A 122,458-nucleotide genomic window follows, 5' to 3' on the forward strand; every position below is an offset into this window, starting at 1 on the left:
TGATAACAATAATTATTTGGAAGGTGTGATTTTACATGTCTGATTTTTGGTTCTTATGGCACTTGAGGCCTTTTTCGCTGTATATTTTGGCATTATTATCTATTTACTTTACCTTCTAATTTCTTGTCAGTCGGCCAATAGGCTAGAATATTATTCTCTTATGTTTCTTATAAAATTCGGCATGGTTTCTGTGACTGTTTTTTATTATATAATGTTTTGCCTGTGCTTTTAATTTATATTTACAGAAAAAATAAAACGAGAAGTCTCAAGTAGAACCTGAAAAGAACAAGATCTAGATTATTTGTTTAACAATCGGGACCATATTTAGACAGTGTACCTAAGTTAAGAAAATAAAGATTACCTAAGCATATTTTTTTAAAGACATCGTTTCAGTATTTCTTATTATTTACAGACCGTCACAGACAACACAGCGGGTTTGATGTTGAAACAAACCAAATTAATCGCAGATTTTTTTCAAAGCTACAACACATAAATAGAAGACAAATTGATGAAGACCGAATTTTAAATAAAACGAAAAAAATATTGGTGATATAATTTTGAAAACTTTCCAGGAGCAACACCGAAGTTTTCTTCAACTTGAAAAAGTTTAACTTTCTGCTACTGCTGAATTGTTTTCGCCTGATGACATCACCGAAGAAAAAACTGGCGAAAATGTAGAATGTGCAATGATTAAAAGACAATTTTGGAGTTTAGCTCAATTCCGTGTCAGAATGAAAATTTTATCCTTGTAGAAAACAAAAAGAACGATGAAGTTCTAGATGATATAGTTATGCAGAGAGAAGAAATTAATTCGTAATTTTTTCTTCGACGATGACATTATGCAAAAATAATTCAGTAGGTATAGGTTAGTAGCGAGAAGTTGAAGGTTTTCAAGTTGACAAAAACTTCGGTGTGACTCCGGGAAAGTTTCCAAAATTATATCACCAACATTTTATTTTTTCGTTTAATTTGTACAATGATGGCTACTGCTTTTTAATGCATCTGAGTTTTATTTAAAATTCAGTCTTCATCATTTTGTCTTCTATTTATGTGTTGTAGCTCTGACAAAAATCTGCGCTGCGATTAACTTGGTTTGCTTAAACATCAAGCCCGCTATTGTTGTCGGTAACAGTCTGTAAATATTCAGTCAAAGTCAAAATATCTTTATTCAATTTAGGCTATAACAAGCACTTATGAATGTCAAAAAAAACTTTCACCACATTAAGAAATAATGAAACGTTGTCTTTAAAGAATGTAGTTAATCTTTATTTTCTTACTTACACTGTCCAATATTTGGTCCCTAGTACCAATTAATATACTTAGTTACGATTTTCGCGACGACTAGAAAACAATAACGACTTATATAATAAAAGGCGAATAGAGGGACAAGGAGTGTAGTTACAAATATTGCAAGAGTAAGCACGGACCCTATAAAAGTGAATAAAGACAAGTATCTTTGTATCAATCAAAAAATAAAATAAAAAAAACCCTGAAGGATTTCATGACTTTTTACAACGTTACCTCATGAGAAAGGAGGTGTTGCTACTGCGGGTGATACAGACGATGAGAAAGAATAAAAAAGATCCCCAATGAGTACTGAAGACTGAGTAAATAATAATGTGCAATTTTATTTTTATATTAAGAGCGTAGAGAATATTTTGAGTTTCAGAAGTTAAATATTTATTTTAAGTATGATTTTTTTTTTTAGTTTCACTTATGCTTCCTTAAATGGGACTTGTTTTATTTTAGAGAATCACTGTGGCTACGTACCTACGCTTTATGATTTAAAAATCTTAGAAAATAAAAATAAAATATTTTTCTTATTTGCCACTTCTTTCTGTATTACAAGAAAATACTAAAATTAAAAAAATGTTGAAACGCAAATATTTTAACAACTACAATTTGGTCCTAATGGTAGTTGTGGCCTCGAATTTTTCGACGATAAAAGGCACAATGTAGCTTATGGCCCCTTAAAACTCATTTAGTCCGGCGAAAAAGGATTTAAAGGACAAAATCTATCTATAATGTATCATTAAGAACATAAATTTTGTTTTAACGGAACCCTAGAACCCTAATACACATTATTTAATTGCAAAATTATCAATTCACTACTTATATTTTGAAAGAAACACAAAAATGCTTCTCCTGAAAAGTGAGCATTTTGTAATTGTGGCTCTTATCGTAGGATACGACGATATGGCCATTTGCTTTTTGAACATAATTCTACGAACAGGTGATGTACAGTCAATGTCAATGATATCTTTAAACTTTAGCACCTTGTCGCTGTCAATTCATGTTTGAACTTTTGTATAAAATTGTCAGAAGGCATACAATGACAAGGTACTAAAGTGTAAAGATATGCAAAGTTTTCAGAGGTGACTAAATACTTATACATAAGATACCAGTTAAAATATTATTAGAGCCCGCGGCACTCAAGTGTAGCGGTGATTTTTAATGCGATGTACAAAATAAGGTATCGCGGGGGACTGAACGATGCGCGGAGCGGGTGGTGGCAAGTGTAAGCGCTGATTGATGCACAGAAATTAACGGTCCGCGCTACTCTTACTGTACACCCACAGATAATTTATTTCACATCGGATATTCGGATATAATATAGGTCGAAAATGGCCTGAAGTGCTTCGAGTAAAGGATGGTAGGTACGGCCGTGCCGCTTTTTGCTCGACTTGGCGCGGCCACTGCCGTGCCCCCAGATAATGCGTTTCCTTACAAATTGCCGTAAACCGAAAAACAGGGTACATATATATACTTCCAGTTGACCCAGAAACTTGAAATTTGGTATAAAGGAAGCTCAAACAGCACAACCAATAAGAAATAAAAAACATTTTTATTATTTTGTCTGTCTAAGTCAGTAACCACCTAGAATGATGACAAATCGGATATTTTGGTCAAAATTAATTGGCATTATTGCCGTTTGTATGAAAAGGATTGATTATTAAACGATACACTGTCAATTATTAAAACTGCTTTTTTATAATTAAATATAACTGAATCTTAAAACCATAAACCAATTATTCTGTGTAGGATAGTGTATTACATCTAAGTAGGTACTATTTGAATATAAAATTGTGTATGATTCTTATAATTTCGTGCAACAACATCTAAATGATGATTTATAATCGATATGTACAAAAAACAATTAAAACATTAATTATGGCACTTAACCGGTTTACATAGTATTACAATAAGTTGCAATTAATATCTTTGGTTAAGATAGAAAACTAAAATTAGTTAAAATATCATAAATTAAATGCAACACTTAAAAAGAAGGAAATATAAAAATCGGATGTATTTCTATAACATTTGTACTTATTTCTAGACTTCCTCCAGCTTATTGTACTTTAACCGCATGCTCTCCACCAAAAGTCGCGACGTTTACGGCACGTCACTGCGATTCCGCACCGTCTGCGTATTTTGAGCAGCAGTGTGGAGGGCATGCGATAAAAACGGTGCGCATACGATGCGTCACTGCGATTCCGTACCGTCACCGTTTTTTAAGCAGCGGTGTGGCCGCTCCTTTAAGTAAACAAACAAATCGCAAAAAAATCGATGAAACTCATATGACCCTTGTTTTCTTTTGAGTAGTAGGTAATTAAATTTTATATACTCCACACTCACAATTTATTTACAAAGACAGCCTATCTAAAACCTTAAATCTTATTTACAGGAGCTTAACATTTACTTAATGTGAGATATGTTTATGTACAGCCAAGCCAAGAGGTGTTAGGAGACTATTATGTTATAACATAACATTTTAAACTTTCGTGGTTTTCACTCATAGTGAGTGTCTAATCGTGACCACGGCCACTGTAATGTGAAGATTGGTTTTTGGAATCTTTTTGTATTTTTTATTTCAATTCCAAATTTTTACTTTTACTTTGAAAATTATTATTATTTATTATTTATTTGATTGCTTAGTAACGACATCTTTTGTCCGGGTGAGCGGTTGGTTTCAATCGTTCCAATAGAGTGCCGAAAGTTTCTCGATGAGGGCTACGGTATATAGATGTCGCTAGCGTCACTGCTTAAGTGGCTAAATAAGAAACAAACAAGCTGAGGTATGAGGTGCATAGGGGAAATTCGTGTCTGTACCGTTGACCAGCAGTTGTGTAGCGGTATAGCACGCGGTACGGAATACCGAGGACCTGGGTTCGATTCCCAGTCTGCTGGTCTTATTTTTCTGGTTTTTCTGTGCATCTATATTTCAGTTTGTATTTTTAGCGTGATAAGTCCCGTTGGTGGTATTCTGACTATGACTATTATGTTACTAATTTGTTGCTATAGCGTAGCTGTTATACACCGTTTTTTTATTAACTGATATTGTAACAGATCACTCACGTCTTAAATCGAGTTTAGCTCGATATGTTTCGGGCTTTGCTGGCCGAGTATGAGTATTAAACGGACGAGCTTGCGAGTCCGTTTAACTAATACGAAGCCAGCAATTGCTATTCCAGCAGAGACTAATATAAAGCTTTTCTCAAAAATGATGATTAATTCTGAAACAGACTAAACTTTTTCTCAAAATATATCATAACATTTAATTTTATTCCAATTATTTTTCTTATGCTTTCCCGCCTTTTTTCATTAAAAATAAACTGCAGCTGTATTTTCCACCGAAAACACCACAAGCTGTTTCAGACCCAATAAAAAAAGTCCGTAGTTCCAACAAAATATCTGATACCGCCCATTAGATTTGGCTGTATACGACTTGTGCCAACATTTCCATGGCCTTTTTAACTTTAAAAAAAAGTTGTGACTGATTGCAGGCGCGCTAATTTATTATTGTCGAGCTAGCGCGCCTGCAAGCTTTTTAACTTTTTAATTTTTCGCTGACCATAAACTATGCACTTCACTTTCTGATATGTAAAGAATAATGTCAACTTTTACGGACATTTTTGAGAAAAGTCCTTTACCGTACGAACCAATTAGCCGATCGCTTAGTCAGGGCTACAAACTTACAAGTATCTGGACAGGAGGAGACGTGAATATTAGAACGACATGGTTAGTCCCAATTTTTTTCAACCGAATACATAAGTTGGTACATTGAACGAGATGCAAGGTGGCTAATATAATAATTAATATAGTTTTAGATGGCGTATTAAGCGGGACGCGAGTCGTATTAACTGTGAAAAAATGTATGAAAACAGGCCTAAAATTGCAGGGCCAACGTGATCGTATTAAGCGGGTAGAACTGTAATAGGCATTGCAAAACTTACATTAGCGGATCTGTCGGTATAACGAACTTAAAGTAACTAATGATCCTCGCCCCACCAACATTTAGTCTCAATCAACCCCTGTTAGTCTACCTCCTAACCTTCCTAGGCAGCTTTGCCACGAGATCCTTGTTAAGGCGTCATTTCTTCGCGACTCCGCTGATGATGCCCTGGGCGGTAGATAGAGTGGCCAGGGCGATCCTGTCATTGCTCGAAGATGTCAGGTTTCTATCCTGAAAAAGGAAATTTTATGAGACACTCTAACTTGTGATAGACTGAATTTCCTCAAGAGGTGTGCTTCCTAGTCAGCTTTGAGGGCAAATCATTGCACGGGTTCGAGCTGTTTTGGCATAATAAAATTAACGCAAGTTTTTTTCGTGATTCCTGGGGATAGATCTTAAAGCGCTTTAGTCTAGTTTTGGCCTAAGGAGCACTGTGCACTGTGTTAGTCTGAGCGGGTGACACAATTTACCGGCCCGGATAATACCGACCCGTTTTTTCGTGCACACGCCCATAGAAACTCAGATCAGTTTGAAATGAGTTTGTATGGGCGTGTAAATACACGAAAAATCGTATCGGTACTGTCCGGGCCGGTAAATAGGGTCACCCGTCTGAGCAACACTTGGTCCAACTCCCATACTGCCGTGGTCAATCCTTGTACTTATAAAAATGCATGAAACTTTATCAAACCTGGTTAGAATGAAGACGTTCTGCAGAATTCAGGTTGCTTAACGACAGTCTGTTGTCCGGGGCAGCCGGCGCTATAGGAGTGGTGGCCCTGGTGAGGGGCTTGGGCAGGCTGGGCAGGTTTGGCAAGTTGGGCAGGTTGGCAAGATTGGGCAGCGCAGGTTGTGTGGCCGGAGGCGAGGTACGCAACGCTGTTGGCTTTTGATCTCGGCCGCTGCACACCTAGAAAGAGTAAATATGTATAGTTAGCTGGTTAAATTGATGAAGTATCATCTCCAGCTGTAGCCACAAACCATACAAGCTATCATCAGCGGACGTGATGATAGCTTCTTCTACTACAAACGATAGAACGTGCGTTTAGAAGTCATTTATCTATTCGGAAGGTGTGCGAAATTACAGCTTAATCAGAATTTAAACCGACCTAAGTACAAAGTAGTCGTTTTCACCAACTAACTCCGGACAAAGGCGTCCTCTCCGAATGAAAGGCTAAGTGCGGATTGTACTATGCAGGCTACAAATATCACATCCACACAAGCGCACTCTCTAGCACATGCATTTGTTACACTTTCATCATCGTTGTCATCATATTAAGTATCTGCCGCAGGGCGTCCGTTGTTGGACACGGGCGCCCCATGGGGGCAAGGGGGTCTATGGAGTGGAGAAGTGCAGTTGTTTCGGTTGGAAGCGGCATCCAGTGAGCCCGCGGCGTCAACTGGTCATCCGTCCATATCGTTGACGGACATTTTACGCTGCACTTGCCTTGTTTGAAATCTTTGTAAATCGGACAGTTAAAGATTGATGGTTACCTGATGATGGCTCTCCCAGTCCTTGTGTTGGCAGAAGGCGCCGCAGTAGCGCGCCGCGTTGCATCCAGAACACGTCTCCTGCGCCTTGCGGCCGCAGTTCCAGCAGCACTGCTGACAGAGACACCATTATTGGAGCACGACATAACTAGCAGTGGCGTAGCGTATCAGCCGCCTGGGGCGGAAGAAAATTTTGCGTCCCTCTTATTTAGGGTACTCATTCTAATCGGTCCGGTGTAATCGGACGGAATTATCATCGTCATCCCAGCCTATACACGTCCCACAGCTGGGCACAGTCCTTTTCTCAGAATGAGAACACTTGGGCTGTAGTTCCCACTCGCGCCCAGTGCGGATTGGGAACTTCACACATACCATAATTTTTTTATGGTATTTTTCCGCCCCCTAATGGTGCCCCCGGGTAAACTCACAGTTTGCGGGACGGCTCACCAGTGCTTGCACATAGGTATTGTATCACTCCTCTGTGCCTCACTGATACCTACTGCTGCTCGGCCGCTCACTACTCACAGTCTGCTACGGCGGCCCACTAGCGCTGGCTCATATTAGTCATATTGCGTCACTCCTCTATACCTCACTGATACCTACTGTTACTACTGGTACACTCACAGTTTGCTGCTGCGACGGCTTGCAGCGCTAGCACATATTGCATCACTCTTCTTTGTCTCTCCGATATCTATTCTTACTCACATACTCACATATTTGATTTGAATGGTTTCTTAGTTACAGTTGTTGATGACTTGGACTGTCATTCTATTATATGTTTATCCTAATAAAGACATGTACATTTTAATTAATTTAATTACTTAACAAATTGGCGACGATGTCGTTTGATTTAAAGAAAGGCAAACGTGCGCGTGCCACCCTACGCGGTGTACTAACTAAAACGTACAACGCATTTCAAGATGAACAAAACTTACATACTTACGAAGAACTAGAAACCCGACTTCTTACACTACAAAATACTTACGATGGCTTACAAAATATACAATGTCGAATAGAAGAGGAGACGGAAGAGGAGGATCTTGAGGTAGAAATGGCATACAGGTATGAGATTGACGAGATTTATACGAAGTTACGTACAAAAATTTTACGATTGATAAATGTATACAAAAATGAAAGTAACATACCTCCTATAACTCAAGTAACCTCCGTCACGAATGCCCATCATGAGGCACAACCGAGAATTAATTTTCAACCATTTCAAGCCAAAGAGACTTTCAAAAATTTCATAAAGCGGCTTTCCGTTTATATCCTACTAAATAACATCACTCATCCTAAAACGAAAGTTTATACCTTACTGTCTACTTTACCTCCAGATATCCACGAAAGATTATATGACCTGTGTTCTCCCGAAGAACCGATCGATAAGACTTTTGAAGAACTTACAGATATTTTGGATAAATTTATAGACCCAAAACCAAGCATATGGGCGTCGCAACATAATTTTATATCACGTTTACAACAAGCCGATGAAACAATTGCAATCTACGCGTCAGAATTGAAAAAGTTATCTCTAAATTGCGAATTCAAATGTATACACTGCAAAAAACCTACAGTTGAATCATTCTTATCACTACAGTTCATACGGGGATTAAAAGATGGAGATATTCGTACAAAAATATTACAACAGAAGGAAACCACACTGTTTTCTAATTTAGTGGATACCGCCACGTTGATGGAAAAGGGAAAAACTGAAAATTCAACCATGTCTGTATCAATCCGTCATACATCCTTTGACAATATGAATAAAGTATCGAAAGCACCAAGATACGCTTCAAATCCACAAACCATCAAAGACCTGAAGGGCAAATGTTATCGATGTGGTAAAAACGATCACAAAGCGAATGAATGTGGCGCCATAAAAAGCACGTGTCGCAAGTGTCAAAAAGAAGGCCACTTAGCTCGAGTCTGCTTACAAGGACGTAGAAGTAATAACACAAACTTACTGGATTACTCTACAAGCAGCCTCAGCGCCAACAGCACAGCGGAGATCAACTTAGTAAAAAGTGAAATATCTGACAAATACATTATACCAATTGAAATTGAAGGTACAAGAGTCAATATGGAATTTGATACTGGTGCTACACTTTCTACTATATCATTAAAAGAATATAAAAAACTCAACATTAAAAAGAAAGTTTTCACGACTAACATGAAGCTAAGAACTTATACAGGTGAAGTATTTAAACCCACTGGTGTGGTATATGTCAAATGCACCTATGGAAATCAGACTTTTTACGGAAAATTATACATAATAGACAAGAATGTTGACCCTATCCTCGGCCGAAGCTGGATGAAAGAGTTCAACATCACGCTTGCCGATATGAGAACCGTCCAAGAATGTGAAAACACACCGAAACTAGAAAAATTACTAGAAGAGTACGATTCCACTGTATTTAATTCAAATTTGGGCGAAATTCCAAACATTCGAGGCCATCTCACTCTTACAGAAAACTCACAACCGATCTTTATCAAACCTCGTAGAATTCCTTACGCATTACGAACCAAAGTAGATGACGAAATAAACCGCCTTGAAAAATTAGGAATTATTACAAAGATAGACCACTCAGACTGGGGCACACCTGTCGTTCCGATAGTCAAACCTAACGGCAGCATCAGACTTTGTGCTGACTACAAGATTACTTTAAACAAAGTTATAAAAGACGAACAATACCCAATTCCAATAATTGAAGATATTTTAGCTGAAATGAATGGCGGGCAACTGTTCTGTACCTTAGACATCACACAAGCATACTTGAACATGGTAATGGATGAAGAAAGTGCCTTATTACAAACCTTAAGCACACATAAAGGTACTTTTAAGGTAAACCGGCTCATGTTTGGAGTTAAAGTTGCCCCTAGCCTTTGGCAAAAGTTTATGGACCAATTATTACTTGGTATAGATGGAGTAAAATGCTTTTTCGATGATATTATTATACAGGGCTCTACAGAAGAAGAACTACTTTGTAGGCTTAGACAAGTCTTGGAGAAACTAAAAGAAAGTAACCTTCGAGTTAATAAGGAAAAATGTCACTTTTTCAAAAGAAGTATTAATTACTTGGGACATACAATTGACAAAAACGGATTGCATAAGAATAAAGATAAAGTCAAAGCAATTTTCAACGCGCAACGTCCGACGAATGTAAACGAATTACGAACCTTTTTGGGTATGGCAAATTACTATAATAAATTTATACCTAACCTTGCATCTATTACAAGCCCTTTAAATGCACTCCTGAAGAAAGGAACAAAATTTATTTGGTCTCCGAAATGCGAAGAAAGCTTCAAGAATGTCAAAACAGAAATACTCAGTGAAAGAGTCTTATTACACTTCGATCAGAAAAAACCATTAATTTTAGCAACAGATGCGTCACCTACAGGACTGGGTGCAGTACTTAGCCATAGACTACCGGATGGCTCAGATCGCCCAATAGCATTTGCCTCTAGATCTCTAACTAATAGTGAAAAGAAATACAGTCAAATCGACAAAGAAGCAACTGCTATATTCTGGGGATTAAAGAAATTCTTTCACTACTGTTATGGTCGCAAGTTTACCCTTATCACAGACCACAAGCCACTGACTTCAATTTTCCATCCACATCAAACCTTACCAACATTGAGTACAATGAGGCTATTCCATTATGCACATTTTCTATCTGGATTTGACTACAATATAGAATATAGAAGTTCTTCAAAGCATTCCAATGCAGACTACCTCTCACGATTTCCTGTTGAAAAAGTTAACGACAGTAATATTGACCAACATGGCATATTTCAACTAAGGCAGATAAACACATTAAACATTTCACCCGAAATTATTTCCAAAGAAACAAAAGAAGACCCCGAACTACGGAACTTGTTTCAAACACTACAATCGGGAAATTCACTTAGAGAATCAGGATACAATGATAACGAATTGACACTGCAAAATGACTGTATTCTAAAAGGTACAAGAGTAATAATTCCTCGAAAATTACAGCAACAAATTTTAGACGAACTTCACATTGGCCATATTGGGATTTTAAAAATGAAACTTCTTGCTCGTAGCTTCGTATATTGGAAAAATATTGATAAAGATATCGAAACTAAAGTGAAATCATGTCGAACTTGCAGATTACACCAAAATGAACCTCCTAAAGCCCCACTACATCATTGGGAAGATCCAACGGGTCCTTGGCAAAGAATTCATATTGATTTTGCAGGGCCTATATCTGGCTATCAACTTTTTATTGTAGTGGACGCCTTTTCAAAATGGGTGGAAATTATTCCTACTAAAACGATGACAAGCTCATTCTGTATTCAGAAATTAGATGGACTATTTGATACTTTTGGATTACCCTATACAGTAGTATCAGATAACGCGAGACAATTTGTCTCCCAAGAATTTGAAAACTTCCTACATACCTCTGGTATTGCACATAAAACAATTGCGCCGTATCACCCGGCTACAAACGGGCAAGCGGAACGTTTCGTACAGATTGCCAAACGAGCACTGCATAAATTAGAGGGGGAGAGTGGCGATATCTCACAGAAAATCCGTTTAGTGAAACATGTTCTTCGAGCTACACCAACTTCCTCAGGAGACTCTCCATATGTTATTATGTTCGGAAGGGAAATACGAACAAGATTGGCTGCTAAGATCAGAGCAGTTCCTAAACCACCCCCCAGACAGCCTCGACACGGTACAGACGGGAGAGAGTTCAGTCCCGGAGCCAGAGTCCAAGCAAGGGACTACTCGGTATCGAAAACCAAATGGGAGTTTGGCACTGTAGTCCGCCGTCTCGGACAGCTACATTACCAGATTAGGACAGACAGCGGACTCCTGTGGATCCGACACCTAGACCAGCTACTCCCTGCTCCTCTGATTCACGGCGGAGGCGTGTCACATATTTGATTTGAATGGTTTCTTAGTTACAGTTGTTGATGACTTGGACTGTCATTCTATTATATGTTTATCCTAATAAAGACATGTACATTTTAATTAATTTAATTACTTAACACTACTGATATATCCAGTCTGCTGCTGCTGCAACAGCTCACCAGCACATATCGCATCACTCCTCTGTGCTTCACTGATACCTACTGCTACTACTGGTACCACACTACTCACAGTCTGCTGGTGCGGCGGCGAGGCGGGCGGCGGCGGGCTGCGCCGCTCCTTGCGCTCGGCCGCTACTAACTCCAGCGCGCGCGCCTCCGCTGCTCCCACCGCTCGCTGCAACTCCACCAGCGCTTGTCGCTTCACCTGAACATCATCTTTCGGGGTTAAGAATAGTACATTACTGTAGAGGCCGGGAAGTAGGGGGTTGCCGGCCAAGCAGATATAAACGGCCGAGCGCAGCGAGGCCGGATAGGGATGCGAGGCCGGCAACCCCACGTTCCGGCCGGGGCTTGTAGTTATAGTGCTTTGCCTGTTGTGTGCGTGCGTGTCGAGCTGGCGGCTGCTGGCGCGGCGGCTGCAGGCGGTGGAGCTGGGTGGGGGGGTGCGCCGTGTCGCAGAATGCTCGTTGAATGAAACAAAAGACGGTCGCATTGCCGGCCAGCGGGCTGCAAAGTTGTATGAAATCTCTTTGCAGGCCGCTAGAGTGACCGCCGGCATGCAGCTGAGCCGATTCGACCGTCTTTTGTTTCAACGCGCGCTCTGCGACACGACTCATTTGGCGACAATCAAATGCAAGTACAGTCAAAAAAGTACAATCGGCAAAAAAGCTTGTTTTAAAAATGTTAAAAAAAAACCTTATTAAAATTAATAGTGTATGGGAAGGAGATTCTTTTCCTGGCCACTCACTTGGTTGACAGCATCTTCCGCGCGCCTGCGCACCTCAGCTACCCGCTCTTCGGTCTGTCGCACAGCGGCCGCCATGATCTCGCTGGCTGCCCGCTTGATGTCGCTGCTCTCTGCTGGCTCCACGCCTGGAGAACAGTGGACCTTGCACTAATGGAACTAATGGACAATGATAAAACAACGTGAAGAGCAGGATTGAGATGTCTACAGGTCGATTCACTAGAGCTGGCACGAATAGATTGAATGAGTGAATGAAAGTATCTGTTTGTTTCCTATTTGAATACTGCAGCCACCTTGTGCCGTACTGAAAACAAGCCCGGAGTGGGTAACAGCCAAGGGACAATAAGATCTTCATAAGATATTTGCCTTCATGGTAACTTTCAAATGTAATTTCGAACGTAAATTCTAAAAACTCAGAGTTGGCGAGTCAGGGCTCAAAACCACGACCCTCCTTTTGAGGTTACCCAGCTAAATATTTCACAAAAAACTCCAATTAGCTCCTCATGTGTCGAAAGAGTTCAGCTATTCCATACTAGGTGGCGCTGTTACAAACTCAAGAAGTTCGACACTAACCTGGCTGACCCCTCTGCTGCAGTATCGCGAGTGCCCGCTTCGTCTTCTCCACCATACTGAGTATGCAATTGAGCATGGTATTAATGTTCTTCCATTCATCATCAGTCTTCAGGAGGGAGGCGTTGGGGAGACGCTCGGAGAACGACGCGTTCATGGAGGACACGTCGCGGACTGATATGCCACCTGGCAACATCGAGCCATTTACTAAAACACGGCTGAATGAACTATAGTGCCGCCGCTAAGAAGTCAATCATGATACATTGCACAACTATGAAAGTTCCTGATTATTGTTAATGTCCACCATTGAAAAAAAAATGCTACCTATCGCACGCAACAAGTACCTACCTAAGCATTGCATTTTTGTCCATGATTCATATTGTTAATACTCAGAAACTTCATAGTTTTGCATGTATCAAGATTTACTTTATAATGTCCGTTGACATACCAATGAAGTTGATTCTCCGCTAAAATCGAGCAACACAACTACGTCTGTGTTCCTTTATATAGTATCCTCCCTCGTGATGTTATTCGTCCTATTAATATTAATTTTCTCCTAACTTTAGTGTTCTCTCCATTTTGTGAAATTTTAGACAATTTTTTGACTAAAAATAAAATAAATGTAGTCTTTTTTTTTTTTTATGTTCATTCTTGTTTCAATGTTTTACTACCTGTAGTGAACTGTCATATCTTAGCTTACTGTATCTCATCATCTAATTATTTCATGTATTTATTGTTTAGTTCAACCTAGTGTATCGTATCCTCATTTCAGATAGTAACTGGTAGTTATCCCACCGAAAACTGGCTGATTATCAAACAAGTCGTCCACCTACCCACCGTGTCTCTGTCAACCTCGACACTGGCAGAATCATCAAAAAATTGATGGAGCCACTTTTCCTTGAATTGAATTGAACTACGTCTGAATGACATATACCTACCTAATAGAGGTCATCTGTAACTATGGGGTCTTAAATGCAAGCTTGCAAGCTTAGATTTTACTCGCGTAACCACAGAATAGTTAATAGTAAGTTGTGTATACATTGTGATCGAACTGTGCTACTTATTTTTGTTTTGTACCTAACATTGTTAAAAAACTTGAATTTAAAACTTCTCAAAACTCTTCAGTGTATCGGACATCGCGGTGTTATCGCTGTCTTATGGTATCATCTCTACCTATAACGTTTATCTACATGCATATCATAACTTCCCTATTATATGTTCAGAAACGACTATCAAAGAGTAAGTATAGCGACTTGGAAGAACAAGACAATAAAACCGGCCAAGAGTGTGTCGGACACGCCCGAAATAGGGTTTCGTAGCCATTACGAAAAAATTAAGTCATATTCTTCTAAGGATTTCGTATTTTGTATGGAATATTCCAAGTTTAGGTTGCTATTTACTCTTAAACTACTAATAATTCTAAAGAAAACTTAACCGTTATAGTTTTCCTTGAAAGTTTGATACACATACTACCATACTGAATTTTTTCAATTTTTTCCACCCACCGGTTTAGATTTTAGAAGAAGGGGGGGGGGCTCGATTTTAATGAAAATTTGCGCTTTAAAGTTGAATATTTTGCAAACGAATCACTGAATCGAAAAATCGTTTTAGCAACCCCCTAATCATTTTAAAAGACCTATCCAACGATATCCCACACTACAAGGTAGGATGAGAAAAAAAAAACACCCCACATTATGTCTATGGGAGGTACCCTAAAAAAATGTTTTTTAAGTTTTTTATTGTACCATTTTGTCGGCATAGTTTACATATATATTCGTGCAAAATTACAGCTTTCTAGCATTGATAGCCCCTGAGCAAAGCCGCGGACGGACGGACAGACAGACAGACATGGCGAAACTATAAGGGTTCCGTTTTTGCCATTTTGGCTCCGGAACCCTAAAAAGACCCTATCGCTTATATGTATCTCTTGCCCACGAGTACGGTTAAGGACTTTAATTCATTGCCCACCATGTAACTTGAAAAGATTCCATGATGGCTCATGAATTAAAGTCCTTGACCGTACACTGAACGTCTACTCACCGTCTCTTCTCTCGAAGCCCCCCTCCCCCTGGGTCCCATGGTACTGGTAGGGGTGGCCGTAGTCGAACAGGCTCGCGTTGCTGGGCAGGGGGTACAGGAAGGGTGGGTTTAGGAACAGGCTGGAGGGGGGCGGTCGCTTCGCGTGGGGGGGAAAGTCGTCGTGCGAGCCGTTTGTCTGCTCGTAGAATCTGTAAGAGGGGGTGAGTTTTAAGATCTAGTAGATGGGGTGAATATTGGAAATTAATCTTACTACTTATTTGAGTAATATTATAAATGCGAAAGTTTGTATCTGCAAGTGTTTATTATATGGGCCAGTGTACTGACGGTATCGCAAGAGTTGCGGGTAAACGATGGATGCCAGCGGTGGCTGGCGTTCTAAGGGGGAGGCCTTTGTTGAGCGCAGTGAACGTCTTCCGGCAAATGATGATGATAATATAATAGCTCATATTACTTAGTAGGTATGGACTTTTGTGTTACTTAAAGTACTCTGTGATGGAGCATCCTATTCTAAGAACGTACAATTTATAAACATTTCTTTTTGTGAACCGCAATTCACACTTCAATTAACTTTCCAAACACCTTTGCGTTCCCAGAAACCTACAATTTCACAACAACTATCGTAAATTAAAATCAGAAATCATATTCCGCTTATTTTCGCGAAAACCTTTTGTCTTTCCCCCTTTGTTTATTCCCAAAGTTTTCTCAAAGACAAACAAAGCTTTGTAAAGAACCGAATAAATCGAACCACAGACAATGCAAAACTAAGAGCAAATTACGGACCAACATCAGATTTATGGGCGCGGTACAAGGCATGGGAGTGAGCGAGGCTATGGTATAACTTTTATTGAAAGACAATAAAGGATAAGTATAACTTAATTTTAAAAATGCATTATTATTGTCTACTGGCATTTTATTATTGCGTAATAAACTGTAAGTTTTTTTTTTTATTAGCCTATTTTTGTGTCCTACTGCTGGGCAAAGGCCTCTCCTCTCTTGCTCCACTCCTGCCTATCAAAGGCGAGCTCCCGCCATCCCACATTATAGGCATCTAAGTCGTCCCTCCATCTCCTCTTCGGTCTGCCTCTATTACGGTATCCGTCACTAGGGACCCATTCCGTAACAATTTTGGCCCAACGTTCTGGGTAAGTTTATTATGCCATAAATAAAATAATAAAATTTAAAATGCCCCCGTGCTCAACCGTCTAACTAGCTGGCAGCCACCTCGTTGAATACCGATGGCAACTCATTGAGAGACAGCTGTCAGTAGTTTTTCAAATATATATACTATATGCAGTTTTTGTGTGCTAAGATCTCATGGATCTCAAAATCAACAGAAAATAGATTGCATTAGTTATGACTTATATTCAGAAAATATTGTTGTGCCAAAACTTTTAAAGTAAATAAATAAATTAATAAGTAAGTAAATATAATTCCTCACCAGAATTGGCACCAATCAATTCACGCAGTATTCTGTTTTTAAGTCTCGAAAATAAAATAGCTTATTGTCTTAATCTGCTTACTTCGTAGCTCATTCTTCAGAATAACATGGCTCACAGGCGAGTAGAGACTTGCTGAATCGACCAATCAAATTAGTGAAAATCCATTTCACTCAATTTGTCAAAAAATAAGGGGTTTTGAACGGACTTGCACCCTGAGTTGTTGAAATTGTTTGCGATAAATCTATTATCTTATGCACCTACGCGTGACTAAACGGCCACTCTCCTTTAAAAATGTTCTTGTTCTATACCTACCACATCCATAACTCATTGAATGAATGATTCAGCTGGGCTACTCCGAAACTCGAAACTCGAAGTTCGTGTCGTGCGGTCCCTCTCGCTCTCGTATTAAATAGTATAAGTATCAGAGGGACCGCACGACACGAACTTCGAGTTTCGAGTTTCGGAGTAGCCCTGCAGAGCGCAACCGGCATGCGATAAATAATGACCGGACCGAATTGCCCCAACTATGACATCGTGGTTTGATAGCGTCAATAGACGAAAGAGAAGAGCGATTCCACATCCTAAGTTGGCAGCACAATCGTTAAAAGTCCGTTGTATGAACATATTTTCTCTCTTTTTTTAGCCATAGGTACAAAGCGCTAGTACCTACTACTACTAGTCGTCTATTTTTAACCCCCGACGTAAAAAGAGGGGTGTTATAAGTTTGACCGCTATGTGTCTGTGGCACCGAAGCTGTTAAACGGGTGGACCGATTTGAATGCGGTTGTTTTATTTGAAATTAGGTTTTCTGCAAAATCTTAGATATTTTTCATCAAAATCGGTTCAGCCGTTTTTGAGATATTGAACTTTGAAGTGACAATGTCGGGGATTTTCCAACTTTTTGTTGGTTAGCTTAAAATACTACTAGTCGTTTATTGTTTTTAAAGTGTAGAAAGTGACCCTTTTTTATTAATAAATAAAGGACTTCGGAGTCTTATACAAGGTGTTAGAAAACCAGAAAGTAGTTTGCTCAGAGTCGATGTTATGTTATGTTTTAAATTAGGTTGTGTTTGTGTTTTTATATCCCTTTTTTATTATGCCCAATCTAAAAGTTACGACTGCAACAGGCGCCAATTAAATATTCTAGCGAGGTTGCATATGATTTTGATAATTTAATACTGGCCGGTTTACTGTCACTGTATGATTTTCTTCTAAAAACGTCAAAGCGCAACTGACAAATACAAATCATGAATGTAGAGTTAGAAATGAAGTAGAATTACTGACTTAGCAAAACACCAATATCTTTTAAAATAATGAAGAATATTGTTTGTTGCGAACTTTTCTTAGGTAATCATTTTCGTAACAAAACGGACACATCTATACAATATTTTGGGGACATATCTGGAGACCCTGTTTTTCCAGCTCGGAATCATGGACTGAGCCTATCTACCAAATTTAGTTGAAATCGGAGAGATAAACTCAGGGTACAATGGTAGATAGAAATGCCCAGTAAGCAAATAAATGATTGTTTAATTATGTGTGGGAGTATTTTAAATTAAATTTTTATTTTAATGTTTACTAATCTTTTAACAAAAATAATAATATAACTATCTACTTATCCAATTTTTAATTTTAATATTAACCAAAATCTTATATAGTACTTAATACATATTTCGATGACATCAATTAGTCTGCGTCGGAGGTTAAAAAACATTACTGTTAGTGTCAACATTATCAGATAAGTAACAATATAATGCGTCGTGACATCAAAAAAAAATTTGATCGAAATCACTGCAATTACTACTATGTGTATTTCATAAAACCACTTGTTACCTACCATGTGTAAAGGAAAATAAATTATTTTAATAAATTTAATTTCTATAGGCGTAGCTTCTGCTTTGCACCACACTGGAGCCCGGCCAAGCATGGGAGCGGCGAGCGGCCGACACGCATTGTTGTCGCGCGTTCGATCCCTGGCGTGATGTATGCTGGCCATGCTGGATGCACTTTATGTTGATTCATTTCATTGATAAGAGAAGGAGGTGTTGCGGGTTACCGAGTGCTTTTTGATTATGTAATGGTGACTGCTGAACCTTATCCCCTTAATTGTAAATGCAAATGTTAGTTTATTTTAATTGTGAGTCATTCCATTATATAAGAATCCATATTCAAAGCTTTGATTTTTGTTCTTATTTTTTCCGATAAATCGTGGCCTGCATGCTGTAATTTACCTAATTACCTACCTATGAAAATTTTAATTGTTATACATATGTATGTACGTATTAAATTAAATTAAGTATATAACATTTGAAATATGCCTTACAAATTCGAGTGCAACAGAAGTAAAACTTGCTCGTTTCATCAGTCAATGATATATTTTCGTTCTTTCTTAGTTAGGTACCTACCATTATATTTATTATGACACAAAAATAAAACAAATTCATTGCACACTTGTTAAAAGTGCTTTGATTTTTTATTTAGCATTTAAAATGCTTTTGGTTGTCATTTAAAACCGCTCTCGTTTATTACTTGGCACATAGTCTAGCGGTCCGATCGCAGCCGGCGACACGCATTGCCGTGTCCGCGTCCGATTCGGACCGTGATCTATGGCCGTTTTTGTCCGTGGCACTGATTTCCAGTGTTTTCATGACATTTTGAAATATTGATGCTGATGGAACCCTTTGAACATGGATCATTCGAATTTATATATACCAGCGGTTGGACGATATTACTTTGCATGGAGAAATCAGAAGTAAAACACGATCAAGATATATTTTAATGAATCTATTTAGGCGTCTTATTAAAAGTTTGATTATTATTTAAATACTGAAACAAGTGTTTGAAATATTTCTACAGCAGCGTCATCTACAATTTATTTCATTGTTACAAAATAAATCCTATTTAGTCTGTGCTGATTACCTAAGAAGTTTTACATTTAGGTTATGGGCCCAGTACGCTTCACTGTTTACTTTTATCAAATTATCTCCAAATTAAGCTGACTCTCTAGTTTATAAAGATCATTTAATTTTATATTTTCTTAATTGGTTTTATTCCAACTTGTTAAGTCGGCATCATCATCATCAGCCGGAAGGCGTCCACTTCTGAAAAAAGCCTCCCCCTTAGAACGCCACAGTGAACGACAACTCGCCACTTGCATCCTTTGGTTGCCCCCCACTCTCACGATGTCGTCAGTCCACCTACTGGGAGGCCTGCCAACGCTTCGTCTTCCAGTTCGTGGTCGCCACTCGAGAACTTTTCTTCCGCAACGGTTATCTGTTCTTCGAGCGATGTTGCCCATTGTCACTTCAACAAACATTGTGAAAAAAAGACAGTAATAAAAATTTAAAACTTACAGCATACCATCAAGTAATATGTTGAATTCCGCGGGTTTATCCTCTAAATTTATGATGTAAGGACTCGTGTTATTACCCGGTATGTACTAACCTAAATAAATAAAGCAGGAGCAGCTGCAGCCGACGTAACTTATACATTTACATCCAGTTTCCTTAATAAATCACTGGTTTTACAAATCGCGCGCACATGGGGCAGCGCCTGAACTATTAGTCGGAGCAAACTTGTGATTGTTTGCTAATTGCCCCTAGATTTGTAGCAGGCGCTTCAAAGTTTTTGAGCCTACGTTTTCTTGTAGAATGTACAGCTTTGGCTTGACTCTGTTCTGTTTCTCAATTAGGTTACTTATTTCTACATTAGAATTTATGTTGACTTAGAAATTCGAGGTTGCGTGAAATATTTTATTTTAAAAATATAAAAAAATCCTTTAAAAAATAACATCATTAGACTGCAAAGAAATAAGTTTTACATAAATACATAATCTAAAGACTTTATAGGTATGTAAAATTTACTGAAGTATCTAAGTTGAATTAGTAACTAAATGAGCTCAATATTCTTCAACTAAATGAAAACATTTAATAAACGTTTCATTAACGAATCACATTAAAAATAGTTCTAACTTATCCGATCGGCACCATCTGTCAGACCATAGCCGAGCGCCTGCTGCGAACATCATAGCAAAGTTTCGATCTCGCTAATTGCTTACACTAAACTAGCAGGCGTCGCGAATCGTTATGCTAAACGCCTTTAAAATTGTTATAATGGGCGTAAATTATCATCAGATGGGGTTTTTAGATTTATATATTAATTTATATAAATATATAATGCAATATTAAAGACATAGACACTTAGAAAAAAGACATGAATAGGATTGGATCTAATGGGAATCATGATAAAAGTGCTTGAAGCCGATTTTTAAGAGTACAACTTCTAGCACGGTGAACGACTGTGTTGCTCTGATGGTGAATTTTAATTGAGTTCAAAACGTGTCAGCGTAATGTGGTGGTGGTGATAAAAAAAAAGATAGTTGAACATGTGTGATGTGTGTGTTCCTTCAGCGTGGAGGCGGAGATCCTGCATGAACATATTTGTTGCATTGCATAGACGTAGCTAATGTAAGGTCGCGGGTGAACAAAGTCAAAGCGATAGAAGGCGGGCGGATCCGCAGGCAACAGCTAGTCGTTTATACATGATATGGACCTCCGCAAAGTAATGTCTGATTCAATAAATTATTTTGAAAAACGCTAACCAACTTTGAAATATATGGATCCAAACCTTATTGGCCACTCTTGGCACGCGGTCCAAAAGCGTTGTTTCCTGATTTAGGGCCGTTATGTACGAGAATATCACGCGCACATGTTTAAGCGGGTAGTATTTAAAGGTTGGGCGGGTGATGCGGTCGCCAAACGGCGCTATAAGGCCATTTAGCCATATGCAGCTGTATGCCGATAATTCAGCTAACGGTTCGGTTGTGCATGTACCGTAAACTGCTTCAACTTTGCCCTCTGGCCCCAACATTACCTGATTCGATTTAGAGTCGAACTTAGCACCCTTTAGGTTTTAAAACTTTTATCCCCCCCGTAATAATAATTCCCGTGTAGATAAAAGTTTAAAACCTATAAGAGTGCTGAGTTATCGACTCTAAATCAACTCAGGCAATGTTGGGGCCACAGGGCAAACTTGAAACAGTTTACGGTACTTGTAATGCAGCTTTCAGATTTCATATTCAGAGAGCAAAGGTCTCCGTATCATGATATGACAAAGGTAAAGGTCAAAACTTTCACCAGCCATTGGTTAGTGTTAACTAACGGTTAAATGTGATGCCGTCTCTATTTGTTTTGTTCGAATAGACGAAGACGGCATCACATTTAACCGTCAGTTAACACTAATCAATGGATGATGAAACGGCCCCTTAAAATAGTAACATTATAATTATTATACTCTATCAGGGTGTCATGCACGTACAACCTAATTATGTAACATCTATTTTAGTTTGCTTAATAATTTAAGCAAATGAACATGACATAAATGTACTTATAACTAAATATATAAAATATGTGGTATCTTGTCGCTCTCCCTTCGTCAACTTCTGTATACATTGTCAGAAGATTCATAAGTACAGTGACAACTTCTAGTAGTGAATTAAACGAATAAGTAACTCACGTGTTTAATCGAGTTTAGTTTAACTGTGTAAGGCCGCTTATAGACGTCCGTTGTTACACCGGACAACGGACCGTTTTTTTGCCGGATTAGCGGTGTTGTATGACTAAGTTGCCGGACAAGGGTCCGGTGCATGTACACACATTCATTGTAAGCCATACAACACCGCAAATCCGGCAAAAGAAACGGTCCGTTCTCCGGTGAAAACAACGGACGGCTACAAAGCGGCCTAATGCCGTTGTGGCAAATAATACTCTAGTGCCGTAGAAAAATCGCGTTTATCAATGAATATAACGTGAATATAACACATATTTTGGATATTTTGCAGGTGGTAGGACTTTGTGCAAGGTGCGCCCGGATTGCTACCACCATCTTGCTCGCTAATCCTGCCGTGAAGCAGCAGTGCTTGCACTGTTGTGTTTCGGCGTGGAGAGTAAGACAGCCGGTGAAATTACTGGCACTTGAGGTATCCCATCTTAGGCCTCTAGGTTGGCAACGCGTCTGCAGTACCCCTAGTGTTGCAGATGTTTATGGGCGGTGGTGATCTCTTACCATCAGGAGACCCATTTGCTCGTTTTCCATCCAGTCAAATAAAAAAAAAAAAAAGCTATAACCATCATTTAAATGTGGAATTATGGGCGAGTTTGGATGCGATGTTCGGTCGGAACACATTTTTAGATAGAGATAGATAGATAGATAAAACGCAAACACACACAATCAAAATTACATTAATTAGAAAAAAAGAACAGTCCCAACTTAAAAGTAAACAATTTTCAATTAGTTATAATATTAAGTATTAGTTATAATTAGTTTTTAGTGACACTATCTGCGCGTTTTGCTGCAGCCGCTACGAAGGACCACGGAAGTTTCATATTCAGTGAGAATTTGAGTACTAAAGTGTAAACAATCTGTAATGGTTTCTGGACATCTTCAGATTTTACCATCAACTGCTAACTGAATGACAGACTTTCTATCGTTACAATAGGCATGATATCGATTTATTATCACATCGTACAAACACAGCGCAGTCATAACCACAGAATAAATAAATCCAGCGGAGTCGGTCAGTGCCATCAATAACGGCAGGTGAGTGGCGGCGACAGGCAATTTGTCGCGCTGTTGCCGACAGTTGTGGCGACTTTCGCTTCTAATTGACGATTTTAAGTTGGATGAAGACTTGGTGGACTCCGGATTAGTATCGAGCATACTCAATGCTCGATACGATTGAATGGACTTGGTGTCCCCAGCTTTGGGGTGTTACCCTAAATTTAGGGTATTTTTACAAGTTTAGGGTATTTTAGGGTAAAAGTTTTCGAATGAAATGTACGATTTCAAGAAAAAAATACTGCAGATGACTAGAAGGCAACGCTATGCATTCCAAGAATGTTTTGAAACGGTGTAGTAGTTTACAATACGATACAATACAAATACTCTTTATTGTACATTATTATTGTACATTTGAAACACAACTTGAAAAAATTTTGAACTTACAACGTAGAATGTTAAAACTGTTAGTAGATAAAAAAACGAAGAAAATGTGCTATAAAAACTATAATAAGTTATTTAAAATTTGTAATGTAATACCAGTGACCGAAAAAGTTAATTATTTGTTAGCGTTGGATCAATATGAGAACCTGGAGTTTAAACAACTTAAAATATACAATCGATCGTAAAAAATATGTAGAGCCGCGAGCCTGTAACTATTATGGTAAAAGGACGAGGAGATACTTAATACCGCGCATATTCAACAACCTCTTCTTGGAGGAGGAATGTAAAACCATGAATTGTTTCAAAAATAAGTAAAAACATGATTGATAAACTCTTTACATACAAAAAATTAAATTAATTAATTAATTTTGTATAATGTAATGTACTGTAACTATTGTGCACAATATTGTTAAAATGAGCTAGTGTTTAGTTCGCCAACAAATTGTTGTGTTCTTATGATAAAATGTGTATATTAATATATTACAATAAAAAAAATAGTAAATGATACAGGAAAACAGGTACACAGAGAAAATTACAAGGTAAGCAATAGGCGGCCTTATCGCTTAAGAGCGATCTCTTCCAGGCAACCTTTTTACAGAAAGAAGGAAGAACTAGTTTACAGCAGGTGGTGCATCAACAGTAGATCAGAAAATTAAAGCGCATCAAAAACACATCTACATTATCGTACATAATAATACACGTCTAAAATAAATATAGGCAATGGGATGAACAGCCACAAATAAATAAATAAACTAGGATAAAGCTAATTATTTCACGATAACAGCTAGTTTAGCTATTAGTTTATTAATAAATTGCATTTGCTTACTATTTATTAAAAAAATATTTTAGGGAAAAAAATTAAAGTGCCTAATTTAGGGTAATTTCGCGTAGCGTTAGGGTAAAAAAAATATCTGAGGTGGCAACACTGCTTAGCGCGAAGCGCGAGCGCGGCGTCATCGTTTCAGGTTGAGCTTTCGTATGTCTGTCCAGCGGATGTGTAGAACTCTACAAAACGCATTTTCTGTAGTGAAACTTAATTGTTAGTAGTTTTGGAATTTTTACTTTTTGGATATTTTTTCAAAATGGCTGCTTCGAGTTAGGAATTCTATGTTTCTCCTGTCTGTTATCTCTGCCACCTACATTAGTCTGTTCATATTTATTAATTTCTCAGAAATTGGTTGTCTGGAAGAGATCGCTTTTTAGCGATAAGACCGCCTATTGTCTACCTGAATTTTGCTATTTTTGTAATGTCTCTGTACTGATTTTGGTGATCAATAAAGAATATTTGTATTGTATTGTATTGTATGAGAGATGGAAACTTAAAAAGAAGAAGAAACTTAAAAAGATGGGTTATTGCACAAATTAAGGAAAAATTACATAGTGTGTACCTATATTATGTAAAACTCCCACGCCCCATGTCTCTTATACTAGCGGTTGAATTTTTAAGATTTTATCCCGATTGGTATAAAAAGTAGCCTATGTGTCATTCCAGACGTTCAGCTATCTACATACCAAAGTTCATCCAAATCCGTCCAGCGTTAAAGAGTCCATTAAAATATAGTAGGAGGATAATACAAACAACGAAAATGAGATCGATACGGTCAATGCTACAAATATATAATTATATTATGAGAGTCATCTGATAGAAATGATCACCACCCGATCATGAGTATGCCAAGTAGGTACAGTCAAGGGCAAAGATATCGACACGGCCAAAGTTGCAAAAATATGTATACACGGCCTTAATGTTAAGTGCATAGTCGTGTATACATATTTTTGTAACTTTGGCCATGTCGATATCTTTGCCCTTGACTGTACTCGAGGAGAGTCATTAGTCTGTTGCCGACGTTTTAATATGACTGTATTGTATATGTCGGCGGCCGATCGTAAAATCCGCCAGATCACGAAATTCCTAGGCATATCGTGAAATGCCGCCATTTCATGAATTGGCTAAGGGACATCCGCCATATCGTTCAAAACTCACCGTTTAGCGATTTGCCTAGTGACGTTTAGGCAGATCATGAAATTCCTAGGCATATCATGAAGCGCCGCCATTTCATGATTTGGCCAGTTTAGGCAGATCATGAAATTCCTAGGCATATCGGTTCTGGCACTTCGCCGGCCGCTGCCGCGGCACGCTCGCTTCGCTCGCTCGGCTCGTGCGTCGTGATCACAATTAATACTAACCACTCCTCGCTTCGCTCGTCGTACCTAATTTTTTCTATATAAATAAATAACAACTAGTGAATACTTTATCGATTTTCTTATAGTACGTATTTTCGGAACTTCGGCCGTATCGATATCTTTGTCGTTGACTGTACACTGGGCCTTACGAGGCATATACAATAGAGCACTCACGGGTCGCTGGCGCGCCGCTTGACGGGTCCGTCGGGCTGCGAGAACAGGTCGCTGTCACCACCCGCCTCCAGGATGAGGTGTTCATGGGCTCGGATGTACTGGAGCGGCGTCTGCGGGGCGTCGAGATGGACAAGTATGATTAGGTTAGAACTGCCGGGATTTTCGGAAGTGTTGGAAGCATTTTACACTTCCATCTTATTTGGGTTCCATACTCAAAGGGTGCCAACGGGACCCTATTACTGAGATTCCGCTGTCCGTCTGTGTGTCTGTCTGTCCGTCCGTCTGTCACAGGGCTCTATCTCTTGAAACGTAATAGCTAGACACTTGAAATTTTCACCAATAATGTAATACTATGGCTGCTATAACATAACCTAACCTAACCTACAAAAAGTTGGAAAACCCCCGACTTAATCACTTTCAAAGTTCAATATCTCAAAAACGGCTGAACTGATTTTAATGAAACATTTGTAAAAACCAAATAAAAAAAAACGCATTCAAATGGGTCCACCCGTTTAAGAGCTACGAAGCCACAGACAGACAGACAGACAAACAGATACACAGACAAACATAGCGGTCAAACTTATAACGTACCCGTCTTTTGCGTCGGCAGTTAAAAATCGTACTTCCAACAAGATATTTCACGGTTGAACTTACGTAGGATGGCATGTATTAAATTACAGAAAAAACATGTTTACTTACAAAAATCTGAAATTAATTGAAAAATGTCGCGGACAGATTAACTAGTGTGGGTAAAAAAGTTAATTGGCCAATTCCAATAATATAATATACTGAGCGGCAAAAAAATTGGCCCTCAAATGTTGCAGTAATAGGTAATTAGGGTTCCGTAGCCAAAATGGCAAAAACGGAACCCTTGTAATCTCGCCATGTCTGCCAGTCCGTCCGCGGCTTTGCTCAGGGACTATCAATGCTAGAAAGCTGTAATTTTGTACGGATATATAAGTAAACTATTCCGACAAAATGGTATAATAAAAATTGAAAAAAAATTTTTTAGGGTACCTCCCATAGACGTAAAGTGGGGGTGTTTTTTTTTCTCATCCAACCTTTTAGTGTGGGGTATCGTTGGATAGGCCTTTTAAAACCATTAAAACCATTAGGGGGTTGCTAAAACGATTTTTCGATTCAGTGATTTGTTTGCGAAATATTCAACTTAAAAAAATCAGGATGGTAGTAAGCATATCAAACTTTCAAGGAAAACTATAACCTAAACTTGGAAGATTCCATATAAAATACGAAATCCTTAGAAAAATATTACTTAATTTTTTCGTAATGGCTACGGAACCCTAGTTTGGGCGTGTCCGACCCGCTCTTGGCCGTTTTTTTTTTTATGTAGTGTGGGCCAAATTTTGTGCCGCTGAGTATATAATAATACTTAATACAATGCTGTCAGCATCGCTTGCATGGCAGCTTGGCGTACGTCGTTGTCGCTCTACCTTCTATGTACCATCAGCCAAATAAGTGGTCTATCAATTTTTAAACAAGTTCCTATCAAACGAATATGTCGCTAAAGTCGAACTTTCAAGTTGACAGACACGTCTATTGGCATTATTGTTTTATGACGTGCAAACGATTATCAACTTTAGGGTGGTAGACCACATATTTGGCTGATGGTACATATGTCTATATTTTGAACATGAAACTACCGTGAGACTCACTCATATTAAATATAATGACCCGGATAACTCACGTCTTAAATCGAGTTTAGCTCGACATGTTTCGGGCTAATCCGTAGCCCTTCGTCTTCGGAGCAACGCGACTCAGCGGCTGCTGCAACACGCGCACCAAGCAAGCAAGCAAGGGCTACACGGATTAGCCCGAAACATGTCGAGCTAAACTCGATTTAAGACGTGAGTTATCCGGGTCATTATATTTAATATGTCTATATTTCTTTCTATCTGTATGTCTATATTTATTTTCTATGTATATATGTCTTTGACCTTAGGGTCTTTAAATTCAAGGTTCGATTCTACTCGCAAAACTAAGCTACTTTTGTTTTGTAACATTTTCTAATAACTTCATAATCATCATCATCATCCCAGCCTATATACGTCCCACTGCTGGGCACAGGCCTCCTCTCAGAAAAAGAGGGCTTGGGCCATAGTTCCCACGCGGGCCCAGTGCGGATTGGGAACTTCACACGCACCATTGAATTGGTTCGCAGGTTTGTGCAGGTTTCCTCACGATGTTTAACTCACGGTGTCTAATAACTTGAATTAAGATAATTTATTGATCCTAAAAGTTTAATCGTTAAATCAGTGTATCGGCCATGGTGGTGTTATCGCTGTCTCTTGGTAAGGGGACCTTTAAATTATATGTGAAATTATTTGACATCTCATAGATTAAAAATTACTTACATTTAACCAGTATGAAAAAAAATGAAATTACCAGTGACCATATTTTTAAGCCCCGACGCAAAAAGAAGGGTGTTATAAGTTTGACCGCTATGTGTGTATGTCTGTGACATTGTAGCTCTTAAACGGGTGAACCGATTTGAATCTATATCTAGCGATGGTTCTTAGACATATTTTATCAAAGTCAGTTCAGCTGTTGCTCAGTTATGCGAGCAGAATCGAACCTTGGATTTAAAGACCCATGGCCAGAGACTCTCCGTATAACGTCAAATAATAAGATGTACAGACAACTTTGGCGCCCGCAGTTGGTGCACGTGTGCTCCCCAGCAGGGCTACTATCATCATCATCATCCCAGCCTATATATCCCACTGCAGGGCACAGGCCTCCCCTCAGAATGAGAGGGCTTGGGCAGTAGTTCCCACGCGGGCCCAGTGCGGATTGGGAACTTCACACACACCATTGAATTGCTTCGCATGTTTGTGCAGGTTTCCTCACGATGTTTTCCTTCACCGTAAAGCTCGTGGTAAATTTCAAATGTAATTCCGCACATGAATTTCGAAAAACTCAGAGGTGCGAGCCGGGGTTTGAACCCACGATCCTCTGCTTGAGAGGCCATAGGTCAAACCACTCGGCCATCACGGCTGGCTACTATACGAAACTCGAAACTCGAAGTTCGTATCGTACTCTATAAGTGTCAGAAGGACCACACGACACGAACTTCGACTTTCGAGTTTCGTAAGCCCTGCAGCTTTCCTCTCTAACCTGTTTGGCTCTCCTGGCTCGGGCGTGGAGATCCCTCTGCGCAACAGGCAGCAGCGCGCGTAGAAACCCCGGCACCGACGCACGCAGGGGGTAGTTGGTGCACTCTTGCACGCCGGCTTGGAACTCCTCGATGGTCACCGTCCCTGACTGGAACATGTGGAAGTTTATCAGGATTTTTTTTACCCAGGTGTCCCACTTCTGGGCAAAGACCTCCCCCTTTTCAGCTATTCGTCCCTGTCGAGATATTAAAGATTTTACATATGTACTGACTTGAAAATACAAAGTGAAATATAGATGCACAGAAAAACCATAAAAATAAGACCAGCACTGGGAATCGAACCCAGGTCCTCGGCATTCCGTACCGCGTACTATGCCGCTACACCACTGCTGGACACAGACATGAATTTCCCCTATGCACCACATATCTCAGCTTGTTTGTTTCTTATTTAGCCACTTAAACAGTGACGCTAGCGACATCTATACCATAGCCCTCATCGAGAAACTTTCGGCACTCTATTGGAACTAACCGCTCACCCGGACAAGAGATATCGTTGTTAAGCAATCAAATTAAGATTGTTTTTTACTTTTACGGTCATCCCGTAAAACCTAAATTGAAAATACAAACTGAAATATAGATGCACAGAAAAAGAGAGAAAAAGGTTATTTTGTGCATCTATATTTCAGTTTGTATTTTCAATTTAGCTTTTACGGGATGACCGTAATAGTAAAAAATTGGACATAAAATAAAAAATACAAAAAGATTCCAAAAAAAACAATCTTAATACCTATGTACTGACTGCGTATGTTAGGTATCCTTCTCATCCCGGGTCATTCGACAATTCCTGCCAAGAGGCCTATCGTTAATGGGCTGAGCTCAGTGCCACAGTGCCTTCAAGAACGAACGTTAGGTTTGTCCCTGTTCGGTCTTTAAAGTGAGCAATCCGATATTTAATTCAATCAACCAGAGGCGTCTTTACCTATAGTGCAAGGTATGCGTTGCACACGGGCGCAGCGGTGTTAGGGGCGCCGGCCACGGCCACTTTAGTACCTATTCCATTTTGACCGCGCGCTTCCTAGATGGCGCTAAACTAATAATTGCACACGGGCGCTACATGGGCTAAAGACGCCGCTGCAATGAACTAAACTAATCAATCCTTAAGTTAATTTAGTTCGTTAGTCTCGGAATGAATAGGAATAATTTCGGTATAAGCAAGAAAAGAAACGAATTAAACTGTAAAGGCAAATATTCATTGGTACTAAAGGCCCGCATGCGGGGTAGGTACGGGAAATTTTTGTTAGTAGAATGCGGCCGTATGCGGGAATCGTTTGCAGTCGATAGAAACGCAAGCGGCATGTTGAATTCTTTTATTTACGCATGCCGTCGCAAACAATGGATGAATTCCATAGAGAGGCAGCAATGAGGGCTATCGTTTTTTGTCTCACTAGATGGCGCACTGTTGCGTGAGGTTTTTAAGTATGGCTTTCAAAGTCTGTTATTACGGGCGTGAAAACAAAGTTTAGATTAAAATCATATTTAATACACCTTAAAATCGTACCATAAAAATATCGAGCACGCCACAGTGTTCCATAGTCTCCGTTTTGTTCGGAAAAAAGGGAGGACAAAGGTTTCCGAAAGACAAAACTGTCTCAAAACACAGACATTCATTGCCCCGGAACGCATATTTGCCATACTTAATTTCAGATATTGCAAAATATTCACAAAATTGTTCTAATTATAAATAAACCCGCGTAGCTCACCCAAAAACTATGAGATTTGACATTTCGGAGACCTCACGCTACACTAGCGCCTCTAGTGGCGAATTCATACGCGATAGCCCTCATTACCGGTGACCTCTAGAGCCTATCTGTTTTTAATATTATCCCCGGTTCTGGGCCACACATTGTATAATGCCCGTATGCTGTATATCGACCGACTTAGCGACTAATGAGAATGAGCCCTAGTAGATAGAGCCGGTAACTTGTCTTGTTTAACCGTAAAACCGAAAAGGCCGCTCAGACGAGGGGGCTTGGGCCTTAGTCCACACCACTAACTACTTTCAAATCAATAATTTCAAAAGGGTTTTCACTTGCCATGCTCGTAAAGTTCGTGTTTATGCTGGATCTAGGCGACATAAAATGACTTTTTATGCTCTAGTGCATAAAGTAAAATCTTCGTCTACGACCAAGCCCATCAGTTGTCAAGAACCACAATCTAAAAATGTTCTATATAGTCTTTTAAATAATTTTTATTTTATGTAAAACTAAGAATCAATCAAATAGATCAATAATACTAAAAAAATGAAATTATATAGCAATGCATGAAAAATAAAAGGTATGCCAAGTAAGTGAACAATTGTTTCCACTGTTGCTATTAAATGTCCTCTCAATCGAAGTGAAAAGCAGAGTGTAAAACTCGAGCATTAAACCCATTTTCTCCTCGACATGTCCACCCTCGCCGTAGCGGCTCGGGTGGCTATATGAACGCCTCGGGTAAAATGGCTCGTTTAATGCTCTTGTTGTACAATCTACTATTGTTGCAGTGCATGTCACCGTCTGTTCTGGGCCTTATCCGTATTGTATAGCGGCAACTCACCGCGAGATTGTACATATGCTAGCGGGTGCGCGCTCCCGCGGCGGGTACTCGTAGGAGGCTGCGGCACTCACCACGAGGTTGTGCACGAGCGTGCGCACGCGCTCGCCCGCGTCGGCGCTGGCGTCGCCCGCGAACTGCAGCAGCGCGGACAGGAAGCGGCGCAGGCGCAGCAGCGCGGGCGCGCGCTCCGGCGGCGGCGACAGCGACTCCGTCGACGACAGCGCCGCTGAACCAATACAAAATACAATACAATACAATACAATACAATACAATAAATCTTTATTGCACGCCAACACAGTAAGCAGTACAGAAAACACAGGTATATACATAGAGATTTCTAAGGTAAGCAATAATAATAATAATAAATAATAAATTCATTTATTTCGGGCAACTTGGCCCATACAATAAATACCTTACAGACTAACATACATAATTATAATCAATATTTAAAACTAATTTGGTGACAAACGGCGTGACCCCGTTGAGTCACCATCCCCGACGTCGCATTCATCTGCGGCATGGTGCCCCGGTACCGCCGGAACACAATAGGCAATAGGCGGCCTTATCGCTTCAGAGCGATCTCTTCCAGGCAACCTTTACAATGGACAAAAGTAAGTAAGCATATGTTTTTGGTATAAATTTAATTTTAATACAAGCTTTTTTTTGCTGACTGTACTTTTTGTTTACTGTGCTTGTATTGTCACTCAAACTACATTTGCATACCGAATTTCAAGTCAATGCCATTAACCATTTAAGAGTTCCGTCCTGTGAAGACGATCCTGGCCGAACTACCATGATGTCACTACCAGATTATTGTATTGTCACGCAATTTACATAAGTATACCAAATTTCATGTCAATCCAACTACTACAACAAGCAAGCGCAACAAGCTTAACTTGCAAGATTTGATTACAGACAGACAGACAGACAACGGCACAGGTGAAACTAAATACGTAAAAGCTTGTAAAAATGCTTTATTTTGCAAGTACTCGTAGGCCGCAAAGGGCCCTTTTACATGTACTATTTTTTTAACCCCAGCGCTTTCGTAAGCCATCATTGCCAAGAAGAATGTTTCGCAGGAAACTTGGCAGAAAGTCAATTTTTTATGGTGTATGTATACCTGTAGTGCCGTTATTCTGTGGGCTCGGAGGGCCGGGCGTGGGGGAGGAGCGGCTCTCTTCTTGTTCTGGTGATCGGTGCTCCTTGCCAGTTGTGGAGGCTGCAACAATAACGTAACTTAACACACACACACACACACACACACAAACATCACGGCTGTATTCCCAAATGGGGTAGGCAGAGCATATGAAACGTCACCGCTTCGGAGCCACTTTTAGCAATTTTAAGGTGCGACCAAATCGCTGCTTTAAAGACGTCACGGTACGGAATCGCAGTGACGCACAGTATGCGCACCGTTCTTTTGCATGCTTTCCACACCGCTGCTTAAAATACGCGGATAAAATATGCTTAAGATACGGGACAAGACTTTTGTTCTGCAGGGCCAGGGGGTTCTTAAACCCTGCATGGCTACTACGAAACTCGAAACTCGAAGTTCGTATCGTACCGCCCCTCTCGCTCTCGTACTAAATAGTTTACACTCCAGTGTCAGAGGGGCCGCACGACACGAACTTCGAGTTTGGAGTTTCGTAGTAGCCCTGCTGACGTTTACGGCACGTCACTGCGATTGTAAATCTGTTTAAAAAAATATATACCTCGCTGAGTTTCTTGCCGGATTCTTCTCAACAGAGATTTTTCCGAACCGGTGGTAGATTTTTTTTGACATTCATAAGTACTTGTTATAGCCTAAATTGAATAAAGATATTTTGACTTTAATTCCGTATTTTGAGCAGCGGTGTGGAGAGCATGCGATAAAAACGGTGCGCATACTATTACGATGCGTCACTGCGATTCCGTGCCGTAGGTTTAAAGTTTGACAAAAACGGTACAATAGTGACAGGTTGCTAGCCTGTCGCCTACGGTATACCTATCCTCAGTCGCCTCTTACGACATCCACGGAAGAAATGGAGAGGTGTAATTCTAACCCGACAAAACACGTAACTTAACATAATCTGGATTTTACTAAGGGATTCCATTATTAACTCTTTCAAGCCAAACAAATCCCTTAATCGAAAAATGGTCTAAAGTGACTTATAATGTTTTTAAAAGATTTATCCAACGATAGGTACCGCACGTATATAGACGATAAAAAAACATCTCACTTTACATACGGTGAAGAAACCTTAATAAAAAAATATTTCACAGTATTCATGACCTAGGTACCTAATATTAATCAAAGAGTCTTAATTCGGCGCTATCTCAGAAGCAAACTCTCACCAAATCTAAAAAGCGGTCGCAAATTAAAATAGGTATTTTGTGGAACTAGAGAGCTAGTCTGCGAGAGACAGAATAAATAAAAGTTCCCAAAGCTAGTGCGAGAGGCGTTCGGCCGACACGCGCCCTCCAGCGCTAGTGCTGTGCCACGACGATAGCGATAAAAAACCGATAAGTTAATAAATCATAATAAACTAAAAACAATTACTTTGCTCACCCGCGACCTAAGTCCGTCCAGTCAAACGACGGCTCGCTAAGTCCGGCAAAGTGACTCATGTTGTAGGCCCGACGGTGTACAACAAGTTGCCCGAGTCAATTACTTCGGCTCCGTCGTTAGACATTTTTAAAAAAAGACTGAAAAACTGGCTTGTCGAGCACACATTCTACACTTTTGATGAGTTCCTTAAATTTCAGCCAACGGCTATTATTTACTGAAATTATTTAATTAATTAGTTCTTAGAATATATTAGATTAATTTAACAAAATGACATGTAATAATGATATTACCAATAAAAGAGTATGAGTATGAGTATGAGTAAGGATAGCTACGTCTATGTAACAAATGTGTGCTCATGCAGTTCCTCCGCGTCCACACTGCAAAAACACACAGATCACACAAACTCAAGTATCCCCACCCCCACATTACACGGACGCATTTCGAACTCAACCAGAGTCCATCAACATGCTAACATTGGTAACAGTAACACCCCAGCGCTGATTTTCAGCCAGCACCATCCCTGACACTCAGAAGACCGCTATACACATAAAATATTCATTCACACTAAGGGTACATTTACGCTGCGTGCGTATTTTGAGCCTTCATGTCGTACTCTACAGTACCACTACCATGAGCTTACAGTGACCGTACTCGATAGCGACGGCGTAAGTTATTTATAGAGGCGCTGTACAATTTTCCATACAAATAATTTACGCCGTCGCTATCGAGTACGGTCACTGTAAACTCATGTTAGTAGTACAGATTATAGGTGCTTACTGCGCATAATGGTTTTCCATCGTACTTCATCGGAAAGTTCATATTTATCGTCCTCTCAATTAGCTTCAGTACACATCGTACACCTGTTTTGACATTTGACACTAAATAATAGAGTCCCATGTACCGTATTAATATGAAAATGTCACTCATTTATACAATAATGAGGGCTATCGCGAATGAATTCGCCGCTAGAGGCGCTAGTGTAGCGTGAGGTCTCCGAAATGTCAAATCTCATAGTTTTTGGGTGAGCTACGCGGGTTTATTTATAATTAGAATAATTTTATGAATATTTTGCAATATCTGAAATTAATTATGGCAAATATGCGTTCCGGGGCAATGAATGTCTGTGTTTTGAGACAGTTTTGTCTTTCGGAAACCTTTGTCCTCCCTTTTTTCCGAACAAAACAGGGACTATGCAACACTGTGGCATGCTCGATATTTATATGGTACGGTTTTAAGGTGTATTAAATATGATTTTAATCTAAACTTTGTTTTCACGCCCGTAATATCAGACTTTCAAAACCATACTTAAAAACCTCACGCAACAGTGCGCCATCTAGTGAGACAAGAAACGATAGCCCTCATTGATTGACACTTCAGGGCAGTCGTATCGACTTTTCACTATATCTGTACGTTTCGTCTATCGATAGCCAAAGTATCGATAGTTGTCTATCGACAAAAGCCCGAGCCCTCGTTATCGAGGGCTGCCGCCGGCAGCCGCCTCGCAATTACCGCGGCACATTGTGCCCGCGCGGAGGTGACACGCACTGCCTGGAGACCCTAACGGCAACCTTGCTGCTTTTAGACACTAGCCATAGCGTAATTTATTATCGTGTTTCTAGATCAAGATTAGGTACATAAACTCAAAATAATCCGCCATTTAAATTCAGACCTTTTAGGAACAGAATGAAGTCTAAATTAAAATGGGATATCATTTTTAGTTTTTTTAAGAGTGCGCTATGTTCTTGAGCCAAAAATGATCATACTATTTTTTTTTTTAATCTTATATTTTAACGAGGCTTCAGTACACCAAAAGTGACTATGCCAGCCTCATGGGGGGCCCTCAGATACATGTTACACAATCTCTTGTGCCGAAACCTAGTCTCTGGATGCGAAGGATGAACTTGTAAATCCGCATCGCTTCTTCTGAAAGTGGATGACTCAGAATCACATTTACACTTCCATTCAACAGATCCATACCATCCAGATACCTGTTTCTGGTATGCTTATTCTAATCACATTCCAGAAGAAAATGAAGGAGGTCTTCAGTCTTATTACAACCTAAACACAAGATCATACTTAATAATCTAATTGTCAAAATTTTATTCACCGTCTTGAATCCAAATAAGTTTTTGTTAACAAAGTATTTTTAATGAAAGCTTATTTTTTGCTGATTGTAGGTAGTTAGGTACTTTAATTGTCATTTAACTTGCACATTATTCAATGCATCGAACAGAAAACGACAAGTAAGACGAGCTTGTCAAAATTAAGACAAATAGCTGCTTGTAAAAATAATAATTTATTGAATCAGGCCAAATCAGGCGTTACTTTGCGGAGGTCCATATCAATGAAATATTATATTATATACTTATACATATTCTTTAGTTCATTGTAAAAATAATGTCAAATTTGAGTTAACCTTGATGAAATAACAGGAAATCGTAACCTTTTCGAACTTTTTTCGTTATTAAACAAAACGTCAAAAATGTATCCCAAAAAAACATCAAATTTGAGCACACCATGATGAAATTACTCAAAAATTACACCCCTATCAAGTTGTTCCGCCAAAAATATCCAATTTTCATAATTTCTTCCACAAAATAATGTTAAGTAATTTTCCTTTGGTGTAACTAGACACGTATAATGAAATTAAAAACATCTCGATATTTTGTTTATTTTATTATGTTTTATTGTAATAACCAGATTTTTTATTTATTGACCCAGCAGACCTACAGCAAAAAGCTACACTTAAAAGTATTTTAACCCAGTTTTAGGAAAAAATACTAGTTATTCAAAGCATCAAAGAAAATTCAAAAGATGGACTCCCGCTTATTCCATGGCCGCCCAAACCATAGACTATTGGGCCGGCCTGTGCAAACTGCGAGATGAGTTACGTGCTAATGCATAGACAAGCGCTGTTTATTTTACGTTATTGGCGCGAAAATCGGGCTAAAGTTGCCAGCTCGATTTAGGGGTTGCTATGTGGAAATAAAATATGTGGCTACGATGTGAGTTTAGGATTTTGCAGTGAGTTTAATGGATTTTTAATATTTTGTAGTTTAGTCAAGTGATAATTGGTCGTTTATTTACGCTCTGATAGTTTCCTTTCAAATTCGTTTTGAATTATCTTTACCACCAATTACAATATGAAATTTTTCTAATTTTTCACGCCAAGGGTTGTGCTAAACTGTTACAGAAATAAGCACAAAGATGGCACAAACTCATTTTTTTTTAAAGAACTAAACCAACAATTCTTTTTCCACATTAAAAAGCGACTTGTGACACTGCATTTTACGTAGATGGCGCTTGGCGAAAAACAATTCGCAAATTTTTTAAATTAGTAATTAACTGTCCATGGGTCACAGTGAATTTAAAGCTTGGGGGTGGTGTAGAGGTACAGCACACACCCCGGACTGGCGAAGACCTATGTTCGATTCCCGGCTCCAGCATTTCTGTCCAGGTCTTTTCAACGCGTTGTATTAATGTATGTTTAATAATATGCCTTTAATCTTTAAGGGCCTACGAACGCCTACGCGCACAGAGCGGGCGCGGGTATAGACTAAATCCGTCGCACGCGCCGCGCGCAATTAACGCTGCAGGGCTACTACGAAACTCGAAACTTGAAGTTCGTATCGTACCGTCCCTCTCGCTCTCGTATTAAATAGTGTAAGTGTCAGAGGGATCGCACGACACGAACTTACGCGTCGGTGCAACGCGACGGAGATACGATACGACAAAATGATACAAATCTGGACCCAGCTTAGCGTAGGCCCTTAGCCTTTAATAATAGCCTTCTACAACTGACATTGAAGCTTAGGGTACCTAAAGGAATTTTACGGTCGACTGTACGTTCAGCCCCGCTGAGTAAACGAACGTGCCCTCGCATGCGGCCGATCACATTTGCACACAATCCGATGTTTTACCGCTAATCGATAGTTCGAGGCTGCGGCGATAGCACAGCACTATTGCCTAACTAAACTCATTTAATATTTGTAGATAAAACGGTAAACATCATCACCCTGTTCTTCATCTATAACCGTCTTACATTCTAACAGCGGCGGCCTTACCCATTGCGAGGCTCCGGGCGGCAGGTCTTTGCGAGGCCCTTTGTCCTTCGTGAAAAGTATGTGATGTGATGCGAAAATATAGTTAAAAAATCTATTTTTTTTTTAATTTGTGTGGGTTGTTGCGCGAGGCCCCTGCAAGAGCGAGACCCCGGGCGATTGCCCTGTTCGCCACCTCCTAAGGCCCCCACTGCATTCTAAGCTTAAAATTGTAATGAAATACCTAAGTTCTTTGTAAATAAAAATTGCAATATAACAAGCTTTTTTGCAGAATGTTCTTTTTGTAGATTGTACCTACTTGCATTGTTGTCCAAACTATACGTACCAACAAGTCGATGCCATTGACCGTTGAGGAGTTCCGTCCTGCAGAGACAATCCCGATTGGACCACCAGGATGTAATACCAGATTATTGCATGGACACCCGATTTACAAATTAGAACCCAACCACTGTGGGGCAAATTCAACTTGTAAGATTTGACCCGCATATACATACACATGATACACACATATTATACCTACATTAGGTATAAGTTAAATATAACCTAACCATCAAAAAGTTAGAAAACTCCCAACTTGGTCACATCAAAGTTCAATATCTCAAAAACGGCTAAAGAAAATAAAAAAACCGCATTCAAATCGGTCCACCTGTTTAAGAGCTACGGTGCCACAAACAGACACAGAGACACACAGACATACATAGCGGTCAAACTTATAACACCCCTCTTTTCGGGTCGGGGGTTAAAAAGCTTGTAAAAGGCTAGGATCGGTCCAGGAGGACAGGCATAAAAATAAGAATTTTCAGTTTCTTATTACTTATTTTTGCTATACGAGTTACCTACCTAAGTTTCTAGGACAACCCGAAGTACCCTATAGATTTTTTAATGACTATATATTTTGACCGCGTCGACTAAGAAGTATAATTTTTTTCACTGCTTCAAGGAAAGATAGATCCCTCCTTGTAATGTTCTTTCTGTGTACCTGTTTTCTGTATCGCTTACTATTTGTGGTGTATAATAAAGAGTCATTGTATTGTATTGTATAGACAAAAAAAAATTGACAACGCAGTACAAAAAAAAAAAAAAAAAAAAGAAAACAGCCTCTAGTTTTTAGAAATGCAACTGCCAGGCCCCTCTTTGCGACGTTACAATAAATGCGAAAGTGTGTGTGTCTGTATGTTTGTCCGTCTTTCACGTCGAAACGGAGCAACGGATCGACTTGATTTTTGGCGTAGAGATAGTGAGAGGGAACTGTTCGCGATAACCGCATTCCACGCGGGCGAAGCCGCGGGCAAAAGCTAGTTTCATCATAATTGTCACGCTTTTTTGTATGAGAAAGTTAACAATTATATCGATTTGTAGCATTTGTAATTTTTGTGGTACAGAGGCCAGGTCAAACCGCGGGTAAAGGCTTGTATCTGAATAAGATTAATAGCGCTCTCAAGCCCTCTCCAGCCGAGAGCCGTCCTCTCGAGATGAGAGGCCGATGTAGGCCGTTATACCTACGCCTGTTGGTACCAGTACCACTGTTTATTATAAAGATACAGGTATTTTCACTTTAAAAGGTTGATGAGTAGTTCCCACGCGGATCCAGAGTGGATAGGGAACTTCACACACACTATTAAATTGCTTCGTATGTTGTACAGGTTTCCCCGCGATGTTTTCCTTCGCCGTAAAGCTTGGTAAATTGTAATTTCGCACATGAATTACGAAAAAGTTAGAGATGAAAGCCCGGGTTTGAACCCACGATCCTTTGCTTGAGTGAGACATAGGACAAACCACAGGTCACCACGCGCATGCTTACGTAAGTGGCAAATGTTATAAGTCCCCCATCACTTGCACCCAAACTGAGCGTTAGATAACGGGGTTTAGTTATAACAAAGACCATATATACTTAATACTACTACCATACATACTTGTTGGGGGAGGCCTATGTCCAGCAGTGGACGTCTTTCGGCTGACATGATGATATACTTAATAAGGACGTACGATATCCATACTGAGAATCGTACGCCGCTAATTAGTATCTTTATCGCTAAGAGTACCAATTCGATCTAAAGTTGTAATTTTCCGCATTCCAATATAGGTAAGTACTGTTTGTTGCCCTGCAGCCCAGGATCTTATCGACCAGATAAAATCATTATTAAATAAATATTTATTACAACAAACAAATATCATTAGACAATAATTCTGCCCAATGAGGGCTATCGTTTTTTGTCTCACTAGATGGCGCACTGAGGTTTTTAAGTATGGCTTTCAAAGTCTGTTATTACGGGCGTGAAAACAAAGTTTAGATTAAAATCATATTTAATGCACCTTAAAAACGTACCATAAAAATATCGAGCATGCCACAGTGTTGCATAGTCCCCGTTTTGTTCGGAAAAAAGGGAGGACAAAGGTTTCCGAAAGACAAAACTGTCTCAAAACACAGACATTCATTGCCCCGGAACGCATATTTGCCATAATTAATTTCAGATATTGCAAAATATTTACAAAATTATTCTAATTATAAATAAACCCGCGTAGCTCACCCAAAAACTATGAGATTTGACATTTCGAAGACCTCACGCTACACTAGCGCCTCTAGTGGCGTAGTCATACGCGATAGCCCTCATTGACTTAGTCCCAAACTAAGCAAAACTGTTATAGGTACTAGACAACAGATAACCATACTTATCTATATAGATAAATATATACTTATTATATACATATTAAACGTCCAAAACCCGAGAACAAACATTGGTATTATTCATACAAATATCTGACCCGACCGGGGATCGAATCTCGGACCTCAAGCTTCCCAGTCAGGCTCTCTAACCACTTGGCTATCCGGCCGTTAACTACAAATATTTTACCCACTATATTCAGAGTGGAAGAATCGATCGTTTTCTTTTGAAGTCGACTGTACCCTGCGCCTCGCTTCGGCGGTGGAATGAAACGTCACCAGCAGCCGCGGTAAGTGCTGGCTAGTGGTGTCCTAATGTACTCGTAAACACTGTTATCGATATCGAAATACATGTTGTTAAAAAAAAATCCTGTACTATAATTAACCCGCTGTAAGGCTACTGACTAATGCGATACAAGTGAAAAAAACATTGAGATTCGAAAATAAAAACAATATAGTACAGGTTTTTTTAACACCATGTAAGTACCTAGAGAAAGAAAGTTTTTATATCTGCACTAGCTGTTGCGAGCGATTTTGTGAAGAATTCTTTTACCGCATGCGCGCGGGCACTACTAATAAAATTATCTTATGTTGTTTCGGTGTCTCAAGCTATCTCCAAAGTACAAACCAAATTGCATCATGATCGGTTTAATACCTATTAGGTATAGAGTTCCAGCTTAATTTCAATATACCTTGTATATCCACGCAGAAGCGAAAAAATCTCATCTATAATCATTGTCTATAGAATAACGTTTTCTCCTTTTAGACTTAGGAGGATGGTAACGTGTAAAGCATCCGCCACGCGTTGCTGTCAAAAAACAAACACTGGGTCAGCTATTGCTAGATATTGTTCTACTTTTGCAGGTGGTAGGACCTTGTGCAAGGTCCGCCCGGATTGCTACCACCATCTTGCTCGCTAATCCTGCCATGAAGCAGCAGTGCTTGCATTGTTGTGTTTCGGCGTGGAGAGTAAGACAGCCGGTGAAATTACTGGCACATGAGGTATCCCATCTTAGGCCTCTAGGTTGGCAACGCGTCTGTAATACCCCTGGTGTTGCAGATGTTTATGGGCGGTGGTGATTTCTTACCATCAGGAGACCCACTTGCTTGTTTGCCATCCAGTCGAATTAAAAAAAAAAAAAAAAAAAACTTGTGCTACTGGTGGCCTTCGAAATTCTATCGATATCAATTTGTCCCCGCACTGTGGCGTGGTGTCGCGGACACTCGCCGACAAAAACACGACGGCCGCACTCGCAGTCAAACGCAGTTAATGGGGTGTCATCGCACGTGGCCGACTGTACTCGCTACGTATATGGTATAGGGAATTAGATGTCTATTGTCTTAGATTTCGAGGTTGAAAATCATTGAATTAGGGAGGATTCGATTGAAAGGATCACTTCGTTGTTCGTCTGTTTCTATGATTCACGTAGAGATATCAAATGGTCAAACTTTCTATCCCTTGGGACAGTGAAAAAATTGAAAAAGTAAGAAAAATGAAAATTGAACTTCGTAGTCAAAAGAAACGGTGAAAAAGATGTTTCCATACAAATTGCCGCAATCAAAGCCGGGGGAAAAAAGTCTGAAAGGTTAGCAGACAGCACATAATGTGAAAAATTTATATATTTTTTAAGGTATCAAATAGGTGTGGTTTTTTTATATACAGGCTGGCTCATTTAGATCGGTCATTTTTGGAAAGTCTGCAACTATAAGACGTACGAAGATCTGTTCTTAGGAACCAGTCATCGATTTTATTAACAAGAAACACTGCATTCATACATTTAAAAAAAACTTGTATTCGCTTTCAAAAATAAAACTTACATTATCCATACTAATAACCATGCCGCATCCGCTCGCCCGGCCGGCTACACGTTTGACAAAATCAGAATGCCTCGTACCACGCGACTCAGTTTCGACAGCCGTATATCCGAGACGTTATCCTGATACTTATCAACTTTCGGCGAAAATATTTTAGCACACATGCAAGTTCTGTGCCTTTAGCTGAGGATACAACGAGGGTCAATCAACTTTATGTTGCCTTGGTAACGTCTTCTGCGTCTCCCTAAAAGTTGGAAGTTGTGACAGTTTTAAGGCAATTCCTTTATGGCTCATCTCCTATCTGTGCTAATAGTATAAATTTAACAATAAAATTTAATTTTGTATTTTTATAACAAAAAAAAATTTGGTAAAAGTGGCTCCGAAGCGGTAACGTTTTGTGTGCTCTGACTACTCTATTTGGGAATACGACGTGATGTTTGTGTGTGTATTCATAACTCTGATGTCTCCTCAGTTACAGAATAGAATAACAACAAATAAAAAAAATATTGACCCGTATATCTGGTAGGTTTCATGCTCGAAGGGATAAAGAACGGACGGACAAAATTACTATTATTGGTAGGCGATAATGATACGCCCGACTGACAGCGGTTGAATAATAGAAGTGACAACTTGGACGTTAAGTTACTAGATACTTTATTACAGTGTTTTTCAACGGGCGGGTCGCGACCGCCGGAGGGTCGTGAAGCCTCTTTAGGTCGCGAAACCCCTATTAGTTGCTGGGAAACCTACTTCAGTAAAAACAAACAATAAATTAAAAGAATATTTTGAAGGAAAATGTTTACTAAAGGACAATCATTTGTATCAAATTTACAAAAAAAAAACTTATAAGATCTCTTTGTTGTGTTTGTATGTTTGTGTGTGTGTTCGTCTTTCACGCCGTAACGACGTCGACGTGATTTTTGGCATAGAGATAATTTATGGGCCCCAGAGTGACATTGGCTACTTTTTATCCCGGAAAAATGCACAGTTCCCGTGGGAACAGCGCGCGATAACCGAATACCAGGCGGGCGGAGCCGCGCGCAAAAGCTAGTGTTAATTTATAATTATTAATGGAAAGTCTAATTCAGTGTCCCAGTTTACATCGTAACGTAATCGATGTCCATCGACAACCATTGGGTCAGCAAACAACATTAATTATATAGAGCCCCGTGGGACCGCGCAGCTGGTGACGGCGCGATTGTATTTTACAGTTAAACTTATTTGGTTAAATAAATAGAACATAATATTCCAGTATCCATCATCGCATTATATTTATATATATTTTTATTTCGATTTTAATCCCGAAACGTCACGCGTCCTTCATAATTGTGTTAAAAAAGATAAGCAATGTCAAATATTAGGATTCCAATAATTGTAATCGATCAATCAATCAACTACATAATTTATTCTATGATTATTAGTTATTACCTAAGGATTGGATGAAGTATAAAAATATTTAAAGTAAATAATTTATTTTGGCTCCATAAGTACCACCACCTTACAATAATAAAATAGATAAGACTAAAACTAGCACTAAAACTAAGTTACTTGGTGACACGACAGGATACCAAAAAGGGAATTACAAAATTTATGTTGTTTCACAGTTGTGTTAGTGTGTATGTATGTAAATACTTTATTGTACATCATCCCAGCCTATATACGTCCCACTGCTGGGCACAGGCCTCCTCTCAGAACAAGAGGGCTTGGGCCATAGTTCCCACGCGGGCCCAGTGCGGATTGGGAACTTCACACACACCATTGAATTGCTTCGCAGATTTGTGCAGGTTTCCTCACGATGTTTTCCTTCACCGCAAAGCTCGTGGTAAATTTCAAATGTAATTCCTACATGAATTTCGAAAAACTCAGAGGTGCGAGCCGGGGTTTGAACCCACGACCCTCTGCTTGAGAGGCGATAGGTCAAACCACTAAGCCACCACGGCTTTTTCTTATTGTATATAAAACACAAAAATAATACAAAAAGAAAACAACAAAACAAAAGAGTACAAAGGCGAACTTATCCCTAAAAGGGATCTTTTCAAGCTAACCTAAACAGGAGAGGAAAACTTAAAGATAGGCGAACAGTAATTTATGCACAGTGAGAAGAAAGGAATAGGTATATAACATATAAATAAAAACACTTAATAAACAACAATTAGTATATATACGAGTATATAGTTAGTGTCATTTAATAATACATTATATCCCATGGGCAAAGCCATGTAGCACGGAGAACAGATGGCCATTGCGGCCGAAAAGTTCTCGAATGGAGACAAGGGAACGACAAGCGCAGCGTAGCGTAGGACGTCCACCAACGGGATGAACGGAAGACCTGGTTAAAGCCGCAGGTCACGTTGGATGCAGGCCACTTCCAACCGAAGCAACTAGAGGTCTATGGGGGGTTTATACCCAACAATGGACATCATAGGCTGATAATGATGATGGTGATGATGATTGACGCCATCTTATTTGAAGTATACCAAACACTACCCCTGTATATCCTTCGCCTTTGCATATTATTTTACAATGTTATTTCTGAATATCTAGTTCCCCCTGGCAAAACTAAACAATTGTAGCCTGAAGCACGTCATACATCTATATGTACGAGTATAGTCGTTGCGATGTCACGGTGCGTGACATGCTAGATGAGGCACCAAGTGCACTTGAATACTGTCCTATCCTACTATGATTATAATGTGAAAGGTTTTATGTGCGTGCAATGTATGCATAGCCTGTGGGCAAACTACACGCAGAAGCAGTATAACGCTCTGCGTATTCAATATAATAACGCGTTCAGGATGCTGATGGGGCTACCGCGATTCTGCAGCGCTTCGGGGATGTTCGCGGAGGCGCGCGTGGACTGTTTTTACGCCATAATGCGTAAACGATGCGCATCTCTGGCCAGCAGAGTCAGGGCTAGCGCCAACAGTGTCCTGCGCATGATAGCAGACAGACTGGATTGCCTGTACGTTAACCACTGCTGTCAACTACACTTGCGGCGCAATACCTGAATGTTGTGTTAGTGATGTTTTGTTATGTATTGTTTGTAGTTGTCCTTCTGTATGTTTTAACTAACACTAGCATAAGTTCTATTCAATTGTATTACTAACTCAATGATCCAAGTTGGTCGAAAAATAAATTATTATTATTATTATATGTAATTCCTTCACATTCAGACGGCCGGTCATTTCCAAGATTTATGGTATGTGTTAAGAAATCAGTATACTATAGGTAGGTATATACGTCTCTATTTTCTGGAAAATTCAAAATTCCTTGTAAAGTTCATTCTCAGGAATGTTCAAGTATTGTAAATAATTTGATTACTTAGATGAATTAAAAATATATAATGTCGTTTTAAACTTTCGTGATGTTCACTCATAATCAAAATACCACCACGTCGAGGTAAATATTACTCGTGTGTGTTAGCGTGATAAGTCCCGTTGGTGGTATTTTGACTAAAAATATGTATGCATTCAAAATAATTTTCATATGTGTTCCGAAATATGAAATCGTAAATCAGTCATTACTCCGCTTTCGGTATGAAGCTGGTATCATACATGTTAGAAATAGCTGCCCTAATCAACACGTTCTGTTCATCTTTGTCCAGAGGGTAGAGTCGCGTTGAACTAGAGATTAGTATGTATTATTTAATAGTAACTAAATCTGCCTTACTAATTATAAATTAAGTGCTCAGTCTGAAATAATAACGGATACTTAGTGACTTCGCGTCAGAGTAGGAGCTTCTCTTCTTTAACTTAAGAGTTACACTCTTGCCGGTGGAGCATCTTCCACTCCACTCATCCCTCCTTTGAGCCATCCTGCTTGAACTCTTGATACGATGCGACGCAAACCTTCTGCCTTATTTGATCAAAGAAGCTGTAGCTATCATTTTTCCGCCTAGCGTCTTAAAGCTGCAGCTCCACTTAGGCGGAGACGAGCGGAGTGGAGAGAAGACGTGCAGGGGTCGACCAACCCTACACGTCTGATGATAGTGAGGCGGAGACGAGATGTAGATTCAACAAATGTTTGGTCGATCCCTACCCGTCTCCTCTCCGCTCCGCTCGTCTCCGCCTCAGTGGAGCCGCAGCTTTAGTACTGTTCGCATATCTTTAAGTTTTCCTTTCCTGTTTAGGTTAGCTTGAAAAGATCCCTTTTAGGGATAAGCTCGCCTTTGTACTCTTTTTGTTTTGTTGTTTTCTTTTGTATTATTTTTGTGTTTTATGTACTGTAGGAACTAGGCTGTATACCGCTGGCAGGTGGTAAAACTGACCACCTGGCAGGTTAGATTAACCTAGTTTTGTATAAAAGGATAGGATTTTTTTATATTGAATGTTTCTAGAATTTAACTTTAAAACCGATTGACAGCGGTATACATGCCGGGAGCGCAGATTGCTCCCGATAGCCTAAGCGGCTGGTGCCATTCTATGTAAATGTATTTATAAGTTCTAAAATAAAATATAATTAATTAAAGTTTAAAGATACTATTTATTTCATAACAGTTTAGAGTCACGCGCGTTGATCCCCAGTACCTAAGCTTTTACCAAGTTACAGTCCCCACAGTACAATAAAGTATTTACATACATACATAACATAGATACATACAAGTACCGAGTAGGAGAGTGGTGTCTTTTTGTTTAAGAAATCTATAAGTATCTATAAGAAAACGGTCATTCATTCGAAGATGGGTATTCTTAGAGAAGACTACTAGAAGTAACCAATATTTTCTTGTTATAATGTAGTCTAGCTTGTTCTTCGGCTGCAGTTAAGGAGGGCTAAGGGAGGGAGGCTAACAATGCACGTGTATCGTGTCACTGGCACTGGTCTGCGTGGGCGCAAAAGGTAGTGCTCGATGGTTCGTAGCAATGCTACGAAGTCTTAGTTTCTACGCTACGAAACTTCGTAGCATCCATCGCTGTCGTAGAGGCTTTGATTTGGCTTGATTGGTTGAATTTAAAATTGCCCAACCAGCAAAAAAGTCTTGGATTGCGCACTTTATGAGAGTGGTGGGCTTATAGCGCTCTTATAATTTTTGGAAGATGTTACTGCTCTTATATTAGCCTTAGATAAGCTAGTACAGACTCAAGTACTCTCTATCTTATAACCTAGTCTCATATATGTATATAAGCTCATTTTATAATACTACTAGCTGGCCCGCAAACTTCGTTCTGCCTTAAAATCAATTTATATTGTGTTACCTTATTAGCCATGTACTTTTTTTTATAGTGAGGAATCAATGCGAGCACGCAAGCGAGGGAGCAAGCATGCATGCAAGCCAGTATGCAAGTAACCATGCACGCATGCGAGCATGCAAGCAAGCATGCAACCAAGTATGCAAGCAAGTATGTATGCAAGTAACAATGCATGCAAGCGAGCACGCAATGAAGCATGTATTCAAGCAAGCATGCAAGCAAGCATGCAAGCAAGCATGCAAGCAAGCATGCAAGCAAGCATGCAAGCAAGCATGCACGCTAGCGAACATGGAGGCATGTTACCAAGCATGCATGCAAGCAAGCTTGGAAGCAGGCATGCAAGCTTGGAAGCAGGCATGCAAGCATGCAAGAAAGCATGCACGCTAGCGAACATGGAAGCATGTAACCAAGCAAGCATGCACGCTAGCGAACATGGAAGCATGTAACCAAGCATGCATGCAAGCAAGCATGCAAGCAAGCATGCACGCTAGCGAACATGGAAGCATGTAACCAATCATGCAAGCAGGCATGCAAGAATGCAAGCAAGCATGCAAGCATGCACGCTAGCGAACATGGAGGCATGTTACCAAGCATGCATGCAAGCAAGCATGCAAGAAAGCATGCACGCTAGCAAACATGGAAGCATGTAACCAAGCATGCAAGCAGGCATGCAAGAATGCAAGCAAGCATGCAAGCAAGCTTGGAAGCAGGCATGCAAGCATGCAAGCAAGCATGCAAGAAAGCATGCACGCTAGCGAATATGGAAGTATGTAACCAAGCATGCATGCAAGCAAGCATGCACGCTAGCGAACATGGAAGCATGTAACCAATCATGCAAGCAGGCATGCAAGAATGCAAGCAAGCATGCAAGCAAGCATGCACGCTAGCGAACATGGAGGCATGTTACCAAGCATGCAAGCAGGCAAGCAAGCATGCAAGCAAGCATGCACGCTAGCGAACATGGAGGCATGTTACCAAGCATGCATGCAAGCAAGCATGCAAGAAAGCATGCACGCTAGCGAACATGGAAGCATGGAACCAAGCATGCAAGCAAGCATGCAAGAATGCAAGCAAGCATGCACGCTAGCGAACATGGAAGCGTGTAACCAAGCTTGCATGCTAGCAAGCATGCAAGCCAGCATGCAAGAAAGCAAGCAAGCGAGTATGCAAGCAAGCAAGCAAGCATGCTAGCTGGCATGCAAGCAAGCATGCAAGAAAGCAAGCAAGCGAGTATGCAAGCAAGCAAGCAAGCATGCAAGCGAGCATGGAAGCAAGCAAGTCTACAGAAATCTAGGCTATCTACACTAAATATAATGATGTAGAAAACTTATCTGTTATAATTAAATTCTGGTGATGATGCCGCATATGATGAAATTATTAATTTTCACTACCTAATATATCAGAACAGATTTTTTTGGGTACTTTAAATATATATAATATATATATTAATTTCACCAATGGTATTAATTTCACTTTGCCATTTGCGCAACACAATCCAGCAGCTTCATTTTTGTACTTCAATGCCTTACAATGTGGGCAAACTGAGTTCATAGATCCAATAGCAACGCATTGGTAGGCACTGTAGTCAATTGTAACATTGTAATTTAAAGCAGCTCGATTAAAACTTACAACATTATTAGCTGCATTCAGCTCATTACGCTCTGCACGGGTTTGTGCTATCCGAATCCTTTCAATTTCATTTCGCTCTTGACGTTGCTGGGCTGTTCGATTACTCTGATAATTAGCTTGGTTTGTAGCATTTCGAGTTCTTCGACCCAAATTGCTTCGCCCTCGTCTTATAGGTGGCATGAGTCATCATGTCAGCCGAAAGACGTCCACTGCTGGACATAGGCCTCCCCCAAGGCTCTCCACTCAGACCGGTCTTGTGCTTTCCGCATCCACCGCGATCCCGCGATCTTAACCAAGTCGTCGCTCCATCTTGTTGGAGGCCTACCGACAGCTCGTCTCCCGGTCCGCGGATGCGGTGGTGGCATGAGTATAAATAGATTAAATCAAAACACAAAATAAATCAACCAGTCAATGTAAATTGAGGAACGTAAACAAATTTGTTTTTAAATAATTTATTGAATCAGGCGTTACTTTGCGGAGGTCCATATCAATGAACTAAAATAATTTCCTTGCTCACCCGCGACCTAACGATAGCTAAGCTTATGCAAAATATGCGTGTTCATGCAGTTCCTCCACCTCCACACTGTAAGAACACACACAAATCACACAAACCCATCCATCACCACCACCACACTACACTCGTAAGGTCGCGGGTGAGCAAGGAAATTATTTTAGTTCATTTAAATTTGTTTTTGTTATTATTTAGTAGGTAGTATTAAGGTACTCGTCATAAAACTCATTTACTCGGCAATCTTCGTTCCACTTTAAACCAAAAAGTAGTGTACGAAAAAAAATGGAAGAAAACGTCCCTATTTCAGACACTATAGGTCCAAACATCTTCCAGCCAAGCAAGCAAGCATGCAAATGCAAAATAAGGGGGATTAATAAAACAAAACGCCTAAATAAAATTGAGTAGCAAACATTCGCATCACTCCGCATTTTACTAAAACCCACAGGTGATGCATTAATTACCGCACTTCCATACTCGCATTTTCTTTTTCCCAGCAATTTTTCCAGTTTTTCTCTTCATAAAAACCTTCCCTAGACTTTAACGATGAAATGAAAAAAAAAATAGCTGAATTGGTCCAGCCGTTCTCGAGTTTTGCGCTTAGCAACACATTTTACGATTCATTTTTATTTATATAGATTATAAGCCTCTTACTCCTACAATAACATTTACGAAGACTTATTGTACTTGAGAATATCTGTTCTTATAGCACCATTCTCTAAGTTTATTTGATTTTATAATGGTCCTGATAAATGCTCTTGTAAGAATGTCAGACTAATATCAGCATAACATAAGAACATTATAAGCGTATACTTTTTTGATCTTGTTTAAAGCTATTATAAGATCAATAGCAATAGTTTAGTAAGATATTAGAATGATATTAGTTCATTTGATTTTATAATGGTCCTGATAAATGCCTTGTAAGAATGTCAGACTAATATCAGCATAACATAAGAACATTATAAGCGTATACTTGTTTGATCTTGTTTAAAGCTATTATAAGATCAATAGCAATAGTTTAGTAAGATATTAGAATGATATTAGTTAATTTGATTTTATAATGGTCCTGATAAATGCTCTTGTAAGAATGTCAGACTAATATCAGCATAACTTAAGAACATTATAAGCGTATACTTTTTGATCTTGTTTAAAGCTATTATAAGATCAATAGCAATAGTTTAGTAAGATATTAGAATGATATTAGTTCATTTGATTTTATAATGGTTTTGATAAATGCTTTTGTAAGAATGTCAGCCTAATATAAGCATAACATAAAAACACCAGACAAGTTAAGTGTTGAGAAAGATATTGGTGAGGGTTCTGCAGGATTTTATTTCATGCAAGAAGTCGATATAGAGGACAGAGATTCAGTCTGTGACATAGATCATGTCAGTGAAAATGAATCTTCGACCGAGGACGAAACCGATTATGAAAAAGATTTTGCCTTAAAAAGTGATTTACACTGCAGTTGGGCATTGACTTAAAGTATAAATAATTCAAAAAAACACATTTTTCTAAAGTTTTTTCTTTGGAAAAGTTGTTTGTTACTAATCAGTATATGAATACGCTTTCGTATCAACGCCTAATTAGAATTCAACCTGTATAAAGTCGCAAAACCCAATTCCAGAGATTGCTGTGGCCATCAAGAAATTATTATATCACGGAAAAATGCATGCTATATCTCTTCTAGAAATGGCGTATACTTTTCCACACTAGTGCGCAAAGTAGCACTTTTTGTGCCTGAGTAGGTAACTCGCACAAATATCCTTTCGGGTTGTAATTATATTTACATGGCAATTGCCTTTTTCACCCAGGGGAAGATGTAAAATCATATGCTCACCACGGGAAATTATAAAGAAAGCCTCAGATAGCTTGTTTATAGCCCTCGCCTTCGGCTCGGGCCAAATACCCGCAATCTGAGACTTTCTTTATATTATTTCCCTATGTGAACAATTTACTAATATTTGTTTGATTTTATGGTTTTCATCTTCTTTTACAGATATTTACTCAGGAGATGTAAAGCCATCAAATTTAGATGCTTATCCGGGGCCTTTTGTTAGTAAAATGAATCAGCTTGAAAAAAGGATTTACTGTCACTACTAAGATAGGAACTGAAAAAAACGTTATTGTAATGGCCGCATCCGTGACACGTTTCACTCAACAAGAAATGAGTTTCTTTCCAAGGCCATGTTAAATTCTTTAACATACGGAAGTCTTTCTTGGTCAAGTAACGGTCTAAATCCATATAGGTATTCAGCCATTTACATCACCAACGTTGTCACTTAAATAAAAAGTAAAAACTTTAGTATATTTGTTTTTATAAAGTCAAGTGATCAGGTTAGGATAAAATCAGGTAAAGGTTAAACAGTTAATGTTTTATGTAGGTAAAGCAAGGAACCCTAAATTAATTCAACATGGCCGTACCATTGGTATTCAGAATGCTAATATTAGAGTAAATGATCTTACAATAGTCTAATAGTGCGCTGAAAAAGTGCAACTATAACAATGGCATCATTTTCACTACAATTATAGAAAATAAAAAAATATACGAGGATAGAAAATACTATTTTAATTGATTATTTGAGTGGGCGCATGAAATTTGAAGCATAAAACAGGGTCTACTTTACAGTAAATAATATGTTCCAACGTAAATACTTACTGCGCAACATAAAGAACCACCAATGATAACAAACACGTTATTAATATTACTACTATTATTATACTTGCATTCAGTTTGTCACTACGATATTTTATTCTGCACGCTGCAGTTCACTCACCGAGCATAATGCACGCGGAATGTTTCAAAATTTCATGTGGTCGTACATAAAATCAAAATAAGCTTGTTTAGGCTCACAAGATTCTAACGTTGGACCAATATAAGCCTATGCAGGCTTACAAAATACTTACGTAAAAGCGATATTAGCCTAAGGCAGCTTAAATTAGTTTTGTAAAGATTATTGTAAATGCGAACAGTATTCAATAAGACTGATATTAGGACGATGTTAAAATAAATACGCTTATAATTTGTGCCCAAATCCAGGCTTATACGATGATATACCAATATTAGAGTGAAATTTATAGTCTTGAGATGGTTGTAAGAGGGATTTTGCTGGTTGGGTGGTTATTCAAATCAATGTATAAAAAGACTATTATTATATTTGCGACTGTAAATAAAATCTATTGGTAAAATATGCGAATAAAATAAATATAACATTATATATCATAATATAACATATCACGGGACAATTCACACCAATTGACCTAGTCCCAAAGTAAGCTTAGCAAAGCTTGTGTTATGGGTACTAAGCAACGGATAAATATAATTATATAGATAGATACATACTTAAATACATATTAAACACCCAAGACCCGAGAACAAACATTCGTATTTTTCATACAAATATTTGCCCCGACACGGGAATCGAACCCGGGACCTCAAGCTTTGTAGTCAGGTTCTCTAACCACTAGGCCATTTGGTCGTCTATAATAAACTCGAACTAAACGCGAACATTATAAAACGCTATGAAAAATTGCTACATGAAAAAAGATGAATATAGAGTGCGGCCTGTAAGAGGAGCAAATAATTAAAACATAGATCGTACTCGACAAACTGAAAGAAATTTAGTTCAGCGACTTTTAAAAATAAATAGTTTTTATATTTTAACTACCTTTTACTGGCAATGTCTATAGTTCGGGTTGCGCACTGGGATGGAAGAGATGAACAATGTAGGTAGTTAATATTATTTAATGTCACACATGTATGTTATAGAAACGTTCAGAAGGTGGGCTAACCAGGCGGGAGTCGGGGCGCGTTGGTAGGCGCGTGGCAAGTAAGGTGGTTGTGTACCGACTGGCGTCCGTTGGCCGCGGGCCCCGCGTGGTTAGCTAAAATGCTGATCACACAATATGTGGCAGGGGTGTCGCCACAATATCTATTATAATGGAAAGTTTATTCGAAGAAGCAATGTAAAGCAAAATTTTCGATAATTGTAGCGTGAGCGACGACGTCAATTATTACAATTAGGCTCTAGCATGGCGTACATTGATAACTACCTATTTAATTTGTGATGAAAAAGGGAAAATATAGACATGTCGACAATATAGACTCAATTATTTTTAAAAGTCGCTAAACTAATTTCGCTAAACTATTTTCACCTTCGATTCGCCGACGACATTGTAGTCATGGCTGAGACCATGGAGGACCTCGGTGCTATGCTCGCTGAGCTCAGTAGAGTTTCCGACCGAGTTGGCCTGAAAATGAACATGGACAAGACGAAAGTCATGTCTAATGTCCAAGTTGTACCAACCCCCGTAATAGTTGGAGACTGCGCTCGAATTTGTTGACGACAACGGTCCAGTTAGGTAGGTCCAACTTTGAGAAAGAGATCACTCGTCGAATCCGACTCGGCTGGACAGCGTTCGGGAAGCTTCGCCACTGCACTGAAAAGACACTTCTTTTCGTCTAAATTACCGCAGTGTTTGAAGTCAAAAGTCTTTGACCAGTGATGACATACGGATCTGAGACGTGGGCGCTAACGATGGGCCTCATGAGAAAACTCAAAGTCACTCAGAGGGCTATGGAGAGGGCTATGCTCGGGGTTTCTCTGCGGGATAGAATTAGAAATAATGATATCCGCAGTAGAACTAAGGTTACCGACATAGCCCGAAGAATTGCGAAACTGAAGTGGCAGTGGGCGGGGCACATTGCTCGCAGGACTGATGGCCGATGGGGTCAGAAGGTTCTCGAATGGCGTCCGCGGACCGGGAGACGAGCTGTCGGTAGGCCTCCAACAAGATGGAGCGACGACCTGGTTAAGATCGCGGGATCGCGGTGGATGCGGAAAGCACAAGACCGGTCTGAGTGGAGATCCTTGGGGGAGGCCTATGTCCAGCAGTGGACGTCTTTCGACTAACACGATGATGATGAAACTAATTTCGAGAATCTTTTTGGAAAACGCTCTAACAAATCGCTCCGTCCGTCACAGACCCTAGGGGGCTACCTACTATGAAATTCGAAAATCGAAGTTCGTATTGTGCCATCTCGCTCACTCTAGTATTAAATAATTTTAGCGTGAGCGGGACAGTATGATACGAAGTTTGAATTTTGCATTTAGTAGTAATTCGTCAGGCCTACGTAGTGCAAAACTCGAACGTCGTATCTTGCCGTCCCGCTGACGCTTATATTATTTAATACGAGAGTGAGAGGAACAGTACGATACGAACTTCGCTTCCCTAATTTCGTAGTAGCCCCCCGTGTCTTGCCACATCTAGTGCGCAGGGGCACGGCAGTGCGTGCCGCGCCTCGCCGCTGCCAGATTATGATCGGGGCCACGTGCGCGCTCCCACGGCAGCGATGGGATCGCAGCCATCCAATACCCATTGTATTTGCCGCAGAACTAATAACATACGAAACAGATCACTAGCGAATTCCAATTTTATTTTATTTTTAACCCCCGACGCAACAAGAGGGGTGTTATATAGTTTGACCGCCGTGTGTATGTCTGTGGCACCGTAGCTCTTAAACGGGCGGAGCCATTTGAACGTGGTTCTTTTTATTTGAAACCAGGTTTTCTAGCGATGATTCTAAGACATTTTCATCAAGATATTAAACTTTGACGTGACAAAGTCGGGGCTTTCCAACTTTTTGTTGGTTAGTTTAAAGGGCAATGAGGCTATCGCGTATGAATTCGCCACTAGAGGCGCTAGTGTAGCGTGAGGTCTCCGAAATGTCAAATCTCATAGTTTTTGGGTGAGCTACGCGGGTTTATTTATAATGAGAATAATTTTGTGAATATTTTGCAATATCTGAAATTAATTTTGGTAAATATGCGTTCCGGGGCAATGAATGTCTGTGTTTTGAGACAGTTTTGTCTTTCGGAAACCTTTGTCCTCCCTTTTTTCCGAACAAAACGGGGACCATGCAACACTGTGGCATGCTCGATATTTTTATGGTACGGTCTTAAGGTGTATTAAATATGATTTTAATCTAAACTTTGTTTTCACACCCGTAAAAACAGACTTTGAAAGCCATACTTAAAAACCTCACGCAACAGTGCGACATCTAGTGAGACAAAAAACGATAGCCCTCATTGGTATCTATTGTTCTATGATATTCCCAGCTGTTGCCCGCGACTCCATTCGCGTAGAATTCGTTTATATCGCTATCCCGCTTCAACGATTCAATTTTCCGGGATAAAAACTACCCGTCCTTCTCTGGAACTCAAACTTATCTGTATACCGAATTTCATCTAAATTCGTCCAGCGGTTTAGACGTGACGAGGTAAAAAACAAACAGACTTACAACCTTTCGCATTTGTAATGTTCTTGGGATGGATTCTATTCAGCTATTAATGCGCATACGTTTTATGTGTTTCTTTAGGTTCTAGTAAAATTCAATATTCACTAATAATAATGGTAGTGATATACTTTTTAAACCATTACAGTCTGAACTGAGTAAATAAATATGTGGTCTTAACAGTAAAATACAAAGGCACGGATCACTTACGTGCCAGTAGTCGAGGTATGCCCGACATGTTTCGAATTTGTGATTCTTTATCAATGTCAGTTCAGACGCGAAGACATTCGCGAACACAGTCACACAGATAAGTGAATAGTCCGTGTAAACAAGTTATTTTAAACATTTAGATTGTTTCAAAATGAGTAGTTTTAATCTTTAAAAAAATTGCTTGGCCGCAAGGTGTCATCTCTGTTTCTATTATTAGTTCTATGGTATTTGCTTTAGTGATGTTATAAATGGAGTGCTTATATTTCTACGTGTGTGTTTTATTATAATGATGTACCTACCACAATAATAATACAGTGAAGTATAAAAATATGAACTTATCCAACGTTACAGACATACGCTGGCGTATAAAATGGCACTTGATAACAAAAGATTCGCTAAGTATTTAGGTATAAATTTAAAATAACCCTCCTTCTTCGCAGTCGGGTAAAAAAATACTATACTGTGAACGATTCTTTTGGAGGTACAATGAGGGTACAATGAGGGCTACCGCGTATGAATTTTTTTTCATTAACTGAAATTAATTATGGCAATTATGCGTTACGGGGCAATGAAAGTCTGTGTTTTGAGACAGTTTTGTCTTTCGGAAACTTTTGTCCTCCCTTTTTTACCCAACTGCGAAGAGGGAGGGTTATGTGTTTGACCCGTATGTATGTATGTATGTATGTCTATTCCTATGTCCTCTCATAACTACTCAACGGCTGAACCGATTTTGTTAAAAGATACGTCATTGGATTCGTCTTAATGACGCGAGTGACACTGGGTACATGAAATTCTAAAAAAATTAAAATAGCGGGTTTTTGAGCCAAATTGTGAAACTTCAAAATTATTTTTTCATTCAAAGAGTAGGGTATCAAAATGAAGAGATTTAAAAACAGATTACAAAAAAATATACAAGTCATGTGTTTTTATTTAGCGTTTTCACAGAAATATCAAAAAAGTATGAAATAAAACATTAAATTTAAAAAATCAAATCCGGACTGCGTTAAAAAATACTAAAAAGAGGAAAACAAGGACGTAGAACCCTGTTAAGTAGCTAACATAAAACTTCAACAGTCGAGACCCATTCAAATCGCGACCAGCTCAAAAGTTCTTAATATCTATAATGAGTTCTTAGTAATTATAGCGGCTAAGATTGCCTGAGAATTATTAGTAGTTTAAGAGTAATTAGCAGCCTAAGGTATAAAATATACCTACCTACTTAAACTAGGAAGATTCAGTACGCAATACGAAATCCTTAAAAAATGATTATTTGATTTTTTCGTAATGGCTACGGAACCCTATCCTGGACGTGTACGACACGCTCTTGGCCGGTTTTTTTATGACGAATAGGCGGAAAACGAGCAAGCGGGTCACCTGACAGTAAGTGATGACCGCCGCCCAAGGACACCTACAGCATTATTAGGACTGCGGGTGCGATGCCTAAAGGGGGGAGACAGTAGTGGGGAAGGGAGGGTGGGGTGACTTGGATCTATTGGGTATTGGCATGGCAACACTCACTCTTCCGTCGCTCGGTCGTGGTCGGCTGGTAGTCTTTGTCAGGTAGCTCCTCCTTCACCTTCGCCTCCATCTGAAACCAATAGTATTCCTCCATCAGAAAGTCCAGAAAGACCACCGAGCCACCAGCAAAAATGTATTATTGTCGAGTCTCAAACTTTTTAAAAAGTGAAACTGCCATGGAAATGTTGGCAAGTCGTGAAATGGCTGCTATGATAGATAGATGAAAAAAAATATATATTTATTTCACCATAAATTAGTGCACTGCACATAATCAATAGGTGGGGACTTCCTGTTAAGTATAAAATACTTGTATTAGGACGCCCCGGTCCTCCATAGCAACAAATTGCTATATTTTTACAGAAAAAATTGTGTGTGTGTAGATAGATTGATACTTATAATCTTCATTATGCTATCAGTTATTTTGTTGGAACTCCAGACTTTTTTTATTGGATCTGAAACAGCTTGTGGTGCTTTCGGTGGAAAATACATCGTTGTTTTTTTTTAAAGAAAAAAACTGGGAAAGCATGGAAAATGTTATTGGAATAAAATTAAATGTCATAATATATTTTGTTGAGAAAAGGTTTATTCTAATTTAGTTTTTTTCCTTCACCATTTTTGAGAAAAGCTTTATATTTATATTAGTCTCGGCTGGAATAGCAATTACTGGCTACGTAGCTCGTCCGTTTAGTTCTCATACTCAGCCAGCAATTTCCTACTTCCAGGCCACGACAATAATCTACTATTAAAAGTCGCTGAACGAATGTCGTTCAGTTTAACGAGTACGATCTAGGTTTTAACTAATTGCTCCTGCTAATTGGCGCAGTCGGTAAATCCCCCAATACTAGTAGGATGAAGCTTCTTTGTTTGGACATCAGCGCTTGTGTTACGAGCACAAGTGTAGCATATTCCTCGTAGCGCGTGTTTCGTCTCACGCCGTGATGTAACACAGGCGACACACCTGGCGGCAAAGTAGCGCGTACATATACTAATAGATACTACAGATAGATACTTAGCCATAGAACAGTCACGATGAGAGACGTCTTTAGCTATTTTTGCACTCATCATCATCATCAGCTGGAAGACGTCCGCTGCTGTGCAAAGGCCTCCCCTTAGAACGCCACAATGAACGACAACTCGCCACTTGCATCCACCAGCAACTCTCACGATATCATCAGTCCACCTAGTAATAAGGAGGCCTGCCAACGCTTCGTCTTCCGGCTTGTGGTCGCCACTGGAGGACTTTTCTCCCCCAACGGTTATCTGTCCTTCGAGCGATGCGGCCCGCCACTTGCCACTTCAACTTGCATATTTTTACAGCTATTTGGTGACTTTAGTTCTTCGACGAATTTCCGTATTCCGGATTCTATCGCACAGAAAAACCAAGCATAGCTCTCTCCATAGCTCGTTGCGAGACTCTGAGCCTCTCCAAGAGGATGCTACATTTTTGCTCTACATTTTTTCCTCTATAGTCTCCGAACAATCTATAGATAAAGCTAAGTTTTTTCCTGTCTCGTTTTTTCCTCATCTTCACACAATATATAAGACCTACGTTTATTAAATAAAAAGGGAAACAAACGCAATAATCCAAGCGGCCCTTACGCAGATTTAATTTATGTTTGTACAAAACTCTGTTTCAGTCTATTCCAGCCAGATATAATCGAAAAAATAAAAATGACCAAAAGTAAGCAATTTACATAATTTATAAAGGGTTAAACTTATAATGCTCCCACTTATGCATCCGTCTGTCTGTCTCACCGTCAAGGATCTAGTCTCTAAACCGTTGAAGCTATAGTCTTCAAATTATCACAAAGAGCCATTTGCTTGTATGGCTTGGTCTATATTCATTCACATGAATTTAGTAAAAATATTTAAAAAGTGAGCTTTTTATGTCACGTTAATGTCTCTACGACTTATAACAACGATTGTTAACTTGTGTAATGTATAAAATATTAAATGAAATTTATTGCAGACATAGTCCATAGCAGCAGAAATTGATGAGCGGTTACTGTGCTCAAGATGATCTACACGTGATACTACCAAGATAATAAGAGAGTACTAGAGGGTGTAGGTATCCTACTTATATATTATAAATGCAAAAAATTGTGTGTATGTGTGTGTATGTTTGTTACTTCTCACGCTAAAACGGCTGGACGCATTGGGATGAACTTTGGTATGTGTAGCTGGAATAACATATACGTAGGCTACTTTTTATTTCGATATTCCCACGGGATAGAGATAAAACAGCTGGGTTTAGAGTTGAAATTTTGGACAGTTGTTCTTAACACAACCTCAATGAAGACCGCAATATACACCGCGATTTTGGGAATTCCCAGGGGAATTTTGTAAAATCCCGGAATTTCAATTGTAACTACCAGATCGAATAGTTTACGCGTGCGAAGCCGCGGGTAAACTCTAGTTTGTAAATGATAATCAAATAATAAACAAACAAAACAAATTAAATCACGGATGAAATGAAATTGAAATAACAAAATGCCATCTGTCGAAAGTTAATGGAAACCAACAAAAACACTGCGTATTTGTTTATTTTCCCTCTTTGCGTACAGAGCCCTAAAAACGAATTAAATAATAGATACGTCAGCATCAAAAGTAGCTGGTTACTTTTGTACTTTGTCGTTTTATAGCCACGTACTTAGCGCCATACAAGATTGACAAATGTGTTGATGTGACAGAGTAAAAAAGTAACCAGCTACTTTTGATGCTGACCGTACATATGTCCGCTTTAAATTACGTTATACGTGGATGATGTGTTGCCAGAATTGTTTGCAGTTTGGAGTCAAAGCAGATGGCGGACTTACACGAAGCAGGCGCAGCGCGGACAGAATCCAGTTGTTGAATCAAATGTCAGCGTCAGTATTCCTGAAAAGCTAGGTACCATAACCGTGTGCTTTTGTTATTTTAAAAGGCATGTTTTTTCAACAGAAAGAAGTAATCTCAAAGTCAAAATCAAATTCAAAATAAGTATCTTTTTAAAACCTTTTATTTAGTTTCACCTGTTTATTTGTTTGCTTGGGTCAAATCTTGGAAGCTAAATTTGACCCACTTCCAGTAGTCCGATCGACTTGAAATTTGGCATGCTTATATAAATTTGGTGACAATACAATAATCTGGTAGTGACGGCTTGGTGGTCCTGCCAGGATCGTCTCCGCAGGAGGGAACTCCTCAATAGTTAATAGTACCGACTTGAAATTTTGTACGGATATGTAGTTTAGATGACAATGTAAGTACAGTCAACAAAAATTACAGTCGGCAAAAAAAAGCTTGTAATGAAAATGAAATTTTGAACAAAAAATATTTCAATTCAGGCTTTAACAAACACTTTAACAAAGTATATAAAAAAAATCTACGACCTGTTCGAAAAAACCTCTGTTGAGAAGAATCCGGCGAGACACTCAACGAGGTATTTTTTTGTTCATGAGTATAATGTACTTAATGCTTAACTAAAACATACTTCGTCTTGTGTAAGAAATAATGCATAAAAAGTTCAGACCCCTTTTATTAAACTCCCAAAGATTCCATATTAGCGTGTAAATCTGAAAGTTTCCTCAATTACGTGTGAAAGTAAAAATTTGTGCGCGCACCTGCGCGGCACCTGCGCTAACGAACCCCTTCTCACCCCTACTAGGGTCTGAAGTGAGATAGGGGTGAATTAGGGATGAGTTAGGAGTGAGATTTGCGGTCAGATGTTTGTAACGTGTTATGTAGATGACATGCTTGTACGGTATAAAGGTGAAAAATAGTAAGTTTTCGTTAAAAAATCATTTTAATGCAAGCTTTCTTAGCTGACTGTACTTCATTCTCATCAAACTACATACCCGTACCAAATTTCACATCAAATCCATACAAAATTTCGTAACGGTATTTTTATTGAATTAAAGCCTCTATGTATTTAAATTTACATGTATGCTTGTACGCCCTGGACTCCTGCAAGTGAATTTTTATCTACCTACCAGTGGTCGTATTGTCGTAAAATTTGGCACACGTTTTTGTACTAAGTCCGGTGACAACACAATAACTTTGTAGTAAAATTCTAATGGTATGGCCAGGACTTCCTCAGGACGGGATTCCACGACGATTACTGTTAAGTATCATTAACCGACTTCAAAAAAAGGAGAGGTTATCAATTCGGTTGTATTTTTTTTTTTTTTAAATGTTTGTTACCTCAGAACTCCGTCATTTATGAACGATTTCAAAATTTTTTTGAGTTCGTCTAGGAATGCTTTCAATTAGGTCCCATAAGCAGCAAATTAGGATCTGATGATCGGATCTTAAGGAAATCGAGGGAACTCTTCAAATATTGTAGGACACCTATGGTAATTTGGATATATTAGCAGTAACTCGTGCATTTGCTCTTGCAAATCATAATTTGGTGAAGTGGAACTGAGGATGAAGACCAGATTTGACCAACGGAACTACTACTATCAATAACAAGTATTTCACGGGTTAAATTTAAATTATCATGATTAATATACTTACCTAGATAAGCGACTAAGAAGAAGCTTTAAGTTAATGATTCTTTCGAACTGATCTGATGCTGAAGCCAGAAGGTAGGCAACTAAGTCGTGTTTGGGCTTAATGGAATCGTTGTGAGATGTTCTTTGGCTACAAATCACTAAAAAGTGAGAAATAAAATAAAAATTAACAAAAAAGTAAAACCGACTCCAAAAAATAAAAAAATAACAAAAATGGAACCGACTACAAAACCCTTGAAAATATTTTTCTAGGTAAGTAGGTACGTACTAGCTCGAAGTCGGTGACTCAGCACGACCCAGCAGGAGGGGTTGAAACCAACATAGTATGTAGGTGAGGTAGACGACTATTGTGAATTGTCCCACTCCTGCTGGCTCGTGCTGAGTCACCGACTTCGAGCTAGTACGTACCTACTTACCTAGAAAAATATTTTCAAGGGTTTTGTAGTCGGTTCCATTTTTTGTTATTTTTTTATTTTTTTGGAGTCGGTTTACCTTTTTTGTTAAAATTTTTTAAAATACGAAAATTTAGTTTACGTGATAAAACAGGTACAATCAACAAAATATACCGTCTCCAAAAAAAATTTTATACAAAAACTTATTTATTCATATAGATGCGTTATACATTTATACCTATTATGTACATATGCATGTGTGATGGCTGTTAGCTAGATTATACATTGGTGAATAACTCACGAAGCTGGAGCAAGTAAACCAGTGGTAGGGCCCGACCCAGGTGTTTGGCTCCGAGTAATGCAGCAGAATATAACTTTTTTCCAACATTCATTAAACTTCTCTCACGCCTGACTTCGTGAAATCGCTTATTCAAATCTATCTGTCGCCTCGAGACGATTTTTCTCACGACATTTTCCGCGCGTTCGATAGAACGGAAAAACATTTTTAAATAACTTTCACTTAAATTGAAGTTAGAAAGTATTGAAACGCTATTTACACAGAGAAAGACAATGATGTGATGTCACACACAAGAATAGAATAGAATAGAAAGGTGTTTATTCCCCTAGTTCGCATGTTACATAATTCCAACAGGCCTGTATGTTTTCGACCTGTGGGTGTGTCAGCTACTTACAGTCTACTTATATGTTTGTCTGATCACACACAGTAGCGCGATAGGTACTTACTGCATGAAAAAAGTGTTTGAGAAAGAGACTGATAATTATATATTTAACATATTTTTCAAAAAATCACTATAAACTCAATTTCCATCCAAATTATTTTTATTCTTCGCAGAACTATTTCTGTTCTTAACCTTTATACTGCAATTTACTCACGTAGCTGGAGCAAGTAAACCAGTGTTAGGGCCCGCCCCAGGTGTTTGGCTCCAGAATGCAGCAGAATGGAACTTTTTCCCAACATTCATCAAACATCGCTTGAGCCCGACTTCGCGACATCGCTTATTCAAATCTATCTGTCGCCTCAAGACGACTCGCGACGATTTGTCGCACGACATTTTCAAAGTATACCCATTATAGATGCGAAAGTTTGTGCGTGTGTACTAATGTTAAGTGTACATACAATACATGATTATTTATTGTGCACCACATTAGTAAGCAATACAGAAAACAGGTAAGGTAAACGTCGAGTGCTCGTCACTCTCCCAATAATTGCCATCTTAGGGTCATTAGCAATAGAGATGACAGCAGGTTGTCGTCTATTGGGCATTGCGTGACGAGCTCGGACGTTTACCTTACACAGAGAGAAAATTACAAGGTGAGCGATCACTTCCTCGCAATCTTTTTTTACGGAAAGCAGTAAAAATGTTTTTTGTTTATTCCCTACATACCGGGTGTGGCCTGTTATATGAGCAAATAGTTTAAACATAGATCATACTCGTCAAACTGAACAACATTAGTTCAGCGACTGTTAAAAATAATTAGTAATTTTTAATGAACTAAAATAATTTCCTTGCTCACCCGCGACCTTACGATAGCTAAGCTTATGCAAAATATGCGTGTTCATGCAGTTCCTCCACCTCCACACTGTAAGAACACACACAAATCACACAAACCCTAACAACTGGTAGCATGGTGTACGGTTGTGTCACTCTGAAGATGAGCTCTGGTTGAGTTCGAAACGCGTCAGTGTAGTGTGGTGGTGGTGATAGATGGGTTTGTGTGATTTGTGTGTGTTCTTACAGTGTGGAGGTGGAGGAACTGCATGAACACGCATATTTTGCATAAGCTTAGCTATCGTAAGGTCGCGGGTGAGCAAGGAAATTATTTTAGTTCATTGATATGGACCAAAGTAACGCCTGATTCAATAAATTAGTAATTTTTATTACACTTTTTTCGTAGAAGCAATGTAAAGCAAAATGCTTGATGTTTGTAGCGTGACAGGCGACGTCAGTTCTGTTCTAGGATGGCGTACATTGATAGCAGTATTTAATTTGTATGAAAAAAGGAAAAGTCAAAGACTCCATTATTTTTAAAAGTCGCTGAACTAATATTGTTCAGATTAACGAGGACGATCTATGTCTTAATTTTTTGCTCGTATTACAGGCCACACCCGGTATACTTATCAGATACTTTGTTGTAATTCTGTCGTTATAGTAGCGCACCTACCGTAGTTCTAAGTAAGTAGACTAGTTAAGTAAGTTTTAGTTTGGTTGGAGACTGAAAACCAGCGACCTCGCATCTCATTTCCATTTTGCCACACTTAATGTTCATCATCATCATCATCTCAGCCGTAGGACGTCCACTATTGGGCATAGGCCTCCCCCATAGACCTCCAGTCGCTTCGGTTGGCAGCGGCCTGCATCCACCGTGGAACCGCTGCTTTAACCAGGTCACCCGTCCATCTCGTTGGTGCAGGTCCTACGCTGCGCTTGCCGATACGCAGTCTTCACTCGAGAACCTTTTGGCCCCAGCGACCATCTGTTCTCCGTGCTATATGGCCTGCCCAGTGCCACTTCAACGAGCTAATTCGCTTGGCTATGTCGGTGACCTTTGTTCTTCTACGTATCTCCTCATTTCTGATTCGATCCCGTAGAGAAACCCCAAGCATAGCTCTCTCCATAGCTCGCTGAGCAACTCTGAGCCTATTTATAAGGCCTATAGTGAAGCACCACTTAATTCAAAAAATTCTAAACTCAAATCATTTATTCAGTAATTAGGCCACAATGGGCACTTTTACACGTCATTTTTTAAACTACCAGCGCTTTCGGAAAGACCATCATTGCCAAGAAGAATGCGCCGCAAGAAACTTGGCAGAAAGTCATTTTTTTCAACATGAAATAATTACAAATAAAATACTTAAAAACTACAGTATACAATTAAATAAAAAAAATACAAATGTTATCTGTCTGTATATTTTAATTCATATTTTGTAATGGTGAATAATTTTTTTATTATTATTTTGTTATTAAAGCTGTTGGTTCTCCGAAAATAAATAAATAAATAATTATTTATGATGCGTTTGTTTCACCCTGAAACGGGTGGACGTGAATCAAATGTACAAAAGCGAACTCAAGATGTCATTTACTTACTGCTGCAATTGGTCCTTATTTATTTCTAGAGATGGCCGGCCGAATGTGCTTTGAACCGAATTCGGTGAACCGAATGTAAAACGAATTTCGGCCCATCCCTACATACTTATTTCCTGTTCTCATCATCAAGTAACTTAGCTGTTTATATAAACATTAATAAACAAGGTTAAAACTAGTGTTTCTTATTAAGACAAAATACCAGACACACTATACCCTATTTTCGTTTCATTTTATTGCCCGTAAGTTATACAGGGCGGTGTATAAAAGAAATTGAAATGAGCGCGCCATCTGGCGGCCTTTTATTAATGCACCGGCTGACGGCAAGAGTTGAATTGATTTCGGGAGGAATGTTAGCGGCGATGTGAACGGTAAATTTACTGTGACTTCTTTAATATCTACATATTTAATTGGTGCGACTTTAAACGTCGGTTCATAGATTGTCTGTCATAACACTCATAAAACCCACGAACATCATACTCGTTTATTTTATTAAAAGGTCAAGTGCGAATCCGAGTCTAGCACTGATACGGTTCCGTACAAATTAAAAATCGGAAACAAGTTTCTGCTTGACTTATTTAGACATTGCATTACATACACGCAAACGCATAGGTATGCATTCTTCGTACCGTCGCGCTGTAATATCGTTCCAGTTGTGGTGCAATATCGTTTCAGTGCGGTGTAATATTATTCAAGTTGCATTATAATATCGGTCGAGTTGAGTTGTAATATTATTATTAAAATATAATTACTTACATGTACTTACATAAAACCACCTACCTATCCTGAACTTACTCTTAAAATACTTACATAAAATAAAATAAAACCTAAAACTAAAACAAATTACTTAAAGAGTACCCCTTAGGCAAGGTCCCGAAGATGCTGGCAGCGTTTTCTCTTTGAATAGCCAAGCTAATTCTTTGCCCAGGAAAGCTGCCAGCTCTTCGGTCCCCTATGACGTCTACTAACCTTTTCGAAATTTCTTTGAAAAGATGTAATGTCGTTCCAGTTGAGATGTAATATCGTTTCAGTTGAATTGTAATATCGTTCCAGTTGCGTTGTAATATCGTTCGAGTTGCAATGCAATATCGTTCGAGTGGCGGCATAAAATAGTTCTAGTTGCGGTTTAATATGGTTCTAGTTGCGCTGTTATATCATTCTAGATGCGTTACATTGCCCTCAATGAGCGATAACTTATAAATCCATAGCCGCACAACCTCGCAATGTGACGAAAACGCGCGATATTTCCCGCTCCGTCTAACTGATACACAATTCGCTATATTTCATAAACTCCGAAGCAATAAATAGCAGAACAAAGTTTAACTGTTTACAGAGATAATAAACACAGCGATTATAAAGTATAATTATGGCTAGTTGGGAGGCCTGTGCGTGCGCCATGTGTATCTTGTATCATCATCATCATCATCATGTCAGCCGAAAGACGTCCACTGCTGGACATAGGCCTCCCCCAAGGCTCTCCACTCAGACCGGTCTTGTGCTTTTCGCATCCACCGCGATCCCGCATAGCGGTACGGTATCTTGTATAGTCCGAATAATTAGAAATGGTCAGTTTTATCTGTCAATTTCATGTGTTTTATATACAAGAAAGAGTTGAACAATACAAGTACTTTTACTTAAACTCTCGTGAGATTAATCCTACTAATATTATAAATGCGAAAGTTTGTATGTTTGTGTGTGTATATGTGTGTGTGTGTGTGTGTGTGTGTGTGTGTGTGTGTGTGTGTGTGTTTGTTACTCAAAGATAGTCCCTCTCCCACGGGATAGGGATAAAATCTCGAAATAGCAACTGTTGTGTTTGGAGTCATGAAATTAGGGATGGTTGTTTGAAGGCAACGTCAATGAAAAACACGATGTAATTTTCGGGAATTACCACGGGTATTTTATAAAATCACAGAATTTAAATTCAACTGCTGTATGTATCTAATGATTTACTCGTGCGAAGCCGCGGATAAAATCTAGTATAAAAATAAAATTACAAAATTAATGTATTTTACTCGTAATTTGATTTAATTTAATTTTAATGTCATTTGTATGACATTCTACTAACATTCGACAATAATTGATTTCAATGTTTACCAACAAAATGGATATATAATCTGAATAAATAAATATTATTATTATTATGTTTGATCCCTCACAACTAACAGCTCTATAAACGGCGCAGGTTCAAGTCCCGCCGCGGGAATTCGCACGTGTTCCCCCATCCCATCTCCCGAACTAAGATCACAGCGGACACAACACAGTAGACACACAGACAGAACCAATAATACGAAAAACATAGATATTTTTAAATTGGCTCTGCAAGTTATCCCAACAAAAATATTTTGTAAAAATATATTGAAATAAGTCTAAAAAAAATGTGGTTTCTATACATTATTGAAATAAGAAATCATGAACAATATATGGAAACCGCCAATTTCATCGGACTTATTTCAACAAAAGAGTTAATGCATTAAATTACACAGCATTAACTGGGTACGAAACACTAATTTTGTATTACGTCCTAGATTTCACCCGGTATATAAGAGAGGGAAAACGAGCAAGCGGAGCGGGTCACCTCCGCCATCCACCGCCCATGGACACCTGCCAACACGAGGGTTGTAACAGGTGCATTGCCGGCCCTTTGGGAGAATGATTAGCTCGTTTTTAAAGATCCCTAAGGTGTACCGCTCCGGAAACACCGAACCAGGAAGCTGGTTCCATATTTTTGTCGTGCGTGTCGTGTCAAATCTCTATTGAAATAAAATAGTCTGTAAAATGTAGTGAAATCTCGTAAATGGTCAAGTCTAGGACGTGGGTAAAATGACTCGTTTTCTCACGGATCTACGTCCTAAAATTCCGATACCGAGGAAGTGTTGGGATAAAAAGTAGCGCTATGTCATTCCAGACATCCAGCTACGAGTATTTACATACCTAATTTAATCCAAGTCCGCCCAGCCCAGGGGGAGGGGAGTAAGCCTCCGGAACACGAAAAAATCCTTGTAATATGGTAAATTTCCTTGGTTCGGGGGCCTTTACATAATTTGACATCTCTTTAAATTAAACATTTATCAATGTGATATCACAAGAACATCACGCCTTATTCCCAAATGGGGTGGCAGAGCACACGAAACGTTACCGCTTCGGAACCACTTTTAAGTCTTTTTCATCACACTTTCTCGTAAACAGCGTCGAAACATGCAGGCTACCTTAGTTGCAACCCCCCAAATAAAACCCTCGACCTTAATGTGCTTGTCATGAAACCCGTGGTCGGTAAATGAGTCAATGTCCGTAGTCCGTACTGATGGTGCTGCGCATGGCGTAGCAGCAGGACCACATGCACACGCGGCTCAGGCACATGCTGAGGTAGGAGGAGAGCGACGCTGCTAAGAGCGCAGTCTAAGGTATCGCCAATATTTGGAACAATTATATTTTTTCTTTTAGACATATAAAATTTTACTCGCAAATGTGATGAAAAACATTGTATGTCGCACGGGCGGTACTAGAATTACAAACATCGACTCATTAAAGCTAAATTAAACTAACTTCTAATAGACTCTCGTTCGTAATTCCTTATTTACCGCCCTTAAGACACAATGTACTATTTTTAACCTTTATGAAAAAAAAATAATGCTGATCATCAGTTGCAGAACAAAAGTAGCTTAGTTATGCGAGTAGAATACGGTATTTGACTATTTTGTATATGTTTTATAAATTAAAACTACACAATGCCTGTTATCGAATAGAAAAACAATTTTTAAGCTACCTTTACAAATAACAAAGTTATAAAGGTTTGAAATTCAAGATTAGACAGAGAAAGGCATACTAGTACCGCCATACTTGCTGCATAGAGAAAAGCGTTTGAGAAAATCACTTTAAATCCAATTTTCAACCGATTTAAATTTTCTCTTCGCTAAACACTATCCCCCTTATTCATAAAACTTAACAAGCCTATGTTAACTAACAAATGCTTTGTCCCTTTCTAACAAATACAAATGTCGAAGTGACAGATAAGGACAAACGAATTTTAGCGGCATTTTAACTAAAATAGGTTTGATTGTCGTTTATGAATAAGGGGGTAACTGTATATCTATATTTTCATAATAATATTAAGATATGGCAAAATCAAGAGTTCTCAAATACCGTATTGAACCCTGCATTTAAACTTTTAAAGCCCTATTAGACACACATCCTGTATATTGTATAAGTGACACCTACGAGAATTGGGTCGCAAATGTAACTTTTTCTCCGTCGAAGTGCCCGTTGTCGCACTGTATGTCTGTCTGCCTGTGCAGCAGGGAGATGTATTAGCATAGCGGTCTGTGAGAAGCCGCACCTGTTACCGAAACATAATTGAATGTAGCGACAAGCGTTCTTTAACAAAACGAGGAGAAATACAGCTCAAAAGGGTCGTACACCACAGAACTAATGTCGTAATAAGAAGGATGGAAATAGGCGAGGTAAAAAGCGCGACACAATATGGCTTAAAAAGCCAGATAGGTACGAGTACATAAAAAAATCAATAAATAAATAAAATAAATGGTTAAACTGATCGAGTGTTGCCATTATTTCCGGTTGCGAACTTCCTTCCGCTGGCGTTCGTGTCGTCATAGTGTGTTGTATGTTTTTATGTTTTAGTTTTTAAATGGGTGCCACTGAAAAACAGCGTTGCGGCTTGCCGTAACATTATGCTGAGTGGGGTCCACTTTATACTATTCGATGTAAGTATTTTTTTTTCTCGATCTAATGTATTTTTATGTGTATCGAATATGTGTAAATCTCTCTCTCTCTCTCTCTCTCTCTCTCTCTCTCTCTCTCTCTCTCTCTCTCTCTCTCTTACATATAAGTACTGTAGCTGCCGAAACCCTGGCTGCTGAAGTAGAGGGTTTTCTAGCGATGCTTGAATAAAACTTCGATAAAGATTCGACTGTAGTATAATTTCGGAGGTAGCTGGTGTACATAGGAAAGTGCCTAATAATGTGTGTCTTTTGACGGTTACATAGCTTTTTTATAGTACATGCGAAGCTGTGATTGGTCAATATTTTAACGTCATGACCTCTGTAGTATGATACACTTATTTATATATAACCGGTAATCACGCTAAGCGGTTTAAAAACCGCTATATATCAGCTCAGCGGCGCGTCTGGTCCGGCAACGGCAAACACGTCCATAACCGGCTCCGGTTGTTTGCCGGACAACACGGATTATAGGTTCCGGGCCTTTGGAAGGTCGCCATTTTGATCCCTTGAAACGTTATTTAAAATAGGGAATATATGTAAAACGTAAAACACGCTTACGTGATACAAAATTGAAAAATGAAACGAGTGGCGTAAAAATCATCAATATTCTGTTCAAAAATACGGAAAATACCAACGAGTGAATAATTAAATAAAAATAAATATCAAGGGACAATTGACAGCAGTTGACCAAACTAACCAAAGCTTATTACTATGGGTACCTACTATGTAGGCAACGGATAAACACCCTTATATAGATAAATAAAATACGTACTTAAAATACATTATTTAACGCTCAGGACCCGAAAACAAATATTCGTGTTATTCATACAAATACCTACCCGACCGGGGATAGAACCCGAAACCTCAAGCTTTACACCCAGATCCTCTAACGATTTGGTTATCCGGTCATCCACTGAATGAAGTTTTCATTGCATGCTTTTCTAGAAAAAATAATTTTATTGTGGATTTTGTATGATCATTATAGACATAGCATATGACGGATCTCTCGGACTAATTACGTACTTCGTCCGTATGTAGAGAGAGAGATGAGGGAGAGAAAGGTGTAGATAGTGCCACGAGAGTTAAAGTGAATGATTACACACAGAACTGATTGCACAAAAGGGGAGAGAATGAAATGAAAGAGTACATTCAAATAGGTTTTTGGAGTCTTTTTGTATTTTTTATATTAACTCAATATTTTGTTACTTTTACGGTCATCCCGTAAAATCTTTATCGAAAATAGAAACTGAAACATAGATGCACAGAAAAATCAGAAAAAGAGACCAGCGCTGGGAATCGAACGCAGGTCCTCAGCAATCCGTGCTGCGTGCTATACTACACCACCACCAATGAGTAAATGTCAAAATCCTGCTGTCATTACACGACATGTTGTAACTATATGTGTAAATTCACTTCAACTTTTGCAGGTGGTAGGACCTTGTGCAAGGTCCGCCCGGATTGCTACCACCATCTTGCTCGCTAATCCTGCCGTGAAGCAGCAGTGCTTGCACTGTTGTGTTTCGGCGTGGAGAGTAAGAGAGCCGGTGAAATTACTGGCACGTGAGGCATCCCATCTTAGGCCTCTAGGTTGGCAACGCGTCTGCAATACCCCTGGTGTTGCAGATGTTTATGGGCGGTGGTGATCTCTTACCATCAGGAGACCCATTTGCTCGTTTGCCATCCAGTCAAATAAAAAAAAAAAATTCGTGGCACTACCTATACCAATCTAAGCTAAGATTGTCCTAAAAAATATCTACTGCAATCACCACTAATACCTATCGAATTAAAGTTAAACAGTAGTTAGTTAGCAAATTGATTCTGATTGCGAGCGCGCTAGACAATATAGACTCTGGAATCGAACCCCTGACCTCCATCCAGCAGACCGCAGCTATATATAGTGCGCGCGCCTCCGCGCCATATGCCGCGCACGTGGCGCACTGTGTGCACAGCGGGGAACTGACGTAACCCACCAAATTATTTTATCACGCGGCACACACAAAATAGCTGTATCTTTGCGACATATTTAGCTATTCACTTTGACACAAAACGAAATACCAGGGGCTTAAAAATTAATGTGGAATATTTCAACAGATGGTTGGGTTATTGCTTTTGGACAAATTTGTTAAATGTTTTCCAGAAGTGTTCGACGGTACAATTTAATCGTTTTCGTCGTCATGTATCATACCTAATTGTTATTTGTATTAAAGTAATTTATTTTTAACACAGTGCATTCTATAGATGACATTTCAAAGAATCCTATCAGCAGGATTCTATAAGTTTATAGAAATCGTTGGTATGGCAAACGAATGTATTCTAATACCTTTAAACGAGCAATTCTGATTATATATATATATATATCAGAATCTCGGAAACGGTTCCAACGATTTCGATGAAATTTGGTATGTAATAGTTTTCGGGATGAAAAATCAAGCAAGCTTGGTCTTATCTGGAAAAACGCTTGTTATCGAGTTTTAGCCCGAGCAAAGCTCGGTCGCCCAGGTACTTATAACTAATCAAAATATGAGAAACAAGTGATTCAGTGCTTGACAAATACTTATTTTAAGTGAAACTAAACGATTTACAGATTTTGAAACACTAGTAACAAAAATGAAATGCGAATTTTTTTTAGGCAGTTAAAAATATTTTTGCTAAATCTGGAGTTACGAGGTTATACCCGGCGTCGCTCGTGACGTCACAGGCGCGTGTTCCGGTAGGAAGTGGCTTCCAACTTAGCTCCGCAGTTTATAAACAATTAACACTAGAAAATACGTAATAAGTAATAACGACCTTTTTTATTTCTTAGTACAAAAATAATCCTACCAACTTTGGTGATGATGATTATTTCCTATAGTCCCTCACCAGGGTCATTAGAGGTCAACGATTCCATGTGTCGTGTGTGTGTGTTTGTACTATTAAAATTTAATATGCCCATCCTACTAACACAAACGTGGAAATGTTTGTGTGCGTTTGTGTTTGATACGGGATCCTGGATTTTGACCGAAAATATTTATCCCATTTTTATATTTTTGAGCTGTACTAACTATTCAGGATATATTTCAGGACTATCCTGTAGAACCTTTATAGATTAGATTAGTTTTATTTAACAATACTGCAGTAAGTACTTTCAAATAAAAAAAAAACAGTTCCATATGAAACAGTTAAGAAATGAATCGCTAGGGCAAAATATTTTCGATGATAAATTAGAAAACCGTTTGTTATCTACTCCTTCAAGCTAAAACGGCTGGACGAATTAGAATGAAATTTGGTATAACAATTTGCAATTATTGATGATGATAATTACATCAGATATACATATTTTTCTCTATGTAGGTACCTCTATACTGCTAACATTATTGTGGTATTTAATAAATAGTCATCGTCTTGTATTGTATTATAACTATTATAAGCAGCATCAGTTTTGCAGGTGGTAAGTAGGACCTTGTGCAAGGTCCGCCTGGATTGCTACCACCATCGTGCTCGCTAATCCTGCCGTGAAGCAGCAGTGTTTCGGCGTGGAGAGTAAGACAGCCGGTGAAATTACTGGCACTTGAGGTATCCCATCTTAGGCCTCTAGGTTGGCAACGCATCTGCAATACCCCTGGTGTTACATATGTTTATGGGCGGTGGTGATCTCTTATACCATCAGGAGAGCCTCTTGCTCGTTTGCCATCCAGTCGAATAAAAAAAATAAGCTTCCAGAAATTACAACAAACCCGCAATAAAACACCAAAAGGCATAACCCGCGTAAACAATTCCTTAATATCAACAAGTAACAATAGTTTACCAGATTTCGCGTTTCAATACATCAACCTTCTACTACAACACTCACGCGAGCGACCACCATCAATACGCGTTATCCATTGATTGTTATACTTGGAGCAGGTGATCCAAGTGGTGTATTAGAACAGTAATGTACGTCGCCCTTGCGGTTTGGTCGCAGTTGTTTGCGAGCCGGGCGACGCCCCGGGGCGTCAGGTGTGGCGGACGGGCGCGCGGGTTTGGCAAATTTTAATGAATGCCGACCGAGATGCTTGGATACTGGAAGTGAATTTCAGAGTCACTTTGTCCTTGCCTGCGGGTAGACGCCTATTGAAGTTAAACAGTATAAGCAGCGCTAATCGAGTCGCGTGCGACGGCTTTTACCTGCACCCGCGCCCGCAGCGTGCGCCCGCGAAGGGCACCCGGCCGCGCCAGCTAGCGTAGGTTAGGTGCTTTTCCACCGACAGGCGGGGCAAGATGACAGTTGAAATTTGTATATTTTTTTTTCAATTCTCCTAGCGTTTCGGTTCAGAGCTTTGGGTTAGCGTGGTTACGATACGAGATGTTTTTCTATTGTAATAGAGAGAGAGAGAGAGAGAGAGAGAGAGAGAGAGAAACATTTATTTACACATATTCGATACACATAAAAATACATAATAATGAACCGTATTGCCTTGGCTTTGTATGTATGTTTGGCTTGGTATGTGGCTTGGCTAGATTTTCAAGTACAGTCGAGTTCATAAACTTCAAAAAAATCTGAACACGCTTCTACGCCGTTAACAATAGAGTCGCATTCAGATACTTTAGATCACAATTTTGCTCACAAGTTTATGAACTCAACTGTACAGACTATATTAGATATTTGTGAATGTTACTTTTTTAAAATTTGGTTTGTTGATAAAAACTAGCCAAGTCAAAACTTGAATTAATTCTTAGTGAAATAAATGCATTGTGTTAATAATTAAGTGTAAATTATTAAGTAGCAAAAATTGTGGTAGTATCAAGTATAATATAAAGTATGTAGTAATATAAAAGTTTTCTTTTTTTCCAACGCCAACAACGACGAACATTCTTAATAGTGAACTTGGCCCTCGTTTCACATTATTTTTTCGGGTTCGATAGTTGTAACTACGCTCAAAGTGTTGTCTGACACACGCCCCCGCCGCTTCCACAGACTGTATATCCCAGGAGACCACCATGTGCCGCCGACTGCCTGTTATATGGATTTTCATTTAGGAAATCGTATAATATTATAGCGTTTAGCTTGCAGCTAATGTGAATTTTTATGTTATTTTTTAAAGCCCACGCCAAATTAGACTGTCGGTTTACAGGAAAGGTCACGAAGGTAGAGTACATAATGAATATGGATAAAAGTGGTTGAAATAAATAAATATAATGGGACACTTGACACCAATTGACCTAGTCCATGAAGCCGTGGTGGCCTAGTGGTTTGACCTATCGCCTCTCAAGCAGAGTGTCGTGGGTTCGAACCCCGGCTCGCACCTCTGAGTTTTTCGAAATTCATGTGCGGAATTACATTTGAAATTTACCACGAGCTTTGCGGTGAAGGAAAACATCGTGAGGAAACCTGCACAAACCTGCGAAGCGATTCAATGGTGCGTGCGAAGTTCCCAATCCGCACTGGGCCCGCGTGGGAACTATGGCCCAAGCCCTCTTGTTCTGAGAGGAGGCCTGTGCCCAGCAGTGGGACGTATATAGGCTGGGATGATGACCTAGTCCATAGTAAGCAAAGCTTGTGTTATGGGCACTAGGCAACGGATAAACATACATAAATGGATTGATCATAAACTTAATATTACTATTAAGTTTATGGGATTGATACACAGTTAATACATAGATGCTTACCACATACATACAACAAGCATGATTTGAGTACAAGCATTTGTACAATCGAACAAACCGATCTAGGAAGTCGATAATCGTTTGCATGTCATAAAACAATAATGCCAATAGACGCGTCTGTCAACGTGAAAGTGCGACTTTAGCGACATATTCATTTGATAGGAACTTATTTAAAAACCGGCCAAGAGCGTGTCGGACACGCCCGAAATAGGGTTCCCTAGGCATTACGAAAAAATAAGTAATATTTTTCTAAGGATTTCGTATTTTGTACGGAATATTCCAAGTTTAGGTATATTTTATACCTTAGGCTGCTATTTACTCTTAAACTACTAATAATTCTCAAGCAAACTTAGCCGTTATAGTTTTTCTTGTAAGTTTGATATACTTACTACCACTCAATTTTTTCAAATTTTCCCACCCACCTGTTTAAATTTTAGAGGGGGATTTAAATAAAAATTTGCACTTTAAACTTGAATATTTCGCAACCAAATCATTGAATCGAAAAAGTGTCTTATCAAACTCCTACCCCTTTTAAAAGACCTATCTAACAATATCCCAAACTATAGGGTGTGTGAGAAAAAAAAACACCCCCACTTTACGTCTATGGGAGGAAACCTAAAAAAAAATTTTTTTTAATTTTTTATTATACCATTTTGTTGGCATAGTTTACATATATATCCGTGCAAAATTACAGCTTTCTAGCATTGATAGTTCATGAGCAAAGCCGCGGACGGACAGACAGACAGACATGGCGAAACTATAAGGGTTCCGTTTTTGCCATTTTGGCTCCGGAACCCGGCAGAGACAATTTGTTTCCACCTGCTACGATCCTGGTATACCTACATCGTTCGCTTCCACAACACTGAGTATTTTCATACATGCTCGCCGCCTCGGCGGTGTCGGGTACTCTAGACTCAGGTCTAAAGAAAGCCCTAAAGAAAGGTCAGCCTTTCTTTAGGGCATCCCCAATCTGATCATGGAATGTCCTCCTTAGTCTCCCGTCCCAGATTTCCATTCAGACTTACCTTATAATACTTATCGCTTTCGTAATTCTTCCTTCATCAGTTCTCTCCATACTTCCAAACCAACCTTACATACGAGTAAGACCTCCCTTTGACTTAATATTTGTATTTTGTTATATAATACCTCATTACGGGGGGGTGTTCCATAAATGTTCCAACTGAGTATCGAAGCCGGGACCCCAAGCTTCGTCATGAGACTCTCTAACCACTATAATTGTTAACATTTCGCAGTCGCCAAAATACTTAATGCTTGTTTTTATTTTGTGTTCTCTGTTATTTGCGAAGTGCGAATAAAAATATTTCTGTTTCTATTTCATTTCTATTTCTCTTATTTCTAGTTTTATTCCCATGCCTAATCAAACATTTCTGATTTAGATTCGCAAAAACTCCAAAGTTATTAATAGCTCTAACACCTTCCCCTTTAATCCCCCCCTAGGGGGGGGGTGGCACAGCTGCGCCCCCTGTCAGCCGCAGCCGCACACTTATTTATTTGAGTTGGATTGATACCGGCGATTGTGTGATTATTAATCTTATTATAAATACAATCCAACTAATATAATAAAATTAAAAAGTTTGTGAGTATATGTAACTATTTGCCCGCGACTCCGTCTGCGTAGTATTCATTTATCGCTGTCCCGCTGGAACTATGTAACTTTCCGGGATAAAAACTATCCCTATTAATTATCTAATTATCCTGTTATATTTGATTTAATTTGATTGATTTAATTTTTAATTTTGTTTGATTTTATGTATTGTTGTATGTTAGAAGCGTATCGTATTGGAGTAGGTATTGTTGTGTGATTTTATGTATGTTTGACATTATTTCATCTAAATCGGTTCAGTGGTTTAAACGTGAGTATTAAGTTTTTTTGCCAAAAAAAAAAATTAATTAATATATTACGAGACATATTTCTTAAAATAAATAGAGCTAAGATATATTGTGTTTAGTTAGTTATTTTTATTTATAAAAATTTAAAATTTTAATACATGTTCATTTTGGAATTAGTAGTTTTACAAAATAAACACGTTTAATTAAAGTCTTAAACTGCCATTATCGTAAAGAAAAGTTATGGACATTTAGTGAGTATTTTAAAATATTTCTACCCATCCCTAAGACTGTCAAGCTACAAATTGCATCTCCGATAACAGGGTAATATATATACATATATTTTCTATAACATAAACTAGACCCCGTTATCATCAACGTTATCGTCGACGGCGCGTTTAAAAGAAGCGGTGTGCAAAAGCCCTTACACGCCTGCCCAAAGAAGGTGTATTGTTTTGCCGTAGAACCTCAAGTTAGAGTCGTAGGCGCTACAGCGTAGCACGTGCTACGCAGCTTGCTACGCGCTACGGCCATTAGCAGAATAGAGAACGTCTTTATCATTCTTTAAGTTTTAACCGTTTACAAAATCTCTGATTATAATAATAATAATAATATAGCCTTTCTGTTCCGATCTGGTAGTTTTCTTTTTTTGTGTATGATATCATAAAGTGTGTCCCTCAGTTCGGTGTGTCTTTTGACATAGGCCTCCTCCAACTGCCTCCATTGGATTCTGTCGGCTGCAACTCTAGTCCAGTATGGTCCCAGAGCTAGGCGGAAATCATCGTTCCATCTTCTTATTGGACGTCCACGTCGTCTGTTTCCATCTCTTGGGTACCAGAGTGTTACCCGCTTGTTCCATTTATCTGCTTTACAACGTAAAATGTGACCCGTGCATCCCCATACAAGTAATATTACAAGCTATTATAATTTTGATCCACTGTCAGTGAATGAACAAAAATGAACTAATAGAATTTCTTTGCTCACCCGTGACCTTATGATAGCTAAGTTTTTGCAAGATACGCGTGTTCATGCATTTCCTCCACCTCCACACTGTAAGAACACACACAATTCACACAAACCCATCTATCACCACTACCACAGTACACTGACGCGTTTCAAACTCAACCAGAGCTCAACTTCAGAGCAACACAACCATGTACACCATGCTACCAGATGTTAGACTCCCAGACCATGACCAGATGTTGTCTGGTCGTCGAAATCGGTCCATCTTGTCACGATGCACATGGGCGATCGCTGACATCTTAGTTAGCTCAGTGTAAGCTAGATGGCGCTTACTTCAATAAGGGATCTCTGAGCAGAATGACGGACGAACTCTAGAGGTCGCCACCGTAGTTTTCCCTTGACTCATTTATTTACGTAATAATATGTATTTAATATTTATTTATTATTTACTTAATTATTTTATAAAAGTAGGCATTTTATTACACTCATTTACTACGCGAGTTTGTACGACTAAATATATCTATAACCAACTCACCCTTGACCGTTTTTGTCGGCCAAGGGGGGTGTCGTCGATCAGCTGTGACCGGGGGAATTCTAACTGTAATATTCTCGCCCTTAAAAGCTGAAGCACAGCTGTAAAACACACATTCAACAGCTCATACTACACTAAACAGCTCCCTCGAAAGCTCCATACGCCCAGACTTGGTAAGTTCTCCGATATTTAACTCTTGTGTTTTTCTGTGTATTTTATTAGAATTATTTTCTTTATAATTTGAAAGCTAGAATATAATTTGAAAGCGTTTGAAAGCTACAATAGAATACATTTTAAACTTCTCATGCTCGTAAAGTTCATGTTTATGCTGGATCAAGGCGACATAAAATGACTGTTTATGCACTAGTGCATAAAGTAAAATCTTCGTCTAAAACCAAGGTAATCAGGTGTCAACAGCCACAAACAAAAAAGTTTCTACATATATTTTTTTTTTAAATTCTAATTTATTAAAAACTATAAATCAATGAAAATAAATCAATCAAACTAAAAAATATAATTATATAATAATGCAGGAAAAATAAAAAGTACACAGAAAGTGAACAATTGTTTCCACTATTACTATTTCATTTCCTCGCAATCTAAGTGAAAAGCAGAGTGTAAAACTCGAGCATTAAACCCATTTCCCCCTCGACATGTCTATCCACCCTCGCCATGCCGGCTCGGGTGTCTATATGGCTTGGATAAAATGGCTCGTTTTATGCTCCTGTTGTACAATCTACTATTTGCCTCGTGAGTTAAAAACAGAAAACAACACGCGAATAACCAAGCACTGATACACTTGAGTCCCATTTCAGAATCCACTCCACTCGTACATACAAATATCTACCCGTTGATCGAACTCGGGACCTCTAGCTTCGTAGTCAGGTTCGCCATAACCACGGGCTATCCGGTCGTCAAATGAGGATGATTGATCTACCCCGACCAGGAATCAAACCTGTGACCTCCAACGTCCTCCCTAACCACTACTCTACGTCAAAAAGCCAATTGGCCATCACAATCAACCGCAGCAACAGTTTTTTCGTCGAGTACTCGTATGTTAAGTACAATCGAGTCGGTATAATCGAGTTGTCAAACGCACGCAGCCGCCGAGCAAAACTTTGATTAAAACCGAACCAATCAGCCAAACTGTTGTTCCCAAAACACCCTGTACCTGAGTGCCAAGATAACTTTGCTGTTAGTTTGCTGCTGACCGGTACAATGCAGACGCAGAGCTATATTTGTCGCAGCGTGTGAAACACGCAGATGGAAATTCCAATTTGGACGTCACGATTTTGTGTTCATGAGCCGTTTGCAATTAGTACAGGGGAATTTAATATAATTAAGTCGTTTTCTGGGTTAAAAAATAATCTATTTAGTCGCCAGTTAGACTATATCAGAAAACTTTGGACGCGTGGACGGTTTTTGTCATAAAAAAAAAAATATCATGGGACACTTGACACCAATTGACCTAGTCCCAAACTAAGCATAGCTTGTACCAAATATTGGATACTAGGCAACGGATAAACATACCTATATAGATAAATACATACTTAAATACATATTAAACATCCAAGACCCGGCAACAAACATTCAAATATTATAATATGAATATGAAGCGCGTGGGGGCCTGTGTCGTCACGCCATGTTAAAAGTACCACTACCATAAGTTTACAGTGACCGTACTCGATAGCGACGGCGTAAATTATTTGTATGGAGAATTGTACAGCGCCACTACCATAAGTTTACAGTGACCGTACTCGATAGCGACGGCGTAAATTATTTGTATGGAGAATTGTACAGCGCCACTACCATGTGAGTTTACAGTGACCGTACTCGATAGCGACGGCGTAAATTATTAGTAGGGAGATTTGAACAGCACCACTACCATGAGTTTACAGTGACCGTACTCGATAGCGACGGCGTAAATTATTTGTAGGGAGATTTGAACAGCACCACTACCATGAGTTTACAGTGACCGTACTCGATAGCGACGGCGTAAATTATTTGTATGGAGAATTGTACAGCACAGCACCACTACCATGAGTTTACAGTGACTGAACTCGATAGCAACGGTGTAAATTATTTGTAGGGAGAATTATACAGCTGTCGCACGACGTGTCGTTACGCAGTACTGTAAAATAAATAAATAAATAAATAAATACTGTAACTAGCTATACATATCTTCATTATTTTTTGTTCACTAAAAAAATATTTATTTATGTCAAAAAAATAGAATAATAATCAAATCACAAATAGGTACCAACTACTAAACCACAACGGTTCTCTATCGTTTGCCCGAATTTCATACGCCCGAATGTATCGTTTTTAGAATTTTCATTTGCCATAAAGTAATTTATTTCTGAAATAGTAATTTCTTCAGAGTTGATATTAAACGAACCTAACCTAACCTACTGCAATCTATATGATGACATTTAAAAAAAACCTGAAAACAGCACGGTTCTATATATTTTATGGCACGCGTTGGTATCGCAAGTGAAATTCGGGCAAATGAAATTCGGGCAAGTAAAGGTAAACGCAATTTTTCTTGTTGATGTATTTCAATTTGTCATTTTCCTGCTTTGACGTATAATTTCGAGTTGTCCATTTTCCATTTGCACCAAACGACAGTAAATCCTACACACGTGAGTGATCCATTGATTCCACTAACCATTTTCATAAACCTGTAGAGGACCTAACGAATCAAACCACCATTATTCCTTGACGTTTAAGCCTTAATCCTTTGGCAGCGTCGGCCGCTAGCGTCTGCCGTTGACAGCTCGATTAAGGGGGCAAGGGGGGGGGAATTAGAGTTGCTATTGAAGTATTAGTAGGTGAAAAGTGTGGTTAAATAAGTGGGGTACATCTAGGACCAAAATATACGCATACAAGTGTCTTGGGTGAGTTGGGTGCGTCCCAAGTTATATAAAAACGTTAGATATAATTTCATATTATAAACGTTCATTATGTATAACATGAACATGAAACACAAAAATTTCATTTAGTATAACAGTTGTTTTATATACTTTCATAAGAAATAACATGTTTATGGGCTAAATTCATATTAAAGAAAGAAAGAAAATACATTTATATATTTTTTTTATTAATATATCTTATTTATTTATTATGTAACATACATAAGGTATACCGCTTATACCTAATACGTAATAACTTCTTATTTAACATTAATACGATATTATATCATACTTTGTTACTAAAATACTTGGTAAATTTAAAAACCAGAAAATTAGGTGTTTTTCACCCTTTAATCTTTATATGTTTTACTTCAAAATTTGTTCGAGCGAGCGAAGCGAGCGAACAAGACTATTCGGAGCAGAAGCGACTTGGATAGTTTAGGTTCAGAAGGCTAAGGCGGGTCCGCTTCGCTCCCGCCGTAGCCTTCGATGTTAGGTTTTTTATAGCAGCGAGGAAACCGTAATTACTTAAGTGATTTTTTTTTATTTATATTTTTGAGCATTATGTTTTCCGTTGTAAGATTTAATGAATGTTATATGTTTTGGTTGTTAGCGGTTGCGAATATTATATAATTTGATCGTTACACTCAATGTATGTCCAATTGTCCATAGCTCATTATACATAATGAAATTATATATTTTTTCATTATTTTTTTTATTTTTACATGCTATAATGCTCATAAGAGCATTATAATGCTCAACCATGCTACCAGCTGGTAGCATGGTGTACGGTTGTGTCACTCTGAAGATGAGCTCTGGTTGAGTTCGAAACGAGTCAGTGTAGTGTGGTGGTGGTGATAGATGGGTTTGTGTGATTTGTGTGTGTTCTTACAGTGTGGAGGTGGAGGAACTGCATGAACACGCATATTTTGCATAAGCTTAGCTATCGTAAGGTCGCGGGTGAGCAAGGAAATTCTTTTAGTTCATTGATATGGACCTCCGCAAGGTAACGCCTGATTCAATAAATACAGTTTTACACAATTTATTGTATTGTATATTCTACATCCCACAATTTTAACACGCTTAGCCATTAAATAATATTGCCGGTAATTACTGACCCCCACCTGAGCGGGGGGGGGAGTAATCGTCAGCAAACACTATTAATCATTTCGCGCACCTGTTAGCACGAGTTGCTAGGGTGACTGGACTTCAGGAATAGTCAGGATTACTGCAGACGGATCCGGACTTTTGTAGCCTAGTGTTCAGAGAACCCGATGAAAATGTCATCTGTCAAATTTCTACAAAAATGACCAAGTGTCATTTTTTCGTTTAATCCATTGCTACGCTCTTGTGAATCAACGTACCATTGCTTGTTGACATAAAATAATAAAGCTCCATAATAATGGATATGAACATGTCACTAATTTAATATAATAATTAATGGACGCATTGAGTTAAAATTTTAACATGGAGTTGTTGAACCACTTGCTACTGTGATTTAGCCGTGTGCTTGCTATTCTGATTTATTATTTACAAGCGGACCCGGCAGACGTTGTCCTGTCCGAAAAACCACTATATTAACATTATGATAACAGTGACCTAGCAAACTATCTATAGTGCCATCCTGCGAAACAGGCCTAGCCTAGTGTAGATGTCACAAGTCGTTTACCTTTACTTGCCCGAATTTCACTTGCCATACCAACGTTTGCCATAAAATATATAGAACCGTGCTGTTTGCAGAATTTACTGAAGAAATTACTATTTCAGAAATAAATTACTTTATGGCAAATGAAAATTCTAGAAAACGATACATTCGGGCATATGAAATTCGGGCAAACGATAGAGAACCGTCACAAGTAAATCACTAATCATAACCGCTAGCAGTGGAATAGTATTAAATAAGTAATATCTAAGTAGGAACTTTCTTAAATAATTGTGTAACCAACCTGTAACCAAACTGTAATGCACTGTACTGCCACTGTATCAAAAAACTAATTTTGATTGTTTTTTAATATCAACAACAGCGCCATCTAGCGGATCCAAGTTATTTAAATACGTTCTTTGATTTGAGGGGAGAGTTTACCCTGAATGAATGGATGAACATTAAAATGTTTGACAGTTACGAAACCCATGAACATTTTATACGGGAAAACGTTTTTTCTTTTATTTTATTTTTTCGTAAATTTTCCAATGTTTTTAATACTTATTATTTCATACCTGACGAAGACAAATCCAAAAACACAAAAATCATAAAATTGGTACAGCCGTTCAAGAACGGTTTAAGAGTTATAAATGGTGTAACTAACACGACTTTGCTTTATATACATATATACCGGGTGTGGCCTGTAACTTGAGCAAATAATATCATAAATAAAGATCATACAGGTTTGCAGGTGGTAGGACCTTGTGCAAGGTCCGCCCGGATTGCTACACCATCTTGCTCGCTAATCCTGCCGTGAAGCAGCAGTGCTTGCATTGTTGTGTTTCGGCGTGGAGAGTAAGACAGCCGGTGAAATTTCTGGCACGTGAGGTATCCCATCTTAGGCCTCTAGGTTGGCAGCGCGTCTGCAATACCCCTGATGTTGCAGATGTTTATGGGCGGTGGTGATCTCTTACCATCAGGAGACCCACTTGCTCGTTTGCCTTCCAGTGGTATAAAAAAAAAAAAAAATACTAATCAAACTGAACAACATTTTAGTTCAGCGACTTTAAAAAAAATAGTTTTTTAATTTTTATTACATATAAATCTATTCTTTTTAAAGTCGCTGAACTAATGTTCGACGAGTATGATCTATGTTTTAATTATTTGCCAAATAATTAAAACATAGATCGTCCTCGTCAAGCTAAACAACATTAGTTCAGCGACTTTTAAAAATAATGGAGTCTTTGAATTTTCCTTTTTTCACACAAATTAAATACTGCTATCAATGTACGCCACGCTACAAACATCAAACATTTTGCTTTACATTAAATTACGTAATATGAGCAAAACATTAAAGAATAGATCAGCGACTTTTAAAAATATTGGAGTCTTTAGATTTTTCCCTTGTCAAACAAATTAAGTACTGTAATCAATGTACGCCATTCTTGAACACAACTGACGTCGCCTGTCATGCTGCAAACATCAAGCATTTACATTGCCTCTACGAATAAACTTAAAAGTGTGATAAAGATAAAGAAACTAATAATTTTTAAAAGTCGCTGAATTCATGTTGTTCAGACACGATCTATGTTTTAGTTATTTGCTCATATTACAGGCCACACCCGGTACATATAGATTAATGACAACATTTACTTCAAATACAAGTAAGGTTCAAGTTCAAAAATCCCGGTACGCGATGGTATACACATTGTCATGCCAAAAATCGCTCATATCTCGCATTGAATCGCAGCAACCGCACGGTTGCAACAATACCCGATTAGATGCATCTTAACACCGACCTTAAAAGCATCAGGTAACCCCCATGAGCAGTAAGCAACGGCAGTAATTGGTGTTATCAGCTGCGGGCAGCCTTCAAACAGCCCGCATGGGGGTGGAGCGACAGCAATCACGACTGACGCCATCGCTGGTATTTTAATAAAGAAGTATTTTACTAAATGAGAAATTTTGTAATGATTTTCGTTATTCAATGAACTATAACAATGACGGCTACTTGACGGGTGGAATATCGCTAGATGGCGTTAGTATCGTGAAATCAGTTTGACGTTTGCTTGCGATTGGCTCATTCAGTTATTTAACCAATGAGGGCTATCGCGTATGATTTCGCCGCTAGAGGCGCTAGTGTAGCGTGAGGTCTCCGAAATGTCAAATCTCATAGTTTTTGGGTGAGCTACGCGGGTTTATTTATAATTAGAATAATTTTGTGAATATTTTGCAATATCTGAAATTAATTATGGCAAATACGCGTTCCGGGGCAATGAATGTCTGTGTTTTGAGACAGTTTTGCCTTTCGGAAACCTTTGTCCTCCCTTTTTTCCGAACAAAACGGGGACTATGCAACACTGTGGCATGCTCGATATTTTTAGAGTACGGTTTTAAGGTGTATTAAATATGATTTTAATCTAAACTTTGTTTTCACGCCCGTAATAACAGACTTTGAAAGCCATACTTAAAAACCTCACGCAACAGTGCGCCATCTAGTGAGACAAAAAACGATAGCCCTCATTACGAGCAAACGTCAAACGACCTCACGATGCTAACGCCATCTAGCGATATTTCGCCTCTGCGAAAACCCTCATTGAAATAAATATCACGGGATACTTGACGCTAAATTGACCTAGTCCCAAACTGAGTAAAGCTTGTACTATGGATACTAGGCAACGGATAAATATACTTAATATCATCATTATCCTCATCATCCCAACCTATATACGTGCCACTGCTGGGCACAGGCCTCCTCTCACAATGAGAGGTCTTGGGCCGTAGTTCCCACGCGGGCCCAATGCGGATTGGGAACTTCACACACACCAATATAGGTCAAACACTAAGCCACCACGGCTCTTATACTTATACAGACACAGAAACATCTCGCCTGTATTCCCAATTATGGGGTAGGCAGAGCACACGAAACGTTACGGCTTCGGAGCCACTTTTAGCAATTTTAGGTTTTAAGTTTGACAAAAACGGTACAATAGTGACAGGTTGCTAGCCTGTCGCCTACGGTATACCTTAACCTATATCCTCTGTCGCCTCTTACGACACCCACGGAAGAAATGGAGAGGTGTAATTCTAACCCGACACCACACGGGTGCTTATACTTATATAGATTAATAAATACTTAAATCCCGATAACTACGCTGTGCGCAGGCGCCGGCCGCTGCAGGCCTTGCCGCGCGGTAGGACCAAGTTATTGGCCAAGGCACCCTTCACGCGCGCCCTGGCTGCTCCAAACCAGGTAGCAGACTCAGTTGATCTGTTTCATTGCACTCTGAGTGAATTCAGAAGTTGTCTTACACATACATACATATACATACATTAAACATCCAAGACCCGAGAGCAAACATTGCTATTATACATACAAATATCTACCATTACATTACTATTTGACGTTACGGTTTTATTTTATTTAACTTAATGACCCAATAGGGCTTATAAGGCAAAGCTCTGTGCAGGGGGCGACACTAGCGCAAACCTCCATGACAGCGTCAGTTTTCTTTATATTTTATCGCCATGACAGATCATGAACAAAGAGTACCTATAGAAATCATGATATATTTATTAGTAACAAAATAACATGATCGATTAGTAACGATAATTATATTTACAAAAAAAAATATTGAAATAATATAATATTATGGCATCTAAGTTACTCAAAAAACAGTTTACGGTTTTGCGCAAGTGCTGCACTCAGACGGCAGAAAATCGCAGTAATATTCCCTATAGATTGCAAGCAAGACCGTAACGTCGAACACACCTTAACACCCTGTATATTATTGCGAATAAAAATTTATATTTCTGATTTGGATATCAATGCAAGTATACAGTTAACAAAAGTACAGTCAGCTAAAAAGCTTGCATTAAAAATGACGTTTTTAACAAAACCTATACTAGCCAAATTAATACAAAATGATTGTGCTAACGCTCCGTGCCCGCATGGGAAGGTTTTATCTTGTACACAATTGGTTCAGTATCTCAGCGTTGTTGACCGGAGCTGCAGTCCAAAGGGCCTTCACTTCGCTGTACGAATGTATATTAAAAACCGGCCAAGTGCGAATCGAACTAACGCACCGACAGTTCCGTAAATATGTATAGCTATTTTATATATCTAGGGTTAGCAGACTCCCTCTCCTAAGGAAAATGTTCGCAGTGTAGAGTCATTAACGATTGGTTACTGGTTACGGACCTAGACAGACATTAAAAATAAGATTTTGAGTTACTTTTATACCAAATTTCAAGTTTCTACAGACAACTAGAAAGTAAGTACCCTGGGGGTCATTTTAGATGATTACCACTTAAACAGACAGACATAAAACACTAAGATTTTCAGTCTTTTCAGTCGGGACCTATTACTGAGAACTCTCGAGATAGTCGTAATTGGGCCAATCAACTTTTATGCCGACACTAAGTAATCTGTCCGCGACATTTTTCAAACAATTGCTGATTTTTGTAAGTAAACATGTTTAGTCTGTAATTTAATAGATGGTGTGCATACATGCTATCCTACGTAAGTTCAACCTATTAAACCATGAAATATCTTGTTGTAAGTACGATTTTTTGGTAACGCCAGAGACAATTTTGGTAACGCAGGAGGCGCCCAAAGTGTCAAAGTTTGACTTGACCTCCTTTTAGACCTACCTCTACTCTGCAGCCCGTCGCATGGAACCCAATCAGTGGTGACTTTGGTCCAGCGATCCGGATGCATCCGGCAGACATGTCCTACCCGTCTCTCTTCCTCGCCTACTGGACTAAATATTCTAGATCCATTTTATAATAACATGTATACACACAGCCCCACAACCACATGTAGACGTAACTGTCAAGTCAACAGTAACAGTACATAGCCACATTAACAATTTTCACACCTGCTAACACAATCTTGACAATAACTATTCAACTGTCGTCTCACAAACACAGATGGCACTGTTTGTACGGCGCACGCGCCGCTGGTTTACGCAAGTGGTCCGAAACAATTGAACATACAGAACTAGGAACATAAAAATAAAAAAGACCCTTGGTTAAAGTGAAAAGAGCCGTATTGTGTAGTTAATAGTGACTTCAGTTGGGGCTATTTTGTTGGTCAATTACAACCGAGTAAAACTACGAGATGTCGCATTTTTGAGTTTTGATTTTGTGATATAATAAAATGTAGTAAAGCTAGTTATTGAATGCTTAGTTTCAGATACTTAGGACTATTATTTATCTACCTGTGCGTTTGGTTTCAGATGTCTGTTTTTGTTTGGTAGTGGTAAATTGTTTGTGGGGATTTGTCGCATGTTTTACAAGCTTTCATTTAAGTTAGTTTGTTATACGTAGGAAAAAAAAAACTTATAAAAGGCCTCTTCTACGTACCTATATAACATGCGTACACGTGGAAACACTCGCAGTAGAGGGAGACCACCAATGGTGGAAGGACGATATCTGCCGACAGGCGGGTGGAGGATGGATGCATATGGCTGTCGATCGCCAGGCGTGGAGAAATGGAGAGGAGGCCTATGTCCGAAGACGGACGAACTAAAGGCTGCTATGGATGGATGGATGGATACGAGTATAACGTGCATAGACAAGTTGATGTTAATTGAAAAAAATCAAGGCAAGTGCTAATTGGACTTGCGCACCGAGGGTTTTGCACCAATTCGTAGGTTTCTGTGAACATCCAGTAGCCTGCTCCTTAAATGTATGCAGTGTGCGGTCATTTTAGATTGGTTACTAACATAGACAGACATAAAAAAAGATTTTCAGATTTTTCTTATTAGTTGTGCTGTAAGTATACCTTCATACCAAATTTCAAGATTCTATAACAACCGGCGGTACCCTATGGGTTTCGATTCTACAGCACTTGTATGGAAATATCAGAGCACAGAATAGGCGTCATGATTTATAGAATAGTTTTTTTTAGGGTCGCCGTCATCGAAACTGATGAGAACTATTTGTACAATATATGGAAATACCTTTTTTAATGACAATAATATGTTTGTTTGACTATCATGCAGCATCTTACTGGAAAAGTAAAGTGTGCCAGTATTATTTTGACAATCCAAAACACTAATAAGATACAAAAATACTGAATTTAATAGCGAATTCTTGGCACAAATACATAAATCGATTTCGTATGTAAATGATGACGTGAAATAAATCGGAAGAAATCAAAAAGTTCCAAACTTTACTTCGAAACCAAAAGACAGTTACGAATTACGACACAAAGCATAGGTTACGAGACGATCCCGTCACGAACGGCGGCAGGGCGTAATATTCTTATTTCAAATTGGCATAACGTTATTACGTTATTACCACCTCGCATAAAGAGGGCTATCACGTATGAATTCGCCGCTAGAGGCGCTAGTGTAGCGTGAGGTCTCCGAAATATCAAATCTCATAGTTTTTGGGTGAGCTACGCGAGTTTATTTATAATTAGAATAATTTTGTGAATATTTTGCAATATCTGAAATTAATTATGGCAAATATGCGTTCCGGGGCAATGAATGTCTGTGTTTTGAGACAGTTTAGCCTTTCAGAAACCTTTGTCTTCCCTTTTTTCCGAACAAAACGGGGACTATGCAACACTGTGGCATGCTCGATATTTTTATGGTACGGTTTTAAGGTGTATTAAATATGATTTTGATCTAAACTTTGTTTTCACGCCCGTAATAACAGACTTTGAAAGCCAAACCTCACGCAACAGTGCGCCATCTAGTGAGACAAAAAACGATAGCCCTCATTGATTCGTAATGGGCGAGATACGCAGAGACAAAATCACAGGGTTGCTTAACCTTAAAGGCAATAAAATCACGCCCAAGCTAGGAACAACAGCTTTTGTCTGAATTAACGGTGTCAATAAATAGGTACATTAGTACTAACATTACTTTCCTTCATAAACTGCCCTCTCGTTATTTTCAACAACGAAAAAAGGCGCAACTGTCAGAGCCAAGAAAGCAAATAAAAAAAAGCTTCACTTTTTTGCGAGACAAAGGCAAAGGCTCCATAGTTCCCGCAATTTTTCTCTTTCTAATTAGAGACGTGAAATATTGTAAAACTATATTACTTTATGCGAACCTTCGCTGACGTACTTTAATCATTACATCTTGCATTTTTAACCTCCGTCGCAAAAGGAGGGGTGTTATAAATAAGTTGACGCCATTCTGACTGTCTGTGGCCTCGTAACTCTGAAACGGATGGACCAATTTCGATGCGGTTTGTTAGGGGAAAGCTAGTTTCTTTGCGGTGATCCTTAGCTATAATTCATTTAAATCGGTTTAGCCGTTTTTGAGATATTGAACTTTGAAATGAAATGACAATGTCGGCGGTTTTTCAGGTTTTCGATGTTGTTTTGGTTATTTATTTAAGTATTGAAATTCCTTGGAAGTTTTCTAAAAATTACCACGTGTTTTCCACTTATGTTATAAATGCAAAAATTTGTAAGTCTATTTGTTTGTTACCTCTTCACTTCTAAACCGAAATAGTGGCTAAAAAAATGTAAAAGCATGTAAATCTAATCTAATATAATATTATGTACATTAAACAAATAAGTAAAAGTATATCGATACTTTGATGAAATTCGGCATACATATAGTTTGAGTCCCGGGCGCCGGGGAAGGAAATAGTGTAGTTTTTATCCCGGGAAATTTCATAGTTCCAGCAGAATAGCGATAAATGAATGCTAGTGGTTAATTAAATTTAACCTTACTTTTCTTAGGAATTATAGAAAACAGAAATATAGAAATAATAAGTACACAAAATAAAACAAGTATAAAGTAAATATTAATGACAGTATTTGCGAAATCGCGAAACGATCTCAGCTCAGCATAGTGCTGGCCGAAGAGGCTAACGCTGGTCTTCCGCTGAGACCGCTTGGCGACTTCACGGAAGGCGACATAAATTCAAAAAAGTAAATCTAAAAAGAAACAAACAGAAAGTAATATAATTTAGAACTATACTTATAAATGAGCAGGTATTTCTAATTAGAAAAGTGAAATATAGTAAAACTGTAGCCAGGTGTCGTAAACACTAAAGCGCTTGCAAGAAAAATGTTCCCCTGCTTATTGGAATTCGGCCGTTACAATTTATACGCGTGGAGTTACACCTGCGGCCGGCAGATGGCGCCTTCGCTTATTGTTATGCCGAAGGTTTAGGCGCCCTGGATAGGACTTGTCTAGTTTTCTTCTAAAACTAGAAACGAATAAGAGGAGAAGAAGAGAAACGCTATGAAATGATCTTTATCTGGCGTAAATGTCTGTAAGTACTTTAGTTTTATACATTTGCTTTATGACTGTTTTGGGTTCAGTTCGTTTTCGAGCGTGTGTATGTCGGCGGCCGATCGTAAAATCCGCCAGATCACGAAATATCTAGGCATATCGTGAAATGGCGCCACTTCATAATATGTCTAAAAGTTGGGCAGGCATTATCACGATGTGCCTGAGAAACAATACGGCAGATCGATTAGAGAAACGCATTCGCCGATATTCCTAGCTCTATACCGGGCACATCGTCATATGCCAAAAAAAAATTAGGTAGGACGAGCGAAGCGAGGAGTGGTTAGTATGAATTAGACCACAACGCACGAGCCGAGCGAGCGAAGCAACCGTGCCGCGGCAGCGGTCGGCGAAGTGCCAAAACCGATATGGCGGCGTTTCATAATATGGCTAGACTAGGAATTTCACGATCTGCCTAAACGTCACTAGGCAAATCGTTAAACGGTGAGTTTTGAACGATATGGCGGAAGTCCCTTAGCCAATTCATGAAATGGCGCCATTTCACGATATGCCTAGGAATTTCGTAATCTGACGCATTTTACGATCGGCCCCCGACATGTACATACCTATGTAGAGTCGCGGTCAAAGGTACTTTACACTTTAGTACCTTGCCACTGTACTGTATGCTATCTGACAATTTTATTTTCAACAAAAGTTCGAACATGAAGTGACAGCTACAAGGTAATAAAGTGTAAAAAGATATCTTGGACCTCGACTGTACATAAAAATTAAAAAGGAAAAACAAGTCTAGTAGTCTAAAACTCTGTTTAGTAACAAACAAACTTCCCCCTTGCCTACTGGGATACTGCATTGGATTTTTTGAGCTAGTCACGATTTTAATTGGGCCCCTTTCACACAAACCCAACTGTCACCACCAGCACACTACGCTGACACGTTTCGAACTCAACTAGAGTTCATCATCAGAACCGTTCACCATGCTACCACATGTTAGATGTGTGTTCTTACTCGTACAGCGTGAAAGCGGAGGATCTGCGAACAAATTTGTGGCATAGACGTAACAATCGTAAGGTTGCGGGTGAGCAAAGTAATTGTTTGTAGTTCATTGACACGGACATCCGCAAAGTAACGCCTGATTCAATATATCACTTAATCCTATAATGTTTTCGCTTTTCCGTTTGAAGTACCACAAAAAAGTAGAAAAACGGTGGTTAATGCTAGATTCGCAAACACCGCGCAACTCCGTACTTTGGTCCGATACCAACTTAGCCCAACCAACGGCGTAGGGAACGTATTCTCTATCCATTGCATCTCCGGAACGCTCGCCATACACTGATTACTCAGCAGTGCACGCAATGAACAGAGAAACTGCTCGCGCGCCGTTTTTCTGCCGTTCTAGCGGTCCAGCCGTACCTCTTTGCTTCTAACATGTTTTTAAAGACACAACTTCAAGGAAATATGGAAGTGACAGCTCCAATCCCGCAATTTGGCAACGCCCGGCCCCTGAGGCTTTAGGGTTGAACAGCCCTGACGGAACCACTGTTTTTTACAAGGTTCAATTTAACTTGCCATCTTTGTATGTTTATTAAAGTTATCTAAATTAAAAGAAAAATTTAGCAACAGCATTTTTGTCTGTTTCTGCCTAGTTTCTGCAATAGCTTTAGGTGTTTTGGCTAGAAAAATACACCTCAGTCAAATACTACTGATAATTAAAAAAATAGGCTAGCGAGATAAAGAAACAAGTATTTTAACGTTTTCTAAAATTCCACCCTTGAAGGGGTGAAATGGGAGTGCAAAGGTTATAAGAATTATGATTTGGTAATTTTTGAATTAACTTCAAAAATTTGTACCTACTATCTATGTTTAAAAGAACGTCTGTCTGTATCTGTATTCATATTATAATATAATCCTCTGAAAAATCAATCTAAACACGAAAAAATCGTCCAAAGTAAATCTATGCTATCCTAAATTTAACGCGAGCGAAGCCGTGGGCACAAGCTTCATCATCCACTGAAAGACGTCCACTGCTGCACATAGGCCTCCCCCAAGGGCAAAAGCTATATTGTGTATGTTATTAGTAGATTGATAACCAAGGGTGGAAAGTGACCCATTTCACCCGAGTTAGACATTCTACTTTTCATTTCGACTGTGAGGAAAGTAAAATACTACAAAAAAATGAGAATAATAATAAATTGAATTTACTTATATCCAACCTCCAACGGTACCTTTTCGACTGGCCACTTGCCACGGCCGACTATAAAAAAATCGAGTTGGTCACGACCAAGGAGCTTATTAAAAAACTGGAGTTTGAACGCCGAACGAAGAAGCACGACCTTTATTACTTATTTATATATTCCATCTCTTTCTTTCACATTTCACGAATGACTTCCATCTCTTTCTTAACCTAACTAAAGAAAGAGATGGAATATGTTCGTGACGTAAATAAAGACCAAATTTCTTGTTTCAAACGAATGTTCGGCGTTCAACCTCCAGTGTTGTATATAAGCTCCTTGGTCACGACGTGCATCTAGATGGCCATGCCGAAACGTAAACTCGAAACTCGAAGTTCGTGTCGTGTGGTCCCTCTGACACTTATACTATTTAATATGAGAGCGAGAGGGACGATACGACACGAACTTCAAGTTTCGAGTTTCGTAGTAGCTGTGCAGGTATGCGTACAATGGCCCGCATGCCCCGCGTGACCCGCATGCGGACTCATGCGGCCCCGCATAGAATAAACTGTGGTTTCAGTAAACATTATTTAAATTTGGAATGTTCACAGATGGGGTATAAATGGTATAATGCGACAGAGGTAACGTATTTTTAATGTTGGCTAAAAAAAGACTTGAATTAATCGAGATTAATATTTTTAACGTGTTTGGTAGTTTTTGTTATTCCGCTGTAATCTTGATTAAAATATTGTATTTTCGCTAAGTAACTCTTTGCTTAATTTTTTGATAGAAATAATTTTATGTCAATTCAATATCATCTCATTTGTTATTGTAATTTATTTTTACTATTTATTTTGCAACGATCTTCGTACAATTTTCATTCAATGTTCATTTCTAACCGCCATTATAGTTTTTAATTAATTTATTTTAGTTTACTACTAGGTTTCCTGGCCAAACTTGATTATTCATGTAATTTTTTGTATGAAATTTGAATTTAGACGTTTTAAATACATGGTAAGTAATTTATTTCAACAATCAATTATTTCGTCTGGTTAAAAGACTACACCTGTTAAGTAATCAGTTTCAAAATTAGCTTATGATCTTAGTTATTTCTATTTTTTAATAAAATTAACCGTACCACAGAACGATAAATGAAAATATATAAACCGAGGCAGAATCAAATCTTCCCGGACCGCATGTGCACTTCGAAATTGGAACTGTTTAACATTAAAAAAAATAGCGAGGGACCCGGGAGTAATCCATACAGCCGGCGTGCGGAGCGCTGAAGGGTTTAACGGCGTTATATTGGCTGCAACAGCTGATGCCAGCCTGCCAACATGTGCCAGGTGTTGCCACCTTTATGAAACTAATAACTTTTTTTACCGTAGATACTGGCTGGTTGGACGTTGAAAAATTTATGAAAAATTGTTTTGTTTTTGTTTTATTTAATCCCTGGCATTAGCTTTTTTGGCAAAAAATTTCACCATGGGATTGGGTTTAATCCCAGGTTTGGGGTTGGGTTTGGATTGGGTTAGTCTTGAGAAAGGACATGTTCAAACACGGAAAATAAATTAGTGACTTAATTATTGATTTGATTTTTACGTACAGTTGATGCACAGTTTTTTTTTTTTACAAATATCTTTAATGTTCCGAAGTCACAATCTTCACCTATTTCTCAGAACCAAAAACTGTTTATTCAACGGCATTTTTGGACCAACTTTTTCAGTGCAATATTTATTAGCCATAAATTATTTCTATCGCGTATTTTTTCTTGTCTGACATTAATTAACAAGTCTGATATTTAGAAAAATAATCCTATGAAACACACAATAAGCGTTGATTTAAAACTACGCCGATAAATTACTCTTACCGCAGCGTTTTTGACAGCTGACAGCTTACAGCTTTCCCTGGTTTAGTGCAGTCACAATTCACAATCACAATCACTGGAGAACTTGTTTATAAAACAAAAAAATCGTTGTGTACCAACTGGTTGGATATTAATTTTAATTTCGAACCGGAAATAAATGTTTTTTTTTCGAACGCGATCTGTCAGAGTGACGTTTGAAAGCGCGCGAAACGTGCAGCACGGGGCGCGACCGGCGGGCGACTGAACCGAACCGAGAGGGCGGCAAGCCGCTCTGGAAAAACGTTTTTCCAGTGAAAACTGTTTGTTGAGCTGCCTGGAGCGTTAATTTATAGATTTCAGAGGTTTAGCTGGTGCTGTGAAATTTTTTTCTTCAAATTAGGGTGGTAAGGGTTGCGTTTATGCATTTTAATTAATATTCACCTCATTAACCCCATACATGCGGTTGTCTAAATCCACTGAAACTGGATACTCGTACAATATTTTAGTAGCGAAAAAATGAGTAGATGCATCATATTTGGATTTTATTTCCGTGCGTGACGTTCTAATTAATAATACTTTAGTAGTTTTCACTGTATAAAAATTGCCTTTTTTGGTCGGGGTTAAACTTTCTGTTGGTAAAAGAATTCCCATAATCGTTTAACTAATTTCAGAGATTACCTCAACCATAATTATAAACGAGAACACATACGAGTACAAAGTTCGCTCCTCTATTGTTGTAATATAGAATTGTACATTATTGTTAGATTTTAAATTTAATGTATACACTCATATAAAATACCAATATAAATATTTCTTATTTCGAACATAGCGGAAATTCTATACGAAATTGCAACCCCTATTTTAACTCCTTCAGTATTGAGTATTGAGGGCATTGAGGGTGTCATTTATTATTTTTAAGTTAATTGCCTTTGAAATGAAAAGTTTCGCATCTAGCTACTAAAGCTACGGCACTCCCAAACAACCCTCCCCCTTCTTTTCATCTCGTGTAGAAGAACTTTATAACTAACAAAACTCTTGTTAACATCTAATCTACTTAATCTAAGTGTTCAAAGTTTAATTTTCCTGTGTCTCCTTAAATTTCAGATAGAGCGCCTCCAACGAGAAAAGGGAGCATATTGCAGTGTGGATTAAACATACATAAGTTTTTGTAAAGTCCATACTAATATTATAAATGGGAAAGTGTGTGTGTTTGTATGTTTGTCCGTCCGGGGTGCATATCGGCTGTCATTGTCTAAAGATTGAATTGTCTAATTTTTTTTGGTCGATAAATTGTTTAGTGTAACATTTGAATGGTATAACATTGTTTTGTCGATTGTATTATAGGTATAAAATTGTTATTCCGAATATTGTTACCACTAATTTAATGTCTAGAATTTAACGAATCTGAGGCGAAGTCAACGGAGCTCCACTTCGCGGAGCTCCTATTCCGCCTAGTTAAGGCCTTGACAAAATACTAACCTAACCTAAGTTAGCTAGCTATACCTAGTTGAGCAATAATGTTACCTGGGTATTCTTTTTTTTTATTCGACTGGATGGCAAACGAGCAAGTGGGTCTCGTGATGGTAAGGGATCATCACCGCCCATAAGCATCTGCAACACCAGGGGTATTGCAGATGCGTTGCCAACCTAGAGGCCTAAGATTGGATACCTCAAGTGCCAGTAATTTCACCGGCGGTCTTACTCTCCACGCCGAAACACAACAGTGCAAGCACTGCCCCCCGAGCCCCCTTGTGGGCGGCTTCACCCCCCGTCCACCATTTACTGTTTTGCCTATCCAAGTAAAGTACTTATCAAATATTCATTTTGTCAGTATTTTAATTTTAAGACATTGAATATTAGACTGAATAATAATTAGATCTAACAATTTTATGGAGTTAGCATTTTAGTAATAACATTTTTAGACTAAACAATCATAGACCAAAAGACGTGCTTTAGGTAAAAAAATTGTATACAGAAAAATCTTTATGCATAAAAATAAGTATATACCATACAATATTATACCAAACAATTTCAACCAAAAGATTTTAGGAAAAAAAAATTAGGCCTTGCGAAGGGCACCCGTTTGTCCGTCTTTCACGTCGAAACGGAGCGACGGATCGACGTGATTTTTCACATAGAGATAGTTTGTGGGCCAAGAGAGTGACAAAGGCTACTATTTATTCCCGAGGGAACAGCGCGCGATAACCGAATTCCACGCGGACGAAGCCGCGGGCAAAAGCTAGTGTTCCATAATTATGATGAACAAAAAACCCACGAACTTCCACTGGAATATTATACTCTATGAGTGCGACGTTCTTTGTCACTGTCACTTTTTGAAGTTAATTTGTAAGTATCCTTACCAAATATTAATTGTTATCTATTAAAAAAAAAATTACATTAATTTGCCTGCCCGAAAATTTGAACGTTACTATTTCCGCTATTCTATGGTTGAATCGTTGAAACTGGCCAGTATCAGCACGTGGGCAGATGCCAGATGGCCGATGGAAAACAAACTAGCATCTGGCTGATTGGCGAGAAAATTTGGTGCATGCCGCGGTAATGTAATGACGTGCGGAGTGACGCTCGAAGTAGTGCTTGCCGAAAAGTTTTACTTGCACTATTCGTATTTATATCTACTAACGACCCGCCCCGACTTCACACGGGGACAATTTACAAAAAAAACTCTGTCTAATCATATGCACTAACCATTTTTCGTCTTAATTTTCCTAAAACTATATTTCCACGAAGCCGGGGCGCGTCGCTAATATGTATCCTATATGAGGAACATCGTATCCGTCCCTTAGTTTAAAAGATCTAAGCGTACAGACAGCCGGACGGGACTTTATTGTCTAGTATCTAAATATAGAAAAGTAACTATCTAGGTATGTAACCAAACCATACAAGGTGTTAGGCCAAACAATGTTATACGATATGAGTTTAAGTGATATCACTTGTATTATCATACATATGTATGATAATACTGCCAAATTATACTAGGTATGAGATACGAGATTATGCCAAAAACCGGCCAAGAGCATGTCGGACACGCCCATTATATTCGGGTTCCGTAGCCATTACGAAAAAATCAAATATTTAGTTCCTTATTAACAAATTATACAGTCCAGCAGATTGATAACCAAATTGTCTCCTAGCAAACTTGGAATTTGTAGAGGGTCATGGAACAATATCTTTCCTCCTACGGGTAACAGCAGGTGGCTCATACTTTAGGGTCATATATCATTTTATAATAGTCCCTACTACGAACAGTTTTTCATGTCAGCCGAAAGACGTCCACTGCTGGACATGGCCTCCCCAAGGCTCTCCACTAAGACAAAACATGTCACACTATAAGTTGTCTATAACTTAAAATGAATGAGCAGTAAGTTGATATCATACACACCTTAAACCTGCAAGAAAATTCTACAAATTGAATTACATTGCGCGCTCATTGACCACTTCAAACTCCTTCGCTTTACGGCTACGCAATGTAAAGCAATTCACGATTTTAGGCCTAAAATAGACTTAAGCTCCTCCTCTCTGTGTCGCATTGCTTGGCAATGAATGTCGTCACCTTCCTTCAGCATCACTTTCTCTCGGACGAACTTTTTCCATCTATTTCTGTCTCTGGCGGTGTGGAGGGCGTTGTGAAGTAGAGTCAAGAGCGGTGCCAATCTGGTCAGACGAACGCATTGGCCTGCGAACACGAGACTTCTTTCTTAACTTAAGAGTTGAGGTAGTTATGAACTCGTCTTTGCAAAAACGACTACCGTAGCTCCAGTAAAGTAAAAATATTCGTCAGCAACCACCAAATAGCGCACGCAGTTGCGCAAACAGTGGCTGTTGTGTCAGCCGCTGCGCACGCGCCGGCCGACGGCTTAAATAACTTGAATGCTGTGACGTCACTCTTTGCTAAAATAGGACAGGTGCAAACCACGAATTGATTATGCTACAGGCGCTTTAGCGGCATTTGACGAGTGGTATGGCAAGTGGCAAGGAAAGGAGGCAGAGATGGGGTGTGGGAGATTGAAAAGTGTTGTAAAGTAAGCTAGAGTGGTTATAGATTAGTTACTCTGAACAAATGACCGGTATTTCCTGAAGATCATCCAGGTATATGCAATGCGCCGACCTCTACATACCCCGACGATGAAAGAGAGGCCGGAAAGTTTGCTACACGTCGAAATTTGTATTTTTTAAACCTCTCTGTGGGTCAGGGTTCTCCCTTGTGGAGGTTAGGTATAGATAACGTCTCGGATTCGGATCTCGGATTCTTCGTAACTATCGCTTTTATCGCAAACTGTATGACGGGCGTCGCTTATCACCACACGAACTGATGCAGTTCTTGTCATACGTTCAGCCCGGGCAAGCGAGCGGACGCAGCTATATCGCCATTTTGTTTGAAAGTCCGCGTTTCGTTTCCTAGTTTAATTATACCTACAGTTAATAATTAATTAGCAGCTTTTTTGTCAACAGTCCTCGGACGGACTATAGATCACTTTTAGACCATAAACCAACATAATTACAATAATTCTTAGACCTATCATTTCCAACTAACAAGTGTGAAAGCTTACAGATCGTTATAGAACTATAAATATTTGAAATGACAGGAAATGATTAATGGCAGCAAAGCGCCGTTGTCTATGGAAAATAACGATTATTGAATGAATTGTTAATGGTCCCGCCCGGCCATTACTATGAAGTGGAGCCACCTTGCGGCTTAGGGATGACCACGTCATTCGAATAGAATAGACCTTTAACCTTTTACCTGTTTTTTTTAAATCCTTAAATTCACTTTAAATTAGCTACTTAAAAAACAGATTTCTGGACAATTAGACTTATTTTTGTCCTTTTAGTTTTTACTTCTGTTAACTTTAGAGGAACATTCATCGGGTAAAATTAAGTTAATTTCTTTGAGACACTAGAGACCTAACTCTTATTGTGAATTAAGATAATTATACATATATATGTGTGTGTGAATTTAGTTTGACCTTCAACAATAACTGTGAAGCTACATTGTGTTTTTTTTTTTTAATTTTCCCATTAACTTAGCAAGAGTAGCAATAAATATTTGCAATCATGGTACAAACTCCTTGCCCTTCCAGCCTTCTTAAAAAAAAAGTTTTCTTTGACAGCCCTGTGACTCAATCGAAGCTGTGGCATACTTATTCAGAATTATAAAAGCAACCTGCCGCTGAGTATCCAATACAATATGCAACATGTGATTGCTACTACATTTTTACCAACAATAGTATTCTTTCTTTCAACGAGCATGACATTATATCAACTAGCTTTTGCAAGTCTTCTGGGCGGGTGACATCTATTCGGCATACTTTTCAATGTCCGAAACTTATTACGCATAACAGGTTTCGCACAATTTATTTACACTGAATTCTAAACTTGCCGAAATTAAGTTCGGCATAATTCTGTATAGCTACGCCGTAAAATGGTTTACCCGAATTTATTTTAGCATAATATTAACATGGCCGAATTTTATTATGCATAATCTTGTTTTGCATATATGTAATTTAGCCGAATTTTGATAGGCCGAAATCGTGTCCAAATCTATGTCCGAAAATAAATTACCTAGTTACTATTGATGACTAGAAAAGTAGCTTGTTAAGGTAAGAATTGTATTTGTAATGGAACGAACAGCCACCAGTAAAAGAGGCACGGGCATGCAAGGGGGGCTCGGGCCGCAATAAAGAAAACCCAGGTAACGTCATTGCTCAACTATCAGTTAGGTTAGGTTAGTACTTTGTCAAGAAGGCGGAGGGGAGGTCCTTAACTAAGCGGAATAGGAGCTCCGCGAAGCGGAGCTCCGTCGACTTCGTGTCAGAGTCGCTAAATTCATATGAATATTTGCTTTCCAGACATAAAATTGGTGGTAACAATATTCGGAATAACAATTTTATACCTATAATACAATCGACAAAACAATCGTAGTTAGGCATAGGCAAAGTTACATTAAGGGGCTGTTTCACCATCCATTGATTAGCGTTAACCGACGGTTAAATGTGATGCCGTCTCCGTCTATTCGAACAAAACAAAAAGAGACGGCGTCACACCTAACCGCCAGTTAACACTAATCAATTTATGGTGAAACAGCCCCTAAGTATGCAAAAGTAACTCTCTCTTTTTCTCTGTGTACCTGTTTTCTGTATCGCTTACTATTTCTGGTGTACAATAAAGAGTAATTGTATTGCATTGTATTGTAACTTTCTGCGTAATTTTCTGCCTAAACAATATTCCTACTTCACAAAGCTCATTCGTAAAGCCCATTCGGCTTACATTGGTTATGCGTAAGATAATTCTGTGTAAACTGTTATGCGTAAACAGTTTCGGCATAAATAGTATTATGCGATTATGCAAAATAGAACTATGACATAAAATAATATGCGTAAACTTGGGCAACCCTTCTGGGCATAGACATTTTGTTTCAGTTAAGCCGCGTCCACACCGGGCCAACGAAGGCCAACGAATGGGTTCGTTGGTCCTGTATGCGTTCGCCGGCGATCCGGAGCGTGGTGGTATAACATCAAAGGAATCGTACCATTACATCGAATCCAGTGTGGACGGTTCGCCCGATGGCCAACGAACGAACACTCAAGCAAACGAGCGAAATACAAAAAAGCGTAGCGTACAGACGTCTCATTTATCCCTCTCGTATACCTCGTCTATATTTCACGCCGTTTACGTCACTTAAGTATGGAGAGCTCATTACAGTATATAAAACTATCAATTATAATCATATCGTCGTCGTCAATTTTTAAATTGGGAAGGCAAGCCGGAATCAGGTGCCAACAAACGTTTGCTTGAAGTTTGACGCACCTTCGATGGCCCCTTCGTTGGCCTTCGTTGGCCCGGTGTGGACGCGCCATTATAGCTGCAATCAGAATCGTATTTCAACTACTAGTAGGGCGACGCGAGTTTTACTCGGTATAATTTTTTTTGGAGAAGATACTAACTATAAGTACCTATGTAAACACGCTTTAAAAGTAAACTCAGTAAATATTAAAATAAAATGAAAATAAAGTCACGTTTGACCTAGTTTTAAATCCTAGACCCTCAGTTTACAGATCATCAGCATGCCAGTCTCTCACCGAGCGGCGATATCCTGGAATGCTTTGTACTGGCACATGAGATACGAGCAGTACCACGATACTAGTACCGACACATGCTAGTAGCTCGTTAACTGGTATGTGTATTCTGGGCTTAAATAGAAGCTCAGCCTATATTGAAGCTGATAAAAACGCAGACGTGTGCTAGTATTATAAAACAATCACCTAGTTTACAACTGATGAAACGGTCATAAATCTCCCGTAGTACCAACATAACGCAAACAAAGAAAGCCCGCTCCTCGCGCCCGCAATAAAACACCCGCGAAAAGCTCTAATTAAAACGGCATCAGAACACGCGCGCCATCTGCCGGCGGACGTGACGTCACGCTGCGCCACCATTTGCATTTTTTTCCCGCCAACGTTTGGCGCCAAGCCGCAGCGGTGCGTTCAGTTCAAATGTAATGTGGAATTAAAGGGATTACTTTTTGTGGTGTTCCTTGTTATATTTTGATCGTATTTTTCATTGTTTTTACTTACATTTAGTGAGTTATATATGCTTATTTTTACTCAACGATGATTTAATTAACAAATAAAGGACGACCTTTCTTTCGCCGCGAAAAAGAAGTACGAACTCGAACGCTCTCTGCATCGGCGACCTTTGTGCTAAGCAGGCAGCAGTACCCTTAGTGTAAGTTTTCGGTTACAAAATACGTCTCGATCGCGTTCGCGTTAAAATCTCAATTTGTATGGAAACACGAACAGCGCCTCTAGCGGAACGTTTGCGATGTTCGTGTTTCCATACAACTTGAGATTTTACGCGAACGCGATAGAGACTTATTGTAACCGAAAACTTGCACTAAGGGCACAGAGCCCGTATTGTCCAACGCGCTGACGTTCGCGATCGAATTCACCATCTCATCTACCCACGTCTTAATCTGTGTGACAGAAAAGAATGGTGAAAACGGTTGTGATTCCAAGTGTGTTACATAATAAGACCTCAGTATCAGGTCCGAGGTTCACAGTTCCATGTCGTTGGCGGTTAAAATCAATATCACCTTAGCTCAAACTACAAAACTAATAAAAAAGTAAACTTTCTTTAAAAAAAAGTAGTTACACTTTCAATTTTAGTTGGCTTCACGAAACTTTCCCTCAATTTGCCAACTCTTTACGGTTTTCAAAGGTTGGCACCTTGGCGGGATATTTTCAGGGGGTGTATGACATCTACATCTAGGGGTGCATCAATCCTTATTTATAACTAATTATAGGATTTATCTTGTGTTATAGTTGTCCGTGGGGTGTCCGGACAAGAATACTATAGCTCCCATCTCATCCCGTTGGGTGGCGTAGAAGGCGATTAAGGGAAAATCCAGAAGACGGGCAACAACATCATCTACGTACCTACCTACAACATTAGCGTAATATACTGTGTGTGATTCCCAAGCCGCCTGCCAAGCGTACCCCTTTCTCAACCTCTCTCGACCTCTCTCTCAGTGTTAGTCATATTGTGTATATTTTATTTTATGACAGGGGGTGCTATGCAAGTTGTTGCACACGCCACCCGTCACCCATGCTTTTATTTGGTCTAAGTATGTATTCAATCGATTTCGCAATAGTAACAAAAAGTAAAACAGGCTTCCAAAAAACGTCTAACGCCTGCATGGCAGCTAAAACTAATTGGCAAAGTCGTCGACCGTTAAATTACAGATTATACGCCGCCATACAACAGTGGAATACTAATCCGCAGACAATTTTATTATTAGACGAAATAATGGTAAGCAAAAATTCATATTTTGTGCTTTTCATGTGCTGCAAACTCCTGCATTCCGGTGTTAGGTCACAATGCTTTTGTTTTGAGTCATGCCTACACCAAGTAAGAAAAAAGTTATCTTTCGTCTTTGATAATGTTTCGAAGTGACTCTTTTTATTTAGGTACTTAAATACTCGTAACATATAACTAAGCTGTATAGCACGACGCGATGTATAATTATATTTTTGTAGTTTCACTAGCATTTAATAACATCGGACGTAAGTAGTAAATTCGTAAGCTAGTCGACTGGGGGACCTATGTAACTGTATCTGGCGTCACTGAAAATCAGCGTAGCGAAATCATCTTCAGATCTTTTCGCGACACATGGCTGAGTGGCGGCCATTTTGGCTGGTAGGAATAAGCATGCATGTGTATATTAAGTCAGTCAGTCATATCAGTGTTTCTGTATGTGTTTCTATTTTATCAGCCAATAAACCATTCTTATTCTTTATTCTTATTCGTTCTACAAATACATGTACCTGGTATATATTTTATTAACTGTAATTAATTCCAAATTGTTAAGTCCAAACAGGGCCTAATTTTTTATATTTTTCCCTACAGTTAGTGCCAGAACATAAGTCGTGGTAGGTAACCTACGAGCTTTGACCGAGGACTCTCAAACACTGAGTTCTGAGTTTTTCAGAATTCATGTGCGAAATTACATTTGAAATTCACCATGAGCTTTATAGTGAAGGAAAACGTGAGGAAACCTGGATAAACCTGCGACTGCTAAGACATTCATGCAGTGGGACTGGGACATACATTATGTGCAGGAAAGTGATTAGTGATTTGATAAAATCCTAGAAACACGTCAGGAATATAGCCAGTGAAATGTATTAATAATTTCATTTTTAACTTATTCAAAATTAGATTTTAACCCCCGACGCAAAAAGAGGGGTATTATAAGTTTGACCGCTAGTGTGTCTGTGTCTGTCTGTGGCACCGTAGCTCTTAAACGGCTAAACCGATTTGAATGCGGTTTTTTGTCTTTGAAAGCAAGTTTTTTAGCGATGGTTCTTAGACATTAGTTTCAGCCGTTTTTGAGATATTGAACTTTGAAGTGACAATGTCGGGGGTTTTCCAAGTTTTTGTTGATTAGGTTATCAGTCTGTTTATCTTTTAGCACAGTCATTTCTTTGTGCTGCTCCTGCCATGCGTGCTCTGCCAGTTCGAGATGAAGCCAGACGTCAGGTTCGACGAAACAAACGACCGATTCGACGTGTCACCTCTGTTTGACGCGGGAGAGTACGCTGAAAAGGAGGACTTCAGGCGATCGGGAAATCTCATGGGGTAACAATACAATACAATAACAGTTTATTGCACACCAACACATAGTAAGCAGTACAGAAAACACAGGTATAGATATAGTCTGTCAAAAAAGAGAAGAAATTAAAAAGTGGCAGCACTGTAGTGTCATCCCTTTCAAACCCTGTCAAACCAAAAAGGGAGGACACTACAGTGTTGCCACTTTTTAATTTCTTCTCTTTTTTGACAGACTATAGGTATGGTATATAGGTGTAACATACTGGGGTCCTATCCTATCCTATGGTCTGTCCCAGAATTCGAGATACTAAAATGACAGTCTGAAATGTCAAACGTAAAAATAATGTGGCCAGCATAAAAGGAACAGTGCTGCTCCGTGATTCCGGTTTCGTAAATAACCGATAAAATGTTTATTTTACGATAACAAAAATAACATTAATGCATTCAATATTCTACTTTCCATTTTACTTTATCATACGATAAAGTGATGAAATCTAAGCACAGGTAAAAATACAGTGTTCATCACTTAGTGCCAACGTAAAAATAATACAGAGGGGCTACTACAAAACTAGAAAAACGAAGTTCGTATGGCACCGTCCCTTTCACTCGCGTATTGAATGAGATAAGCGTCAGCGGGACGGCAACATACGAAGTTCGAGTTTTGCATTTCGTAGTCAGGGCCAGCACCAGCAGGGCTACTACGAAATTCGAAAATCGAAGTTCGTGTCGTTCGTCCTTCTGACACTACTATTTAATTTAATACGTAAGTGAGAGGGAAACTTTGATTTTCGAATTCCGGAGTAGCCCTCAGATATCACACAACGTCATTGTTCATGTTTGTATTCAAGTGGTATTCAACCGATTTTCGTTACTTTACTCGTATTGTCATCGGATGTGATCAGTGCGTTTTCTCGTGTTTTTATTTAGATATTCATATCATAGAATAATAAATCAAATATTCATTATTCTCATATTATTTAGTTAATGTAAAACTTACTTAGAATGAAATTGAAACTTAAACATCAACATCTATAAAAAGTCGAAATATCTCGAAAACGGTCGCATTTTTATTAGACCTATTTTACCTTTTCTAGAATGTCCTAAGTGCCCTACATTTTAGTACATCACGGATCCGTTCATATCTTAATATTTTACGACATACATACATAGGTACCTACAAAATCTTTCGGTAATAACCGGTTGCGGCACATCACTATTTATGAGACGCAAAAAACAGGTAACACATGAAACGTCATTTTAGTATCTCGAATTCTGGGACAGACCATACATCCCACTAATATTATAAATGCGAAAGTTTGTAAGTCTGTTTGTTACTCAGTCACGTTTAAACCACTGGATTGACCGTTACAGTTAGTTTAATGTGTTAAGTAAGTTTATGGGGAAATTTATGACTTTTTTTAATTAGGTAACAATCTGTGAACTTTTTTTTTAATGAATAATACACATAAATAAATATTTAATACCTGGTCCACCGAGCTCTGCTCGGGCTATAACTCGGTACCAAGCGTTTTCCCAGAGATAAGACCAAGCTAGATCGATTTTTCATCCACGAAAACCCCTACATACCAAATTTCTAAGAAATCGTTGAAGCCGACTGACTCGCCTCGGGCTCGGGTACGCCGAATTCGGCGTACTATTTGTTGCCGCATTTGACAAGTACGCCGGCGGTATCTAGTCGAGCGAGCGCGCGAGACCAATCATTCATCTAAGTTAAAAATACACGTAATTAAGGCGATGATTTCAAAAAAATGTGAAAAACCACTATACTAAACGAAGTACAAAATTAGAACTTCGTATCGTCCCGTCCCGCTGACGCTTATATTATTTAATACGAGAGTGAGAGAGACGGTACGAATACGAACTTCGATTTTTGAGTTTCGTAGTAGCCCCTGAATAAGCGTGTGGCATACCACTTAAGCAACTAATCTATTTCAGCCAATACGTCCCAGTAGAACTAGTGAACTACGAAACCTTCACGACGACTCAAAATCCAGATGCTAGATACGAAAAGTTAGGACGCCAACTCTTTAACATCATGCGTCAAATAAGCAGAAGATCGGGGACCAGAAGCGAAGGTTTCGCTTGGCATGATGACATGAGGAGCGCAGAACAAGAGCAGAATTTTGAAAGGAACCTCGAACAATTCAGGTCCACAGACTATAGAAAAAAGTTGGTCGATTATTTGCATGGTGGCCAAACTGATGAAATGCCGTCTAGACGGAGTGGCACAGATTCAGTAAAGGAGGTCTTGATGCACCACGCTGTGCCAATCGCGATGAAGGTTAAAGGATACTTACAAGTTCCAAGAGTTTTATAATAAATGTTTTCGCGCCTTTATTTCGTTTTATTACTATGACACTGTATTTACACGCACTTTATATGTAAATGTAATATAATACAATATAACGGTAACTTACAAGGTTTACATAGATATAAAAACAAAGAACAGAACTAACCTAAAAACATAATTCTCCTTCGAACAAACGGGTAAAAAAATCCGTCTAACTAATTTTATTTTAGAGCATATATTTAAAATGTGCGTGAAGTTAGCTCGGCTCCGAAAACTTAGAGGAGACAGCAGTGGTGTAGGGGTTATAGCACGCAGCACGGAATGCTGAGGACCAGGGTTCAATTCCCAGTGCTGGTCTCTTTTTCTGGTTTTTCTGTGCATCCATGTCTCAGTTTGTATTTTCGGTTAGAGGAGACACTCAAAATATTAAGGCTGTTTATGATAAAAAATTATAGTTATACTTGGTTTGGATAGGTATTTAACTAAATGTAAAAAAAACGTCAATTGGCGTCTTATTGAAGTTCCCCCATTAAACTATCTAAACATTTGCATTTCTGTGCAGCAATGAATAAGATAGGATATTTTCACACTGTTACTTAACTTTACAAAACACTTAAAAACAGTTTACAGTAATTTCGCACTCTAAAACTCACTTACTAGTCGCTTTGATTCTCTTCGATGTTTATCTCTCGGTATCGCATTCGAAACTCTGACTCCGCCGCAACCTCGCCCGGCTTATATACCCCCGGTGAATCGGTCCACAAAGTTCGAGAACAGTCCAGCTAGGACGTCATACCTACATCTCGAATGTTCCAGAAACGAGTAGTGTTTGTCTCTAACACAGTTACTAGAATATTCCAGAAATAGGGTCATCTGTCTGTCTCTCTCACACATATAGGCTATCCTTGTCACACACCTTCTCGAATGTTCTCAGTATAGCTATCTCTTTCTAATCGTGCTATCTCTTTCACTCATATTGAAAATTTCGCCATATACTGAAATGTACTTCAGGGGCCCTGAAGGGGTCCTGAAAACGCCTGAAAACTGGTTTTCAGGTTATGGCGTCATCGGATAGAGGGTGGCCTGAAACGGACTGAAAACATGTTTCAGGCGCCTGAAAACGACGGCAACTGGGGTGAAATTTTGATAAACTAATATGTGATAGAGCATCCTCTGAAACGGCCTGAAACAGTATTCCAGCTTGCTGAAAACGCCTCCAAGGGGTCGAAAAACACGATCAAAGTTTACCACCTAACCCACCGCCGTAACACTGCCCCCTCCTAAAATTTAAACCTTACTAAAATTTGAAAGTTACTAATTTAAAATTTGAAAATTATAAGATTAAGGGGCTGTTTCACCATCCATTGATTAGTGTTAACTGGCGGTTAGGTGTGGTGCCGTCTCTATTTGTTTTGTTCGAATAGACGGAGACGGCATCACATTTAACCGTCGGTTAACACTAATCAATGGATGGTGAAACAGCCCCTTAGGCTGAAAACTTAATAAATAATGCCTTGTTTAAAAAAAGAACTAAGTAAATACTGGCCGCGAAGACTTCGAACGTCTCCAAATTAAAATTCGAGATTTAAAAATATTCTTTTCACACCTCTCCTTCAGAAAAGTAACTTTTCCTCCCTGACGAGAGGGAGCAAAGTGCAACTTTTCTGTTCAAGGCTTTTCTAAGTGTTTTATTGCAAATGCCATTTTATTGAAGTTGATAATTGTAAAGCCACGCCATTTTTTATGCTGGTTTTTCTTTAATAATATGTAGAATATATATTTTTTTAAGTTTCTTGATGCTCGGTGTGAAAAGTTGTATGAGCCACTCGGGAGCGAAATTATTTTCATCTCGGGCGTTAACACGTCTTGAATCCTTCATTACGCTCAGGATTATTATTGTAAAATCCTTCGCTACATTCTGGATTTAATGTACGCCCGCCGTAAATACACCATTTTGCTCCCTTGTGACACAAATAACTATTTCTTGTCTTTTATTTATTTTCACATTTGAACCCAGTCTTACCGTCAATTTTGTGCTTTGTGGTGTATACTAATCAACAGTAGAGATATCAGGTTCAAATCGATAGGCAAATCTTTCTTTACATATTTCTGCTGATTATAGAGCAATGAATAATAATTTAACTAGTAAATAACGCATCAATAAAAGTAATTAAGATAATAGGATTTAACATATAAGTTATAAGTATCTAAAAAACATGATGCGTGCAAAATTTAAGTGGCAATTCACATAAAAAAATAATCACACGGTCAATTTCAAAACCTCTTCGCCTCGTGAATGTACAATAATTTCAACGAGCTATTATAAAAACTGATTTTGTGGCAGTCGCAGCTATGGGGCTACTAACTATGGCCATTCTGGTAGCTCTAGCTGCGCTAACAAGTCAGAAACCACAAAATTCATATAACATCCATGAAGTATTAAATATCCCGCAAATCGGAAGTGCAATGCAGGAATTTATTGTTCAAAGTCCACAAGGCGATGGCTTGGATGATACTGATAAAATCAAACACCACAGCAAGAATAATAAAAATTCTAATCTTATGAACTTACAAAAGCCCGTTGTAATATTCGAAGGCAATAATCTGAAAAAGAGACTTGCTGCAGCTGAACATTCTCTAAATAAGCCCCAAAGCAACGCGAATCAGAAAGTCTTAAGAGACATAGAAGAAGCCATATGTGAAACAACAGGCAGGTGTGGATGCAGTGGCACTAGATGTGGATGCAGCGGAGACAGGTGTAACGACGAAAACAAAGACAGAGACTACAATAGCGAAGAACTTTCAAAAATTTTGGACAGTCTACAGAGTGATCTAGAAAATGATAGGAGCTCATCCAGTGACCTACGATGTGGTTGTAAAAACAATCAACCTCATAGGGGATACAATTCACCTCGAATGGGTCAAAGATACAACTTGAGATGTGGATGTAAAAGTAAGAGACCTTATAAGAGAACTAGCAAAAATAACAAAGACAAAAACTACGATGAAAATGATAGGGAAACTTCTAACGACGATGACTTGAATGTTGTATTACTCGAACTGAATGATTTGCTTGATAAAAAATCCAACCACCGAGATTATACTAGATCAAAAGACCTGACACGAGAAGATAATTCCCAAAAGCCTGTATATAGAAATAACGATGAAGTAATCGAAACAAATAACAACAGGAAAGGTGTTAGTCCAGATGTATTTATCGATCACTATCAAAAATTTAAAGCAACGACAATATACAAACTGATGAGGTACATTCTATACCAAAAACACGGCATTGACCTCACAAGGCTCTCGAAGAGACAAAAAAAAATTGTCAAGCGTTTGCAAGAAGAAGCTAAATCCAAATTTGTCGATATTGATAAACTAGAGACAAGACTAGTATCTTTAATCTTTGGCCCTGAAAGTGCAGTAAAGGTCTTACCACATAAAAAGAGTAATGAAAACATATACGTACCCCAGTACGTGTACAATAAGCTGCGGAATAGTCAAGCATATCCACTAAGCCGAACTGGGAAAGAGAAAGCCTTTCTGAAGATGCATCCCCGTAGCGTTTTGCCGTTGACCAAGAGGCAAAAGTTGAGGTTGCAGAAACTTATACAGAAGCAACAAAGTGAAGCAGTGAGACCGCAAGTGTGGCGCAGGAGTTTAACCGAAGACCTGCAGAACTACGGAGCCCCCTTTGAGCTTGATATTCAAGGGTTAGGACAATTCAATGCTAAATAAATACTGAAGAAGTTGGAACATTACTTAACTTTCCTGAGGGGCTACTATACTCCATTTATTTTAAAACAACGAAACTATTTAAAATTGAGTTAACTTCTATAATAAAAACATGATAAATACAGCTAATAAATGTACATGTAGATATTTTTAGTCCATTTGTGTTCAAAATACCGAGAAACGTGTGTTACAATTTGACCGCAAACCCTAAATTAAACGGGGTATACGAAATTCGAAAATTGAAGTTCGTATCGTGTACCGTCCCTCTCACTCTTTCATTTCGTAGTAAAGGGCCGAGGGGCTACTACGAAACTCGCAAATCGAAGTTCGTATCGCACTGTTCCTTTCACTCGCGTATTAAATGACATAAGCGTCAACGGGGCGGCAACATACGAAGTTCGCTACTACGGAACTCGAAACTCAAGGTTCATGTCGTGCGGTCCCTCTGAGACTTATAAGTACTATTTAATACGAGAGCGAGAGGGACGGTACGATACAAACTTCAAGTTTCGAGTTCCGTAGTAGCCCTGCAGGCCCTAAACTACGAAGTGCAAAATTGGAACTTCATATCTTGCCGTCCCGCTGACGCTTATATTATTTAATACGAGAGTGAGAGAGACAACACGACACGAACTTCGATTTTCGAATTTCGTAGTAGCCTTGTTTCGATAACGTAAAAACAATATCCCACTATCCCACTTCCCCGTCTTCCCACTAATATTATACAATTTAAAAGCTTATAAGTTTGTTTGTTTGACCTTAACACGTCTAAGCCGCTGAACCGATTTAGATGAAATTTGGTATATAGTTTGAATCCCGGGGAGAAGCGAAGGACATAGGAGTTTTTAAACCAGAAAATACGGTATTTGACAACTCTTGATTTTGCCATATCTTAATATTATTATGAAAATATAGATAAACAGATAGTGTTTAGCGAAGATAAAATTTAAATCGGTTAAAAATTGGATTTCTAGTGATTTTTCTCTATGCAGCAAGTATGGCGGCACTGGCTGTGTGGGTGGCTTTGGTTAGGTACAGCAGCCAACCTGAGCAAGTATGACATGAGAATTCATGTTTGTGGGTATTTTAGCTCAGCCAGCCTCAGACATGCTTTTCAGGTTGGCTGATGTGACAAGATGTTAGTTATCGTCAATTGTGAGATGTACATGTTTTGTTTTCTTAAATGTGACAAATTTATACGATGCCCGTTTCAAATTTTTTTTTTTTTAAACTATTGTATGTAATCGCGAATACATTTTGCCTTAGCCTTTTGGAATTGTTCAAGAATAGTTAAATCCAAATATATTATTCCATGTCTCTCATTATTATTATTATTCCCTCAATGGCGGCCTTAAGGCTTGGGCCAATGTCAGTTGCGATGACAGGGTTGCGGTTGTTGTTGTTGTTTCTTTAAAAAAAATATGGCTCTGTCCATCGGAGGACAATTTTGCCAGTGTCTAGTAGTTTTTGCCGTTGTACGGTAAAAAAATTCTAGAAAACGAAATATGAGAGGTGATGGTGGATGAACGATGACCGGGTTGCGGTTGATTCTGCAGAACGCCAACAGTTTGACAGCAGCAAGAAAATAATTTTGAAAATAGAAAAAAAAAATCCTTTTCGGCCGAACGCTGTTGCGGGAGTCACGTCACTGCGACAAAGACAAAAGATGTTGTTATTGATTAGATAGAACTATAGTCTTATATTATTAGAGGATATAAAATCACACAGATTCCATGTCTCTCCTCCCTCTTTGGTTAAATCCCTAGAAAAAAAAACAAATATGTCAAATTACCGTCAAGTGACACTAAGAGTTGACATGCGTTATTTCTACGTTCGTTTTGTTCTACGCAAAAACCTAATTTTAGAATCAAATTCAATAACACATAAAACTATGATTATCACTGCCTCGGCTATAACTACCTCTTACTTATCTTTTTAATTTAAACAAATACTAGTTCCAGAACCATAAATGTAAAGAAAACTATAATTTAAGGCACTTTTCCATGTTGTTCTTTTAGTTCTTTAAATCTCCCCGCGCCGCGCGTAATAAAACGATCGACACGATCGTCGATTTTGATTTTCATAAATGTCATGTTGTTAATAGCTTGTCAACGTCAAAAAAAAAGAATTGTGGCTTTCTTCGAGTCGAGATGCCTATATTTTATTTTTAACATAAAATTGCTATTTATTATAATAAATAATGGCGAACGAAACACCGGAGAGTGATTTCTCAATAGAATGCTTTCAAAACTACACAGCGCCAGAAGTTTTTGTACAAGGACTAGCTGGAATGGTCGACCAAACCGACGTAGAAACCATTATACGAGCTCAAAAAAACATGTAAGCTATTGAAATAATAACAATTTAAGCATGAAAATCTACTGAAAAAGAATATGTCACTGTTATTTTAATAATTAGCATATAATTGGGTCCCATTGCTGGGAAAATGCTTTTTTCACCAGACATCTTCATCAAACTATCCAGTTAAATCCGATTACGCACTCAGATCCGCGCCCAGGGAACCGTTCATAATGCTATGGTTTACCACTGATTCCAGGTTGCAGCGTTTTGAAAAAACCACAGAAATGCTGACAAATTGCAATCATCTGTCAGCTAGCCGGCTCCGGGCAGCCTCCACCGAGTTCAAGAAGCACACGCAACTTCTACTGGACATGAGGAAGGATCTCGAGTTCATATTCAAGAAGATACGCGCCATTAAGACTAAACTGAGGTTAGTCATCTACAGACAGAGGAATCCATGGGGTAAAATTTTGTGCCAGGTAGTGAGTTCCTATATCGATAATTTCAATTATCAATGCTTGTTCTATATACTAGTGATCACTCCAAGTTTCGTTTTTGTAAAATATGTTTTTATTAAAAGTGTAAAAATTAAACAAAATAATAATGTAATTCTCTTCTTCTTTTTTGAAATGATTTTTGAAACTACTCATTATAAGTAATTGTTTTTCTTCATTTATGTAAAGTAACAACATAATAATACTACATTATCAATATAACGACACCTCCTACGTATACTGGTACAAGTGCATAATCATAAATTTACAGGAGAGCTGTTCAAAGGTTCCAAAACCTGTAACTTTCTCATTTGATGATATAACTTTTCAAAATTTTGCATTGGTTCCAAAGAAAATATTTGCTTTCTACCTGTATTCATGGAATTTTGAAATTTCTTATAGTTTTTGAGAAAATTGCAGATACACTACTATACGCGTATTTTACATCTTGTAGTTGTGCGGTATACTGAGCTTATTACCACTTGCTCCAGTATACGGCGTAATGCGTAGATTACTGATCTAACGATATTTTTATATTGTATATGAATTTTTAGATGAAATACTTATGTGGCTTGCAATGAACAATAAAACAGATGCTCTTTTACCTTCATCTATTGATTTATAAACGTTTTTATCACTTGCACCAATAAACGCTAACATTAGCATGCCACTTGTACCAATATACCGCTAGTAATGTTTTAAACATGCTATACAAAATACAGAAATATACCTTTATAAAAAACCTCACTTGAAATATAAATGGTTTTATTAAGAAAAGTAATTGTATTAAGTGCTTTAAATTAATGGAAGCACATTCAATGGATTCGTATTCCTGTTCAAATGTGTACTCGTATTTTATTGTGAAAGGTTCCTCATGTGATACATATATCGCATCGCACCATTGTGTCTTTAACCGTCAAAGTGTTATTTTGTATGTAAGATTGTTTTGGAAATTTTTCTTCGTTGTTACATCCATTATGTCATTATAATTGGTGTTGCTATAATCGGTATTGACTGTAAATGATTAAGAAACTTTACACATCCTTTCAGTCACACTAAGCCAATTACCACCTGAAATATTCTGGGAGAATTTGAAGACAACTTGTATAAAATCTTAGAAGATTATTTGAACTGCAATAATACAATAATACAAGTGTTTTACTAAAAACAATTTTTCATTTAAAAATCTATTTCATTTTCAGCACACAGTATCCAGAAGCTTACAAAATGGCTGTAGCAGCATCAGCTGCTAGCCGAAAACCGATAGACGAAGAAGATGACTTCAAACCATCTGAAACCCACACAGAATCCAAGATGGTTGCTACTGCGTCAACGGAAACTTTGAAACCAGCAATGAGCGAAGAAGGCAAGAAAAGTAAAAAGAAAGAGGTTAAAGTCAAAACGCCTAAGGAACGACCCGCTGAAAATAATCAAGAAGTTAGTAAGGAAACTAGGAGTGATAGTTCTAGTGAAACGGAAAGCGCTAGTTCTGGTGATGATAGCAGTACTGATACGGGATGAATAAAACAAGCTAAGGTTGCTGTTGAATTAACTACGGCACTCAAAGACATTGATTACCATTTAATTATTATGTTACTGGTAACAAGGGTTTCTGTGACATTAGTTGGTGCTCGTATTGTGAGGTCAGTTTAACAACTTTGACATTGGCAAAATACATCTTGCTAAAAAAGCAAGGATGAAAGCCATTAAAAAAAAAAAAAAAAAAAAACTGACATTTGTGTCATGTTTGTGATTGGTTAAAAAACTAAATGAGCCCGTCGCAAGCAAGACTGAAACATCAAACGGACTTCACGATACTAGCGCCATCTAGCAATATTTTGCCTGTCAAGAGACCCTCATTGAATAGCCGGGTCTCCACTGAGCGAGCCGCCTCGCGAGGCAAGTGCATGACGCATGATTCTGTTCGACACATGGCTCAAAATCGCACCGAAAATGGCTGCCGCGCGCGGCGGCTCGCTCAGTGGATACCCGGCTATTGGCTTGTGGTTTTAGCTAAACAATGTAACTATTTAGTAGGCCTAATAGATCGGCCTTGTATCATATTGTAGTGTAAATAAGGCCTTGTTGGCTTTTATAGAATAATTATGTATGAATTTCTTTTTAATGTATCGTATTATTCAGACCGCGGATCGGCAAGCACAGCGTAGGACGACGAGACGGACGGATGACCTGGTTAAAGTCGCGGGTTGACGCCTTGACGGTGGATGTAAGCCGCTTCCAACCGAGGCAACTGGAGGTCTATGGGGGAGGCTACTATGTCCAACAGTGGACGTCCTATGGCTGATATGATGATTCAGAAGTCACTATTCTGTGTGAACTATGCTATTTTCTGCTATAAAAAATATAATCTATGTGAAAGATCTCATCTAGATCCGTATAGTCAACCAATCTGATTCCTAGGCCACCATGGAACCCTGTCATAGTAAATAATATTATTTGTCTATGACGTAAAATGTCATTACGACACGGTTCTATGATGGCCTGGGAATCAAAGTCACAGCCAACCAGTACAGCAGTTTAAGAGTTGTTACATTATTTCTTAAGTTTTAGAAACAAAACTGTTGTATTAAAAATTGCATTTTACATAATATTCTAAATTTCTTTTATCATTCAGTATTCAGTATGAGAATGAATAAAATCATGAATGTAGTAAAAATAATAGTTTATTTGTTCATAATAATAGTTGCATTACAGTAACCTGATTACCATCGCAATAATAAATTATGAACTTACGCTTACACTATCTATAATTAAAATAAAGTTGATGAAAATCTTAACAAATTGTTGTTATTACTATTTGTACAAAAAATGATGAGGGTTTATATTTGACACATACAGACATGGATCCACCTACACTTACAGGGCAAGTACTGTATTGCCTAGTGTCATTTTTAAACTTTTAAAACTCAGCTCTTGCTCTGTAGCACAATCACAAGACACAATCTATGAAATGCCTAGTATAAAGTGTAGTTTATAGTAGTATAAGTAGTATAAGTGGTTGTTTTTGAGGAAACATAACCTTTGTGCTACTAATGTCCTGTTGACATCCATTCATTTGCCAAAGAAATCATAGCGAAATTGGTTATGAAAATGGTACCCAGGTACCATCAGCCAAATAAGTGGTCCATCAATTTGTAAACAAGTTCCTATCAAACGAATATGTTGCTAAAGTGGAACTTTCAGTTGACAGACATGTCTATTAGCATTATTGTTTTATGACATGCAAACAACAATCTACTTTAGGATGGTAGACCACATATTTGGCTAATAGTACATGCTCCAGTTTCTTCGACTGTACAAGTAGGACTTGGGTGGTCAATAAAGCTTTCAAGGCATGAAATGAGAGATCCGCTAGGAAATGGAAATTGGAAGGCATTGTAGATAGTTTGAGTTGAGTTAAAACAGTGTTTAGTGAAGACATGAGACTATGTGTGTCCCTGTTACATATTTGTAACCAATTTTTTGTGTGTGTTGCCAGTCCAATTTATTTGACTTAAATTTCATACTGCCATGGCCCTATACTCTAGACAGTTCTAAGCTTTTACAGACAAACTTTAATCTGTATCTCTGCTCCCAAAGATGACATACCTACTGTGTGCTTGTGGGAAAAAAATGAGAATGCCACTTTCTCTAGAGCACACATTTTTGATGTACTTAAACATGTGACTACAGTTTTGTATGTGAACTCAGTTTCTATTTTATCTGATTCTAGGTGACAACTTATGCATTTGTTGGATGTCTTATGTTATTTTGAAGTCCTTCATATTGTTCAGTCTTGTTTGCCTCAAATAACTATTACTAATTTAACAGATAAAAAATATACTGCCCTCCTAATCCAAAAGGCGGTATCTCCAAAAAAAAACCTTTTGAGTAATTTATACCATGTGATGCAGAATGTTAGCTACAAAATAGTACTAATAAGTAACTCAAGTGTTTTTTTTTAGATACTGCCTTTTGGCTTAGGAGGGCAGAATACATTTATCATTAAAATTTAGATGAATCCAAATATTGTTCACACTTCCCTAGCATGTTTTTCAGTGTGAGCCCGAGCATTCTTCATAAATGTATCTATATTTTCCTTATATTCCATAGCTATGTCCATCATGAGGGGGTCGTCGGGGTTCGGGTTGGCCAGGAGAGTCTGCAGTGTAATGAGGAGCGTGTCAAGGGTTATTGTTGGAGTCCAGGCACCTTTGGGTGGCATTTTGAGTAGATCCATACAAATTCGACCACCTGGAAATGCAATAAATATTGTTACAGATAATTGCATCACCAACAAACTGGCATACTTCTCATAATGAGTCAAAACATGATTCTCCTATATTTTGTACGCCAATAGCTAAGACATCACTTATTTGCCAAATGAATCAACTATTTATCTTGTGTCATTATAAACGGAAAAACTTGTATATTCATTTATATTTAAAGCATAAACAGCTCTTAAGATTTTAATGAAATCTGTTTTTATCTGTTTTTCAGATCTCTAGAAAAAGGTGTTTTCATTTTTTTATGTGAAAGTTTCACACACAGTACCATGTAATAAGATCACTATTTTTAAATTACAATAAACAGCTTGAAATTACAAAATGACAGTGGCGGATTTATGTTTTTTAGGAGTGTAGGCCACTTTATATCCGCCGCCCTATGTTTTTTCTAAAATAATTTTCTCGTTGAAGTTGGTCGCCCAGGTACTTGGATTTGTACACCATAAAATCATACTTTTAAGAAGATGATATTACCACGGCAACAAGCTACTTTAAAAAGTAGGTTGACGGATTTAGCACTGAATAAATGAATTCATAATTAGTTAATAGACATCACTGAGTAAGGCAGCAGTTAGTATGTACAATGCAGAGGTGCATTTTAGAGAAGCAGTTAAGGTAGGTAGATGGCAAAGAAGCGGTAGGTAAGTAAATAGCTCACCTTTATCAATATTTGGATGATACACCGGTGTCACAAACTTCACAAGCGGCGGCTCGAACGGGTACTTCTCCGGGATAGTTATAGTAAGCTTAAATGACCCGTCTTCGTAAGGAGTCCCCTTAGGACCTCGCATTGTCACCAAAAACATGTCGCACTGATCATCTTTCTCGAAATTGCAAACGACGCCCCATGGAGGCCTTGTTTGGAACAGCTTAATTTCATAAGCGAGCCTGCCTGATCGAGGATTTAATGCCATCTTTTTATATAAAAAAAATAGTTTTAAACCAAACAAACGCGCACGACCAGCACGATAATTTAGCTTATAATGTGGATTAGGAATGCAAGCCAGTTAACGACAATCGAAGCCGAATCTTACGACGTGAAACCAAGCGCATCCCTTATACTGTAAAGTGCATAACAAACTAAATAAAGACCACACCACGAAACAAACGAAACGTTGTTGTTGTTGTCAAAGGAAATGTCCACGGCCGGTTGTCTTGTGTCTTGATAGGAAAGGAAAAATACTCTCATTGTCTCTGGGTTCGATTCGATTATAGAAAATGACAGCTTCCACGTCCCCGCGCAATGTACCTCATTCTTGTCACTTATCATAGTATAGTTGTCAATGCCAACGACAGATATTTCAGACAACGTTCATTAGTACCTATCTCTGTACGTAGTGGCAGCGGTGACCTTACCCATTGCGAGGTCTTTGCGAGGCCCTTTGTCCTTCGTAGAAAGTATACGCGCTATTTAAAATTCCGTGTAAAAACAATAGTCCAAAGTAGTAGTGGTTAGTTTACTCTGGCGATATTAATGTTTTGCTAGTTAATATTCTGCAAAAGTATATTCGGCGATATGAGTGTTCTGCTATGTTATATTTTGAGAAATGACTATTATTCGAACTGATAATGATGCAAAGTGATGATTATGCAAAAGTATCATTCAGCTAAAAAAAAATATGAGATACCTGTTATGCGAAGTGTAATTTGGAGAATCGATATTATACAAGATAAAGGGAACCCAATAAATACAATCCTTAAGCCTTGAATCATAAAAGGCATAGATGTGATTCGTCTTCAAAATAATCTTACCTCCTATGCAAGCGAGCGAAAAAATGTAAAACGAGATTAAGAAATATAGCAAAATAAAAGTGTTTTTTTCATGACCCACATTTTGAAATAAATTAAATAATGAATGTACCGAATACGAAGCTACAAATCTTTTTTGGCATACCAGACCATGTCACAGCCCCAAGAATTTCACAAGAAATAAAAAAAAAGTAACTGTCCAAATCTATAAGCGATATTTGTATGGTCGTTTTTTTTCTATAGAAGTTACCCGTCGAACGTTAGTTCTCTGATTAGTCTGTGGAAATGTCAATCATCATACCATTGGCCACAGATTATATAATGGTTATATACAGTTCCGCGCTTTGGTTTTGGGCTTTTGCTTCATTGTATTCCTATCCCGTCAAAAGCAAAATCTTTATTGCAAAAAGTGCAAGTACTTATTGATCAACAGTTGTGTTAAATATCAAGTTAATTTTCTTAATAATATGACTGTCTAAAAATTATTGTATGGACTAATTCTTTTATCTTTTCATAAAGGGATAAATTAAAAAAAAACTGGGTTGTCAAATCAAATATTAGACTAATTCATGGGTAATTTTACTCTAAGAGCATAGAAATATATTACCGACGGAGCACTTTTGTAGTTTGTTACGAATGGGTACGAGTTGTGTATAAGAATCTGTGAAGTAGATTTTTTATCACACGTACAGGCGAAGCATGTAAGCTCTAAAATGCCAGCATTTTATTTTATACTAGCTGGTGCCCGCGGCTTGGCCCCCAGTGTAGTTTTCCCTTCTTTTATAACAACTTTCTCCTTACAATAGCAAACACAACAAAAAAAAAAGAATTACAGAAATCGGTCCAGTCGTTCACGCGTGATGTCGTGACCTAGGGAAATAGGG

At 38.7% G+C, this 122,458-nt stretch overlaps 5 protein-coding genes across 11 annotated transcripts; 3 read left to right on the forward strand and 2 right to left on the reverse strand.

Moving 5' to 3' along the window:
• Nucleotides 1-2,914: 2,914 nt before the first annotated feature.
• On the reverse strand, nucleotides 2,915-96,818 carry nvy (CBFA2/RUNX1 partner transcriptional co-repressor nervy). Of its 2 annotated transcripts, none has more exons than XM_074106224.1 (13): nucleotides 96,595-96,818; nucleotides 58,088-58,157; nucleotides 32,776-32,874; nucleotides 31,727-31,881; nucleotides 29,063-29,209; nucleotides 25,931-26,040; nucleotides 15,135-15,322; nucleotides 13,098-13,280; nucleotides 12,528-12,652; nucleotides 11,850-11,984; nucleotides 6,725-6,832; nucleotides 5,922-6,140; nucleotides 2,915-5,464 (listed from the first exon to the last, which is right to left on the reverse strand). In XM_074106224.1, exons 2-13 carry the CDS (start codon nucleotides 58,155-58,157, stop codon nucleotides 5,372-5,374), a joined length of 1,632 nt encoding a protein of 543 aa, XP_073962325.1. In that variant the 5' UTR covers nucleotides 96,595-96,818; the 3' UTR covers nucleotides 2,915-5,371. The 2 variants fall into 2 exon arrangements, with proteins under 2 accessions (XP_073962325.1, XP_073962324.1); XM_074106223.1 differs by having other exon boundaries at nucleotides 6,725-6,835.
• An 8,449-nt stretch (nucleotides 96,819-105,267) lies between these two features.
• On the forward strand, nucleotides 105,268-109,051 carry LOC141441682 (uncharacterized). 5 transcript variants are annotated; one of them, XM_074106484.1, is made up of 3 exons: nucleotides 105,268-105,396; nucleotides 106,556-106,722; nucleotides 108,652-109,051. In XM_074106484.1, the coding sequence occupies exons 1-3, from the start codon at nucleotides 105,283-105,285 to the stop codon at nucleotides 109,031-109,033; spliced, it is 663 nt and encodes a 220-aa protein (XP_073962585.1). In that variant the 5' UTR covers nucleotides 105,268-105,282; the 3' UTR covers nucleotides 109,034-109,051. The 5 variants fall into 5 exon arrangements, with proteins under 5 accessions (XP_073962585.1, XP_073962586.1, XP_073962589.1 ...); XM_074106485.1 differs by lacking the exon at nucleotides 105,268-105,396 and adding an exon at nucleotides 105,403-105,495; XM_074106488.1 differs by lacking the exon at nucleotides 105,268-105,396 and adding an exon at nucleotides 105,410-105,495 and having other exon boundaries at nucleotides 106,561-106,722.
• A 2,227-nt stretch (nucleotides 109,052-111,278) lies between these two features.
• On the forward strand, nucleotides 111,279-112,765 carry LOC141441503 (uncharacterized). Its single transcript, XM_074106265.1, has one exon. It carries the CDS (start codon nucleotides 111,359-111,361, stop codon nucleotides 112,745-112,747), a length of 1,389 nt encoding a protein of 462 aa, XP_073962366.1. The 5' UTR covers nucleotides 111,279-111,358; the 3' UTR covers nucleotides 112,748-112,765.
• Nucleotides 112,766-114,843: 2,078 nt separating this feature from the next.
• Nucleotides 114,844-118,051, forward strand: LOC141441538 (kxDL motif-containing protein CG10681). Of its 2 annotated transcripts, XR_012452811.1 has the most exons (4): nucleotides 114,844-115,084; nucleotides 115,302-115,475; nucleotides 116,742-117,796; nucleotides 117,920-118,051. XR_012452811.1 is itself a non-coding variant. In XM_074106304.1 (3 exons), the coding sequence occupies exons 1-3, from the start codon at nucleotides 114,945-114,947 to the stop codon at nucleotides 117,058-117,060; spliced, it is 633 nt and encodes a 210-aa protein (XP_073962405.1). In that variant the 5' UTR covers nucleotides 114,844-114,944; the 3' UTR covers nucleotides 117,061-117,886. The 2 variants fall into 2 exon arrangements, 1 of the variants encoding a protein (XP_073962405.1); XM_074106304.1 differs by lacking the exon at nucleotides 117,920-118,051 and having other exon boundaries at nucleotides 116,742-117,886.
• Nucleotides 118,052-118,207: 156 nt separating this feature from the next.
• Nucleotides 118,208-121,011, reverse strand: LOC141441539 (ubiquitin-conjugating enzyme E2 T-like). Its single transcript, XM_074106305.1, has 2 exons — nucleotides 120,484-121,011; nucleotides 118,208-119,793 (listed from the first exon to the last, which is right to left on the reverse strand). The coding sequence occupies exons 1-2, from the start codon at nucleotides 120,737-120,739 to the stop codon at nucleotides 119,573-119,575; spliced, it is 477 nt and encodes a 158-aa protein (XP_073962406.1). The 5' UTR covers nucleotides 120,740-121,011; the 3' UTR covers nucleotides 118,208-119,572.
• Nucleotides 121,012-122,458: the final 1,447 nt, after the last annotated feature.

Source organism: Choristoneura fumiferana, chromosome 24 (assembly GCF_025370935.1).
Source record: "Choristoneura fumiferana chromosome 24, NRCan_CFum_1, whole genome shotgun sequence".
Taxonomy (NCBI): domain Eukaryota; kingdom Metazoa; phylum Arthropoda; class Insecta; order Lepidoptera; family Tortricidae; genus Choristoneura; species Choristoneura fumiferana.

Excerpts from the sequence above, each read along its gene's own strand:
- nvy (XM_074106223.1), bottom strand. The coding sequence starts at position 58,157 with ATGGAGGCGAAGGTGAAGGAGGAGCTACCTGACAAAGACTACCAGCCG. Across the intron at positions 11,985-12,527 it reads CGGAAGATGCTGTCAACCAA|GTGAAGCGACAAGCGCTGGT; the intron begins GTGAGTGGCCAG and ends GATGATGTTCAG. Across the intron at positions 6,141-6,724 it reads ACTGGGAGAGCCATCATCAG|GTGTGCAGCGGCCGAGATCA; the intron begins GTAACCATCAAT and ends TACTCTTTCTAG.
- LOC141441538 (XM_074106304.1), top strand. The coding sequence starts at position 114,945 with ATGGCGAACGAAACACCGGAGAGTGATTTCTCAATAGAATGCTTTCAA. Across the intron at positions 115,085-115,301 it reads ATACGAGCTCAAAAAAACAT|GTTGCAGCGTTTTGAAAAAA; the intron begins GTAAGCTATTGA and ends CACTGATTCCAG. Across the intron at positions 115,476-116,741 it reads GCCATTAAGACTAAACTGAG|CACACAGTATCCAGAAGCTT; the intron begins GTTAGTCATCTA and ends TTTCATTTTCAG.
- LOC141441503 (XM_074106265.1), top strand. The coding sequence starts at position 111,359 with ATGGGGCTACTAACTATGGCCATTCTGGTAGCTCTAGCTGCGCTAACA.
- LOC141441682 (XM_074106484.1), top strand. The coding sequence starts at position 105,283 with ATGGCAGCTAAAACTAATTGGCAAAGTCGTCGACCGTTAAATTACAGA. Across the intron at positions 105,397-106,555 it reads TATTATTAGACGAAATAATG|CACAGTCATTTCTTTGTGCT; the intron begins GTAAGCAAAAAT and ends TTTATCTTTTAG. Across the intron at positions 106,723-108,651 it reads CGATCGGGAAATCTCATGGG|CCAATACGTCCCAGTAGAAC; the intron begins GTAACAATACAA and ends AATCTATTTCAG.
- LOC141441539 (XM_074106305.1), bottom strand. The coding sequence starts at position 120,739 with ATGGCATTAAATCCTCGATCAGGCAGGCTCGCTTATGAAATTAAGCTG. Across the intron at positions 119,794-120,483 it reads TCATCCAAATATTGATAAAG|GTGGTCGAATTTGTATGGAT; the intron begins GTGAGCTATTTA and ends TTGCATTTCCAG.